Raw genomic sequence first — 140,706 nt, 5'->3', positions numbered from 1 at the left:
TCATTAGTGTTACTCATGTTGTGAAACATTCTTTTAAAGCAGAATTTCAAAAGCTGTACTCCACATGAAGAGTAGGAGCCACTGCTGAACTGCAACTTAATAACACGCTTTACCTTATTGCCTTTTGTTGATTGCTGGAAAGGTAACCTGCTAATGAATTTTTTGGAAATTCACTTTCATCCTGTTTGAAATAATGCTTCTGAGATTGGTTGTACATTGAATCCAATCCAGATATCAAAATCCAGTGCTCTGTTGAATTTCCTTAGTGTTCATATAAATATTTTAAAATAACTTCCCCCCGTCAACGTAATCGTGTGCTTTTCAAGTGAAACTTGTCTTCCTCCTTCCACCTCTAGAAACTCTGTTTTTCTATTTCACTTTTTTTCAAACAACAAGCTGGTTAAATTTGTGAGAGGACAAAGCACTGTTGTCTCTTCACATATTGCAGTCTTTGTCCTTCTTTTCAAACAAAGGCTTTGACTTTAAAATACAAAACTGGGAAAAGTAGTCTATATGTTGTATGTCCATACAGCATATGACGGTTTTAGTCTTCTCCAGAAGGTATGGTGGGGTGATTTGGATCCCTTTGGAATTTTTACATGATTGCTTCGCCTCTGTTGTCTGGATAACCTTATTAACCTGGTCAATAATTTCTTTTGGTTCAGTTTATTAAGAATAGTCTGTTGGTATTATTAAATAAAATGTTTGGTCTTGCGTCTAAAAATGGAAGCACTGTAGATGGGGTTTCTGGATTACTTACAGCACAGAGCAGTGCAGTTACAGGGCAAGAATGAAATGTTGATTGACCAGTGTTCATTGCTGATCACTGAAGCAGACATGCATGTTGCAGAGCACGTATAGAAGCAGTTCTGTTGCAATGTCATCCTTAATTTATTTGGGGAAGAGTCAACCTAATTAGAAAACCAACCAAAAGAACAACAGCAATTCCCCAGACACCCTCAGAAACCCAGTAAAGCAATAAAACTTGAAACAGAGTCTCTCAAGAATTAATGCCTGGTTTAGAAAGATGGTCCCCAATGAGCTACCAAGTCATCCAGATAGTCCTTAATCCCAAGGAAATGCTGTAGTGCATTATCATTATTCTTCTTGTAGCTGAAATAACATAGGTTTCTTATGTTAAATGTGTGTCACTTGGCTGTCTCTTGTTCAGTATATTTCAAGTGCTTCTGCTTGGTACCTAAAAAGGATTTAAAGCAAATCCTTGAATTCTACCATTTTAGTGAGGCTGGTATCCGTGCTGCTAGCGCATTTATGTATCTAAAGGGTAAGGGTAGTTTGTAGTGTTTAGGCTTACTCCTCTGTGAACAGCAGGTACAATTTATCTCATAAATTATTCATTTTATAGTTCAAAAACTTTACTTGCATTTAACTGAGTCTGTGGATGTGCAGATAAAGTAGTATTAGCTATGTGACAGGGGAACGATCACCTTGAGAATACTGCTTTTTCCTAACTGAATTCCTGGAGTCAGTTCAGCTCAACTCTGATTAACTGAGAAATTGCTTATTGGGTGCCTTGGACAGTTTTCTCTGTCTCAGCTTGTATTCTAGATTGAGCTGGTAGCTCTTCTTATGAAGATTATTTAACACTTACTGTTGAAGTCATCTATTTTCTGCTGCTTATTTTTCTCCAGGTTAGTGTGTTCAGACCGTAGTTTTCTTTTTTCTGTGCTTGCCTCACATTTTTTGTATTTCAGATTAGTTGGGATTATTCGGTTGTTACCAGGGCTGGTATCTTGCACATATTAAACATGATGCCTCTTTGGTTTTGGAAAGCTGTAGTTCTCCCATTCCTTGGAGCAAGGTTTTGAAATTTGGCAGACAATAGCTGTTGAACAGGGATATGCCTTCTGCTGTTCTTGAGAAAATCTGCCCAAATTAGGCAAACTTGTAAATCTTTGGAAAAATACCACTTTGCAAGTACTCACTGAAGATATTAGTGCTGAAGTCTTCAAATGTTCCAGTGTGTGCCAAGTGCGTTTTGGCCTTGGAGGGTGTTTGTGGGATGAGATGATGTAGTCACCCACAGAATGATTGAGCATGCCTCAGTCCAGACTTTCCGTGTCATGGCTGCTCGAGGCCGGGGTGGGGTCAGGCAGCCTCTTCTGCTCGCAGACTCCTTTAATGGCACCCAGCAGTGTGGAGGAAGGAGCGGGCTGGAGGACAGTCCTGCACGAGTGGGGTCTGGGCTGTATTAAGGAAGGACAGTGTGGGTCGGTGAGTTGGGAGAGGGTGGACTTAGAGATAGGAGGGAGAGGGGATGAAAAGCCTGGCTGCACCAAGTCGTGCTAAAGGTCCCTCTGACTACTCGTGCTGCTTCGATGGTAGCAAACTGGTTCTTCTCTTGTTATGGACTGGTTCTTCTCTTGTTATCCTCACCCAAGGGTGAGAAATGAGGGAAGAGATGCTGTGGTCAGAGGAAACTAGCTGATCCAAGAGACTAGAAGTGGTGGGAAAGAAGGAGTAGAGATCAGACTAGGATCCAGTTACAGAAGCTTGGAGCTTCTTGTCTAGGAACTGTTCCTGTGATTGGAGTGCCAAGAATGATGGGAATGGGGTCATTCGAGGAGAGACAGTTTGAATTGGCAGTTCTAGTAGCGAACTCGGGGAGGATGAAAGAACCAGGACTAACTGAGCAAAGGAAAGAGCAGAAATGAGCTCAGGAGGAGAAAGGGAGTTTAAATAAGAAAAGCAAGGAACCAGTAACAAGGAAACAGCTTGGGTAAAGAGCATGTGGGGAGAGCTGGGTTGGACTGGGCAGGACAGGTGGGGTTGTGACTTGCTGTCAGACAGGACGTGCAATGGGATTAGTGCATTAGGAGCAGCAAGTCAGGAGTTTGATGGGATCAGGAGAAAGTGTAGTGGGTGCACAAGGGGAAGGAAGAAGCTTGGGGCAAGGGATGAATATTAGATAAGAAATAAACCAGAAAAGTAGTGAAGGGACCTAGCAGTCCTCTTTTGCATGCTTGGCTTTGTAGCATTGCTATTTCTATGTGGCTTTTTCCATGTAATATTTAGGTAGAGTTGATTTACTGGTTTGAATGTATGTACGTTGATTTCTGTGGTTGCATTTTGCATCTTTGCTCACTGTGGAAGAATACTTGACCACATCCCCAGTCCAGCAGTGTGTACACTGCTGGTTTTCATCGGCCCATTCTGTGCAGAAAGCCTTGAGGAATTGTGTAGCGAATAGGTTTAAAAATGCATTTAGAAAATATTTTTCACTCTGTATTATGCTTTCTCTTATGAAGAGATAAATGCTTTAACACATTTATCTTGTATTTAGAAAAGGAAAAAAATGATTGGCGTGCAGCAGTGAGTGAATGGAAGTGCCTTTTCTCAAACAAAAGTTAAATGGGGAAGGGAAATTTTTCTTGCTCTCTTGAGGGCCGTTCATCTGTCAAATGTGGGTCTTATAGGAGTGGCTTTCATTAAGAATGTGTAACTAAGGTTTTGCTGTAGTAAAAGAAAAACTGGCAGTGCATGAACTGGGAGAGCTGTGATAGAGCGCTACATAAATATTTTTTCACCTATCCTACCTCTCTACCTCTGTCTCCCAAGTACAACAGTCTGAGATACTTTTGCTTGTGTGTTGTCACTGGAAGAGCCTGAAAATAAAGGGTGAGAGGAAAGGGTTGTATGTGCTGGTCAAGAGCCTTTATTTCCTTACAACTCTCTGGGGTTGTGAAACATCTGTATTTCACAGAGGATGCTTTTTGGCATATGTTTGTAACTTAACATGTATAAGCTGAAGAACTGTAGCGCAGCTTTACTTCAGTTTTTGGTGTGCAAAAAACAAAGCCTAAGAAACATTTCAGTAGTGTTCATATTGGTCAGTAGCTTCTTCACTGCTTTGCTCAAAGACACTGTCATCAGCTGATCAGAAAGGCTACATCCTTCTGAAGGACAGCCAGCCTACCCACGGTCATCAAGGCATTCAGCACTTCAAGATTATTGTTGCATGCTTTACCTGAAAATGAAATTTGTAAGCTGAGCAAATGCACCAGCCTGTCCTTTAGGTAATGAGAATGCGTATCACATGACACGTGTGACTCTGTTCCTATTTAAATCGGTGCCCTGGGGATTTACAGCCTTATTTTTGGAATGGTGGGGGGGTAGCTCGGTTCCAACTCTATTTATAAGACAAAATAATGTTTCTCTGGCTGTGTGGCAGCCTGCAGTCTTCTGAGATGCAATCAAGTAGCCCAGGAAACAACCCTAGAGGGGTGGAAACATGCATCCATTGCTGGTAAAGCACGACAAGAACTGTGAGCAGCCCTTCACCTCCTCTTCTGGATAACTGTGGGCTGCTTTTTCTTTTTACATTGTGGCTTTTGCTCTGATACTTGTCTGTCATCCTTATACTTGTATTATGTGTAAAATTGTTGAAAGCTTCTTTTCCAGAGGTTCAGTATGATTGACATGAAACTTACCTTGAAATAGGAAAGCCGTAATTATTGAAGATGGCAATTTTTGCAAGAAATGTGCTGTTGTGAAACATGTGCACCTAATTTAGGCATCTTTGGAGACTGGATCTGTGTAGTTGCTGATGCTTTTTGAAAATTCTTAGTCTTGAACAGAAAGCTTGCGTATCATAGTGCCAACATTTAATGTTTGTGGGAGTGTGTTAAATTGTTCCAGCTAACAAAAGCCTTAGCTGAGCTAAACAATGCAAATATAAATATTTCACTTGGTTATTAGCAGTTGAGTTGAGGTACTTGATGGTTAGGAACAGCATGACAAAGTAGTGCACTCCACACGAAGGTCAGATCTTTTCTTTTATATGACATGTATGGTTTTCATGATTACAGCAATTTGTATTGACTTGTTGGCTTGGTATAGTTATCTTTTGTGGTTTGCTTGTGGGTTAATCCCTGGGAATAAAAAAAATCTGGAATATTGACAGGGTAGTAAAAAGCTGGAATCCATACTTCTTGAGGAGCTGAACAAGTAAACGAGTGTTAAAATAGCAGAAATTCAGAACCTGTTTTACAATTAGAGTGCAAGAATCAAGTGCTTTTTTTCTTTCTTCATGATACATAGGCACATGCAGCGTTTGGCAGTTGCTGGTCAGTGGAGCAATATTGATTTCCCTCTGGGGGCAAAGCATTCATCTAACCTTCTCAGCAGGGGGTGAGATTCATTCCTTAATCAGAATAGCAACAATCCATTCTGAAGCTTCCTCAAGGTATTAGGGCTAAATTAAACAGTCTGGGACTAATGTGTAAGCCCTAATGCACTTCAAGAGGCTTTCTTGGATAAGGAGAATTTTGAAAATATTCAGAAGATGAACCCAAAACTAAAAGAAAAAAGCCAGAGGCACAAATCACCCTTAATAAAGCGGACTACAATACATTTTCTTTGTGTGGTGCAGTGCTTAATGCTCAGATTCTCTTAGGCAAGAGGAGAAAAAATGCATGAACTATATAGCTCTATTCATGGCATTGCATTTATAACTTGTTTTCTGTCCTTTGTGTATGTGTTCCATAGTTGTTCCAAAAATAGATACAGTCACAAATACTAAATTAGTAGAATTAAGCATCTTAAAGCAAGGAAAAACACCATTTTTTTTTTTAACCACCATCACCACTGAGGAAACGTTTCCTACACCTATTGTGTTACATCTTAATTTTGCAAAATTTTAAGGTTATGTTTACTTATGTCTACATTTCTAGGGTCTACAATTACGCATGAATTTCTTGAGGATAAAAATGTCAAGGTTGCATTCAGCTTTTCTGAAAACCCTTTCATTTAACTTGGATGGGGAATGAAACATTATGACTGAGTTTTAGTCTGTATATTAAGTTCTCATAAGCAAGAATTAACCATAATGTGTCAGTAACCTTGTTGGAGATGCTTACTGATTGTTATGGATGTCATTCATATACAGAAAGGCTCAAAAAAAAAAATGAGGTAGATCATATGATGTTCCTTCAGTCTTGCTCCTAGTTCACAGCCACTTTGTCTTGTTCCACCTCAGTCTGCACACCAGGATGAGTAGGTAAGCAGTAATCTCTTTTAGAGAATATTGGGATCTTCCTCATAAGAGAACAAATATATCCAGAAGGGCTGAAGACTTTATAAAAGCTGGAATGTTTTAGGGTAACTCTTTGTTAATAATGTCTGTGAAGACATACTGGATGTCCCTGGTAGAAGTTGGCAGATGCTGTCATCTTAAAGACCTCTGACTTCACAGAGGTCTCCTGAAGTATTCTACCATAACATAAACTTCCTTGGTCCTACTGGTTCATGGCCTGCCAGTTTGTGTTGGCAGCCAGAACTCCATTATATGGGGCCATGGGTTTAAACGTTAGGGTTTGTGAAAAATAAGGTCTTGTCTTTACTTTCTTGGCTGAGAGCAATTGCAGTTTCAGTGAACCTTTGTACCAGTTGTAGCTTCCAAAGACTAAGTGGGAGGTATTGTCATTATGACAACTGAAGAGCACCGAGTGACCTTGTTGTCCTTGCTGTGGGAGGGGATGTTCTTGTCAAATGATGAGAAATTCCCTTCTTTCCCTCACCCTCTGTGTACATAGGTAAGCACGCATTGGGTTTCCTCTTTCTTCCTCCCCTGGTTCAAAGGCCAAACTTGCTTTCCCTGCTTGGCAGATACAGCATCTAGCAGATTCAAGTCAATATCCTCTTTCATAGTTTTTAGATGATTCAACTGCTCATCAAGTAAATAGTCTATCCCTGTGTTATAAAATAGTTGGGGAGTCATGGGATGCTCAGGGAACTGTTCCCAGAAGCTCCATTTGCTGTATGAAGATCAGTAGCTCAGATCCATCCAAGTCAAAGGCTGGACAGGAGGTTCCTGTTTGTTCTTCAAACAAAGGCATTTCTTCTTTTTAATAGCAGGAGTTGATACAGGTTGCCAAGGGACTGGTGGACTTTCTGTCAGAAAGAGCAGCTGTATATTGAGATTAGAGTTTCGAGGTCCACCAGAAGCTTTGGGGATCCTTGGTAGTGTTGTGCCAGCAGCAGTCGCCCTTCAGCTCTGGGCTTTTCCTCTCACAAAGCTGACAAGGTCCCAGCTCTCATTTGTCAGTCTTGCAGAGCAGTTTAATGTCTGTGACTCCTGGATTGCTTGTGATGATATTGCTGGATGCTTAGGGTAGTAGTGAGTCAATCGTTTGGGATATGATAGATGCTCTTATTTCTTGAAATTGCTTTCTGGGTAAGCATTTCTGGGCATGAGCATTCAGAAGATGTATTTTTGGTGTTTTTTATCTCTTTTTTTCTAAGGTAGTTCAGTTTGCCTAAGAATTGTATTGTAAGTCCAGATTTGGGAGATGATATTGATCCTATATTTTGTATTCATATTAGAAAGAAAATAGAACAAGAAGTATTTTTTTAATCTTCCTGTCCTAAGATAAAATGTTAATTACTGTTGCATAAATGAGACAATATTATCTTAACATCTGTGTTTTGAGATATTTGATTTAAAGTTTGTGAACCACATGATTTTCTTCTGCCTAGACAGAAGAGTACAATGGAATAGGAAGTATAAAGGTCATGAGAAAGCAATATGAAAAGTTTATATAACTTTTGGGATTTTTATCTGTAGTGAAATTCATTATTTTTTGCTTAAATGACTGCTTTTTCATTTGAGAGAGAGGATAAACTAATGAGATTTATTTTTACCTTGCCACCAGTATCACTTCTAATAAGAAGCCCTTATGATAAGCTTTGTCTTGCAAAGCACTTGCACCGGTGTAAAACGTTGCTTAGACTATTTATCTTTATTAGTGTATCTGCTATTTTAGAAATTGCTTGTGTTTTGTGCCATTGTTCAACTACATCACATTTTATAAGACTGAACTTTATTCTTCAGCCCTTACCCTTAATTTCAGTTATTTCAGTGCAGATAAGAGCTGCAGCCCTGGGCTCTTTTGTTTGTGCATCCATTGTGTCTGTCTGCATTGTGGGTCTTCAGCTCTTTTTTTTTGAGGTTAATACGAAATTTAGATCATTGTGCTTAATTTAGTAATGCTGACTCTGCTCTCTGAACATCTGTCACTCTGTTTGCATCAATGTCTGTGCAAAGCAGGGCAATGTTCAGAACCTCTGGTCTCATTTCAGGCACGTGTTTTTCTAAAGCATTTGTGTCTGTAGTATCCTGAATAAGAAATTCTTCTCCAGTGCAGATGCCTTATACTTCAGTCTGCAGCAGTGGTAAAGTAAATTTTCTCTTTTCTGAGGTACTGCAGGACAAGTTGTTTTTTTGATATCCCATTATCTTCTGCGGTCCCCCATGCGTCTTACTTTCCATGAGTAGGTTATTTATCCTAAAAGACACTGTTCTTTTTTGTCTCTTGCTTTACTCGTAAGATCAATTCATTTCACCACATACTTTAGAATTTGCGACATATGTTTCCAAAAACGTTGACAGAAGCGTAGTGTGATAACCTCTTTCAGGCTTGAGTGCCAGCTTGGGAAGTGTCATGTTTAATGAAGGAAGGTGTCTTGCAGATCAATTGAATGTACCAAGCGTCATAGAAACGGCAAATAGCTTACTCTGGTTGTAAGCTGCCGGAGCACTGGCAGGAGACTTGCTGATAGTGACTTGGTACTTTAATAAAATGGCAAAACTTTAAAAAAAAAAAAAAAAAAAAGTGTTTTGAGGTGGGGAGTTTTCCCAGGTTATGCTTGCTGTGATGAACTGTAATATGCAAAGCCAAACATCTCTTCCATAAGAACTTTGCCTTTAGTATCTTCCACTTTGAAAGTAAATGCCTAATGCCACCTCATTCTAGTAAACAGATGAAGGGCAACTAGCAAGACTTTGAGGAGTGCCTCAGTGTAATTTGTAGGATCTCACCCCTTGTAGTGCTTAGTCATCTGCTGTTTTAGTAAGTGCATTGCTTAAAGTGTCCAGAAGACCCACTTTTTTTTAATATTTCTTTCATTATTTTATGAACCGGGGGCGGGGGGTGGTTGTAGTAGTTGTTGCTGGAGATCCCATCCCCATTGTGCTAGGTAGGCGTCGTGCAATCCAGGCATTCATGGGCCTTGTCTTGGAAATTGTGTCATATGAATTAAAGACAAGCAAGGTTGGAAGGATGGAGCATGTATCACTCAAGGGTATGGAAACTGTACACAGATCTCAAAGCTCTCCTGTCTTATGACTCTTCCAGTCTGGGGAAAAAGATAGTAATTTCTCTTGCACCCATGTTCGTTATGAAAGTTCTTGTGTGTTGTGAAATTGTAAACTACTGAATAGTTACAGTAATCTGAGACTTAAGTTAAAAAGTGAGATTGAGGATATCTATTTTATGGTTGTCTGACACTAAAAATCAATATAGTATGCTGATAGATACTCAAAATAGATTCTCTGTGCTAAGATTGCTGTGCTCAGAGTGCTATAAAAAGTCTGTACGTCTGACAGCCATATTTCAAAGAATTATTTTTCCAATGTACTAATTAATTGCCTGCAAATAAATAGTCAGGCAAAAAATGAAGTACAACAACATCAATATTTGATGGCATCTGCTTAAAACCCTCCTGGTCTAGACTTTTGAAGTTGTGCGGGGGTGATATTCACACATCCCTGATAGAGAGGGTGGAATGTGTGTATGTCTGTGTTTTCTTTTCATTTAAGGAGTTAATTACTTACTCCTTAAAGATGTAATTGTGAGATGCCCTGCATGGCCCTACTAAAAAATGATGGGTTGTAGGAAATAGCTTCGTGTCTTTGTGGCTGTGGCACCGTGAATACACATTTGGATGTTAGCAGAAAGAGAGTTTCTGTTTCCTGGGTGGGATGAGCTGGCCTCCACCTTTCAGCAGGCAGGCTCCTCCAGTTGCAGCAAGCATGCAGAAGTGATACTGAAAGTGGGCTGTAATTTTTCTCTTGCTCCAGGAAAGAGTGAGCCCAAGTGACCGACATCTTATTCTGCACATCACAGTGTTTCCTGTTCTGCTGCTGAAGAGCGCAGCAGCTACAAGCTGACCTAAATTTATGGTTCTCTCGTGAGATGCCAGTCTATCCTGAGCAGTACACTGGCAGTATTTTTATACCTGAACTGGCTGTATTCATTGATAGTGCTGTGTTATCAGCTGCTTATTTGGAGTGGCAGGCTTATGGAGAAGTGAATTTGTAACAGATTTGCATGTCGTTTATGGGCACTGTTTATTCTAAATAGAGCTGTAGAGTTGGGGAACCCATTACTTTCTGGAAATGAAGCAAACATTTGTTAGATTTCCTCCCACGATAGTGGTAGAAAAGAGCAGCACTGCGCTTGCCATCCTCTCTTGATACTTCATGGTTTGTTATTGCTGTGATAGGAAAACACAAGTAGCACACTATAATGCAAGCATTCCGTCTGTTTACTTTTTTTGTTGTTGTGGTAGCCTTCTACTTGATCTTCTAAGAACGTGAGAAGAGTGGAAATCGAGATTGTGTAGCTGTGTAGTTTTATTTACAAAATTTCACTGTGTGTGCTCTGTGCACAGCACGCTTTTCTATGACATAGGCTTAGTAAAGCACTTCATTACAAAATATTCCTGTAAAACATGCTGTGCTATAATACCAACTCAAAACTTGACCAGCAGCTTTCCATTACTTCTATTATGAAGATTTTAATAACGCTGAACCACAGTTTGTGTTAGTCCTTTAATAACATCACGACTTATGTGGTGTGATGGTCTTGTTCTTGTTTGTCTCCAAGACAGAATGCTTTTTATCGTTGTCCCAGTAATCAGTCCAAAGTACAGCAAGCAGCTTTACGCTTGGAAAAACTGTAGCACCCTTTCGGAAAATATCTTTGGCACCTCAGATTTTTTCAGCCTGCTAACACATTCAGAACACAGGACAAGCAGCTTAAGATCTGAATGAGATTGTTCACCAAATGAGTTGGTGCAGCATATTAATTTGCTAGCACTTCTAAATGCCTGCAGTGTTAAAAGAGCCTGCAATGTCACTAAAATACCAGGAGCTTTGTTGGTTCTAAACTCCTTAAAAAGAGTGTTTTAAATTCTTGTCTGCTTGCCGTAGCCTTACCAGCTTTATAAAGAATTTCGAGATCTGTATTTGAAAAATGTTGTGTGTCCTGGGCTTAGCAAAGTTAGTAAGGATCTTTTCCTGGTAGTATTAATTGCCTTGGAGTTTCATTGTGCTCTAGGTTTTACTGGATAGCTCATTATTATATGAGGCTTCTGTTGGTGCTTTTATCCAGATGCCAATGGATACATTTATTGCATGTTTTTATACACGTTTAATCTCAATGGACAGTCTAGGATTTATGTTGGAAAAACAGTTGCCTTTGCAGTTAGGTAAACTAACATAACGTGGTTTTAATGAAGCTGGATGCAGTTAACCTGATTTTTTTTTCGTGTGTATTTTCTGCTCCATCTTAAGTTTGTGAGTTGATATTTAAATGCCAGAGTAGAACTGATATGATACTAAACCATTTTCCTTTTTTTGTCTTTGTGTGGTAAACCAACACCCTCCTCCCCCCAAAACAGTATTCTTTCTGGCAGTTCTTGGAGAAGGGGGATATGAATGGATTTGTAGAACTACAAAAAGTTTCAAACTTTAAAGTCTACTTTTAAGGTCTTAAAATGGATGCTTCTATTCAGAGATGGAACCCAAATGTTTTGGTGAAAGCTGCCTAGATGAGTAAAGCATGATGTTCTTACCTGCTGCAGCAGAACTTTTGTCTGAGGTTTATGAACTGATACCGATTCACTGTTCAGAACTGGGAATTGACTATAAAGCTATTATGGCTGTACGTTTAGGAATGGAGGGTTCAGTGCTGTGCCTTGTTTCACTGATACTGGATTTAGGCAAATATTTAGCACTGGAAGATGGGATCGGTGGAAGCAAGTGGTCAGACTGGTGTGACATACATGTGGCTTTTAATCTTATCTCCAGTAAGCACAGTTTTAAAGTGGGTAGTGCTTTTTTTCATGACTGTGTCTAAAAATTAGATTAACAGAAGGCGACTGTTTACTGATGTGATTCCCATTAGGGCTGTGAAGATGCACGCTCATTCAAGCATTGTGAAGGCTTTAAATCCGTATCGTGGTACCATCATCACTATTATAGCATGAGTTGTAAAATACTCTAACGTGTTTTTTTTGGAACCCGAGGACATGAGATTGTTGTCACATGAAAAGCGAATTACCCCTTTTACTCAGCTAGACTCGCCTATCCAGCTTATGAGCAGAATATCCTTGCTGAGGGAAGCAGTCCTTAAAGGATCAAAGGATGTTGCTTTTCTTGCTCAGGATGGTGAAACATTATTTATTTCCTGATGCTAAGGTTTCCAAGTCATATTGGTCAAAAGAGAGTGTAATTGTTGATTTATTTCCATAAAATGTTCTGACTATTTTCCTTCAAGAGGCCAGAGGCTTTGTAGGGAGCCAGGCTAGAAGGTTTGTGCAGTCAGGAGATGCCCTACTTTCTAGAAACTGTAATTTTAGGTTATCTTCTTTACCACAGTGTGGTTAGCACACTGAACTTGAGCTTTGTCCATTGGGGCTCAGACTGTGGTGTTACTACAGCATCTTTGTGGGACAGTTGGCAAAGCACTGTCTTGCTGCGCTGTGGTTCCACACTTGTGTCTGATTTGTGTGTGAACTGGTCCCCGTTTCGGGGCAGTTAGGTGTATGGACAGCACTTAGCACAACGGGGCTGCTGGTGCAACTTGCTTCAGGTGCTCACCCATCAGGTTGTTGGGCAATTAAAATTGAAGGATGGTGGAGATAACTGTGTTATAAAACTCTAGTTCTGTGTGTTTCATGAGTGTCATGTTTATAGGGTAGGAAACACTAATTTCTACCCATCTTACAAAGCTCCTTGACATGATCTCTCTGTTGTTCTTGTATGAATATTTAGTGTGATGGAGTTAAATTTACCTCTTTCTCTTTAGATGCTTGTAATTCTTGTGTCCTGTGGAGAATCTCAAGTATCCTTGAGTAGCTTGGATGGCTCCATCACAAACCACAGAGCATTGTGCTTCGCTGTGTCCGTGCTGCTTTATTGACTCTGCAAACCTGAAATGTGTGTGGGAGAACTTTCTCTTGTATTCTAGCATGTAATTTAATTGATGTTTGTTTGGTAATTTGCCTCAGATTAAATTATTCGTTGTCACTACTGAACAAATGCTTTGTGTGTTTTTGGTGGGTCAGCATTTTGCACAGTGTTTCCCCTTCTTTATTCCACCTACTTTGATGCATTCATTTATTTTTGCTGCGATCTTATTACTGAGAGAGGCTTCTGTTGGGAGGAGGGGGGGAGACCCAGTGGAGTTTCAGAGAGGCTTTATACAGTGATTATTTGGTTAAGGGAAATGCGATTACTTTTTCCTCAGATTTAAACTTTGATTTAACATGAGTTCACACTATAATTAATGGGAGTTGTTACCTAAGGATAAACTTTATAGAAATGGAATAGAACTGAGCATGTGAGAATATGAGTGTATGTTCTTGCCCTTTAAAGGAAAAGAAGCTTCAGTTATCAGAACCCTTGTTTACTGATAGCATATATGTGTTGATGCACAGGTGGATGTTCTGATCCCTAGCAAGACACGACAACAGCACAGTTGCCACATTAGTCTTGATTTGACAGCATTTTAGTTTGTTAATTGGCGATTAATTCTGTGGCCATGCAGGTGATCTCGTCTCTTGCAGAGAAGAGGCATGGCAAGCTTCAGCTTCGAGTTTGAGTATTTTGTGCAAGTGGGATCAGTCTGAAACAATGTTGTTGTCAAAATCAAGCCAAATGGCCTGACTCTGAAGTACTGCAGAGTGTGTGCAAATGCAGCAGGGGTCAGTCCCTGTTCCGAAGTGTTTATCAGTTGAAAAGCTGAGATGAAAGGTAATGGGTAATAGGAAAATACTTGCCAGGATGCTAGCTGAACATCTTGCTTGCCATTTTCACAGCTCTAGGAAGAGTTGGGTCTTACTGTACTAAAAAATGCTGAGTGCCAAACCCCGATAGATGGATTTAAGAAACAGTGTCTCTTCAGCTTTTCTTCAGCTCTTTGCTTGTTTCCTATTTCTGGCCTAGTTCCAGAATTAATCTGGGTTTTTTTTGCCAGTGTTGATTGACTCCGGTCCACAGAGTGGAGTGTGTGAGTGGATAATACTGAATTATGAAATGAGCTTTAAACAGAGTTTGCTAACAAATTTTGAAGTGATCAGCCTTGTGTTTAAGTTGAATTCCTGCCTAGGTTTGCAGACATTTAAAATGCTAGCTACTCAGGCGACAGTGTCGTTCTATCCATTGCGTTAGATTTCGTGAATCGTATGTATCTCTCTGAGAAGTCTCGTGTTTTAGAAACGTAGTTTTCTTGGATCAGAGCAGAAGCACTAAATCCAACTTCTGTGTTAGAAGTGGAATGCACTGGCAGATAGAAATACTTTAGGCATAGCCATCATCCTATTTGGTCCTGAGTGTGAAATGGCCCTTGAAAAGTCCAGAACTGGATTTATAGTGTCATGGTATTTAAGGTGTTAAATGCTTTTTTGAACCCCATCTGCAAGAGAGCGCTTTAGCCTTTTTCAGCTGTTAGTTCCATTTTTAATTTGGAAAAGAGGGGAGGCAACAGCCCGTTTACAGATTTTCACTTTTCATTTGAGCTTTAGGGAAGAGCTTTGGACACACTTGCTGCAGGGGGGCTCTTATTTTTTGAGCCTAGGTATTTGCATTGCTCTGATGATTCTAGGAGGCAGCCTCCAGCTAAGCAGAATTGCAGTGACTCTTACAATATTTTACCTTTCCAAGCATCTGCATAAGGACACCATGCCTGCTGTGGAGTTTGGTCGTCAAATTCTCAGAGTGCTTCAAGCCAGAGGAGGAGGCAAAAATAAGTCAGAGGAGTAAAGGCTGTTCTTTTCTGTTTAATAAATAAATAAGTACATCTTTGCATTAGCATCCGTGTAGAAAAGAGATTTGCAGACAAATCACCTGTCAGGTGTAGAATTGAGTATATTTGATGGAGATTAGAAGAGCAGAAGTTTTGCTATTGAGAATACCAGGCAGACCTGGCGGGGCCTTTACTTTTTTTGAAATATATAGCCCATATGGGCTACATTTAGATACAGGGAGATCAAGGACTTATTTTGTAAAGTTCGACAATGTCACTGATTTTTTTTTTTAAAGTGATTAGATAAAATTATCAAATTCCCCCAAAACCAAAGAAAAAAACCCCTCATCCAGTTATTACTCCTCCAAAGAATTCAACAGAATGGGATTGAAATTCAGGAGTTCCTAAACTCCAGCTGCATGCTTAGAGCAGTGTTATGTTTGAAAAGGTTTGGTATTAACAACAAAATAAGGTGCCTTGAGGTTGCCTAGAACAGCTTGGGTATTCTGCATGACGAATCCAGTATGGCATTGGTTTACAGAGAAGTTGGGCAAAAAGCATTTCCCCAAAATACATTCCCACAGACAGCTACAGTTTGAAGTATTGTTCTTGTGGATGAGATTCTACTGTTGTAGTTCAGTATGGTTTGGGGTAAGAGAGCAGAATTGCCTTTTGTGTGCGCGTCTTCTTTTTAAGTGGATCAGCAGGCTTGTTTGTTTTTCTATTGTAGTTATCTGGGCAATAAGCAGCAACACTGTACGGTTCATTTTTAATAATTAGTACACAGCTGCCCAAAGGGGAAATTGTGTGGGCAAGAGATCTTCTTGATCTTTGTTTTAACAGCTGGTATTATTAAGGGAGAGCTTCACAGAATGGAAAAAAAAAAAAGAGGATGAAAATCAGTCAACAGTTAATCCAACGATGTAGCCAGGCACCAGAAGATTTACTGGGAATTAGGTCTAAGATTGCATTTGTTCAAATTATTGCAGAATAAAAGAATGGGTGTGCATTAAATCAGGGAAGTGGGATGGTGCTGGGGAAGAGTGAAAAGTTGCAACATTGTCAACTGAAAACCTTCCTGGAACAACAGCGTATATTTAGCAGTGTTACCATGCTGCAGCTCCTGAGGGAGGCAGCTCGGATCTGGAGCTCTGCTGCAGCTCATGATTTATACTATTCCAGCAGCAGAGCGATACACGCCAGAATCTGCTCATTTTCAAAGCCCTTGTTTATAATGCACAGAACAGTGAATCCCTGTGGGTCGTTGCAGCTTTCAGTCTGAAGCTCTGGATACTGTCAGCAAAAACCAAATCCTTGTCCCATTCCAGTTCCCCCAGGATGAGCAGAAGGAAGAGGTTAGCATTGCTTTGTTTTGTTTCTTTGTTTCTTTTTAAATGAGTTTCGTGTGTATCATTAATGCTAATGGTAGAGATGCGTCATCTCTCTGGGCCCCGGTAGATTTTAGTAGTTAGGAACCTTCGCTTAGCTAATGAGTCTGGATTTTAAGGTCTAGATTCTGCTGCTTATCCCCATACCTAGTAGGAAAAAGTTCACTTAAATCAGTTGAATTGTGCCAGTATCACTGAAAGGAGAAGCAGCGTGTGTGTGTCTTCAGTTTGAATAACTGAACATGTACAGAAGAAGGTTGAAATGCACTCAGTCCTTCAGTAAAAATAGTTGGCATTTCTGGCCTTCCATCTGGCATTAGTTGAGGTTTCTCTCTTATTATCTTGCTCTTTAAGAGCTTTCTTATATCCTGGGTAGTAATTTGCACATTATAAGATATTTTGAAACAAAACTGCATCCCATTATGGGGTTTCTTGTGCGTATTTTATAGGCAGAATTGTGTCCTTGGAAAGAAGAGTTCATTTCTGAATGGTCTGCTTATGACAGATGGTTCTTATTGTGGCAAAGTCATGCAGTGCCCCAAACCTCAAAATGTATAAACTTATTTGAAGGAAATGAATTGCTGCTGCAGCATGGCCATCTACAAAAAGTATCCTTGGACATTGCAAACAATGTTTTTTGAGCCTTACCTTTTCCTTGTTTGAAGAAAACTATTTATTTTCGAGAGCATGAAATGTTGACACCTCTAAGATGTATGTTTCTTCTTTCATGAGATGTAACGCAACTTTCTTAGAAGCGTCTCCCACTGATGACAGATGACTTGTGTCAAGCCTCTTAATGCCTCTGTATGGCCTTTTCAGGTAATTGAATAAAAATGAAACAGCACCTATATAATGCTAATGATAGATGGACTCATGTTCTTCCACGTGTGTTGTCCAGGGCACATAACCTACATGATTTCACGTGAAAATCTCCCTTATTCCAAGAAAACCAGGCTTCCTGTTAGTGTTTCGCTTGCAAAAGGACCGCGGTCTTGTCCCTGACTAACCAGTATCCTTTGATTCAGTTGCTGTTTCTTTTAAGCACCTATTGCTCATCAGCTCTGTCCTGCTCCAGTCGAGCTGTTTGCATCCTTCTGCCATCCCATTCCCCAGAATTAATCATTCCTCTCTCCTACCTCTCGCAGCATCTTTTCAAGCTGCTGCAGTACCAGTAACCACATCCTCTCTCGTTTGGCACATCCTGTCTCTCACCTTCCTTCCTGGCTGCTGTGTTAGCACTGTTATTTGCCCTGTTGCTATGGAGGGACCACAAGTTCTGCTTTACCACATCCTTTGTAGGATACAACAGGTTAAGGGGGAGGAGAATCCTTGGTTTGACACCAGGATAGCAGAGGTGAAGGGTTTGGGGGTGTGATAGGTTTGGGCTCCAGTGAGAAGGCTGTTTGGTAAGAGCAGCCCCTGGAGCCAACTCCAGGAGGTTTCTTGCAGGAGCACCTGCTCCTCCTGGAGCTCCACCGCTCCCACACCCGGGCGGAGCAGTGACTCAGAGGCTTCTGCCGGCTGCAGGAGTGGTTTCAGTTCAGTTTAACCTGTCAGCAGAGAGAACTAGACACTGCGTGTGTGCGTGTGTGCGAATCTTGGCAGCTGGTGACACTGGTTGTACTCGCACAGGGAAGCGTCCTCCTGCGAACCACGTGCTGGGTTGTGCAAGGCTTCCATAATAGGTGTTAAAGTGGGTCACCAAGGGGAGTGCTGGGGCTGTGCTCCCCCTGACCTGGCAGGCCGGCAGAGGTGTCCTGTTGCCGACCCCGTGCTCTGTGCCGCTGCTGCGGGAGTTGCTCTCCCTCCTGCCTTGCTTTCGAAGCTGGCGGGTTGGCTTTGCACGGCTGTTCCTTGCCACGCTCCGTAACCTGTTTAGAGCCTGGTTGGGCATCATCTTCTCTGCCACGAGGTCGTAGGTTGCGCTTATATGAAGACAAGCTCAGCATTTTCGTTGGTGGGGGATATACCTGTGCAGCTTTACTGTAGGTGGGTCTTGTTGTTAGAGGTTGCACTTCAATTGTTCCCCGTCAGCCCGGACACCCTGGTTGTACTCCCGGCACTGCCCTTGCCTCGGCGTGGCTGTAATACTCGTTTGCTCTCCAGGTGCTGGCCTCTGCGCCATGTGCTCAGTGGCTTTTCCTCGGAGGTGCTTCTTGTTTGACTTCAGGTTTCCATCAAGGTAGGGGTTAGGGGATGGCCGAAACCTGCCTGTGAGACAGTACTTCTGCTTCATTAGCAGGAGGGGTCACTCTTGAGTTTGTGGAAGGTGGTTTTCTGGGTGGGGATGAGTGTGGTTGGTCTCAGGAGCAATTAGGAAGGTTACTCCCTGTTGCTTACCCTTTGCTGGGCAAAGGGCCTTGCTGTTAGACTGGGGCAACATGAATTTAAATCCAAATTAAAATTGGATAAATATTAGAACTTATTTTGTTTTACAGCTTCAGCAAAATGCTGAAGAAAGTAAACATTTCAAGGCTGAAATACAGACCAGAAACAGCTGAATTCATGATGTTTATTGAAACAAGTAGGTGAGTTTATCCAGCAACATAAAAGGTATTTCAACATAAAACATAGTCTGTTTCCACTCCTGATTTCTGGGATTTCCCCGCCCCAAGTTTGAAATGCACTCAGTTGCCTAATGATGCAGCAAAGAGTCTTATTTTTGTTCCTGTTTTCTCCTAACTAGATCAGGTTCTGAGGTAAATCAGAAGAGATAAAAGAATTGTTAAAAAATATTTTGGGCTTTATGGAAAAATGAGCTTAAGGGATGGCAATGAGGGGAAAATGGAGGTAGGAAAGTAAGATGGATTTTTTTTTTTTTTTTTCCTGGGGTATTTATTCAGCTTGAGCAGAAATATTCCTGCTTAAGGTGGCAGGTCAGGAAGAATTTATTTAGTACTTAGTAAAATGAAATTAAACACATGGATGAATAGGAGATCCACATGAAAATGCATGTGATCATAAATAGTTTTGTGAACGAGAACCGGATATATGGGGTAATGGAAGGGTAGGTTCAGAAAACAACCCGTAAAGCCACAGCATCATTTTAGTGTAAAGCAAAAAGCAGAGATGGTCTCCCTGTCCCATCGGTATGTCTTTCATGGTGCTATTAGTCCTCCTTGTCTGTGCTGCGTGAAGGAAAAGGTTAGTGTCCTGTACTGTATTTCATACTGCACATGTATGAACGCGTATGTTTGTTTACTTGTCATTAACTGGGGATTTCACTGACTGTAGCTGACAAGTTTTGTGTGGGAAGTTGTCTCATCAGTAGTGGCTGAGTCAACAGATGCTGAAGTGCTTTCGTATTTTCTGCTCATCTCTTTTTCTGGAAGGCTGTTGCAGTGGTAGCCTATACTTTATGCATTTTCTTTCATTATTAATTTCCCTGAAGATTGTTAACATTTGCATATAGCTTTATTATAGGTCTCCAAGGATCTGTGATCTGAATTCTGTTGTATTCTGCTAGCACTGTGGTGCCATATGGGACTTAAGAGAGCCTGTGAAGGTCTCATCATCTTGTTAATTATTTTTATAATTTGAAGTTGTTAAACCATGGAATCTAAAAAAAGTAATTTAGAATTTGAACACTGTAATGTATTCTTGATCTTTACTTCATTTCCTTTTTGCCTATGGAAATGGGTGAGAGTGTTTAAAAAAAAAAAGGGGGGGGGGGGGGGGGGGGAGGAGAAGGTATGAACCAGAGGTGAAAATTAGTGTTTAATTCCCCTATTCCTGCTTATATTTCTAGGATAGTGCATAAACAAGTAGTTTTGGGAGGAAATGGGGTCGAACTCCCTGGAGAATGAGGCAGCAGAAAGCCTTCAAATATTCTTAATGTTTAAGAATCATGGGTCTCTTATCATTTTACCAGACTAGAATTATAGGAGGAATATGCTAAATAGATAGGCTTTGTTTTTCTGTTATTAGCATCTGAATTTTCGGCATACTCTTTCTTCACTACTTGACTCTGTATTAACATTCTTCTCAGTTTCACACCCCTGCACCACTACCTGTGAAAATAGCAGGAGGAGTGACAGAGTGACAGTTGAGCCTGGTTACTGGTACAGTAATCGCTGCCACCTAAGTCGAAGCTGAGCAGGTTTGACATGATGCTTAAAATTGCAGAATTAATTGGTAAAGTCTCCCAGAATCTAATGTTCTGTTCACACTTGAAACCAAATAGAAATCCCAGGACTTCTGGCCTAGCTGTCTGGTGGAGTTGGACTCCACTGTCAGCCTTTCTGCTCATGAAGAGTCGTTACCAGAGATGGGGAGCACAGCGACCTGAGTGAGCATTGTCTGACCGCAGAGAGACCGAGACTGGAACTCACGAGCAGAGTGAGGAGACCCCCTTTGTTTCAGTAGATGTTCGTGCCAAAGCCCCTTGGTGGTGATTTCAGGTCCCGTCCGTCAGTTGGATCTGAATGAGCCTTGTGTTGAACTGTTTTGCAATAGGTGGAAGCACTCTTGAAAGAGGAAGGAATATCTTACCGAGCTGATCTTCAGAGACCACATGAATAACACTTTCTTTATTGCTCAGTAATTGGTTGTGCTCCATGTTATGTGGCTTAGAAATGGGGAGAAAGCTTTTATTTCTTTTGTTTGTTTTTTTTTTAATAGCTAACTTTCTTCTTCCCAAAATACTGCGCATAGCTGGGGAATGTGACTTCAGGAGAACAGTTGAGAAGCGAGGGGATTTGACAGCTTAAAGTAACAGTTAAAATAAGGAAAAGCAAATAGGCAGCACTATTTCCATTTTAAGCATTGTCAGTGTAACAAGCATGCAGCCGAGTTTCAGAAAGAATGCATGAGTGTGAGGTTATTTGGGCAGCGGTAAAAATACCGGGAGAGAATTAATGGAAACAGAAATTAAGTTAGAAACATGCTTTGCCTTAGGGATAAAATTTTCAAAGCATTCTGGGTACTTGGATGTCCAGTTCCTATTCAAGTTAACGTCTAAATTTCTTTCCTCATGAGCTTTGATTTTTTTTTTGTGTGTGCATGCTCAAGATTGTGTTAAGCTCTAAACAAATATGAAGACGCTGTTTGTTTCAAGCAGCTTGCAGCAGAGGCTCTGCTTTCCCACCCACGTGAAGTCAGGTGGGTCAGCTCGTCCGTTCAAACTCCTCCATCACTTGGGGAAGGCATGAAGTGTTTGCGCTGGCACGTGTTACTGTCGTTGGGCAGCTGGTGGAATCTGAAGAGGAATAACTTACAGCTGTACGAGTAGTTTAAGGACATGCACCCCGTGTGCACGTAATCTTGATTGTCAATCAAAAGTCTGTTCTTTTTAACAGGCTGTCGATATTGCAATAAGTATAGGGACTTGAAAATGGGACAGCATGAGATTTGGCAGGTTGGAAGGCCAAGGGACATAAACAATATTGTGAAGGCTGTGGTGGGAGCCTGCTGTGGTACATGGTTCATTGTCAGTCATGGTTTGTTTGATTTTTTTCTCAAGAGTGTTGTTAGATCTAAACCAGTCTCTGAGTCAGAGGAGAGTAGTGAATGCTTCTAGAAAATGTTTTGGTGTTTCTTTTTCAGAGAAAACAGGTGCAAAGTGGCCTTTTGTTTCCCCCCTCACTGTGGTCTGGTGGGAGCATTCTCACTGAACACTGTGTCATGCTTCTTGTTTTCTTGCTTTTCTTGAAGAATGCTAAAGCCTTGTGGAATTTATTGTTTTCTAATGTTATCCCTAACTGGAAGGAAGAGGGGGCTGCGAAAATGAACAGAAGAGAATATGTATATTGAAACTGAAAGCTGAAACAGCAACTGATGGAGGTACCTGAGCCGTCTTCCTGCTGATGACTGAACCTGCAAAGCTGTAGTGGCACATTTTACCTGCTAAACCTGTATCCATCGCTGGCAGGGATGGTGCACTGTGTGCTGAAACCATGTGCTGCTCTTGAAGTGCCAAGTCCCTTCAGAGCTGAGACAGACAAATCCTTACAAGCTCCACTCTTGCTTCTTTTTGTGAGGTAGAGGCCTCCCGAGCCATCGGTTTCTTGCTGGCTTCAGTGGGACGCTGATACCTTTATTGATCTCTGTGTTTGAAAATCCTCGTTGAGTTTTACTATTTGAGTATGAGAAGCTTCTTACGCCTGGTGCTGAAGTTAACCAAAGTACTAGGTAATTTACTGATGACGTTGCCCCTGCCATGACTTTTTTTTTTCCTGGGATTAATTACTATGAAGAGATTTTTTTTTTTTAAGCTATAAAATGATTCTGGAGTTCAGTGCAAACCGAAGTGAAACATAGTACTGAAGTTTGGGAATCTTTTGAGGACCTTATTTCTTTATCAGTCTGCTTCTGGGAAATCTTTTGTGGGAGGCAGTCTGTTATGGAGAAGGGTGAAAAATCTCATTGTTAAGGATACTGAAACTAGACTAGATTTGCTACAGAATAGTTGAGATTTTTTTTTTTAGCTCTTCAGATTGCATGTGATAATGCATTTTTTTGTAATGAACTTTGGAAATACTAAATCAATTTAAAAATATGTCTTTTCAATGTTGATTGTTTGAAGGCATGATATTGTTGTCAACTCCTCTGAAAAATCTTGTTTTCAGAAGTTCTGGTTTTGCATTGATTGCCTGTGTCCCTGGACTTTGGGATTCCATGAATTAAAGGTTATGCTTTATGATCAAAGCATCCAGTGTACTCTCTCATCCTTACGATTCATCAGCTTTAATACAAAGCTTTTGCCTACCTTCAGCTTGCTAAGCAGATCCATGAAACGAGGAGGACTATCTGTGTGGGATCTCTCTGGCTGCACTGACTTGCCTTTGGAATCTCATGCTTAGCAAGTGATGGCGTTGGCAATTCTGACTTCTTTTCATCCTTAAGGAACACAGAGAGGAGAACGGATAATGGAATACATGACCCCCATGTAACACTCTTGTGGGGCGTTGGCTGCTTAGTGAAATGGCCCTTGGGCCAAAACTGTTCCGTGCCCAGCAAAGGACAGAAACTCTTTAGCAAAGTCTGCAGAAAACTAAATTTGACCTTGCCTCGCTTCTTGATAGCGGCGGTCAGTGCTTGTAGTAGTTGAGGTTGTTCTGGTTATAGCTTGGTGCAGAGCAAGTGCTCACTTTTATAAATAGAGAGTTAGCATCTTCACGTAGGCTGGTGGTTTGACTGACACCTGCACCGTGGTGTAGTTGCCTTTGCACTGCACATCATGGAGTTTTCTGTCGCCAGACTTGACATAGTGAGGCCGCTGAAATGGTCCAGCAGATCCATCTACGGGATAACAGACCAAACTGAGGCGGCTGCCTGGAGCCATTTTCAGGTTTTTATTCATACTCTGATCTAAATGATGCTCTGGGAATTGAGTCAGGATAGTGGTGATGGCATGGAAGAGGTTTGGACAAGTCATCACCAAGATTGCCTTTCCAGGGTGAACCTGCTCTGTCTTTCTGCACATTCTGAATTATCTTGAAGGGCAAGGTCTCCTTGAAAGGCATCCTTTCCTATAGGAAACCCTGACCTTCCCTCTTTGGATGGGGTTACAGTAAGATGCTGAGTTAGTTTCTCGCTACTAGTATGGTACACCTGATAAGGGGGTTAATTTGCTTGCAGGGATTGGGGAGCGGATTTCCCTCCCTGAGATTTCCTTTCTCAAAGTCGGGAGAGTGTGTGCATATGTGTAAACTTGTGAGTAATGGACTGCCTTGTGGGGTGTTTATTTTTATATGTGTGTGTTTATGTTAAATAATGTAAATTGTCGAAGAGTAGGGTGTGGGTTAGCTGTAAGACCTCTTTATCAGAAACCTTAAAAAGGCCATGTTTGCACTAGTTCCTTGACGCCAGCATAATCTGAGAGATGTAGAGGTACATTTGAAGCAGAGCAGAAGCTGTCTCGTTGTACTGGCATTGTACTCCAGGCAGCACACCGTGTTCCTGCCTGATCTGAGCCCTCTGGGAGGAGGAGAGGTCCATGATGTTACCCATGTCATAGAATTATGTTGTCTTTGTACTCTCCCCAGCTGTGAAATTGTCTGAAACAAGGATTTGTCTATATGCAAATACATACTGGCTTAGTCCATGTCTTCTCTTTCTGCAGAATACATACATCCTCTTTTTGAGTGAATGATGGTACATTGGTTTAAGGGTGATTTTATATTGCTTGACGTCAGGCTTTTATTCTGTGTAGTTTGAATACATCTATTTTTTTTCAGTTGCCCTTAACCGCTTTTTCTTAGTTTCTGGAGCACAGGGCTTAGAAGTTCTTTACTATTTTTGTAACTTTATACTATTGCCCTTTTGCTCTTCTCCCCCCAGTGCCTCTTTAATTGACTAATAATGACATTATTTCAACTGAAGCCTAGTCTGGTTTAGCTTGTATTGCTTTGATAACATTCGATGATAGCTCTACAAACTGGAAGTTACAAGACCAAATCTTGGGTAGATAGAAAGGAGCGTCGCTGCTATCAGAAGCTTTAATTGTGGCAGCAAAGCATCTGACCCAAATCTATTGCTGTATATTTTTTTTTTTTGAAGATGTTGTAAATCTAACCTTTGTACTGCAGATGTACAAACTCATTTTCTGTTTTCCATGTAAATCACAATGCAACCTGATGCCAAATAAGTCAGGCTGATATTAAAGACCTTGTTTACGCTGTGTTTCTGTCAGGATAAGTATTCAGTGTATCACAGCTTAAAAATATTTTTCAAGTCTTGTAGAAACATTAACTTCTGAAATGCTCTGTGGAATGGATGATTGTGGAATCTGAGTGCTGGTGAAATAATCAAATTTTAAAAAATAAGGTAATTTTAGGTTAAATCTGCGGATAGTAATAAGCTGGCTTGGATAATTAATTTGGATTTAGAGTTGCTTAATTTCTCTTGGCATTTGTAAATCCCAAACTGACTTGTGGAATGTTCTTGATTGAAAAAGATTTTATTGAAAACATGTGTGACTGTTTTTAAGGGCAACAGTATTTGAAGAACAAAGTAACATCTGTATATGAATGGAGGTAGACAAGAAGACTTACTGTAAACATAGCTAATGTCGGGTTTTGTGGCATCATTTGCTAGCACGTCTTCTCTTTCAGAACAAAACCGGCTATAGGGGAAGTAAAATCTGTTCTGTAAAAAGATTGTTAGCTGTTCTAAATGATATTTTAAATTCATAACACTGACAAAGCTTGGGTATACATCTGTGCTTTTCAGATGAAAATCAGAATTATTAATTAGAAGTAGACCTCAAATTCATGGAACTTCTATTAACTCTTCAGAGTAAAATAAAATACTGTTTTATCTATTTCATATCCTTTGTCTAAGTATGGCTTTATATTAGATAATTGTATTCAGTAGAATTGCCAGGATTTCTGAAATGAAACTGATTCAGAAATGAGGAATGAAGAATGTTACTGAGTTACTCATGTTAAAAGACATTTCTGGTGATTAAAAACTGGTGTCACTACAAAAATGTCTCGCTGTGGTAATGGAAAATATTAAAAACACTTTCTTTATGGTGATATGCGTTTTGGAAATTATTTTTAGTTATCTCTATGTTCAATGAGACGAAACTGTTTTTTTGATTCGTTGCAGGACCAGTTTGACAACTTAGAAAAACACACGCAATGGGGTATTGATGTTCTGGAAAAATACATCAAGTTTGTAAAAGAAAGAACAGAGATTGAACTCAGCTATGCAAAGCAGCTTAGGTAAGTTGATATGTGAAGTTCTGGACTTTGAGTTACATCTGTTCAGAGCCTGTAATCATCTGTAAGTTTACTGTTTCAGTGGTGGTAATTTGTTTGGTTTGTAATAATGGCTTTTAGAGAATAGCTTTAATTTAGAGAATGGAAAGCTAAAGTTAATTTAAGATACTGTTTTATTATCTCTGCTGAAAATCATATGCTTTGCAAAAAGAAAGGTTATTTAGGTGGGTGAATAGCATACTGGGGCTTACTCACAATTTATGCATGATTAATGGCTTGGGCTTTGTTGATAGCATTGTAATGTTTTCCATGAAATTAGGACTGCTGCGTGTAAATGCTGAAGTGTTTAAAATTCAGCAGAATAATGATCATTTGTTGTAAGGCAAAGTTTAGGGTTTCTTTTCATAAGACAGGCTGTTTATGAACGCTTGTTGGAGAAACTGCAGTTATCCAGGTTGCAGCCTGAGCTTTGAATTTACAGTTTCATAATCTTGCCACTGTTCTTGTGATATGTGTCCTGCACAGAGCAGAGATCGTTGGAATTCATCCCAAGTAGTTAAATTGCTGGAAATTCCTGCTGTGTAAGTTCTACATATCTGGTTTGACCATCAGGTTGTAGGTGAAGACACGAGTGTATGTGAACCAGACCCAGAAAACTCTTTCCTTGAGGTCAGATCCAGGTAAATGGGGAAGAGGGAAGGGGGGTACTAAGAACCCTCCCACAATGAGTAGCTCTTGCCCTGCTTTTCCCAGTAGGGTAGAAAAAATGAGGTGAACAGGGCTTAGAACGGAGCAGGCAGTTCTGCTGCTGCCAAGAGAGGCTGTGGTGCAATATTGTTCACAGCCACAAGTGTCCAGGGTGACAAACTGGGGGTGGTGGAGCTAACTGGGGAGTGGTGAGCAGGACTAATCCTTCCAAACCCCTGCAGTAAATCCGTACCTTTTTTTTTATGACTATAGTACATATTAGGACTCCTTCCGTCTTCTCAGTATTTATAGAGATTGAGATCTGGGGTTCTAGTTGAGTTGTATGTATCTAAAGCATAAGGTCTATTGGGGAAAAAACCGTCACTTCTGATGCTTGTGTTAGAATGGATTTGAGAGGCACAATGGCCTGTTATTTAGCAGGAGCTGGCAGCTGATAAAACCCCAGCCTTTATGGTTATGTGCTTTCTCAGGGGAATGCCATGAGGATTCCCCAGGGTTTCTGCTATAGACAAGCAGGAAACAGAAAATGACTTGTGCAGGAACAAATTGCTCACATCCTATGGAGATGAGAAGAGATTGAATTACAGAGGCAAAATGAGCTGGAAGAGTGGGAGTATGACTGGACTGGGAAATCCCAGCAGAGTATCTGAGAGCAGTCCTCTTGTGAAGAATCACACACTAGACTCGGTGAATTTCTTGGGATGACAAATTTCAGGTGTAAAGAGTATAATTATGAAAATAAACTCACAAACAAAATGTTTGAGGGAAGTGGGAGAGAGTTACAGGTAAAACTATCTAGAAACTCTGAACTCCTGAGTTTTATTTATTGTTCTGTCCTAGACTTCCAAAACAAACTTGGTCAATTTGTTCCTTCTCTCTGTATTTTAATTCCTCATGCATAGCTGCATTTGTCTTCCCCACCCACGGGTATGATTTGAGGACAACTACATTCATCCCTGAGGAGCTCTTAAACACAATGCTGTTTGGAGCCGTCTAAGAAGTTAGAGGTTTAAAGGAAAAAAGAAAAATGTAGACTTGTCAAGCGTTGAGATAAAACAGTGCTGGACATCTTAAAAAAAAAAAAAAATAACATAAAAAAAAAATACTGAACCATGCAGTCTCCTCAGCCCTGGTGCAAACCTTTCTTGTATCACATCCACTTGGTGTAAAAGGGCTGCAGCGTATCACTGCATGTCATAACATGCAGACATACTGTTAAAAAGGGACAAGTTAATGCACGATACTCCTGTGGATTTAACTCAGTTTTAGTTGTAGAGTAAGTAAAGCTGCTGAATTTTATTTTTCTTTTGTGCAACGTGTTCTCTGTCTGGTCTCTGAGCTCCCTAGCTAGCTTTTCTTCCGGTCTGACTATCTACATCTCAGCCTTGTCATCTGTTGAAGTGGCTTCTATTTAAAAAAGCTTCTTCCCTCCTTCTTTCTAATTGTGCAGATATATATGTAATATTTTGTTTTAAAAGCCTTAAGTTAAATTTGATGCATCCTGCAAGTATGTAGACCTGTCTGGTAACACCAGTGGAAGAAACTCCTCCATGTCCCATACCTTACCCACTGTGCCTGCGCTATTCAAGTCCTGCTTGTACCGTTCACAGTTAGTCTTGGTTTGAGAGTCCAGTTCAGACTGGACGTGATTGTTCTCTTTATAATTGTTGAGTCATTAAACTAGGCTGGGAAGGAAGGGATGCAGAAACTATGGTAGAGTGCTCACTTGTTCCTGCATTTTGTTTTTTAACCTCTGTTGGATGTGACATGCGGGACACCATGCTCTGAGTGCTGAACTGGTGTTTCGTTGTCCTCCTTCCCTAGTCACTACTTACAGCACACACACTGAGCGTCAGAAAGTGTGTCAAAAGCCTTGCCTGATGTGATGATGGATAGATAGCCTTGAGGAAGACCTATTGAGGGGAAAAAAGCTTAAGATGTCAGGATAATCTGAGAATCAGGAACCTCTGGTGGATAATAAATGTGAGAGCGCAAGATGTCAAAGAAGTGGGAATAAGGGAGCAGAGAAACAAGCTGGAAAGACAGAAAAAAAAAGATTCAGTGTGAAAGGGAAATAGAAACATGAACTGGAGACAGGTGCACAGGCTAGCACAGAATCTTCCCAGAATTGATATTTTACTGCTGGTCTCTGTTCTTACGTGTTAGTTCTCTCTTTAATCACTGTTAGCTCTGAAGATGTCATTGCTTTATGAGCTCGAACCTGGGAAGTGCTGGCATTCTGGTCATGACGCTGCATGATTGCACGCTGAACTTCAGCAATACTTCTGGATTCAGTATCACTTCTGTTTTTTGTGTGTGTATCCTGGTTAAAGCCCTATGTATGCTTTTTCCTCTGAAAGCATACTGTCTGGGGTTTTTTGCCCCAGCTCCATAGTATTTCTGCACCTTTTAAGATTCACAAGACGACAGTCGCTGTGTATGTCAGAATTAATTGGGCAGCACGACAGTGCAGGGAGTTGTGCATTTCAAGTGTGTGTGAAAACGCCTTATTAGCCTGGTCTTCTGTGCCTATTTTCTTGTGGTTTTTCCTTTCCTCTTTAAGCAGGTGTGTGGAGGGAGGCATTCTTGTGGCATGCAAAGAGTGCTGTAAGACTTACTGTAATCATGCAGAACAGTTTGCAGAATTCTTCCCATGCTGGTATTCTTTGATTGAAGCTGCTGTATGCAGAACTAGAGTAAAGTTCATTGTTTCAGAGCATGCTCTTTTGAGAGAAGGCAGAGACTGGAAAGGAGATGCTCATTTGGATCCCTTCCAGCAGGGATACTTAAATTTTGAGAAACACGTTTGTCTGTGCAAATCTACCAGGGCTCTGGCCACTACTCTGTTTGGGCAGATGCTCCTTGATTCCTTAAGGAGAACAAAAGGAATAAGAAATGTGAGACAGGAGGCCCTGCTGTCTCCCAGTTAGCAGTGAAAACAGCATGCAACAGGGAGTGGGTTACACCTCTGAAAAAGCAGTTTCTTTTCAACTGGATATATTCTGGAAGTCCTCCAAAGAGTTTGGCACAGATAGGGCAATGAAACTTGGTAGTCCTTTGGACAACGATTCCATCAGTAGTGCTGGCATGCTATTCTTAATCACTGAAACAACCTTGTAAAGCTAAACCAAATGGCTTCCCTTTCACAGTAGGGGAACAGGCTGCAGGAAGGCCTATAGTAATAGGGCTGGGTTTAGAATAGAGGAGACCCCAGTACAGCAGCACTGGAAAGGTCTTAAAATTGCTGAGTAAGATTTGTCAGCTCTCTGGTCTGCATTGTTTAAAGGATGTATAGTGCTACAGGGCAGTGTGCATCGGAATGCTGAGCGGTAAGTGTCAGCAAGGAGCACTGGGTGTCGCGGGGACAGCACAGGTTCATTAAAGCCTTGATTTGCTGCCGGCCAGGGGCTTGCAGTCCGTGCTTTCAGGACAGTGAAAGCTATCGAACAGCTGTCAAGTGTGCTGACTGTTAGGTTCTGATTTCTTATTCAAGATCCTATCACTTGAAGAGCATATCAATATTTTAAAATTAAATCATTAGTTGGCTGTGGGGTAATGAGAGATGCAATCATCTGTGCTAATTGGGTTAATCAAATTTCACATTTCTCCCAGCATCAGTTGATAATCATGAAATGATCCCCCTTTTGTCATCTCAGTGTGCCTTCCCACAGCTTTTGGAGATTTTTCTTTTCCTTGGAAGCATCCTGCTAAAGGCAGGCAAATCTGCCGGGCCCTGAGTGTCATCTGCTGCAGCAAATCAGACTTTAATGGGCTGGCTGACCTTTGGGTATGGAGCAGCACCTTCTACTGGGTGGAGTTTGTAAAGCATGTCTGTGCGACTGAGCTCTGGTGGTTTTATTGTAAACGGCTCTCTCCTTTAGATCAGGTGAAGGAGACTTGTGCATCAGCAGAACCAGATACTCAGCTGTAGTGACTTCATGACCTTAATTTATTAACTTCTTGGGTTCAGCATCTGCTACTTTATTGCGGTTACAGAGACTGAAGCACTGCGTGGCCCGTTCTTCGAGTGCTACTACAACGCAATCAAAGCCTAATCACCTTTTCAGAAGTATGACTGTATCTAGTCACTGCAAATAAAAACTGAAGCCCCACAGAATGTGTGTGCGTGCAAAGACTATCCAGTTAATTTAAAGGAGATTTTAAGTTTAATTTTATATATATGTATTTTTAATTTTAGGAATCTTTCAAAGAAATACCAACCCAAAAAGAACTCCAAAGAAGAGGAAGAATACAGGTATGTTCGTGATCCACTGCTGCGTGAGCATGTGTTGATGGAGCAAGGAGCAAAGTCTGGGTTACCAACTAGGATTTAGCTTGTAAACAAAAGATTTTAAAGTCAAGTATAAGAGCATAGAAATCATAGATGCAAAACCAGTCTTACATGGTAGATAATAAGGATTTTCGAAGTTTGGATTTGGTCTGTAGCTGCTCAATTCCCTTTATGTTATCTTATGTTTATTTATCCAGGTTTCTGGATGCCTGGTTTGGGGTTTTTTGTTTTATTTTGTGGTGGTTTTTTTTTCCATGTACCTTAAAAACTAAGCCAGACTGTATGATCCTGTCTCTTTGAAGTGCATGACCAAACTCTCGACTACGTTCAGCAGGAATAGAAACAGTTGTTAATTTTAGCATGAAACTTAAGCAGTCTGCATAAGTATTAAATTACTCAAATGGACTGACAACACAGATTAGTAACTTGCTAAAGGGATAAGGTTACAACACCAGAGAAACTCGTGGTTCTTGAAGGGTAAGGTGAAGGATGTGGTTTGTACTCCCAGTATTCTGAGATGGATTGACACAGGACTTGCTGCATGGCCTCAGCTGTCTGCTGTTAATTCACATATTCAGACTTTAGCTCCCTGGTGGCAGGGGACTGTTGGAGTGCTTGCAGATAGCAACTGGGAGCATCAAAGCACAGCTCCTTCACCAAGTGATGATCTGGATACAGGTGATGATAGACCTTATGTTGTTAAGAATATTCCTGCCCTTGATGAGATTAAAGATATTCTTTAAAAAGAGCTTTCTAGATGAGGAGCGTTCCAACAGACAGGCTGTAAGCCAGAGCAAGAACATTTTTCCTTAGAGCACTCTGGCTCTGGGGTTTCTCAGCATCAGTGTTTTGTAATGGATCAGCTTTGAGCGAAGGCATCGCAGTCTGGCCCTGTATTGCAGGAGGCTGCTCTGCCTCTGGAGAGCCCAGCAGTAGACTCAAACCCTTGACCTTAAAAATGAGAAACATTTCAAATGAATTTGGATATGGATCCAACTGTATGATTATATTAATTTAGATTTTTGGGTCAGACCCCCAAGCTGCTGCATACAGCTACCCTAGTGGCTCAAATTAATGGAGATAACAGCCTTTTTGTTTTCTTGTTAATTTATTTTTAGTAATGTTGTTTGGGAATCAGTTATTTATGCCATTGTTTCCTGAGATACTGATGTTTACACAAGGAAGCTTACATTACCAGCACATGAGCTGTTTTGGTCTGTACCCGGGATTAGGAATAAATCTGCCTTTGGGTAGCCATACCATAAATGGGTATTTTGAGTTTACTCCAACCTTTTTTGACACGTCTTTCATTGCTGGAAAAGTATATTGGAGTTAACTGATTCATGTGATGTGGCAGAGAAGATCCTGTATATCCTTTGCCCTTTCAAATATTAGTGTTCACCTCGGTATAGTTTCCTCATGTCTCTAAACAATGTCTGGGGATTTGTCGTGCGACCTTTGGGTGCCTCGGACACTGCTTTGAGACAGTCTGGCTAAAAATTATCTGTCTTCAAGCTTATTGTCAGTCTGTAGTTCTGTGGCTTTGATCCCCTGTCTTTTGCAACTGGGATTTCACTGGAGGCACCACAGCTTGACTGTGAATGTGGCTGCTTGTACTGCACTATATTTTTAGTGTCTCTTCTTCTAGTTTCTTTTTTCTGTTTTATGTCCTGTCCCCCCCGTCCCCGTCCCCCCCCAATGCTTTTTTCATCCCTCTTTGTACCACTCCCCTCTATTTCCTCTAAATCTCTCCCTCTGTATTTTTTCACCTTTAGGTGATGTTATCAGTACAGACCACTACCGTTTAATATTAATAGTTTTTATAGTACGTACAAGTGCAGTGCTTCAAAGCTGCTGTTTTCCAGCTGACCAGCACAGCCAGCTGGGGTATTTAAATGCAGCTCTGTTGGCTCTGTGCTGCATATGCTAGTGACATAATCGGCTGTTTTGAAATTGTGTGCACAGATGTTTGTTTCTTCCTTTTAATAAGACATGGAATGCTGTATAGGAGATTTTTTTAATACGAAAAATAAACCTTGTGGTGGAAGGTATTAAAATGTGTGTGTTGACAGTGAACACCTGGTTAGTAAACTCACTACCTTTTTGAAAACTTTATAGCTGATTTAAATCCAGTTTACACTCTGAAAAGTTTTCTTTTTGTGCTAGCCAGAAAGTTGGTTGCTTAGACAGCATTTTGCCAGGTAGTGTGTACTAATCACTCTGTGCACTGAATTGTAGACTTTTGAGTATATCTAGAAATGTTTGGTGAGTAGAGATTAGAATATTGAAGTCCCAGAGCTGTGCTGATAAAAAAACCTGGCACTCTAAAACTGTGATATTTTAAAAGCCGATGTCAAACTGTCTGAGTCGAGATAAATTTATCAGGCTACTGTCAGTGTGTGGGATAGGCTTCCTTTTGAGAAACTCCTTCGAGTGAATCTTTGCCAATCCACATTCAGTCTCATGTAGCAATACTAAATGCTTGAGAAGGATGCAACCTCCCTTTGCAGTGTGTCTTTCCGAAAAGAAAGGGACTAAAAGCAAAATGCGTTTTTGTCCTCCGCAGGTACACATCAACTAGAGCCTTCCTAGCCACTTTAAATGAAATGAATGACTATGCCGGACAGCATGAGGTCATTTCAGAGAACATGACCTCTCTTATCACTGGAGAGTTAACACGCTATGTGCAGGAGCTGAAACAAGAGAGGAAATCGGTAATGGATCATTTTTTATTATTCACAATTATTTGCTATTCAAGACAGATAATCAGTGGTAAGGGAGTTCAGTATTAAGCAAAATTTATTTGTAGTTAATAAACATGAGCTTTGCTAATGAACCAAGCATTTAAAAAGTGGGTTATGTGCCCTGGCCAAGTCACTGAACCATTTGAATCAAATGTTATAAAATCAGACAGCAATGCCTTCAGGAGAATCCCTGCTAAATATGGTCAGAGACCCATCTGTGCTTAGGGCTCTGTTAGCCAAAAGCTTGCTTAGGGAAGAGTCCAGCAGCACTGTGTAAAGCCTGACATAAACAGAGAAACTGTATTATTGAGACTGACTGAAAGAATTATTAGGATCTTGGTTTACGTTTTCCTGCTTCTTAGCCAGAACTTTCTAAAAAATGATTCTAATGAGAACTATGGGGTCTGCCTTGTTTTGTGGTGGTGGGGAATCCGGTTTTCAACCTGTTATCCTTCAAGACTGGTAGAATTAGGAGTTTTATGTTGGTACTCTAATTTAGCTAGTAATTCAGGAATCTATGTGCCTGCTACAGTCAACGTTAAAAACCTGATTAATTTGCATGTCACCAGCTCTGAAAGGCACATAGTTGAGACGTGATTTTATTTCCTTGCCTTGAACCCTTTTGTCCTTGGGATGAGTGGGCATAAAATAGTGACTCTGAGCATTGTTGTTGCAAATACTCATAGCACTGGTATAAAATGACTAAGCAAAGTGCAACAAGGGAAGGGACCATCAGGGCACTATATTTCATTTCCAAACTGTTGGTCCATTATGGAAAGTGCAACAGTACTCTTGCTCAGTCCAGCAAAAGTTAACACACTTATAAATAGTCCCACTAAAGGTTAAACATGTGTTGAAGTGCTGTGCTGGACCGGAGTCCTGGAAATTACCATTTTTTCTGAAGTATAGTATTGGGATGCTGAGTCTGTCAACAGAGGTATAGAATATATAGACATACCGTTAATTTGCAGATTGATGTGTAATCTTCCAGGGACATAATATATCGGCAGCAGTACGGAAGGATGTTTTACATATAGCTGTGATGAGGATGTTTTCTCGGCCACTTCTGTGAGCTATCCAGCATGAACTGTGTAATTAAGCAAAGCAGAAAAAAGAAGCATTCTGATCCGGCATTTTTCCGTCACTTCTAATTCTTTTTACCTAATTTTTCAATTATATGGGCGTATAAGGTGATTGGAATATCTATTAGACATTTTAAGTATGATGAAAGAGGTCTTGCTATCTTTCTCATAAAGAATGTGAGCAGTAACTGTATTGCTTTTTTGGTTTGCTTTTAGGCTTTTGTAGCAAGTACGGGCTCATAAGTAGTGGGTGAATGACAGGAAAAATATTTTAGTGTTGCTGATGTGATAGCAGCATAGGAACAGCAAAAATACAACTGACAGGGTACTTACCTGTTGTTGCTGGTAATTCTTAGCCTTTAACAGAAAACAGTTGTCAGTCATAGTTGGTTGTTCTGTTCCTAACATGAGTATAGGTTATGTGAATTATGAATCCTTGTCTGATTCCTGTAGATTTGTGATTTATGAGCGAATGGTGTTGAAAAAGAAACTGCTTCTGCCTTCAGGCATTTTTCATACCGTAAATCACAAATGCATCAATCATGCTGGGCTCTGCAGGAGGGGAAGGTGCTGCCTGTGTAAATATCACAGAGGGCTCGTGCTTTGGCAAAACGTTTTATGATATGAACTGATGAATGACTTGATATTTCCAGAAATTTTGCTGGCAGAGTTTTCATGCGCACTGCTTGATATGTCATCAGCTGTTACGCTACAAGTTCACAGAATCATTTAAGTTGGAAAAGACCCGTAAGATCATCAATTCCAACCATTAACCTAACACCAAGTTGCAAGTCCACCAAGTTGCTGTAAGCTGGAAGATGACCACTGCTGGGGCTAGTGCCACACACAGGAATTGGGAGACCCACATTCTTGTCCACAGTCTTGTCTAATTTGAATTAAGTCATTCAGGTGTCCAAATACCTCTAAAATGGTATAAATTTCCAGTGATTTCAGTATGACTGAGACAGATAAGCACCCTTGCTCTTTTTGTTGTAATTTCCCACCTGGAAGACAGAAATGATACACAGAAGTGTCGTAAGTACAAATGTGTGAGAGAGGAACTTGACTGCGGCAGAAAGTGGTCAGGCAAATGTATCAGACTTAAGGGCTTCTGTCTCCAAAGGAAACCCCTTTGGTATGCAATGGGAATTGTGCATTTAGTAGTCATGGGGCATGAGGGTGGTGACCTTTAAACACGTGGGGGCTGATGCATGCCTGTGTTACTCTGTTTTCATGCTCATTTAACTCTATTGATTAGAGTGGAATTGCACCAGCAGATGATGGGGTCACACAATAATAAATCACACTTTGTTGTTTTTCCTTGACGAGTACAAGCTCGTAGCCTCTAAGCAGCACAGAACCCGACAGTATATAAAGCCTCACATTGGTTTTGTGCTGGATAAAGTTCATTGGCATGCAATTTTTACATAAGTTGGATTTGTTTGACTGCTGTGAAAGGTGTACTTGATGTCTGCCTGTGTCATGTTTTTCCATATAAGTTAGTTGCTAATGGTGAAAATAAGGGAAGAAGCAGCTAATCAAAAGCAGGCAGGACAGTCTGGAGGCTGGACAAGTGGGATGATTTGTAAATTCATGGTGATTTGGTGGTGCTGTTCAAAAAAACAAATACCTCCTCTTTCCTCTGGCCTGGTTTGGAGCTTAGGAGAGTTCTAGGTTAACTCTATGATTTTACAGATCATGTGCTTTGTTGCGTGATGGTTTTCGATCATCAGAAAGTGGTAAGAAAGATCAGGCAAAGACTCTTTTTTGTGAAACTTGAATATCTTTGGCAACAAAGGTCAGTCAATGCATTAACCTTTATCATGTTACACATTCCTTTTGCATAGGATAACCCTCGTTGATGTTATCGCCATACCAGATGAGTTGTTTAGCCCTCAGTCACTGAAGTTCGGCATACACCCTGCCTGCTTTTCACACGCTCTGTTGTGTGCATGTGAGAGGGAGAACTCCTTGAGCTGTTTCAATTCTTCCCAGCTGTCTAGTGAAGTGAAACTCTTTACAGTACAGTTCCTTACTTCAACTTCTTCTTGTATTCTCCTGATCTTAGTGTGTCCATGCTCTTGCCCGAGTAATTCTCATCTTCAGCCAGGTTCTTGCTACCTGCTTCAAAGCTGAAATTTCAGTTCTGTGCTATGTGAGGTCATGCCACATCCACCTTCCTTTGGAGGTTATTGGGGCCAGATACATGCAGCTGAGTTCCCCTTTGCTGTATGAAGACCTCCATCACCAAGCCGCACAAATGAGTTGGGGGTTGTCTCTCAGAGTGGCTCAGGGAAAGAACTTGCTTCTGTGGTCATTCTTTGTGCTACCCCAATTTCACCAAAGCCTTACTTTGGGGCAGCTGTGGAAGGTTTGAGCTGGGGGGCCTGCAGTATTACAAAATTGGGACTTAATCTTGCTTGTCTGTGACAAAACAAAAGGAGATGATCCCAGTAATGTCAAGAAGGGTGTTTGGACTTCACGAGCATGAACAGGTAATGCATTTCCAGGTTGGAAATGTGGTCAAGAGTTCTCGTACTCCCATCCGTTGCAGCTGTTGCTGGTTGTGATAGTATCTCCTAAGCAGACCAGTTATTCTCCATTTGAGAGAAGTATCAGCAGCACTTTGATTGCTTAGGCGAGGGAATCTGCCTCTCCACATTGCTGTGCCTGCCAAGTTACTCAGCATGCTTTGTTCTATTAAAACAAATCAATAAATATAGACACTTGGGGAGAGTTTTGCTACCCTCTTTTTTTGGGTGATGCCTAGGAGGACTTCTGAGCAAACATGTAGCCAGTGCAGCTCAAGCATTGAAATGTCCTTTTTTTCTTAAAGCTTCACAGGAGGTAGCTTCGTTTAGGCATTCTCTCAACTATGGCTGAGGAAAACGCTCAATGCTGTAGTGTATGTGGATAGAAATTAAAGAATTAATTCCTGGGAGAATTCTGATTTAGATCTGTGGTCATAAACTAGGTCTGACTCATGGTCTCCTCTGGCAGCAGCTGCTCTGTGTAGCTGTTGCTCATGTCAGCTTTACTAAAAATGTATTTGGGAGTCATGAACTATCCCTCTTATTACTGCTGCTGCTTTCACCTCTACCTCCACCTCCCCTTGGGGGTAGGCTGGCTCCATACAATCGAGCATGAAAGTCAAGTACGTTGCAAGAGCTTTGCTGCAGACTGAACTGGTGCTGCACTGGGATTCTGTGGTTGGAAGAGAATTTACCTGATGTCAATACACTTCATTTTGTGTCGGGATAGAAGGAGAACGGGGAATGAATGCATCCTTATGGGTACTGGGAGGGTGAAAACGGTCTGGTTCTTTATGGTGGAGTGTGTGCGCCCTCGCTGTGTGTATTCATACAGAGGGTGTACGTGTCAGAGAACTTTCTGTTTCTTGTAGACTCTCAGGTGTTGATGAAAAGTAAATAATTGGAGGAATTCTGCCGTGTTCGTTCCTTCTGAATAGTGCCCTGTTCTGCAAATAGTCCTGTGGTTTTCAACAGGATTTCTCACGGTGTAATGCACCGTGCAAGCGTGAGACACGATGGCACAATACAACCCTGTCAAGTGCACAATGGACTTTTCCGTGTTGCATTTTGGTTGTGCCTCAAGTTCTCCGTGTGTGTGGAGTTACAGCTGTGCTGGGTGCTGCGGAGGTACACAGAGACATTGCTGCCTTCCAGAAATGACAAACTAACGGCAAAACGGGTAGTAGGAAAAGGGAAAGAGAGACAGTGAAGGGAGGTGATCTGCCCAACTTCAAACTTCAGGATGACGAGATTCAAACTGATCTTTTTCTGTGACTAACCCACTTCCAGCTTACTGCCCCATGAATGGAGTTTGAAGTGTTTTGTTTTAATCTAAGGGCACAACTTTAAACTATTTATGAACAGAAAGACGACTCTGGGTATTTATGAGAGATCTTGTTGTTCTCGATAAGTACACTGCCCAAGGAAGAACCAACTTCACATATTCACCCTCTCTTTCGTACAAGATTTCAGCTGTATTTCATTAAGTTAAATTGAATCAGTAGAGTGTTCAGTAGTAGCTCTAAGAAGAACGCAGAAAACTGTTTATAAAAGATCATAATAAATTCTGTCTGTTCTTACTGAGTGTTTGTTGGTTTTTACCCAAACTATGGCACAAATTTAATGAAACTGTTAAATATTTGTACATATCATCTAATTGTGCTGTGAAGAACTGTTCTGGGATGGAAAAAGCAAATGCTTATTATGAAAGTTTCCAAGAACATTTTTGTGTGGGAAACGTTGGATTTAGCTGGGTTAAAGTTGAGACCACAGGACTTAATATCCTGCTCTTCCCAGTTTTGAATGGGTACATTGAACTATGAAATAATAGTTCAAATAAATGAATTGGCTTCTGTTTACTATATGAAGGATTCTGATTGGGAAACAAAATATAGTTACAAACAAATGTAGTTAATTTTCTGTGAATTAGCACGAATATTGCGCTGCAGAGCAACAGCCTGTTAGAGGGACAAATTGAGAGATGTCTTCGATCGACAGTAACATCTCCTGCTCAGTGCATGACTGTGAAACGCCTGAAGGTGAGCGGGATTCAGCATGGGCCATGTATGTGTTTTTCCCTTTGTGCTCTATCCAGACAGCCACAGAGATCGGCCTAAAACGAAAGAGCAACACTAAAGCGGTACTAGTAGAGCATGCCTTACCTGTGTGCAAGTGCTGTTTATCCAAGGCCTGAGGTACAGGATACAGGTGGGCATGTTCAGCTGGCATTTTCATTGACATTCAGTATTTTATGTATCTGGTGCAGGTCTTAATACTTGTGTGTAGGTGTATGCACACATGAAGGCTACATGGAAACAGCTAAACGGTTGTGCTCTTTAAAGATGTAGTGCCTCAACAGGCAAAGAAATACTCGACTTAGACATTTTCTTGTTTTCTTATCACTGCAAGACTTGTATGGGACTGTCACGGACCATTTCTATGGAGGGGGGAGACATTCTGTTGAGATGGTGTCTCTTGGTTGTCGATCAGTGGAAGAGAAGCTTTGTGACAAGACTGGGAACTAGAAGAGGTGGAAGCTGGAGCAGCATGCTCCTTTGTTCTTGTTGGAGGATTTAAAAGCACAACCATCTTTTCTTTATACCTTAGTTTTTTGGAGCAATGTTGGATCTCCCATTGAAAAGCCCATCGGTTTGCTCTCATAGAGCACTTGGGCACAGCTGGGCTTTTAACAACACGATTGGCCCTCAAGGGTGGATTTGAGAGTGGGGTACATGGTCTCCAACCAACCTGTCATACCTGTGTTTGTGCTTACTGAATCCAGGGCCTTCTGGCCTGCTGCCGTGAAGCCAGATGGTTCAGCAGGACTGCTTGAAGAGTTGGCCAGCGTAGCAGAGTGCTCTTGAGGATCCCTGTAGCTTCGCTCCCGTGGAGTTGTCCTGCTAAGCTGTAGGGGTGCAGTGCTCTGCTGTGGGAGGAGCACAATGCTTAGTTTTGCCTGTGGCTGAGAAGAAGGTACTGAGTTCTGAATTACGATTCCCAGTATAGGGAGTTAATCTGTCATAAGTAGCATGAAATGGCAAGTCACCATAAATATTACTGCCTCAGTGTCTTCTAGGTTTATGCTAATCACCGTCATTCTGTTGTCACGTCTCCCAGCAGGCATGAGCGGCTGGTTCTGGTTGTCTTGTGCAGCTGATCTGGTCTTTGAAGCCTGGAAACGTTGGTCTTAGTGGTCTGTAACTGGAATTCCTTTGGAATGCACTGCTTCAGGAGGAGACAGTTCAAGCTGAATTAACATCAGCCTTGAACAGTTATTTGTGTAAGCTCTTTCAGGTTTGACCTGGTTGATAGGCGCATATTAAGAATAGCGTTCACATGGAAGGTTGCAAAGGAGAACAGGGTTATGCCACAGTATTAAGAAGTGGCACGGATGAAGGTGTGAAGATAGTCATGTGTTTCGTGTCCATGTTCACAGGACTGTCTTGTGCTACTCTTACTACAAATGAGCGCGATAAGACCTCAAGAGCGTGTTGCTATTCTTGGAAACCAGGGTTTCTTCTGAGGAGGCGGTTTCCTGTCTTTGCAGTCAGGAAAAGAAAAACATTTGACAAGGCTTTTTGCAAATTGTGCTGAGAAAATTGAGGAAAAAATAATGTTCTCTAATTTCTGTCTCTGGTATGCTTTAATCACTGGCCATTATTTTAGGAATCACTTGTAACAAAAATGGAGATAGTTTGAATTGGCAGAGGAAGTACTGCATTGCCAGGCCTGTGTTTGTATTGACTATCAATGTGAGCTGAGTGTGCCAGTTACAGAAGTCCAAGTAAACTGTGTTTTTTCAGTGTGTTATAGTATGTAGTTTGGAAACAGAAAAGAGAATGAGGCAACTTTGTCATTTATCTCTGTTTTGAAAAATCTTAAATAAGATGTTGTCATATGCTAATAAATTAACTAAGATTATTTTTTCTGAGTGTTTCTAATGTAAGCAGACTGTAGACGCGCAAATTTTAAGTTTAACCATGTAATCAATTGCTGTTTACTTCCTTAAGAAAAACAAGGCTGTCTTGTTTACAGCCTTTCTTCCAGTGTTTCCCATGGTTGGTTTTTGATACAGCATAAGCAGCCCTGTTGTGATGCTGGTAGTTTACATGTTTCAGGCAGTTCTTTCATTTAAAACTGCCGAGGAGTTCCTCAGCAAAAATTATCGGACTGTATTGTCCTTCATAAGATGCTCTTAACTACATCTTGCTTTTCTACTACTCCTCTCAAAGGTCAGAGAGAAGAGAAGAGGCATCTTCTAACCAGCTTTTGTTGTCTGCTCTGTGAGCTGTGTGGCTATGTAAACCCTCTTGCATACCAAGAAAGTTTTGCAAAAATATCCCACTGCTACTCATTGTAACAGTGTTGGCAGTAACAGGCGCTGTATTGTAGGTAGCTCGCTCGCTGCTCCCACTGTTTTGATCAACATGGGTGAAATCTGAGCCTAACAAAAGTCAATGAGAGTTTTGTCTTCGATTGCGTGGCAGCCAGGATTTCTCCCCAGCTGTTACCGACACAGTCAGCATGGTAATGAGGAGAGCACACGGATGCGTGTGGCTTGATTTTAAAAAGGAAAAACCTCACTCATACAGTGTGCCTTTATGTGGATTTCCTGCTTTTCCTAAAATTCTTCCTTTTACTATAGCTGAGTATTCCTTGAGCTGGGAGTTTTTAGAATGTAATAAATGCTTTTAAGAAGTTGATCTAATCCACAGTCTTCATATAAGCAACTTAATACTGTGCTGAAGATCTCTCAAGTCTTAACAACTCTTGTGAGATCACCTAAAAGCTGAATTATTTGGTTTTATCCCGTGAGTGTAGAATGGATGGAGATGTCCAGTCAAAACATGGCCAGGTATGTATTGTTCAGAGCACCCTGCGACAGCTTAACTGCGTTGTGCTTTAACACATGGGGAAAAAGGACAGTCATGGCCACGTAGCCAGTATGGCTTGAGTTTGGGTAATGCTGCTGTGTTTTAAGCTATTTAGTAGGTCTAATGCTTGGATTAAATATTTTTCAGGGAAATCTTAAAGTTGGCATGGTGATTGCTAGCCTAAGACTCTAAAGTACAGATTAAATGTGATTTAGGGAGGTCAAGTAATGAATGCTAACAAACCCAAAACTTTCGCTTTACCGTGTTTTTAATGTGTGGATATGGCAGAAAAGTCTGGAGGAAATCACAGCAGGTGAACAACCACAATGGTGCTGCAGATGTCTTACTGGCACGCTAGGAGTGCAATTCATTAATTTGGTATCTTGCTCATAATCTTTTTTTAGTTTTTTAAATAGAAAGCCAGCTTAGGGTGCATTAGTTTGGGTGTTCGGTTTTGAGGAAAAAAATAATATTCCGTATTGTATCAGCTACTCTAAATTCATCACTGTGTGCTGCCGAAATGTGTGTGACTAATTAAGAATGGTAGTTTTCCATATGATTTGCTAAATCACTGGTCATGTTCCCATTTGATGAATCATCAGGGGTAGAATAAACGGTTATTTCATTTGATTAATTTTTTTTTCTTTAAACTAGACTTGTATCTTGAAACCTTATCAAGGAAGAGTTGATCTTAAAGTTATTTTTGCTATTTTATTTTTTTTTAAAAAGCTAAAAGACGGTTGCTGTTTAAGATTGTAAAGTAAAGGAAATGAGTTTGCGGAAGTTGAAGATACTGCAGGAAACTGGAGGCTTCCTGTATGACTTCGAGCAGATCACTTAACCATGCTGTCTCTATTTCCTTGCCCGTAAAATGGGGGCACTGAAGAAATATAGCTAGTTGGAAGGGCCCACTTAAATTCTTCATATGAAAAATTTTTGAAAGGCAGAAATGATCCTCTTAGAGAAAAAGACTTGTTCTCAAAATCATGTGTAGCTTTCTTTCATAATAAGGGTATATATGATATAACACAAGAATTGGGGGTGTTAAACATAATGATTGAACTAAAAAAAGGCAATGTTGCACTGAAATCTCCAAAATATGATGCCCTGGTATTTATCAGGCTGTCACTCAACATAGATTCCTTGGTTTCACTATTCAGTAACCCTGAGTAATGCCCATTTTACATCTCTGCTCCATTTCTGTAAAAGAGCTTCTCAAAAAAAAAAAACCAAAACCAAAAACAAACCACCACAAACAACCAATCAAAAAAACAACCAACCAAACAAACAAAAAACAACAACAGCAAAATGTAGCAAAATCTGAACAAGATGCAGCCATGAACAAGAGATACCGCTCAGGTTTACTGCCTCTCTTGTATGTACTCCCAGCAGCTTATAGAGTTTATTTTACAGAGAGGGCAAACTTGGAAATAACAGGGGTGGATTGTGAGAAATTAAAATTACATCACTGATTAACTACAAAGTGGTTTAAAAATACGAACTCGGGGTAGTCCTGTTACCCGATACGCTTTTGTTCCTAAGTTCATCCTTCAGCCAATTGTGAACACAATTGTGCTCTGTTAAACTAACCTGGCACGTTGTTTTCCTAAGGTTTATGGGTCACTGACAGCGTGAGGTTTCACGCAGGCCAGCTGTCCCCAAATCAAGCCCCTTCCTACGCTCCAGCAAAGTCGGAGCCGATGCAGGGGGGAGCACACAAGCAGAGCCTGGTGGAGGCAGGAAATGCAGTATGAAGGCAGCAGAGTGATTTTACTCACGAATCCCATGCTCATTAGAAAAATGTTGAAAAATGTAGTATTAAATTACAGTTGCTCCTTGGGACTGTTTTCCTAAACTCTAATTACAAATGAAGAGCGTTTCAAAGCCCCCTGGCAAGGAAAACACAGGATCTGTCACAGGCAGAGCTGAAAGGCAGTGGGGATCTACAAAGGAACCAAACTCGACTTGGAGCCTTTCCCCACTGCCCCAGCAGTTTTACAGTTTTGTCTGGGTTGTTTTTTGTTTTTTGTTTTTTTTTTAATGGCCTAATGTGGCGACTGAGTTTTTGGAGAGGCCTGCCGTGGGAGGCAGGGGTCTGAGCTGTACAAGTACCGTCGGGGTTCGTGGCGAAAGAGGTCTCTGCCCAGGCGCAGCAGTGCCGGGCGCTCAGCTGCCGCGCTCCCTCCTCGGTAGGCAGGAGTGGAGCTGGAGCTGAGCACGGCACGTGCCCAGGATTAAAAGCATTACTGACCCTGCACCTCTCTTCTCTGCTTTGAGAGTTTTTGTGTGGAGATAGACACCCTCCACAAAGTTAAAGCTATAGAGGGTGCCCCTATGTTCAACTATAGGTGAGCATTCCTCCTTAACGGCTGGGAGGTTTGGGACTACGGGTAGCAGAACCCAGAGCACTCGGGATAGCGTGGTGTTCTCCTGTTCTTGCAGACAAGTCGAAGGTTGTCGTGGTTTTTAAGGCAATACAAGTCTATTGGACACGGCGTGACAGACAATTGCAGTTTGGGGGCTTTTTACTGGCGTGTCTGGTGGAGGCAGGAAGGCGGCTAGGAAATGTCACTGGCACGTTTGCTCCAGAAACCTGCCTCGCTGACAGAGGAGAATACCAGTTGCTTTAGTGGAAGATGCAGGAAACCAAGTAGCTGCCAATTATAAAGTGCTCGCAGGCACATTTTTCTAACTTTGGCAGTTTGTGGCAGGCTACTGTTCTGAAATTGGAGCTGTTCTATCAACAGACGGTTAATACCATGTTGCTTAAGATATATCTAGTGGCTGGTTATGCGCAGGCCTGAGAAAGCATGAGTTCTAGCGAGTTGCAGTGGGATATCTGGCAATATCAGACCTTTGTTTTTCAAGTTCACTGCATGAAACCATACCTGTGTTTAAGTAAAACATCCAAATTGCCGGTATATATGACAGCGGAAAGGCATCTCTCTTCCTGTGCGTAGTTTGCTGTGTTGTTTATTTTACAAGGTGGTTGTAAGGGGGGTAACCTGTTCTAGCGGTCAGCTGGGGGCTCCATTAACGTTCCTATTTAGAGCTGGGTCATTGACTTACACAATGATCTCAAACGAATTGCTGATCCTGAGGAAAAGGGAGGCATATGGAAGCTGGAGGGGGTAATATCTAAAGCGTATTAGATTCTCTGATGAAGAGCATTGTGTAAGGACTAAGAATGGTTATTTAAACCAACTGCAAATAAGAATCTTACTCCAAAAGGCATGTCAGGAGAAGTTCCTTGTATTTAAGTATGTAGCTGATATCTCCAATTTAAAAATTCTGTAACACCTTAGTGTGTGTATGCGTGCACGCACACCCCTGGTGTGTGGGACAGGGGGGCTTCTGAAGGGACCCAAAGAACTGAATACCTCTCAAGGGAAATGAACAGCTGGCCTCGCACACGCAGCCAGTGACTAGGAAGAAGAGGGTTTTATGTTGAGGCTGAATGAAAATCAGGACAAACATCAGTTGTTAGAATGTGCCAATCAAGGGCATCTTGGTAAATTCCATGTAGAGAGAAATTTTCATTTGGAACTGGTGTTCAGTCAGTAACCAAAGAAATACTCTTCAGATAAAAGTGCTTCAGATCTCATGGTATGGGAAACCAATAATTTTGAGATACAGTGAACAATACAAGGTAGAATTGCTGAAGGGATTAATTAGCCTTAGTCTAACTAACCACTGTAATTGATGCAAATATACATCTGCAGCCTGCTGAGACATTAGACAGTCATCATACACCTGCTCAATTTACCAGTGTTGCAGAACACAGCTGTCAGAATAATTTCTGGGTTTTTTTTCTGGAACTCCTTGAGCATAATTGAATGTTTGTTCTTTTGTTGTTCAAAATGTTTTCTTTTTCTCTTTTCCTTTTCTAAACAGCACTTCCATGATGGCAGAAAGGCACAACAACATATTGAAACTTGCTGGAAACAACTCGAAGCAGTAAGTGGAAACTTCCTCAGATGTGACATTTAAGTTATTCTTATACTGGTTTCATAGAGGTGGTTCCAAACATTATATCTGGAAAAAGAAGGGTTTATGGAGAAAAGCTGTAGAAATGGGTTTTTTTTGAAACACCGCTGTCTTAAATACACTAGTAGACAGGAAAAGTCTGTTTTAATAGTACATTGGCTTTCTGTGGGATCTGTGTCTATCATGAGTAGCATTTCATTTGATATGACTTTAAAAGTGTTCTAGGCACTGCTGGGAATGCAGAGTCCCGAGGGGTCCTATTCAGATATTCCACTGTAAGCTGAATAGCTTCATACTGCGTGAATAAATTGAATGGGACCATCTCTCGAGTAAGGTGCTGTTTCTCAAAAGTAAATACGTTGGAACTGTTGTTCATGTGATGAAAAGAGAGGCTGTAAGTAGAGGAGAAGATAAAGAAAGGGGACATCAGTAACCAAAAGTCCTACTTGCAAATGTGTGAGTCTTAGTAACTCCCGTTTTGTGCATTATAAAAATGGAGTTAAGTTTGGGAAAGGTGTGAGTTGGTCTACAAGAGCAGATGACATGCTAACAAGGAAAAATGTCGAAATACTAGTGATATTGGTAGAATCAAGCAGTCTGAAAAATGGAACAAAAATGGGTTTCTGGTAATTCTGTTTTGGAGTTCTTTAATATGGAAATGCATTCCAATGTTAACAAGCGAGTTCTAAAATCTTAACAGTTGTTACAGTTAATCAGTTTTGGAGCAGGTACTGATTTTAGGTAGATTTTGGTATCATGTTTTTTTTTCCCATAACGAAGGCTTCTGTTTTTCCTGTTCAGAGTAAAAGGCGGTTTGAACGCGATTGCAAAGAAGCCGATCGAGCGCAGCAGTATTTTGAGAAAATGGATGCTGACATCAACGTTACAAAAGCAGATGTTGAAAAGGTAAGCGGAGGGTGGAGAGACTGTTTGTAAACATGGATGTGGTAGGTTTAGTTCCTCAATCCCACTGGTAGGATAAAACCTCTAAGGCTTAATTCTTCTCTGAAGTCAGTCCATAGGCTAATTAAAAATAGGGAGATCTCTGCAGAGACCTATATTTGCATAAAAATTCTAAACAGATACAGTCAGTTTTCTTCAGAGAGGTGATAGTCGAGTTTAACATAGCTGACATGGCTTTAGATGAGCTTATGCAAAATCAGTTTTAACTAACACCCCAGATTCTGTGACAGTCAAGCTTGTGAGGGCTCCCTGAGGGGTGCTTGCACTTACCACATGGTGTTGGTTGCTCTGTGAGCCAGGTAGAACTAAACTTCCTGCCTTTTGAGCAACACTTCGAAGCTGTCCCGTGTCATTGGTTGCAATGAAGTGTTGCCAGCGTTGTTGTTCGTGGCTGTAGGTTTGCAGCAGAACAGCTTTTCATGTTATGTGGAACCTTGGAGTCTGTGCTTGTCACCAATGGGACAGAGCTTTTATTTTTATTTCTAAGTCAGTGTCTGGTTGCAGAGTCATTTGTGGCTTTTATGCGTTGATCTCCATTCAGTGAAGCTTTTGAACTGATGCTTCATTTGAAACACTTCTGTCTCAGCATATCTGTCTTAAAAAATATTTTCTCCCTTTAGTGGGATTCAAAATCAGATGTGCAGAAGGATGCTTAAAGTTTAAATATCTAAGTCCGGTGATGTCCCTGTAACTTAAGCAACAGAGAGGGAGAAAGTGTGTTTAAATAGCTTCTCTTTTTGGTGCTACGCTTCGTTTCAGAAGATACAGTAATGTAGATCAGAAACACCATATTACAATGTGTAAGGGCAGTTTTGTCTTCCCCGAGTTTGATTCATATAGGTAGAAATTAGCCAGAACATTTGAAAAGGTTTCTTTCTTTAAAGACAAACAAACAAAAACCCCCAAGTGAAACAAAACAAAAACCACCAAACAAACAAAAGGGCATGGCAGAAAAAAAAGTGCTGAATCTTAAAATACACCAAACATTTTGTTGCAGGGACGAACTGAATTATAGGTAAGGAAACTTTTCTAGTCCAAGTTAGCCCTTGTAAAGCATAGCTTTTTCTCTTCAAGAGGTCTGCTTCATTCTATTCTCAATTCAGTCCTGGGAAGCTATCAAATACAAATTTTTCTATACATCTGTGGGATCTTAAGATGTTTCTAGTATGCTGAGCGTCATGGAGGTTGCGTAGCAGATAGCATCAAAGATGCTACTAGAAATGAGGACAGTAAATGAAAAAGAAGCTCAGAAAAATTCCCTGAAGTGCTATTGCATATCAAAGGAAAAAAATACCTCTGTGGTCTTGTAATTTGCTTGGCTGTTAGTCGTAAATTCACCATGCAGATTTGATCCTTTGTTGCCTTCTGGATTTTCCAGGGCACTTTGCAGATGAATGCGAGTACAGGATTGTTAAAGATGTAACACCACATGTGGGTTTTTCTGATGGAGGAGGATCATCTCTGCTTTATCTGTATAAAGTGATTTTAAATACATTTTTTTTTTCCATAGATAAAATTAGGACTTGCCCTAGATTTTTTTCAAAGCTGAGGCCATGTCAAAGGGATTCAGAGACATGGCTTACTATTTGAAGTAGAGGGCTGAAACTCCTTGCTTCTACATCCCTTCCGAAGGCTGGCCTTTACTGCTCAGAGTGAAAGGCTGCATATTGGCGCTATGTTGGTCTGATAGCATTGGGTAAATTCTGGGAAGCAATCCCTATGCTCTTTCCCTGTAAAGTGAAGCAGAGGGGCTTCCCTTTTCAATTTCTCTAGGTTTTTATTATATATATTTGTAAATTATTTATTGCAAAATGAGGCTCTGTGGTATCTTGAAAGAAAAAACCCCATAAATCTGTTGCAGTTAAAGCATGTTGGCTAATCTCGGGAGAAGGCATTAGTCGACTTTCCAGTCAGTCAGCAGGGTAGATGGAGAAGGAAAAGGTTATCAAAACGAGTGGAATGTGAAATAATATTACTGAACAGAGAGAACAGTGTTTTCCAAGTGCATGTGTTAAACTGGGTTCATCCATGTCAGGCTGTGAATAATGCCCTTTCTTTGCTTCCCTCTGCCCGTGTGACTGGGACTGCTCTGACATAACTCCCAAGTGCAAAATAGGATATTGTTTAACCAGGCACTGCTGCTGGGGGCAGCTCTGGCCGACTCGCGCCAGGGAGACGCAGAAACTGCTCGGCTTCAAATGAAGCAACGTGCTGACTTTTACCTCCTCCTTCTATTGCGGCGGTTATGATTTTCTCTTGCCCCTCATGGCTTGGCTGCTGCACTCCTACTCCCAAAAGCTCCCAAAAATCCGTCTGGACAGGAAAGCAGACAATCTGGCTGTGTTCAGAGCCAATGCTATTCGCTTTGGCGGAACAAGGTGCTCTGCAAGCGGTGGGATCAGTTGCCCTCGTTTCTTTGGCTTGAGATTGACACCTTGGCTACTTGAGCTTGTACCTGCAAATATGAGCAGACACTGGAGCTATTTTTTGCATCATGCATTATAGAGTAATGGAATTAAACTTCTGCAGTGATCGCAATGACACATGCGATCAGAATAATATATAGCTGCAGTTCCCTAATGCTAAGCTCTGTGAGGCTCTGAAATGCTCACATCTCTTCATCTTTCAGTCGTTGTAGCCTTTGACAACTGCAGCAGGAAATTCTGTGACAGAGCTGCCAGCTACCAGCACTTGACATGGCCTTGCCTAAGGGATAACTCTTGATATTAGTTTGCTAGGATTAAATAACCAGAATAGTGGCAGAGAAGCAAATTAAGAGTTATTTCCTCCTTATTTCTCCAGGACTGCCTTGCAACAGTGTTGGCCTCGGGCGTGTGCTTAGAGGCAGGGCTGGATGTGCAGTATGGGTTATCTTGTACCCAGGCCCAGACTCCTTCTGTAGGACCAGCTCAGGTTCGCTAGGCAGAGGGCACACACCTTCTGTGCCGCTTGTGTGGCCACCGTGGGCTCGATCATCTTTGCAGCTGGCCAGTCTGGTAGCTGATCTCGGAGAGAGCAGGGTGTTTAGCTTTGCTTCCTCCTGTCTCCTTTTTTGGCAGTAGGAACATGGAGCAAAAGGCTGCGTTCAGTCTCTGCAGCGGTCATGGGCTTTATGGAGGAATCGAAGGGGAGCGGGTTAGGGCTCCTGCGCTCCCTCCCTGTGTTTGCACTGAGCCTCTGAGTTACCAGCAGCCGACATTTGCAGAGAGGTGTTTAAGTGTCAACACAAAGTGCAGTTGGGCACAAAGGCTTTGTCGGTTGAGTTTAACAAAGTCGGGGTAGGAAGCTTACTCTGTTGCAGAAAGCTGTTCTGTGAAAATAGCTGTATAAAGTGGTGTAACATGCTGCTGCGAATACCGGGAAGCCTTGTAGGATCACTGTAAGCTTTAGCTTCATTTGGATTGCAGTGGGACGTGTGCGCTAAAGCAGTCCTCTTTCAAAAACCACAGTGGAGCTGCTTCAGTTTTTTTGACCATTTGGGGAAATGGTCTCTGTCACCAGCGCGGAGCCGGTGTACATATAAGGAAGCGCTCTATTGTTTGTTCCTTCTCTTCAGAGCTGCAATCACTAAAAAGCTGACATCTTTATGGGATAATGTGGTACCCAGTGGTGCCTTTGCAGACTTCTTGCAATAAATAAATAAAAATCAGCTGGCTTTTGTAAAAGTTTGTTTTCAAAGTAGACTTTGCAGAATCTGTTTTTAAAGAGGAAGTGGCTGAGGCCAGCCATGGGAAGGGGTGAATGATTTGCCTCTTGATTTGCACAGCAGTTAGGGGGAGGACAGCAGTTTGAGGTACTCTTTATCAGGCAGGATCTGTCCCTTTGCTGAAGAGCAGCATGGTTGTGTGTTGGTGTCCTAGGTAATAATTTTGCCAGAAAACATCTTCAGCTTTGAGCAGTAAAGAGAGCTGCATGTGAAGTTGGGGCTCATCACCTTGCTCTGTGTTTTGTTCCTGTTACGTTAGGAGGGTTCCACCTTGAGTCGTTTTGAGATTAATGTAAATGTATTGTGGATTTAGAAAGTAGCTTTGTAGTAGTAGATTTAGAAAGGCATAAAGTACAAATTTGACCTTAACTCCTGTAAGTCAAGAAGATTCTGATGCTGCTAAAAACGTGGGGTGGGTATTTTGTTTTGCTGTGGGTTTTTGACTGATTCATCTTCAGTAAGTCGTCAGCCCACACCCAGAAAGGACAAGCTCGTATTAAGATTTTATTTGAATCCTGTGATATTCAGACATCTTTTCTGGGGCAGTGGGGTTTTCCTGCTAGATTTGCTTTCTTACTTGCTTACAGCTGCTTGAGCTTGTTGAAATCAAAATTGGTCCAAAATTATCCAAACTTAAATACAAAATTATTATTACAGAATTATCGTTCCATTCCTTCCTCTCTTCTCTGCCCAATCCTATGGCATATCTAAAAACAAAAGAAACAAAGAAGATGATGGTTCTATTCCTGTACTGACTCTGAGATACGAGTTTTAGATGTACTGGCTTTTTTTTTTTTTTAAGTGGAGAAACTGAGGGAAATAGAAGTGATCTCAAGTATACTGAAATCACTGTGAGCTTTTCCCAGTGCTCTGCAACTTTCAGATCGGTTATGTCTGCTGTATCAAAGATTTTTGGAGTCCCGGAATAACTTAAGATTTGCATAAAGGCACAAAACCTCTTGATAATACGATATCGCCATTACATTAATTTTCTAGTCTGTAAATATAATTACAGAGAGATGCTCATGTTTCACACTTGAAGTTTCATTTTTCTCTCCTCTTCTCTTGTGCCACATTCCCTGGGTGCTTGCTGTTGATTTCAGTGCAACGCGAAGAGTCTCTATTTCCCTCCTTACCCACAGAAGATGAGTCCACTTACATTGCCTTGGGAAGTCATGAGCTGAATTAGTGGCCAAGTCTTACTGAGCATAGATGTAGAAATACTGCTACTTAGAAAGATTCTTGGAATAAGCTGATCTCCCTGCCTGTGCACGCGCAGTTACGCTGTCAAGTGGCAAACTGCTTTTCCAGCCTGGAGGCTGCTGCGCTGTGGGACGCAAATCTCTTCATTAAAAATTTGCACCTCTTTACAATGAGGGTGCACTAAGCTATTTTTGCTTGGGCTCTGGAGAAATCTCTCGTCTCTTGCTTCAGGACTATCCTGCGTACACCGTTTACAGCGTGCTGTGTCGGAACAGCAGTCAAGTCACAGCTTGCATCACTGAAACCCCACAGACAAACCATAGCGGCACATCTCCAGCCCTGTGCTGTGTTGTGGCATCACGTGTCACTGAGGTTTTAGTCAGTTCAGACTGTCAGCAGTAAACTCTGCAGCATAACCCGAGATTGCGGGTGCCTGCCTTCTGCAGACCCTAACTCCTAAATGGGCCTAGTTTTTCAGGAGCTGCTGAGATACCTGCCCTGTGACAGTGGGGCTTTCTGTATCCCCTCCTTCCCCTCCCCACCTTGAGGCACCTGCTGGCATAATGAACTTCTCAGCGTTTTGGGAAATGTAGTGCCATGCGAAGGTGATGTTAGGAGGTGGACAAGCTCTACGGTGTTTGTGTCATTAATGTGGTGAATACTTATTGCAGTGGGCAGTTTCAGAGGCTTTGCTTTTTCTGTACTCTGCTGGAAATTTATACAAGTGCAGCAGCAGTGTCTCGGTGAAATATGCTGGCAAGGTGCCTAAGGTTCAGTCCTGAACATAGTGCAAGAGGGCCTGGCCTGTGCCTTTCTTATTTCAGAGTTAGATATTGCGTAAGATTTTCCCATGTTCTCTGTGTGGCGGTGAGTTTGACATACTTCAGTTAGGCAGCTGCTTTTCTTTTTCTCCACAGATGGAGCTGGCTGAACCCTTTTGGGCCTTTGCTTATGACGTGGGTCAAATTTCCCATCAATTCAAGTGCAATCTTTTCTTGCTAATGTGATTTAAGGCCATTAGATTCACACTAACGTTATTTCTCTGGGTTATGTAGACCCCAGTCTCCTTCCTGAACTGCTTCCTTCCTAATGGCTGATGGAGTGTGTGAATGTAAGGAGTCCCCCAGGAGAGTCATTTGCATTTCTGGAAGAGTAAGCCTTGTTTACAACCTGCTGCCTGTGAGACTGTATATAGCAGCTGCTTCCCTTTTGGAATCATGACTAATTTAGGAGTTTTGGTTTCCAGTCAATAAAGAGTTAATGACTGCAGCAAGAGTGTCTGGAAAACTTAATAAATATCCATATGTATCCCATGCATACACTGTGTTTGGTGTTAAGAGATCAGTGAACAGAAGCACCAGTCAGTTTTAGCATAAGATAAGGAAATCCATCCGAAGTTAGCATTTCCTCTTAGCAGTACTCCTCTGCATAGCAATTTGACTGAGTTTCGTAACAATACAACTCTATGGGGAGGTAGACTGCTAAAGGAGCAAACAAGTTAGGGAGGGAAAGGGGATGTGAAGGGGAGGCTTAAGAGCAACTTCTGGATTAAGTATCAACTGCAGTTTGACTCAGAAATGTAATATAACCAGCACTTCTAGCTGTTGCAAAGCAGTTAGTTTATGCTATACAGTAGGAAAGCTTATTCTGTGAAAATATGAGAACAGGTATCTTCGCCTGTTTAAGAACTAAGGGAAAATAAAGCAGAGATCTCAGAATTTAACTTACCATTTTTAAGTTGTTCAGTTTAAGTGATTGTATCGTGCCCATTAAGTTGGGTTTTGAGGCTGGCAAATTCTTACTGGTAACTCTGTTGAACTGTGACTATCCATTCTGCATTGTCTGTGTTTGTAAATTTTTTCTTGGAGAGAGATGACTAGAACCATGCCAGTATTCAAAGTATGAGCTAAGCAATCTATTACACAGTCCCGAAATAATTTCCATTATTTATATCCAATACTTACATTTATGCAGTGCAGAATTTAATTGCTTATGTTAGTGTAACTAAACAGATCTCCAGAAATCATTTAAACATTGTTGGCCACTTCTCCGAAGACATCTGTTCTTGTTACCTCCTCCCTCAAGCCCACGTAGCCTTCCACCCACAGTGAACACCTCATTCTTTCGTAATAAACTTTTGATAGTTATCCTGGTGGAACTGCATTTCTCCGAGATGTGTGGCAAGCTACTGGATGTTAGCAGGGATTTGCAGTTTGGTCACTCGGAGAGTTTGGACGTTTAGTATTCATGACGTGAGAATGGCAGCGCAAGGAGGCAAACTGGGATTCCAGGCACAGTTGTTTCACTGGGGCCTGGGAGCAGTGTGCTGAGAGGTGCTTCTCTGGCGCATGTCATGGTGGCGTGGGCTGCTGTTCTTAGTCCTTATGTAATGGTCCTTCTCTTACACAACATTTAAACATCTCCAAACATCTTTCAGACCGAACTGAGGTGGTGGGTTGGACGTGATGGAAAAGGAAAAGCAATGCGCTTGCTTTATAACTGGGAAATACAGCACTCAGATTTGTGCAAGGGAGTCTGTGGCAGAAGTCTAAAGCCAGGCAACCAAGGTCTTGGGCTTGGTCACATAAGTAAAACTTCAAATAACCTCTAGCTGTCTGATGCCATTAATCAGCAAGCAACCGTGCCGTTAGTCGCGCTGCAGGACTGGTCCTATGAGTATAGGACTGGCACGTTTAAGTGCGTCCTTGTTGCAATACGATATTTTCTTTTTCAGTAGTGCAGATGTGACCAGAGCAATTCAAGAGCTGTGTTAGAGCCTTGTGCCACCTGCTCGCTGTGTCACTGTCCCAGCTCCGTTAATTTGATCCATCTTTTTTGTTAGAGCTTCAGCGGTGTTTGGTACTTGGGTATATCTGTTGTTAGTGAGCACTTCCACAGTCCAGCACAACTCTGCGCAGTGCGACTGCCCTAGGTAACAATTCCTGAGATCTGGTGATGAAGATTTTCCAGCCCCTGTCAGCAGTTTGCTCATCTGTGTATTGTATTCAGCCAAAGGATTTCAGGGAATCTGCAGATTCTCAGATTTTTTTTTTCCCCTGCTTCTTCTAATGTTAAAAGTAAGGATTTTTCTTTTGGGGTGTGGTGGGTTTTGGTTTTGTTGGGTTTTTTTTTTACTTCTTTCTGTCTGTTATTTTGCACCCTCCACTCTACCTTCTTGCTTTCAGGAAAGAAAATTTCAAAACCTTATTCTGCTTGCCAGTTCAGAGAGACCAAACTGGTTATTGCAGAATAGTAAACAATGGAGCTTGATTTGGAGTCTGTGTAAATCAAAGCCTGAAATCCTGGCTCTGTTTTGAAGTCTGTGGCAGAATTCCCACTGTTTATTAATGATTCTGCAAACGCTGCCAGTGTTGCTGCTACCAAGAGGTGCCCTGCTGCTGGTGGTGATGGTGCCTGCTCGGAACAGAGCGGCTATGTGAGGGTGTCTGTGGAGGGAGGACCAGAGCTTGCAGCTGAAAAATCTGTGAGCAATTGAAAGCATTCCTGAAATGGGTGAAGTGTTTCTGAGTCTGCCTTTATCATTAAGTTATTTTGAAGGGATTGGGGGGGGGGAGCAGGGGTGATTTTTTTTCTTTTTTTTTTCTTTTTTTTTTTTTTTTTTTTTTCTTTTTGTGTTTGCCTTTTAGTCTGATTTTGGATTTACCAAAGACAGATCTATTTTGGCAGGCAGGGGCCTGGCAGTGATGCATCTCACATGTTGTCTGGGTTTAAAAAAAAAAAAGGGGGAGGGGGAATGGGAGAAAAGAAAGAAGAAAGAAAACTACACCAAAGTTTTGACTGGAAACTCTGCCATTCTGGACAAGAGCGACTGCTGAGAAGTTGAACTGTTCCACTTAGTGTGGATCAGCTGAACAGCAGCCAAAGCTTTTTTCTGCCCTTTTCAGTTATTCATATCACTCCCACCATAACAGCCTTGAGGAGCAGCATTTTTTGTCTGTGTAAACCCAGAAGACAGTGTGTCTATTGACCCTCTTGCTGTTTCTGGAATGTGTCTTAGAAAATTGTTCTCAACAAAATATCCTTCATTCTTTTCTGTATTGGAGACAGAAATGGCAGAAAGTATACTTGTTTTTTAAAAATTTCTCCTACAATTAATCACCAGTTGCCTTTCATATTGAACCAGATTTTGGGGGGAGAAGGTGTATGCAAGTAATACTATACAAGGACTTATTTTTTGAATTCTCTAAGCAGCAGCATGTAATGCATAGCAACTTGCTAATGTTTTCTCACACCTTCAGAATCGACAGTACCCATCTTAAAGATGTCTATATCACCTTTGTCTGTTAAATTTTCCTTTTCTGACTGGAAAACACGTGCTTCTGCAAACATTTGCAGTAAGAAAGGCATGAAACGCTAGGATTGATTTCAGATCAGCATATAAAGCTGCATGTTTCAAGGGCTATGGAGAACTTCCCTTGTCTGTAATTCTTTTGTCTCAATCTGATATGCAGTGATTACTTAAGTTGTATCATATTGCTAAACTGCAGAATTTTTCAAGCAGGTGATGAGTAAGTTCAGACTAAATATGTATCCCGAACACAAGTCACTTCAGAGTAAAAGGGTTGCAGAGTTAACTTTCTTCTAATTTCTTATTTTAAATGGGAAAGAAATGCTTCTGTAAGTACTTCAGTCATGAAAGATTTCAGACCATCGGTGTCCCACCCTGGCATCTGTCACTTAGCTTGAACCTACCATCTCTGGATGCCTGATGGAGTCATTTAAACATCTGGAACTAACTTTTGATGCTGTTTGAAAGTCTGGTTTTTGCGATGTGGTTAGGAAGAAAATCTGCAGGAAATGTGGTCAAAATAATCTTGAGAGAATAATGTTTGGGTTGTTTTCCTGCTACCTTGTAGAAGAGAGAGAAGCTGTAGTGTGTGTTGCCAGTTCATATGGCTGTTGAGTTTAGAGTTGTTTTTCAGATAAGGTACATGCTGTTGAGACCTGATTTTTTTTTTTAATATATTTTTTTTTTAAAGCACTGAAGGCAGCCACAGCTACTGATTTTTTAAAAATCAGCACTTTGAAAGTTATTACTGCCCTGCAGTTAGCTACTGCCCTGCATTCTCCCTTATCAACTAGCAAGGCTGCCTCAAGGAAGGAAAAAAGATTGGTTTTGATTATGTTTCTGTATAGGTTCTATGAGAGAAGGGGTCATACATAATAGGCCTTACCCGCTGCTCACTAGCTTTTAAGTAGTTCAGTGTATCAGAGCTGCACTTCCTTCCCCTAGAGTTTTCTTTCAGAGTTAGTTATAGCCAACACTCCTCTGGTGTGATTGTGTTTAAATCTGATTGCCATGGCAGTGGAAACCTGAAGTTTGTCTATACGCTTGTTGCAAGGTTAACGGGGCTGTCGGTCATTCTTGGGAATGCTTTTCTTGATGAGATGTGCATTGGCACATGTGACCTTTCGGTTCTGTTGCTGCCGCGTGAGTTCAGAGAACTGCCTTAACAAAAACAGACTCTGGGGAGGAGGCAATATGCGTACACACTGTGCGTGTTTATTTGGGGACAAAAAGATGTTGCAAAGGTACGTTCTTTGGGGGAGTGTACAAACTCTGTGTATCTTTTGCAAATGTGTGCAGAAGCACGTGTTTGAAAGCAATCTGCTTTTCTTCTCCCCACAAGCCCCTCAAATGTATATATACCCTTTTCTGCTTTTTTGTGGTGCTGAAAATGACCTCGTTCTTTCTTCAAGAGGGGAAGGGATTTTTTTTTCTTGCATTACAAGTACCTAGCCTTGACATCTCTTACAACTGAGTAATCTGGAAGTCTGTAGAACATCTGGAGCGCGGTTTCACATGCGGTGCTGGAAATGTGAGCTCTTGCTCAAGCCATCCCTGCCTAGTTAAAGGAGAGAGTATGTTGATGGAAAGCTGCATCACAGTATCATCCTCTTATATCTGAAGTCATAGTCCAGTTTTCCACAGACCAGTTATTCCAATGTCCGTCCATCCTGAAAATTCAGAGCAAATATTTTAATATTAACTCTAAGAAGCCTAAAATAATACCTTCTCTGAAGCTGTTTGCATGCACAAGTGAGCAGGAAAGAAGGTAAAAATTTATTTTCTGTGAAGCTCAACTATAAATTACTCCTGAAATAGCTCCTGTGACTCTGTGCAGCTCCAGGCCACTGCATCCATAACTCTGAATGTGAAACTTAGTCATCAACTCATTTTTACCATTCTGTGCTTCAGCAGGGTGCAGGAACCTAGCTATAAAATATAATTATGTTAATACTAGAAGTAAGTGACATACTCAAATGAAGTAATAAAAAAATTCTAGACTTTTTTTAATGTTTTTATTTTAAGATTCAAATACCTCATTGGAAAAATATTTAAACTGTTTGGAGCTTGCCAAATGCATTAAATGGCCAGGAGAAACAAAACATCACTGGGGCTCTCATACAAAAATACTTGGTTTTGGAACATACCCAATTTTACTTACTCATCTGCTGCCTCCTCTTATTTGGGACCAGTTAAGTCCATTTTGAAAACAGAGTATCTACTCCTGTATACATTTAGCTCAGAGTTACTCATATCCAGCCAATGAGCTTGCCCATGAAAATGAACTCTAATGGCTTAATATTTGCTGGATCTGTCTGGAAATGCGTAATAATGGATTTCTTGTTTTTCTGCTTCAACAATAGAGTCAAGGGACAAATTCCTGAGTTGCAGTATTTAAAATAAAATAAAAAAAAAAAAATAAAGACAGCTGTATGAGTGGGACTGGGGCTGTTGTAGAAGTCAGCTTGAACAATGGGTTGCTCTTAGGTAGATGAAGAGAATGGGCCTCACAAATGGATATTGATCTGGAGCAGCTGGGACTTGAGGAAGGGGTTGGGAGACAAGCGTACCTTACTCTTACAACTGTCTGCCTTTCCATGGCTTTGTTTTGCTGGTAAATTTGTGTTTGTAGTACAAGACTATGTTGTTTTCCACTCCTGTTTAATGAAGCTACATATAAGTGTGTGGATGATAAAGTGGAATAAGCTATATAGCACTTGGGTGGAAAAATGATTGCTATGGCTTCTTGGAGTTTCATTGCAGCAGGTGAGTCTTCTGAAGTTACACATGCATCCCCTACAGGGGTTTAGTGGACAGTTAAAACTCCTGGGGAGCAACCAAAGGTGAAACTCTGTCTTTTATTGGATTTATTTATTTGGTTATAGTCGCAGTCTTTTCCATTTGATGCCAGTGTTTCATCTCCTGTTATGCACTGAGTGCCCAGCATTTTCTCATTGTGCTTGAATTACTTTTGTAGAAAGAACGTGAAGGGGATCTAGGAAATTCCTACAAATGACTGCACTTGCAAGAGAAATAGCTGAATTGAGGCGAAATAAATTATTAGGTGAGATGTGCAAGCTGGACAAATGGGAGGGAAGCCTATTTCTTTGCAAATTGAGATTTGAAACCTTCTGGCAGAATTTGTTAGCTTCCAGTTATGATTAGTAAAATGTTCCATGATTTGGTATTTCATGGATTTATTGTCAGGAAACTATTGTCTGCTTGGAACAGTTCAAAGAATAACCCCGTTCTGAACTGGTTTTAATGGGAGCCCACATAGAACATGCTAAAATTAATTGTTGTGCTGTTTTCCCTGAAACACCCAAAAATCCTTTAAATAATTTTTAAAGCGGTCTGTGTTTCTCCTTTCTTAAAGGGATTATTCTGAAATGGAGGGAGTGATTGGAACGTAATACTTTCTGGGCACTGACAGCACTGTTCCAGGGCTAGGTAGGGAGCAGAGGGTGAGGAGGCTCCATGAGTGCCTGAAAAATGAGTGCAAATTCAGGGTGGCTTAGATTTACAAAGCCGAATCCGGGGCTCACTCTGATCAATGGCAAAGCTCTCACTGGAGCAAGCATTTGGTCCACAGCAGGTTCTGCTGGGGCGGGTGGAGAGGGGCTGCGTGGGAGCAGGGTGAGGAGCAGAGCTCCGGCCGGGCGAAGGTGAGGTGGGAGAGAGGGGAGCTTCAGTGGGCCCAGGATGGGGAGTGAAGGCGTGTGGGTGCGGGGAGCTGGGTAGGAAGGGAAGCGAAGGCAGGGTTGCTGTCTGAAGGCCAACAGCGAGGAAGGAAAAGGAAACTAAAATAGACAGGTGGGATAGGCAGTGAGGGAATAATATTGGGCAGTGAAACAGATAACAGAAGGCTTGGGAAGCAGAATTGTAAGAGGAGGAAATATAAAAGGGTCACTCGGGGACAGATTGTTCTAGGGAAAGAAGTGAGGTTAACTGCCCAGTACTCCGCTGTGCTGGGTAGCAAAGCACATCATCTGTGTGGGTAAAAATAGGAAGGGAGTCGTGTCTCAGCTGTTACTCAGGGTCCCCTTTTCTTGTGCGCTTCGTGCCAGCGCTATTCAGGGAAGTGTAGATAAAGGACTTTGCAGGGAGCACAGTGGGGCCACGAGTTAAGACGTTTTGTCGTGATTATGTTGGCTAAAGGCATGTGAAATGAGACAGAACTGGTGGGGTTTTTGTCACTTCCCTTTTCCAAGAAAATACTGCTAGGGGACAGGTAAGTAGTTCATTAGAGAAAAACGGGTGCCGTCCAACAGGGCATACGGTGGAGCAAGGCGAGTGTCCCCAAGCACAGAAAACAGTCGTGCCCTTAAGTGGGCCAGTACAGGGGCAAACTGGTTTTGGTGTTTTACATGCAGTATGAACAGAGGTTGTTCACGGAATGCAAAATGGTTCATGGAAATAGCATGGTGTAGCACACGAGAAGAGCAGCAGCAGTGTGCACGCTTGTTCTTGACGTAGGTGAGCTGTTTCACAAAATAGGAGTAAACCAAAAGCTGGAATGTTGGGAGACCCACATGCTAATGTTCTGTGCTGGCTACTGGTAAGGATAGGAAGATGAAGAGTAACACAATGCAATTTATTTCCACGTAATATAAATTATAAATTTCTTTTTGGCATTTCTTTAGGCAAGACAGCAAGCCCAGCTGCGACATCAAATGGCAGAAGACAGCAAAGCAGAATATTCTTCCACTCTACAGAAGTTCAACAGTGAGCAGCATGATCATTACTACACACACATACCAAACATCTTCCAGGTAAGGGTCACGGCTCATAATCTTGCAATAAGAGCAGAGGGGTTTATTGCACATCGCCTCAATTGTATAACCCGGTCTTTTACTTTTGTGGTCACTGTTAGCAAATTCTAAATGCAGTCTGTCAACCCAAGAGATGGAGAGCTTGGTAGGATAAATTGTTCCTTTCTCTTAGACTAGATATTAAGTGATCAAAGATACATGAAGAAGGTGACATTGAATTGTCATGACAGATTACGTTAGTCTTTGGAATCGTCACAATCTTGCTTTGTTAAACTCTTGTATCCATGCAGCTGGGCAATGAGAGCATTATTTGCATTGTTGGGGCAGGAGTCAGCTGGGCATCATTACATCTGTAAAACCTCACAGCCCTTTATAACCTGTCTTCAAATCAAACTTCACAGATGTTTAAATTTAAACCACAGTAATTCTGCAGTAGTGAATGTCAAAGGATTTAAGCAGGCTTGCTGATTATGTCTTGGGGTGCCTAAAGAAGACTTTAGAGAGAACAAAAAAGCCATCAAATTTATACAGACTGAAGATCTGAGTTTGTGCTTAACTGAACAAAGAGAAATTAATGTAGTAGAACAGAAGTTCTAAATGACTGTTCCCTTGTAATGGGTCATAAGCATCAGAAGTGGAAAATTCAGCTTCTTTAAGGGGGAAAGTGTCACATGCTTATCATCTGATGAGAAATAAATGATATTTGTGTAGCAAATACGTGTTTTCTTATCCATAGCTGGAACTTGTCAGCTAAATGGACACCTCCTCTTTTGCTTCATGGTATTTTAAACCAATGTCTTGAGATATCTGATGCCAGGGATAATTTATAAAATTTTTGCAATATATTTCTATTTAATACTAGATCTGGTAAGTGCTCAGATTTGTAGGTGAGCATGCTTAAAAGTACTGCAGATGTATCCTTTTCAGTACCAGTGCACCAGTAAGCTCTAGTGGTTTCTTTTAGAAGTTGAAATAAGTTGTTTTGTAAAGAATTCACGTTGCTTGTGGATCAGTCAAGGCAATGGGGATTTTTAAGTTGACAATGCTCCATAAGATGCCCACAGTGTAATGTGCAACAGGCCATTCCTGTTCATGCCCTTCTGTGTCCTGTTATAATCTGTCATGGTAGCGTTACGCCACATCCAGTTTCCTTCTGTTCTGTACGAGAGGCCCATGGAATAGAAGCTGGAGATTGAGTAACAGGGAGCGTATGTTGAGGAGCGCTGGTGTGAACAATACAGGAGGTATAGGACTGCCTGTAAACGAAAAATTACCTTCTAGGGAAAAGAAGGGGAGAGATCAAGATTTTTTTGTTTGCTTGGATCCTGCAGTGGAATGAAAATAAGGTCTTTCAGAACATGCCCAGAAAATGAAAGAATTTATTGTTGCAAAAATTCTCTTAAAAGCCTTAGGAGGCATCCTTGCAGAAGTCTAAAGCTGGGGTTTTGACGAATCAGCATTTTTTAACATAAAAAGTTAATTGAAAAATTCCCAGTAATGGAGATTACTTTTAGAATGGCATTTTGATGTTCGAGGGAACAATATCACTTGGTGCCTTCATGAGAACAGCTGTCCTAGTTTGTTCTTAAAAATATATTTGAACCATAAATTTTAAAGCATCTGATGTAAACTGGGGAGAAATGTTGCTTGAAATTGTGAAGTTAATCTTGACATTTGATCTTAATGAAATGTAATGTTTTAGAAAATACAAGAGATGGAGGAAAGAAGAATTGTGAGGATAGGTGAATCCATGAAAACTTTCGCAGAGGTCGACCGCCAAGTGATCCCAATCATTGGAAAGTGTCTGGATGAAATAACAAAGGCTGCGGAATCGATTGATCACAAGACTGTAAGTGTTGCGTTGTTTGGGTTGTCGATTGTCATCTTTAGTATTGATCACTTGTACATGGAGACTTAAATCCTGCGTCCAGGCTGCGGCACGAGAGCTTTGTAGTCACAGAACTAAAACAAAGAACAGCTTGTTGTCCCGAGCTACTTTGTCTGAGGCAGGATGTGCTCAGATTATTTCCCAAATCTACCTAACACCCAGAAATGCCTCTACCGCCACACACTTCACTTTTCAATTTTTTTTTCCCTTTTAGGAATATTCTCTCCCTTTACTAGGGTAATTACTTTTTGTAATACTGTAATTGAAAAATAGGCTTCTGCATAGAATAAGGAAGGTGTTTGGCATAATTCCAGATACCTCATAATCACCAGTTCTTATTCAGATGGGTTCTATGTCTAAGAGTTAGAAAACTGAATGTTGCAGAAATGTCTTCATTCCAGTGAGCTTTGAAATAATGGAAATGTATAAGGTATTGGCTATATAAATTGTTGCAAACAAACTCTGACAAAAATTCTACTTTACTGTAAAATCTTTCTTTGCAGATTTGAGGTTTGCTAGCAATCTGTAAGTGAGCTCTCTCGAATCTTGATTTCTGAATATCACTGTAGGAATAAAAAGAAGCCTTCCTGATAACAAGGCTGATAAAGAGTTTGGCTGAGCTTCCTGACGTACAGTTAGCACAAGGGCAAATGTGTTTCCTATTTTGTTTTCAGAATGATCTGCTCCCTTCATAAATGGAGCCTCTGCTTGCTCTTTCAGCCCTTCTCATGGATCACATTAGTGCTTCAAATACAAACAGCATGTGTTTTGCTGGCTGTTTGCATTTCCCATACATCTTTTTCACTGGAATATTTTCTGAGCTGTTCAGTGCCCAGAGCCTGAAGACTGCCATTAATTGGCACCATAAGCCTGCGGCTGAAGTTTTGAAATGAATCCACTACTTCCTGCTCAGCGTTTGCTCTCGCTGAGAGCAGTGTAGGAAACAGAGGAGTCTGAAAATTGCTCTTTCAGGGTGGGAAAAGGGGGGGCACAGATTCTGATGTTAGAACAATGTACCCTTCTTGAGGTACAGCTTCTGGTCCTGCATGGTGAAATCGTGTTGGGGAGATTCATATCTAAGCCTACACTCTGCTGGAATCCTCAAGTGAGGTCTTAGCAAAACAAGGCTTAAGCTGAGTGTTTGATTCACCATTAATTTTATATTCAAGTTAGTCTCTCTTGCACACAGGTAAGTCGATTGATGGCTCACGTGCACGTTAGAAAATGGTGGCTTTGAGCACGTGGTAACTTAAGGGATCTCCTGTAAACACCATGCTAACAAAAATGTATTTAACCAAATTTGTTGTATCTGAACAATTAGCATGTTTTGTCTGGAAAACAGTTATGTCCACAAAGGGTTCTTTTTTTCTTAAATATCATGAGGGATTTTTTTAATTTCTCAAACAGTAATTTCTAACTTTCTTGATTCTGATAAGGGATCTGATTATTCCTGCCACTTTATGAGGCTGGCAATAGGTGCACACAGTAGCGATTTAAAAGCTGTATTTTCTCTGTTTCCGGATAATGTACTGCTTTTGCCACTAATGCAGAGTGTTACAGCAGACCTTTCCCATCTCACCACTAAATGTTCAAAGAAGGGAGTTTGGGCTCTCTTAGGCTACCGTCAGGAGAGTTTTCTCTTCCTTTACTCATCTTTTTCAATCTTGAAAAACTTTGGATAGGAAAGTCAGCTAGACCTGTGGTGCAGTCAACTTTGAAAATGAGGTCAGATTCCAAGAAAGTTGAATGCAAGGACAGCTGGTGATAATACAGCTAGTACGATGGTGAGCAAAACCAAGAGCCTGCTGAGCAGGAAAAGCTTTGTGTGAAACTCTGGGCCCACACAGACACATGTGTTTCCCAGCTGGGAGGAGATCTCCAGGATCTGGTAATCATAAACAAAAGTACAGTATCACTGAACTTGAAATGTGTAAGGTCAGACACTATGACACTGACAAAAGGCAGTGATGCATTTGGAGTTCTTACTTAGCTCTTGGTATCCTTTGGTTTTATTTTCACTTTTTCTACTCAGCTATCAGAGTTACTGAAGAAGGGGAGAGCTTAAATGAAAGCTCTGCTCTTTGTGCAGTAACTTCAGTTCAGAAACCAGGGCTTTAAATGGAATAGCCACAACTAATATAGAAGATGTATTGCTTACAGAAAAAAAGTATTAGAGAAAACACTAATTCCAGTAATTTCCCTTGTGTACCAAACGGTGTGTCAGCTCTAGCTGAGAGGATGTAAGAACCTGTGTGTTCTGCAGCTTTTTTTGCTGTCAGTAAAATATTACCAGCTGATGGTAAGGCGTTACTGTTTAAAAAAGGAAAAACAAAATAAAAGCAGCAGAAACTTTACACTTCATGTAGGTATCTTGGAGCTTTTTAAGCATCAATTTTCAGCTTCAGGTAGATTTCTTACAACCATAGATGTGTGAAGGTGGGGTGCCTACTGTATGTGTGAACCACTATGGTTTCTAGCATCGTATTATATAGTACAACAGCAAGGAAGGGTGTGTTTCTATAGCGACTTTGAAACTGTGGAAGTACAGACTGCTGACAGGCTTGCTTTCTACAGCCAGATCTGTTTTCCCTCCCTCTGTGGATGCTAGCAGGATTCTGGGAGATCACTTTTCTTCCAGGGCCCCTGTTTTGTTGAATGGTGTTAAGAACGGGAATGACATATGGGACAGATTTAATACTTTCTATATTTTCTGCAGCTTAAATATTAGGAAGTTCTGCCTCATGCCCACTTGCAAAACAGCCAGTCTTTCATGCTTAGTTACTAGATTTGCAACTGTGTGAATGGGATTGCTTTATGCCCTTGCTGAAGTGTATAGAATTCCCACTGATAGCAATAGAAACTGTCTGGATTGAGCTGGGAATACTGGTCAGCCCTGTGTTTCTAATGCAATTGTAAATATGCTTCTTTTCCGTGTCCTTTCTGACAACTCAGACGATACAGAGGTCGTGTTGCAAGGGTAAGCTGTAGTGACTGCTAGGTGAACCTGTGCAGAATTTGCTTCAGAAGACTCTAGCAGCAGATAAAATTAATTTGTTATGGACTTTGGAGTTCCTGTTATGACATTATCTCTGTGATATATGGAGCATGCTGGTTATTTTTAGCTCCGTTGTAGCGGAAGGATGTTTTGACTAAATGGAAGAAACACTGTAAAATTAAGAGGAAAAAATGAAAAGCTCCATGCATAGGATAAAATACCGATAGAGTGTTTAATGTAACCTTGCGTGTGTTTATGGTCTTTCTTCATGATGCCTTCGTGACTATTATTAAAAATCTCTTCAAATATTTCGATCTCAGGAAATTTTAATGTCAAACCAGGATGAGAATATGGAAAGTGTTGTTCTACCTCCCTAGAAGTTTTGTAGGAGTTTCACAATGCACCTGATAGATTGAGGATCTTAAACCATAATTTTCTTCACAATCCCGTGAAGTCTTTTGCAAAGTTTTTCCTATAGCTGTGTTTTGCTCAGTTGGGCCTGGCCTCTGGATAGGTTTGTATTCCACTAGATTTCTCATGAATAGTGTTTTACCTATGGACATAAGCAGAATCTGTAAAGTGCGTTGAAAGCAACAAGTTCATCTTTTTTACCTAACAGGATCGAGGGGCTCCTCTCTAGAGACTAATAAAATATTTGTGTGCTGTGTACAGTTTCTCTAGTGATCTTAGAAGAAAATTGTTAGAACAGTATAACATAAAAAGCTCTCTTACAAGAAGTCAAGTAAATGAAAAATGTGTTAAAATAAAATTTTTCAGAGTCCGTTAGGTTTAAATGCATTGGCAAGCTGAGGTCTGAATTTGAGCTTGTGTAGACCTGACTGGGAAAAATGCTAGATATTGATGTTGCTCACACAAAAAAAAGCATTTTTATTGCACACAGTATACAGCCAGTGTGTGGCTGTCTTGCATCTGGCACTCCTACTAGTGCCAAAAGGGAATGTGGCTTCAGTGACTGCACGTGGATTTCCCAGCCAGTGCCTGCACAGAGGTGTCAGCTACTTGCATGACCTTGGACTGCCGAGTTGTTAGGTAAAGCTCCCGAGAGCAACGGCTGCCTTTTACTGTAGCTGAGTTCACAAGCACCAACTTAGCAACTTGTGGCAGTGTGGTCACTCAAGAGCTCCTTCATATACGGGTATTTATTGGGATTTTCCGCTAGTTTGCTCACAGCTGCATGCCCAGCAATTCTGTACCTTAAATGAGTCACTTATCTGTTCAGTTACTGAAGTATGATTGCTTTTCTAGTCAGTAAAGTTCTTAGTCATTTTCACCAGTAGACGGGAAAAAGCCTTTAAAAGATGTTTGTATCAGAATTTTGATATTTGTGTTGGCAACGAAACAAAGAGAATGAAAACATTGCTAGGCTGTGGTCTGACTTGGGGGCTGTGCAGCTCAGTGGAAGGCTGGAGTGAGGAGACTTGAGTTTACTCTTCCTAACATCATCTTTAGTTAACTGCGATGACCTATGCTTTAAAGATAGTTGTGTATTTTTTTAATTAGACCGTAGTCCTCTGCTTTTTATCTGTTGGTATTTTGAGTAGTGACTGGTCTCAGTGATACCTGTGCAAAATGGGCTAGAGTTTCGTAACAGGAATAAAGGGCTATTTGAGACTAAAGCTCACCTGCTTTATTTCCATAGATTGTTTACTTAGAGATCTATTATGAAAGTGAGATCGTGGCCATTTATGTTCCCAGTTGTGATACATTCTGACTGACGTAGATTGGAAACCTTTGTGTGTGGCGTGGTTGTTGTGGTCGTAAATGCATTTATCACTTATATCTGGGAGTATTAAATTTTACACATTAGTGCCTTGTTTTCCTAGGGTTCTGTGCTGTGTCTCGGTGTGGTTTTTTGTTTGTTTGTTTTTAAAGCACATCATGGTAGTGAAAATAGGTTTAAGAAAAATGCCCTGATCTTGGAGCAGAAGATGGAGAGACTTGTGTTTAATCCTGGGCTTGGGAAGGGTGTTTCATCCCAGCAATGAGACTGGTCACTGTAAGGGCTGGTTCTTGCATAGACGAACTTTCTTGTCCTTGTACTGTTTTTCTACGCCACCAATTGATGACAGCCCTTACCCGAGATGTTTATGCTTGTACTCGATCTGTCCCGTTCCAGGATTCGCAGCTGGTAATAGAAGCCTTTAAATCTGGGTTCGAGCCCCCGGGAGATATCGACTTTGAGGATTTCACGCAGCCGATGAAGCGGACTGTCTCAGAATCCAGCCTTTCCAACTCCAGAGGGGATGGGAAGTCCGAGCCGAAGTTTGGTGGCAAATCCAAGGGCAAGTTATGGCCATTCATCAAGAAAAATAAGGTACTGACTTGCAAACTTGAGCTTGGTGCTAGTATGTGTGTAGTCAATAACCTCTGTCTTGTCTAGTAATCCTGGCAATTACAGTTTTTAAAAAATAACTTTAGATTCAGAAAGTTAATAACTGATGTCTTAATGTGGTGTTTTGTTGTAGTCTTTGGTTACTTAAGTTTCTTTATATCTTTAATTTTTTTTGCCTGTATAATTTCTTTAATTATGTTGCAATTTTTATATTAATTTAACTTTAGTTGTCATGTCTCTGCCATGGTCCATTTCTGTTCCTAACTCGGAGAAGGAATCGTGTACCGCTTACCTAGTGCCATGTGTGCAAACTAACATTGTTACTTTTGGGAAGCTTTAATGTGGCGTTACTGTTTTGACACTTCTAAAACTCTCCTCGGCTTTTCGTTTGCGTTATCTTTTCAGTCTGTGCACTGGGGTCAGCAGTTGGGTGGCTGGGAACAAGGAATTGCTGCGATTCATTCTTCTTAAGCACAACTAACGGAGCATAACTAACTGAGCAGTTGACTTTTAAAAAGACCATATTAACTTATGTATCCATTAAACCTCTCTCATTTCACTGTCATATTTTACACCATAATGCATGGCAGCATCTATCTGGGGTTACCAGAATGTGTCAGGGTGGCTGGACTGACTCAGTTTTCAGTAACACCGGTGGAAGCCCAGACTAGCTTAATTGTTTTGATCTCACTCTTGCTCTCTTGCCAAACCACTTCTAATTAGAGTCAAAAAATCTACCCGTTCAAAATGGGTCATTCCTGTGGTGCTGGTATAAGAGAACTTGGCTGTCTGGTGCTTACATCAGTGTAGCCAGGAGAAACAAAACCAAAACAGGACTAACTCCTGAGCAAATTCGTAGAATAATTTGTAAAAGTGAAGTGTGATGCACGTTACCGAGGTATGATTTGAAAGCAGGAAGGAATGTGGTTTGTTGTTTTCCAGATAATAGAAACGCTACTGGGCACTAAGGTACCTTCCTTATCTGATCCATTTAAATTCAGGTATTTGAAAGCTCTATCCATATGCATTATTCCGAGCTGTCCACAGAGCGAGAACAGGGCAATTTATGGGGATAGCGCTGCATGGAAGAGTCTGCATGAGCTTCCTGTCAAAATACTTTTGCGTTACTCTTCTGTTGCATCACTTACTAAAACTTCCATTTATCACATTCTTCATTTAACACAACTCTTAAATACTGCCTTTCCCCCTCTTTTGAACCATGGCCTTTAATATTTAATTATTTAATTGTTTTTTTTTTTCCTCTGGATTTCAAATATTGGTTTTGATGCTTATTTTCGTTTTGTGTTTTATCTTTTTATTTTGGTTTTTATTCTGTCACTTCTCCATCTCTTATACGTAGCTTATGTCCCTTTTAACATCCCCCCATCAGCCCCCTCCTCCTCCCCCTGCCTCCGCCTCACCCTCTGCTGTTCCCAACGGCCCCCAGTCTCCCAAGCAGCAAAAGGAACCCCTCTCCCATCGCTTCAACGAGTTCATGACCTCCAAACCCAAAATCCACTGCTTCAGGAGCCTAAAGCGCGGGGTAAGTTCTCCTCTGGATACCTCTCTCTCTCTCTTTCTTTCTTTCTCTTTTCTTTCTTTCTTGCGCTTTTATTGCACGTTCTGTTATGTAAAAACTTGTTTTGTTTTGTGAATGAATCCATTGTGTTTTATCATAACATGCAGACAAATCCAAGGAACCCCAACCTATAAAGCCATCTGTAGTCAAAAACCCCACGATGAAACCACAAAAAGTAGAGTTGCTGTTGGCAATGACCCATTTGGGGAGGAGGGATTGTCTAAAACATAGAAGGAAGAGCTGAACACTAAGTAATACTCATGTAGAAGTCAAAGTCGTTAATTTAGTAACCCTGCGGATGTCTGTGGCAGAGTAGGTTTGGGGGAACACCATTCAGAGGTTCACTCTGGTCCTGATGCTGCACGTTGGATACCTTAATGTGAGAAGTTTTCCTTTCTGAAGGGTGGATTCAGCTCAATGTCTGTCAGGAGGAGGAGAGTAAATGAAGTGGGATTCTGGAAGATAATTCTTCTGATCTCAGTTGGTACAAGTTCAGGCATTTCCCTGAAATGATCTGACACCTCTCGCTGTAGTAGCAGGAAGATGGCTCCCCTGTATTTCATGGCGAAGTACACTTCTGTGTGCAACTTCTGTTCCAGAGACTCGGCCTCAGCTCATGCTTCAAGTGCTGCAGCGTTAGCCTGCTTAGTTAGTCTGAGTCTCAAGAAAACTGGTGAGATGTGAAAGATTAACTGATTCTAGGTGGTAATAAAGTTGTTTATAAGGGTACATGTGTGCTTTAAACCAGGGCTGCCTTGCTTACAGTTGGCTCTAAGTATTTGGGGCTGACACGTCTCGAGGACCTTAGCTGCATCTTGTAGCATGAAGCTTCAAAAAGATAGGAAGGTTTGATTTGATTCCTGTAGAGAGCCTCAGAAATCCTGCTCCCCAACAAGTTTATCCTGTCTGCCTTTGGGCGTCCCCGAGCAGACAATGTGGGTTATACAGTTTTTGAAGCATCCATAGAAAAATTGAAATAATGCCATGCTCTTTAACTTTTTTTCTAATTAATTTTAAATGTTGGGATTTTTTCCCGCAGTTTTTGTTCCTGACACTTTAAATGTCAATTAAATATCTTTGCAAAAATACCAAGTTGAAAAACGATTTGTAATAGCCAGTAATAACTGCCATTCTCGCAAGCTATGGAGGAAGGACATGAACTGAGAGTCTGCTGAACTTTGCGATGAACCATAGCAAAACTGGGAACAAAAACTTCAAGTTCCATGCTTGGTCCTTGCAGCTTTCCCTACGTCATGCAGAATTGTAGGCCAGAACGTCTCTTTCTGGGCATTTCCCATTAAGTCCACAGACTTTATTTCTTTCTGAACTGACTTTCGCTTCCCAGTGCTCTGATGCACAGAGTTTAAAATTATATTCTGTGTGCAGAAGCTTTATCAGTCTAGTATGCAAGCTTCAAAACATAGGTGAGAGGCTCTGAGGGATTAGGGTTTGGGTTTTTCCCCTGCCAGCACCTGAAGTGCAGTGGTAGGTGCTGGTTAATGCTGGCATGGTGCAAAGCAGCTGAAAGCCTCTGTGGCTGACCTTGGGGATTCACCCGGGGCTAGATCAAACTGGATCAGCATTTTGTGACACATCACCACGGTTACAAGTTCAGCATCCCTGTCTCCATTGCGGCTGGTAGAGTAGGAACCATGGCCTGAGTTTTCCCAGGTCAGCCTTTCTGTTCCCCGGGCTGGTGGCACCTGTGGTGATATTGGTAAACTGATGTTGAAGTGTTTGTGTTGAATTAAATGCACTCACTGATGGTTTTCGTAAGTACTATGTAAAATGACATGTCTTGGAGATGAAATTTTCCATTTTTCAAACAAAAAGATTTTTTTTTATCTTCCCAGGAGCTTGCACGTGGCACAGTTGTGCTGAAAAATTGCTGGCGTGGCATGGCTTTGGCCCCTAGGTTAAGGTCTTTAGAATTATTTCCTCCTATAAAAATTACAGGAAGGAGACACAAGTGTTCAGTATTTTAAAAGGATTTTTAGAGCAGACTGTAACGACGAGGAAGTGACTACTTTAAAAAGCCTAAATTCCGCTCCAGGGACTGCGCTGACATTTAGGGCTGAGGGCTGGAGTTGCATAAAAGTAGAGATGATTTCAGTGGGGAACTTCAGTGGTTAGTTATAGAGAATTGAGAACAGTGCTGTAAACAATATTTTTGTCTCATCTGGTTACAGACAGTATATTTTAACAAAAAAGAGACGTTTTATACAGACTGGTTTTCAGTTCTTTGCTAGGGAATTGCCATTTAATGGGACATTAAGAACCCAAAACCCCCACATTTTGGTGCTTTTCGCTGAGGAAGTGGGAAGTTTCCAAAGGCAGGTTCTGTACATGTGCCTCCTTCCCTCAGTCGCAGTTTGGCTCAGAGCATCTTTTCTCAGTGGCTTTAGTGGGGGGAGACAGTCTTTCAATTCTGCTTCTGCAGCAGCAGAGCTGGAGGACGTGCTGGGCAGCGGCTGTCTTGGTGGCACCGCTGCAGCGGGTGGGCATCTGGCAGTCGTCTTCAGCCGGGGTAGCAGTGAGACACTTGGGAGAGTAAGGCACTGCTGCAGGTGAGGGTTTGTGTCGGGATCTAGTGCTCCAATAATGCCATTCACAATACTGAAATATTGAAAATAGTGCTGGATATTTGTGGCTTGGTTCAAAAATACTAGTTTGTAGTTCCCTCGGCACTTCACAAGTTGGTATTTCGAATGTACAAATTCTTTAGTGAGTATTTGGCTGTATAAGCAATTATGACTAATTGCTTTTAATATTCCCTGGAGAAAAGCCATTATTTTACCTGTTACCTATCTGAGAAGTCCAAACAAAACCAACATCGTGCACAGAATTCGTAGGATTCAAGTGGTTTGTGTGAAAGGTGAAATAACGACAACAATTTCCTATAGCCTTCTCTGGAATCCCTTAAATTTCTGCTGACACATTCATTAAAAATATGCAGGGGAAGGCTATTGCTAAATCTTCATTTAAACCTTTCACTGTGTTCTCCTTCTATTTCATTTCCTTCCCCTGTTAGCTACCAGGATGTTTGTGTGTAAATACTTTTCCTGCTTGACTCACCCGCAGAGCTGGAGGCCAGTGTTCGGATCATCGTCTCTTTTTCCAGAGCGGTGAATTCAGGCCGCGTGGTTCAGCTAGAAGCATGGAGCAGGAGAGGCTGCAGAGCTCTGGCAGCTTGCTCAGTCTGATTTGAAAACTTGTCAAGTTCACATTTCGTAGGTCCTTGGTGATTTGTGTTATGCAAATGGCCAGACTAAAAGAGATCATGAAAGTGCCACGTGACTTTCAAAAATAAAATAATTCTAACCAGGTGAAAAATAAATCGAGAACCACCCCCAAATCCTCTTAATTTATCAGATGAAAAATGAGCAGTTGGCATTTGTTTCATCTGGTGTGGTTGATATGACCCCCTTTTGTATTCAGTACAGCCAGATAATAAAGCTAATTCTGCTTTTACCATATGAAGTTTTATAAGATTTCCTTTTCTCAATTTTTTCCACCCCCTATCAAATCCAAAAGCATCTGAATTTTGCGCAGGAGCCTGAGCAGTAATGTTACAAGTTCCGGATTGTGATGTTACCAAAGAAATTAGGAGGATGTAGAGGGAAACTCTCCTCTATGCAGAAGAACATTTGGTCAGTGATACATCAGTGAAGCAACTTTTGGAAAGGCCGTGCAGCGAGCCAGCAGGACAGCACCATGCAACGGGTGTTTGTCCTTGGACCCTACCTGATTTCATTTGCTCTGAATATTGTCTCCACGCTGCTGGTTTTGTTCAGAGGCAAAATTCCGCTCCAGCCGGACACCTTGCAGTAAAGGTGACCACAAGGGATTTTAAGTATTATTTTAGAGTATTCAACCAAATCGACAAGCAGGTCCTTCCTGGCTTTGTTGGTAAACTGAGCTGTTAACTCCTACAAAAGCCAGTGTAACAATTTGTTTATTTCAGAGGAAACAGGACCATGTTCCTCTTTTGCAGTGGCTTAAGGAAGAAGTGCATGAAAAGGTGCCACTTAATGTGAACAAGTCCAGTAGATACCTGGACCGTAACAGGATAAATACCACCAGCAGAACTGCACACTGTAATTGATCCTTGAAACATGAGTGAGTGAATGGATTCCCATACAATTCCTCCATGAAATCTTTGCTATCAGAACATGTCTGGAGAGGCAGTGTGTTTTAGTAATTTCCTTATGAAGTTTTGGTTTAGCATCTTATGTTGCATTTGGAAAGAGAAATTACGAAACTAAAGCGGAAAAGTCACTGGTGACTGTTAAAATGAATTATATAATTAGTAATGATATGTCCTGTGCCCAGTCTGGTTTTAATTTTGTTTCCAAACCAAAAATCCAATGAATCTTGTTTTCATGGAAGGAAGCAGATGCCTGAACAATTTACAACAGATGCAAGGTTAATGTAGAGGTGCCAATACCACTGTCAGTGGTCACTGCCAACATGAAATCCTAGTCTGTTTTTAAAAAAAAAATTAAAAAGTACTGACTCTTGTCAGTGTCTATGGTTTTGTAATCACATTTTTTTTATTTTCCTCAAAGTTTTTCTTCTAGCCCCAACAGCAGAAATGTCCGTGGTAGAGAATACCGTAAAACTCTTACAGCACTTATCATGGATCAGACCTATAAAAGGAGGGGAAAAACGTCTCTTTTGCACAGTTTTTGAGTGCTGCTTCTAATAACTCTTCAAAAAGGCAGTATGAAAGTAGTGTAACGCTTGAAATCAACTCTGTCTCTTTAGGGAAGTTAAAGCCAGAAGAGTACAAAAAAGGAGGAACCACTTACATAAGTCATAATTTCGTTTATGCTTGCTCTGCTTTTTCTAATTCCATTTTGAGGACAAAGGAAACTCGTTATTCTGCTGGTTGATATTCATTTTGTGTTCTTTTGTTTTATTGCTATGGCAGCAGTAACATCAGCACCTTTATTTAAAGAGCAATACTTCTCAACTAACAAAATCCAGGGGTAGAACTTACACCTTTGAATTACGCTGTGTGGCGTTTTGCGGACTTGCCTTTTCTCTTACCTTGGAGACTGGGTTGTGATTAAGCAGAGAGGCTGGGTCTGGGAGCTGGGACACAGATATTACTGTCATTACCCAAGTTCCACCCTCCAGACGGTTCCAAAAGGCACATGGAGGGACTTTTGTGGTTTCTTTTTCAGTGGAAGTTGTTGACTTCATTACAATGTGATTTTTATTTCCATTGCACCGGTTAATGTTTTCCCTTACCATCCCCTCTTGCCTCTGTGACATACTGTGTAGTCGTCTCCCTTGACGCTTAGCTGTTGGCCTGCCTGGGTGATCAGTACTTGGTTGTTCTGTGAGCATGCAGAAACAGCAAACAAAACAAACCACCCTCTCCCGTACCTGCTCTGTTCCCTGCCCCTGGGAATACTTGTTGTTCTGGCGTAAGTGTGTAAATCTGTGCCAAGACAGGACTTTTTGGCGGGTGGGGTCATTAAAGCCGTGGTTTATTCTAGCACAGAGAGATGTTTTCTGGCCTTGTGTGATTAAGCTAGCATTTAAAAATATGAAATTTTCTGATTTCTGTGAGAATGCTAAACTCTTAATACTCGCCTAGTTTCTGGGAAGCTTCCACTTTGCACTTCGAGGCTAGTTAAACGCCAAGCTGCCTTTTGCTGTAGAAGCAGTAAACGTAGAGGTGCCGTGCTCGTCTCCACTGTAACGGATTTGTTTTCTCTCGCTGACTCGCCAGCAGACACAGTCTCTGTATATTCACAAAGAACTCATGAAGAGGACTTTAGGGACACCCACGTGTGCCATTGAGGCTAGGGAATATGTTGTAAGTCTGTGTATGGTGTGATCAGCCCATACCGTTGCTACACAGTCGCTAACCCCACTTACAACGCCGTTAGAGTGTGCTGTGGAAATGTGCTTTTTGAAAGATAAAAAGGAAAATTTGGTGAGGGGCAAGTTGCAGCTTACCGTGTCATGTGCAGGGAAGATATGTCTGCTAGTCCTGGAAATGCTGAAATTGGCACCATTAAAGTAGCTGGACCTGTGAAATTCAGAGTAAGTACTACAAACAGGTTCCATGCATTTATTCTAAATTATCTTACGAGTGCAGTCTTGAGCATGATGAGCCAACCCCTGGTTTACTGCAGTGCAGTGACACGTTCTGTGCCTTGGTCGTGGAGCACTCCCTCGAGCTTCTTGAAGCTTCCCTGAACTTTCTGTAATGATGATAGTTCATGGAATCAGGATATGTGACCTCTAAACCCGATACCTGGATAAAGCAGAGTGTGGGGAGATCGTTACAGGACCACTAAGAAAGAAGATCACCTCTTGGTTGTATGGAAGTCCAGTGGTTTATTTCAACCCTGTTTTCTGTAAGTGAGGTTAGTGTCCGTGACTGTCCAATAACACATGGACTTGCTGGCCTTCATGCTCTCTCATGTGTTATTGAAGCTTGTGGCTCTTAGGCTCTTCATTTTTTCCCCGCAAGACTAAGCTAGACTTGTTTTAAATTGACAGCTTGAAACAGATTTGCTCGTGTTGAAGAAATGTAACTTATTTGGTCATTTTGGGGAAAAAATTATCCCTGTTTTCCCAGGAGCTGCGAGCAAGTTTCTAGCTGTGCAAACCCAACAGAATGGATAAAAGTAGTTACTTAGTGTTTAATGCAGATTTATTTTCAGTCTGCTTATATTTGTGTGTAGAAACTGAATCACTGTCATGTAAAATTATCAATACATTCCAGAAATGGAAAACTGAACATGACTTATTTCAGCATTTCATTGTTTCCAGTCTATGATCTGCTTTATTTGTACTGGTTATAACAATCCCTGATGTACTATTTGGAAATGCTATTAATAAGTTCTCTATTTTTGTCATACTTAACAGCATAAGAATTTGGCATACGGTGTCTGTAATCCCTTTCAAACTTGCTGAATTTACAGCAAAAGAATAGTCTTGATGCAGATGATTCTTCGCAGTAGTGTAGTGCCTTTAGAGTAAGTAGTGTGTAGAAACTAGCGCATGTAGCATACATTTGTGCCTTTTATAGAGTGCTTCATAGGTAAATATTTATTCTGCACCATGAGTCTTGTCTGTATATATGTACAAGGATCTCCAGTTGTGCTGATCATGTCTATGCTAAAGTTCACAGGAGTGCTAAAGCTATTATGCAAACAAAAGCTGCCTATGCTGAATTTCTTCAGCAGCGTACTTTAGCTCATTCTTTGTCCTTCCTGTATGATGATTCTCTCAAATGGATTTGGTTTGTTTTGCCTTTATTTTTTAAATGGCCTCTCAGCTGAGAGTGAATTTCTTTGTTGCCCTGTGATTATATATCATGTGTTTACTTCCTAATGCTCTGAACTTCAGAGGGAAGTTTAACTGCTGCGTTGTCACTGAAGGCATCAGTTCAAATGGAATATTTCATTATTTATTTCAAGGCCATATATTTTCCTTGAGTGGTTGGCAAGTATTGCTGTACAAATTCTGGTAACTGACAGTAATTGTTATTTTTCAAAAATGGGTATTTCTTAAAATCATGTTGTCAAAAACGTCGCAGGTGTGTGGCCACCTGGATTTTTAAATCCAATCCTAAAGAACCGTGCTTTTGCTAAAAATGGAGCTTCTGTTTGAGAGCACCATACCTGCGAGCTGTTGGTAGTAAAATCATGGAGAACTCTTGAATGGGAAGAGGTTCCGAAGTCTCACGATACAGATCATTGCCTGGAGAGGCATTTTTTCCAACTTTCAGCTGTCTTTAACACCCAGGGCGTGCATTTTTGCACTTGCGAGCTTGTTGCATGGTTTGGGCATTTCACAACTGTCCCCAAAGAGCTGGTAGGACAGCACTGGAGGAGGCTGGGTGCAGTTTTGATTCTCCCTTTAAAATCTGATTTTTATATCCTGAACAGCAGCTAACTTGTGCTCCTTGGCACAGAACAGAAGAGCCCTGTAGCACTGTTAGCGTCCCTAGCTCTTGGAAAACCTTCTGAATTACGGCTGTCATAACGTCTTGCAACACTGGAAGAGGCTTTGGTAATTTTGGTGGTTGGGCACATTTGATCACCTGGGAGTTCCTGAGGCCCTCCAGTGCTGTTGAGAGCTGTATGTGCAAGTGATGTAGGGCAGAGGCAAACCATGCTGCTGGGTAGGCTCTCTGAGCATGCACTTCTTTTTAGTCTTACTTTCCCAGAGTAACTACAAGATAATGTTTTGGCTCTGTACCAGGAAACGTGGTAACCTTTGAAGAATTAGATCATGTGTATTGTTTAAGGAGCTTGAATAATGTCTTACCAAGCTGTCATAGAACCAATTTGGTGTAAAGAGAAGAGATTTTTTTTTTTTTTCACCCCCCCCTCCTCCTCCTTGGTCATGACCTTGTCTGCCTGTATGGCCAAAGTACGTTTGAGAGTGAGTATTTGCTTTTGACTTGTTCAGGAACATTAAATGACTTTACGTGGCTGCCCAGACAGCACTGTACACAATCAGCAGGGGTAGTTCAGGGAGGCTGTCCTTTGGACAGAGGCCTGAGAGCTAGGAAACCACTGGAGATCCCATGGTGCTTTTTGCCACTGGAGGCCGAGTGCTGTACCTTACCTCTTCACTGAGTTTTGGGTAGGTGTTGCCCCGCTTTCTCTTAAGCTTTTGCATAAAGTGGTTGATGCTCGTGACTGCGTTTCAGCACGTTTTTGATCTACAGTGACTCGCATGCGTTTGCAAGCTCTGAGGTTTTTTTCCCAGTTCAGAGATGTCACTGTGAGGAGAAAAATCACTGCTGCTGTTGTAGCTGCTGTGAAGGAGGCAACCCAGGCCAGATGTTCACCCGCAGGGCTAAAGCACGTGGGTAGAGGTGCAACACTTGCCCGTTTCTGTTTCTGGTGAGGAAGCGGCAGCCGACTGATAACGCTGGCCCGTCTTGTGAACTTTTGCACAGACCTGTTAGTGTTACCCATTTTGCCTTCCAACAGCAAGGGGATTGCGTGTCATTTTATTGTAACGTCAGTCTGAAAAAGTTCCTCTTCTACTGATGCACTGTTGTTTTTTCTCTTTCTCCCCCCACCCTGTATCTCTCCAATTTTTACATGAAGCTTTCTCTCAAGCTGGTAAGCACATTTACAGCATGCCTGTCCTGTGTTTTAATCACAATTTTCTGTGTGTGTTTTAATGTGCACTGTGCCACATATGACATGACACCGAAATTAACTGTTAAATTTGTTTCTTCTTTGTGTTTGCTTTTTTTGATATTTATCAGATAACTCTGAATACACAGGTCTGGAGTCTAATAGAGGTGATCAGAATTCAGTCTTTCTAATAAGCTGCTAAAAAATTAACTCTAATATATAGTTTAGTTTTCACCTTTACAATCTAGGGCTATGAAAATGTAGAAAACCAGTATCGAGTAATAAATAAGTATACATTAAAACATTTAAAGGAGAAAAAAAAAGTCTCTGTGCTTGCTGGACCTTTTCCAGAGAGAAATGCATGTCTTTTTGTGTAACATAGCTGCAAAGTTTGCTTTCCATGTCCAGGTATTATGGAAATCTGCATCATTGTCACCTACATTTTACAGCCCTATGTAGTCCTTCAGAATAACTAATAATGATATTAATTAAAGTTCTGTAAACCTTAACCAACAAGGTTAACTCAGTCTGATTTGAATTTGCAAATGAAGAGATATACGTACATACAAATCCTAAATTCTATCTGGATGCAGCTGGGAAGGTTTCTTGAACTACGGTAAGATAATATGTTACTGAGTTGGAAAGGGAAGGGATGAACGTATTTGGGAAAGCAAATTCTGTGCTGGAACTTCATACACAAGGTACTGTATTGCTCGAGATACTCCACACCTTTGGTATGTTCCTGGCAGCTTGTCTACATTCCTTTGTCCTTCAAGAGTCCAGTCACAAGGAGAATGTGACTGGTTTGCTGACCCACTTCATGCAAGAGACACGAATGACTGATTGCAGTTGCAGAGAGCTTCGGAGGATTTGCAGTAGCGCCTTAACTGCATTAGCTTGACAGTTTTCTTATTCCTCACCAGTTGATGCCTTTAGGTGCTCTCTTTCCCCTACACACATACTGTTCTTGGATATGTCATTCTGGACCTGTTCCGTTCAGAGCAGCTTATTCGGGGGAAATGTGTAGGCCTCGAAAGCTACCCGATGTAGCTCTGGAGGTTACAGGTCCTGCTACTGGTTGGTCAACACAGTGACTTGCTTGAGCTCCGTTAGCCGCCCTGCTTCTCACTGAAGACCTGTGGTAGGTCTGAGAAAAGATGGAAGTATCTAGTTTACTTGCAAACCTTGTTCTTTTGGCTGTTGCCGAGCCACTGGCCTGGTAGTCCAACACATTTATACCGGGGATTTCCATTTGTTGTTTTCCCGGTCACGGTGCTAGTGTGTCGTGTAGCTGAGCTAAGCCTTGGTATGTAGAAATAGATCCACCCAAAATAAATGGCTGACCTGGCCTTTCCCCAAGAATTGCATGAATCAAAGACATGCAGAGAGGACTGAGACCCATGTTCACCTCAGGCAGAGGAAATCGGCTTGTTTGTAATTTCCTCTCACATCCTGGCTGTACAAGAGCCGAAACTGGGGCTGATAATTCTCATGCTCTCCCTATGTGTTGCTTCAGCCCAGAAACTGGTCCTAACACGGTCTCTGTAGTCCTTCATCTTGGGACAATTTGCATCCTAAATCCCAGTGTCTTTATGCAAGGAAATCTAGTGAGCGCTGGCTCTGCTGGTCCTGTGATAGCACATCAAACCCAGCAGAGATTTACCCCCCACTTCACTGCTGGAACATTTCTAAAAACGTAGGCAATGTTCAGTACTTGAGAGATAACCCAGGTGTGGTTTTGCTTGAGAGCATATAACGTGCCCAGCACATGGAAAATTTGCTCCTTGATTCTTCCTTTTGGAGGAGGAACTGCAGCTTCTGTTGTGATGGGAAATCATTGAGCATGGAATAAAGTCTGAGTGAGATCACCTCCTAGTCTCAGGCATGCATTTCTATGCAACACTAATGCTTTGGTCTGAAGCATTGTGAACAAAGATACTGAATATAGTCCAGCCTAGAGCTTTTGAGTGAAGTTGAAGAATCGCAAAGAAGATGCTTTTCCAAATTCGTTTGAGTACGTCTATTGCATTCTCTAATGTATAACTGGGGATATTTTCAAGCATGTCTGTCTCTTCTGCTGAGAACTGAGAAGAACATTACGTAGTCCTGTAGCTGCTTGTTTATTCACAAAGCTACCTCCAGATGCTTTGGCTTAGAAAGCTATGTATGGCTTTAGTGTGTAGATTAACCATAAAATGTATTGAATCACTCTCGTGTCTAATGTGATACGGGAGTTACTATCAAGGAAAATATTATCATTATAAAATGAATTAAAATAGATCTCTCCTGTACCATGCGCAACGAGTAACGTAAGCACTGCTAGGACTTCCTGCGGGTAAAGTTGCAGAATCAGTGTAACTTACTTAGTTGTTTCCTTCATTTGTCTTAAGTTCGCTTTCTCATCGTATCATGAGATGGAAATTTAAGCGTATCATTGCACAGATGATCAAGGTGTAACTAGACACATCTGCTGTCTTTTACGGAAACTCAATATGGCAGCGATTTCATTAGATTTGCCTGTTCTATTATCTTGAAATGGCTAGACCAGAGGAGAAGATGACCTGTCTGTGGCGTTCTCCATCCCTCTGACACCCACACACTTTCTTTCTAAACAGCCTGCTCTGCAGTTGCAGAAGAAAGAGCGCACTGTCTTGGAGCACATTCAGTGTAGAGTTGAAGGGTCTAACGGGCAGCTTTTGTGGCAGCATATCCACTAAATCACACTCCTCTGAGAGAGAGATTTGGCATTTTAGTAAGACTAATGTTGCAACTCTGCTCACAAGCTTTCAGTATGCTGATGGGCCGTTGAATTTGGTTACTCAGCTTTGTGGTTTTTACCCTTCTTACTCTGATATTCACCTTTAGAAATGAGACGTGGAGTGAGCAGAAACCAGGACAAGAAAAACCTGTACAAATTCAAGATGATATTCAAGAACCTCATTCCTTTATGGTGCAACTAATTAGCATTGATGTGTGTTCAGTGTAGCCAACCCAAACTGTCCCCCTTGCCTTCTTGCAAGAGAAAAATAGGTGGTACTTTGAAGAAAACAGTGTGGATGTATTTTGTGTCATCTATCTGCTGTATCAAATTGAGGCAAAAGAAGAGGCATAGCAGTTTGAAGGCAGAAAAGGGGCTTTCAAGCAGAATCACACAAAGGTAACCACTGTGGTCTTCGAATGTTTTCTTCAGTTATGATTTCAAATGGATTGATTCTATGGCTTTGATATAACTCCTGATTTTTATGCTAGTACAAGTGAGAGGGGAAAAAATTGAGAGACTTTGACATGAAATGTCTATCCTGGAAAGCAAGCAGCATGTTTTTAAATTGCAGAGCCCCAGAGGAAGCACTTTTCTTACCTTAGTGTGTTCGGGAGAGCCCTGGCGTAAATTAACTGTATTGGACCAACACTCAGGCGATGCAGAGCAAGCCAGCAACTAGTAGTGTACGTGAGAAGTGCGATTGTGACACAGGAGTAGAAGCTAGCAACTGATTTTATGGGGATACTGTCTGTAGCAGAATAGAGGACGGCAGGGCAGAGGAGCTTTCCATAAGAATGGAACTCTGTGAAATAAAATCTGATGATAACCATGGATAGAAATAGTTTCTCAGCTTTGCTGTTGAATTCAGGCATTCTTTAGTTGGTGTTCTCCCGTTAGCCATTTGCTATGGAAGCGGGATGTGGTCCTGGGATCATTTCTAAGGCATCCAGATTCCTTGAGGATGAGGTGGAACCATTGAGGGACCAATAACTGTCAGTACCAACAATAACAATGCTTCAGACCATTGCGATTTTGCACAGATTTTTGTAAGCTGTTCTCAAAATGCAATCCTGAAGAATTCTTTCAGGCTCTGATTATTTTTTTTCCTTGTTTTTTTTTCCCTCTTCATTCCACTCTGTGCAGGGAGCAGGGCCAGAAGACTTCAGCAACCTCCCACCTGAGCAAAGAAGAAAGAAACTTCAGCAAAAGGTCGATGAACTAAACAAAGACATTCAGAAGGAGATGGATCAAAGGTATGTCAAACCTCTCCAATGAAAAATGAAATAGGTAGTCTCATATAGAACAGAAACAACTAAAATATAAGAAAGAGCAAATAAGAACAAGTTCTAGGTTTGTTTAACATGCTGTTCTAAGAAAAGATCCACCAGAGTTTACATATGGCTAAAAGCACCTGAGAGATGAGAGGCTCTCCACAACTCAGATTCCGAAATTTCATTTTGGCTGATGTAGATCAGAGCTGGGGCAAAAGCTGGCTTTCTGTTTGTTCCGTTCTCCCACCTCAGTGTAATGTCTGTTCTGCCTTTGGAATCGTGAGAAGATCCTGGTATGAGGATGGGAATGATCTAAGCGTAGCAATTGGAGACAATTTTTCCTCCTTTGTAGAGCCGCTTTCTTGGGCCTTCACAGGAGAGCAGGGGTTTGATCGTGAGCCAAACAAAGGTTACAGTTAGACACACTAAGCTTATTTCGTGATGCGAGCTGTTCCTGAAGGTGTTTTTCAGGAGAGGACAGGGTGTAAATACAGCCTCAGTCAAAGGTACAATCGTAGACCTCTTGGCACTAAGCAGAGTGCCTGTGACTGTACGATGGGCATGGGTAGATCCCAGTGAGAGAGGCTGTTATGAGCATGAAAACATCGTGAAAAGTGCTGATTGATTGATGTGTGTCTTAAGACTCTCTGATCTGTAGCTTACATTTCTTGGAAGCAGAAAGATAATGACTCCTGTGCTTTTGTGGATGCTTTTTCTACCGGGCTGCATTTATCATTCTAGTTGAGAATAAAGCTATTTTAGTTACACACTTTTTATTGATTCTGGCAGCCTGTATTTGTTGCTTTGTGTTTGTTCACATTCTGCAGTTGCATTAAAGATTCAGCATGTTATGTTTGTAAGAGACAGAACTTCTCTTCCCTGAAGAATTTCCAGACTTGGCCTCTCTGGTACCAGTCTGTCCCTAAATACTGCTTTGCGTTTGTACAGATGTGCCCACATCTTCTGGGCTTGCTTTGAAGAACCTCTTTATTTTGTCTAGTAACCCAAACTTTCATCTTTGATTTATATCATGAACAAGAAAGGAAAACTGCACGTGGTTATTGCTTTGGGTATTTTTCCTCTGTGGTAACTCACGTTTGTCTCTGTACAGATTTTCCTTTCTGCTCTGTCTTGATTCTGAGGTAACCCAATGTTAAAATCTGATATGAAATCAGAGTAGAATTAAGTTATTGAAATAAAGATAGGATATGATTGAGGAAGTTGCATCAGTAGTTGAGTAAGAGTTTAAAAAAAAAAAAAAAATTGTGACTCATTTGTTTGCAATATTGTCCCTTAGGACTTCAACCACAGAGCAGTCCCAGTTCCTTACCACCCACACGTTTTCCCATTTTCTGTACGCACAAAGCAAAGGCAGGCACAGGATTGCAATTGTCAAGAGTTTGGTGGGAAACTCTAAAACATAAAGAGTTTTAACTTGAGTCGTGGGACTCACATTAACCTTTCTCCCCCCCCCAACTAATGCCTAGAGAAAAGCTGAATAGCTGTGCCAGTAATACAGGAAATCAGCTCCTAAGTCCACCCTTCGCTAAGCTCCACCGTCCTGCAGATAACTTGTTTCTGCAAGTTCAGCTTCGACTTGACTCGGGTCAAAGGCAGCACGCTGCTGTCGGCGAGAGCTCCGCCGGCTTTCCTAAGGGAGCTCGTGAGGGCACGTACGACGTTAATCTCGGCCTTGCAGCAGGCCTTGTAATGAACATCTCTGAAACTCGAGGCCTTTGGCATTGGGTGGATACGAAACACGCCCCCCAGAAAGAGTCTGGTAAAAATGCTGTATAACTTAACAGGACGGAGGGTCGCGTTAGGTGGCCTGAGGTCCATCTTGCTGTGCTGTGACGAATGCAAACAGTCTGGATTTAGCTTTGCTTTGAGCGGTGTGGAATTAATATCTTACAGATTATTTGGGTTGCAAAAGACAAACTGCAGCAGGCAGGGTGAGAATTTCTGGTTCGCGCTCCATTTTTATTATTAATAACGTCCATGTCCAGCTCTTTGTCCCAGTTTCTTAACTGGATTTCAGCCCATGGTGGATAATAATGATGCAACTGTTTGTCTGTGCCCCAAAAGCTGAGATAATATTCATCCAGAAAGTTGAAGCTGTCATTCGTTGCAATGTTTGCGAGATTTGAGTCTTTTTATTATTATTTTTTTCCCCAGGGTTACCAAGTAGATATTTTAGTACTAAATAAAAGAATGTGTCAGGCTAAAAGTCAATTACAAATTCCTCCTTTTGCCTCGCAAAAGGCCATTGTCCGAGAATTCAGTCATTTTTCTGCTAGGATTCTTCAAGCGAGGCACATGGAGCTTGAATCGTTTGGTCTAAATATGTTGTGTGCTTGTACTACCGACACAGCCCATCTGCTGTGCAGCCTCACCATCCACTGGTGAGGCTCCTCCTGCCAGCCCCGCTCACGTGAAGAACCCTCAGCTGCCTGTAGAGTGAGGAGCTCCTTTTAACGTAGGGCTTGAAGAGTTTGGCTTGTGTACAGTGTCTGTCATGTAGGTAAAGGTGCCACTCACTTTTTTCCCCATCTCTGACAGTGTAAATTCCCTGCTGGCAAGTGAGTTTGCTGTTGATTTTTAGCGGCTGGTTCTATACAGGGCAAAAGCCCCTCTCTGCATGTTCTCAGTCACCTTTGTAACACATGAGGCTTGAACCACAGAGTAAAGAAGAGGCAGTTTATTTTCCTTTATTTGCCCTCGTTTGGAGGAAGGCATTTGCCCGCAGCCACACCCCACTTACATGTTTTATTTTTCTTCTGTGTCTCTCAGAGATGCCTTAACGAAAATGAAAGATGTGTATATCAAGAACCCACAGATGGGAGATGCAGCGAGTGTGGACCACAGATTATCAGAACTCGGACAGAACATTGAAAAGTTACGATTAGAAGTTCAGAAGTTTGAGGTATGGGAAGAGACATTTCAGTGAAAAGTAGCTCAGCGTATGCTCAGTTCTAAGCAGATGCTTCATTGCTTTTCCAGATGTATCGATGCATTTTCTTACGCTGTATGGGTAAGTGCTACTTAAGCACTTGCGTTAATTGAGATCTTTGAGCCTGTTTGTGTAACATCAGTATGTGCCATCTCTTGTGACTGTCAGCCAACAGTCCTGCTGTTTGATTTGCCACGGAAAACAAGTTGTGCTAAGTGGAGGATAAGAGAGAAACGCTCTCTGGACTGCCCCGAGGGGTTCAGATGCTTATTTAATTAATTAAATAATTTGAAGCGTCACGTTACAGATGTCTGAGGAAAATTGGAGGAACATAAACACAAAGCACCATTTATAGTCTAACAGGAGGACAGAAGCCATCAGGTAAAATACGTTTTAAGGAGTAGTCTGCCATTAACAGGAAGCTGCTTAGAGATGCAAGATTTCAAGAGCATAAGGCGTATTTGGAACATATGAAGCCATTATAATTACATGAGAAGGATTACAGGGCTGAGAAAAGACTTCACTGTGGAAGTTGCGCTGTGTACATAAATAGGTACAGCCCATTAATTTTAGATTTCTTACAGTTGTTGGCTTTACCATCCATTGCTTTCTTACCCCTTTGAAAAATCACTGGGTCTTCCGTTCTCCCCAGCTTTAGTCCTCTGGCATTCAGCAGTCCCTGAGATTGCTGTGTTTCTGGTGTTCTTGAGACTGCTATAAGCTGCCACATGTCTTTACTTTATCGTGTCCAGAGCGGCAGCATCTCCCAACAGCTGTTGTTAACTGCTTCTCTTGGGTCACCGGGTTTTCAGCACCCGGTGTCAAAAAAGAATCAAATTTTCAATAAGTGTGCTTTTTGGCAAGACCAATAGACTTAATATACACTTAAAAGTACAGAATCTATTCCCCCTGACAACTGCAACCCAAAGGAAAGTTTAAATATGCTTACAAAGCGGTTTTAGTTCCATAGTCTGAATGTCAAATACGACACTGCAGAGTAAAAGCAACCTATATCCCCTTGCAAGTCGAAGCATGAGAGATGCCTGACGCTGCTTTCCCCTCACAGGGCTGGCTGGCTGAGGTGGAGGGCAGGTTACCCACGCGGACCGAGCAGGCCCGGCGGCAGAGCGGACTGTACGAAGCCCAGAACACTTCAGCAGTGAACAGCTGTGCCCAGGACCGGGAGAGGTACAGTATCTGTACAGAGCAGTCCTGTTCAAACGGATAACTGGACCCTCTTTCCTTGGCTTTTTAGCCAGGAAAACTGTAGCTGTGCAGCGCTCAGAAGCTCACTCTGTAACCAGACTGAAGGCAGGCGCTCCGTGCAGAGCTTTGCGTACTGATTTTAGCATGTGCGAGATCCCAACTTTCAGAGCTGCTGTTCTGAATATAGTGAAATGTGTATTAGCCCCTGCACTCCCTGCTGTGAAGGTGAGTGAGGTAGATGCTTTTTTTTTTTTTTTTTACAACTTTGGATGGGAAAAATGACTGGTCTCGCCCATCCCAACTGCTAGTGCTCACAGACAGCTCTGAGCGTGCTTTGGAATTGCTGAGCTGCTCCAGCTGCAGTTGCTGACCTTGCCTTAAGTGTCTGGTAACCAAGTCTTTCTCTTAGCTCCTGAGGCTGGTTGCTATAGTTGCTGTGTATTTTCCTCTCTTGAGCAGCCCAGATGGCAGTTACACAGAAGAGCAAAGTCAGGAGACTGAGATGAAAGTACCTGCGACGGATTTTGATGATGAATTTGATGATGAAGAACCACTACCCACCATAGGAACATGTAAAGCGCTCTATACGTTTGAAGGTATCACTCACACTCTGCTCTCATTTTACTTACTGTTTGGTTTAGTTCATGTGCCAAGGACAAGTGGGAAACCTTCACTTAACCCCTGCAGTGCAAAAACAGACAAAGAAAGGGCAAGGGAGGCTCTGGCATGATTCTGTTTTGTAGAGAGGCACTAAGACAGTGATTTATCTCCTGTTAAGCAGGAACTCTGCAAGAAAAGAGGCGATGTCAGGATCACATTCATGTGGTTCTTTGTGTACACACTGTTGTCTCTTGCTGCTAGTGATGCCATGAAGGTTGCGTCAGCACGTGGTCCGAGTGTGCCCTGAGCACCCCCCACTGCATCTGTGGTTCCCATCGTGCAGGACAGCCTAAACTCCGTGTTGCTGTGTCTTTCAGGTCAGAATGAAGGAACAATTTCTGTAGCAGAAGGAGAAATGCTCTATGTAATAGAAGAAGACAAAGGTGATGGGTGGACACGAATCCGAAGGAACGAAGATGAGGAGGGCTATGTCCCTACATCGTATGTTGAAGTCTATTTGGACAAAAATGCCAAAGGTGCTATGACTTATATTTAATACTATTATTATCACTTTATTTGCTTTCACAGAGATAGCCGTACCTGAAACTGCTCTGTGTCGCAGATAGAGCCTTTAAAAAGTCTGTACAATGCCACCAAGTGCATTATCTCGTACGTGGACTAATATGGCTTGCTGTACTGCAAAACGTGCTCTTTATTGATCAGAGGAGGACAGTGTGGAGACTGTAAAGCTAGAGGGGAAACGCAGCCTTTCCTAGACAGCGCTTGTTCGACTGTCGCTGCCATTGCACGCCCAGCTTAGTGCAGGAGACACAAAGCCGTTTGGGATCACGGGCTCTCCTCAGATATCCAGGTGGCATCTCTGACACGTTCACAGGTCAGCTGTTGTCCCCAGCCGGTTCAGTGGGATGTTACGTAGGAAATATTTAGACGGCTGGTTTGTGTCTCTGTGGTAGCTTTCAGAGCCTAATGTGTTCTGTGGACCTTTTGGATTGAAACCTGGTCATCGTGTAGTTAGCGTGTTCAGAAGGCGAAGGACAGACCTTGCCAAAACCTGTCTACACAGTGCTCTGTGGTCCTTGATAAATCAGTAAAAACTTTGACATTAAGAAAGGTCCTCTATTCTTTTTCACCTTGATACATTTCAGAAAATGGTCTTTTGGGTGTATTTGCCATTTTGGATGAAATACAGTTATTTCAGATGACCATGATTCATGGTTTAATCTAATTAATCCTAATTTAATGGAGACATTGAGAGTTTAGACTCCACGATCTTCTGTTTCATTGTTGCTTCTAACTCCTCACAAACAGGTGTATTGTGTAAGCAAGCAGTGCTACAGGGGAAATATATGCTAGAATAATGAATACCTGGTAATGCAATACACCGAGAAATGAAAAGGTTTAGTCCTGTTTCAAATCAGGATGTGTCCGAAGTCCACTGTTAAATAATTTGTGGTTTTTTCAGTCACTTAATCCTTCAGATTATTGCTGTGTTTCCTAGACCTTAGAGTTCTTGGTGTGAAACAAGCTGCCTCATCCAATTCAAAAGAAAACTGGACCGTTCTCAGTGGGTTTTATGGACAGTAGGAAGAGAGGAGTAGGAGTGTCTGTAAACAAACACTGTGACTTGATCAGTTCACTGTCTCGGATTCAGTATTAAACAGTGGAGTGCCTTGTCTGCTGCAGATGAAAGTCTGGGGTCTTGTTTTATTTTGCCATACTATGGTAGTTTTCTGTTGGTGTTGGCAAACACAGGGTCAGTTGAGATGCAAAAGAGTGCAAAAAGCTCAGCCCCTCTGTCGGTTTTTATTAACCTCTGAAAGAGGAATGTGGATCGTCCGTTCTCCTTACTTCATATTCAGAACAAGGCAGGAAGCACAGATGGGAGATCCCAGCTCTCATCCCTGCATTCTTTCCCAGGGAGATAGACTGCTTTGTGTGGGGCACGAGTTGAAAGCAGCGTTATTACTCTGCTGGAAAATGTGGTGTTCAGAGGGGCAGGCTGCTGGAAACAGCGAAGCCCGTGTGGCATCTGAATCAGTCTTAAATCCCAAGCGTGGCTCCCCTGCCCTCAGCTGCCCAGCGTGGTTCACATCAGCAGAACATCACAGCAGGTCACCTCTTCACGAGCAAAGCAGCAGGTCGGATGGGAGGGGAAGCACGGTCTATCTCTGGGTGGGCTGGGACTCAGTCCTGCCAACTGAACTAGCGAAAGTTTGTCTTTAATTTACCCTTCTGGAGGGAATATTGCAGCAGTATTGCAATACCAGCCAGAAAATCATATTAGAGTGTTAATGGTATTATGTGAATTATAGGAAGATGCTGAATGATGGTCGAAACGCAGTCTGCGCTGGGAGCGGAGGTTGATACGGTTGCAGCCGACAGTGGAGGTTTTTCAGATCGTTTTAAGCTTTTCCATTAATTTTGTTGGACTTCAGGAACAAAATCAAATGTATCTGTGAATATCGAATGTAAAGGAACCATAATATTTACCTTTTTTATTTCTTAATTGTCTGGCAAAAAGAAAAGCTAAAAGAGAATTTTCCATAAAATGTCCCAGTAGCAGTATAAAGGCTTGGGGATGGGGTGAAAAGACAAACTTTCTTGCAAGCTGCAAATTTGTCATTTGATTTTTAATATATCAGTAGAAGTGACTTTATTCAGTCCTTGAAACAGCAGCTATGACAGTCATGCAAATGACACTGTAAATACTAAAGATTTACAAACTTTAGTAGTTCTTTCCTCTTCTTAGAAACAAGCCTGAGCAGCCGGTACCCCTAAAGGTTAGTTGCACGCAGGGAGGGAGCAGTCACAGCACCTCTGAGCCTATCTGGGACCCTTCCAGCCAGCAGAGTCGGTTCTGGCTCGGGGGCACCTGCCTGGCCGGGTTGTGCCAGCGCCGTGAGCTGGCGGCAGCTCTGCCTGGGAACTGCTGAAGGCTCCGTGAAAAGCCTCTTGGCAGCTGGCGAGCTTTTCCCGTCAGCTGAAGCCTGTCTTGTCAGGGCTCTGCTGCCGAACCTGAGACAAATAGGACAGGTAAGTCGTGTGCTGCATCGCCCTCCTGATCGTAGTCCTCGTGGCAGCCCAGCTAGGTCTGTGTCCTCCCGCAGGTGCCCATGTGAGGGCTGTTTGTGGAGTTTACGGTGGTACCTCCGGTCAGAGGGTGTTAGGAAACCCTAGCACAAAAAAGAACAGTAATGTCTATCTTGTTTTGCCTTTTTTTTTTGTTTTTTTTTTCCAGATGTGTACAAATCACTTCAGAAAATCTCTGAGTAGGTTTGCATAGGCCTGTTCACCTTTTATGCTACTGGTTTGCTGCCACGGTTGTTTTAAGAGCTCTATTTCAGAAGGTTTTCTGTAGAAGAGATGAATGCACATGTCCTATCTCCAGCCATGAAAGACTCTGTTAGGTACCGTTCACTCAGCTGATGCACGTAGAAGTTCGCCTCTTGAAATGCCCCCGTGCATCGCTACCGCTGAAAGGCCTGGCCCGACTGTATGAATTTAGGTGTAAAGAGCATTGTTGTCCTTCCTAACAGAAATGAGAGCCGGCACGGTTCGTTCTCTGTGACGCGTGCAGAAAACTATTAGAAATGCTAAAAACCGTTCCGACTAAGAATTGGAACTCTTGGATGTAAACTCATGTTTGGGGGCTTACGCCAACCTCTGGCTGCGAGGGGGCGAGGAAGAAAACCCCGTGGGTGTAGCTTCTCGCAGGGCTCTTGCGCGCTGCCGGGTCGCTGGTGCTGACAGCGGTCGAACACAGAACTAGCTGGGCCTTTTGGCTCGAGACTGACCCGTGCTGCGTTACTGAACGTGGAACCTCGTAACCTGCTTGGGAACAAAACCGTCTTTCACTGAGGGATGTTGTGAGACGGTGCGACACACAGGAGTGTGTGCGTGGGAAAAAAAGAGCCAGCTTTGTAGAAACCCCTCCTCGCGCCCGGCAGCAGCGCCGCCTCCGAGGCTGCCTGCCTGGGTGACGTGCGAGCGATAGAGGCTGGTTTGTCAAGTTGAACTTCTTGATTAAAAACAATTTTGGAGCCATGGGCTGAGCAGCATCTCGGCTCCTTTGCCGCTGTGGGTCTGTCCCTTCTCACCTCTCACTGTACAAATAAACCCTTATAGACAGCTCTGATCCTCCGTGTTGCGGCTCTGCTGTTTGTTTGCTGTAACCGTTCTGCGGAGCCTTGACTTCTATAAATAAATAGGTGAAAGTTAACCATGCTGATGCACTTTTTATCTAGGGTATATCTGATTATTTAATGCTTGCCAAATTATTTAGGAAACAGTGATAATAAACTGGACTGTGGCTTTTTTAAATCCTTTTGTTAAACACTTGCCCTTAGTTCTCCCAGTACAAAAAAAAACCCCTGTATATAACATAACTTAAAAACTAAAGTTACTTGAATTTGAATTGTTTTTATCCTTTTATATATGTATAAATATCAATGGTTTGATAGGTTGTACTTCTGCTTAATCTAGCTGCTGTTCTGATAACGACTCAGTCCCTCTTCTGTTGATAAGCGTTTTTGATTTCTCAACTGCCTGCATCTGGTTGGACTTGCATAGAAACTTTTGTTCGGTGTTAAGGTTTGTTAAATCTGGCCAGTGTGGTTGTTTCGTTTCTATTATTTTTTAAAGAATCATCATCTGTCAGGAATCTCTTTATAGCTTGATGTACCATGGTGTCTTCTTCTAATAAACATTTATTTTCTCATTCCTGTGAGGGTTTTTTTTTTTCAGTGGCAATTCATTTAAGTTTAACTTTAGTAAGCGAAAGCAAATGGCCCAGAGCTGCTTTCCACCTGCTGCCCACACGAAGTACAAATCCAGTTCCTTTTCAGGAAAAATATTTTGTTGTGGCTCTGTGAAAACCTCTTCACGCTGTCATTTGGGGTTTTTTTCTTTTATGGAAGTGGGTGCTGGGGAGATGGGAAGGTTCCCCTGCGCTCTGGAATGTGAGGGGAGTTGGGACTCATCCTGTATTCCCTTGGATACAGCAGACTCTTTGGCCAAATCACGCCTCTGGATTGTAGCTTCACTTGGCCACAGAGAAAACTTGCCCTCAGCCAGAGGTCTTGGGTACAGGAGTGTGACAAAGGCTGGGGTTAGAGGCCAAGACTGCTTTCACGTACCTGCTTATTTCTGGACTTCCCTTAAGGATGAAAGGTCTTTGCAGCCTCTTGTGGAAAGGATAGCTAGTCTGGATTCATCAGAAAATTCTCTGTGTTTAGCTTCCTGGGGTTATTCTTCAGGATCACTCATGTGGTCTCTGGGCTGTCACTTGAACAGATGCAGTGCTCCTTTGCAGGCTGAACATTAAAAAGCCGCTCGTTTGCTCTGTTGAACTAAGAAAGTGCTGGCAGGGTCCTGCTCCTGAGTTTTACATCCTCCTCCCAGAGGAGAGCAGTGTCCCCGTGATGCTCATTGCCAGGCTGGAGGGCTGAGGGTGACCGATCACTGTTGTCCGTGCTCAGTCGCCTCCCTTAACCCCTTGTAACCTGGCAGATGCTTGGATGCTGTGTCTCCTTTAACCTCCCGCAGGCGGTGCTACTCTGAAGGGACCCCGTTTTCCCCAGCCTCTTTCTAATCCAGTCTCTTTCTTTTTGTCTTTCTTATGTTTTAGATTCCTAAAGGTGTTTGTGCTGGTGCAAGAACCTCGGGGCGAGCTTGTCACAGAAGGAGAAACAAAATGGTCTGTTTACCCTGCAGGCAGTTAACACACACCCACGGAAAGCCAGACTCCCAGTCTGTCTGGAGTTCCCACTTGAAAAATTCAGACCTAAATTCCATCCCAGTATCATTCAGACGCTTGCTCTTTTTCATGGCATGCTACTTGTGGCTCAGATTAACTTATCGGCCTTTCCCACCCTTCTGCCAGCTTGGTGCAGCCCCTCTGTAAAACATAACCAACGCTTTCCCCCCACCCAGTTCCTCCCAGCGCTGCTCAAAGACCTGCTGGCCGCCCTTTGCTGCAAAGGGCAACCAGCGAGTCCCAAGCATGGTCTGTCTTCTGTCCTCCCTTGTCCCTCAGCCCGTCTGAATGCGCGCACTGGTCCATCCGCTTCTCACACGGTGCCTTGGGCGCTCGCCCCGCAGGCAGCCCCCTTCGGTGGAAGCCTCCCCCCCCCGTCCCTGGGAGCAGCGTCGCAGCAGCTGGACTGGGCTCTGACTCTGCGGACGTTCAGTTTGATCCACGTGCGTTATTCAGTGCTCTGCTTCCCCCTGAAGGTCGCTGATACTTGTCAGCCTCTATTTTTTTCAAAATCTAGGCTGGTGCTCCTTCCAAGTATTAGATCCCCGTGACCTTGCTGTTTCCCGAAAGCCTCCGAGCTCACGTATGTACGCTTGTTTTCCTGCTTGTCCTCTCTGCCCCCTCCTCTTTCCTTCCCCCCTCCTCTTTCTCACACACACACACACACACACACACAGACACACACAAACAGAGACACTGGCATTTTGGTTTGGAGCCCCATTTTGCTGGTCACAAAGACCTCCGTTTTGCTCTCGTTTCAGTCTGCATGCTCGCCCTGTTGCCTTGCCTGCGCCCACCTTCCCGAAGGCCACGTTATTTTGTGGCTCATGGTTGTTAATCTCTTTGCAGTTTTCTTTTGTTGGTTTGTTTTTCAGCATTTCAGACCTGCCTTCTCCTGTTGCATGACCTCTTGTGTGTTCTCATCAGTTACTGTTTGAATAACAGAATTTTTTTAGAAAAATAAAAGAGAAAAGAAAAAAAGAAACCGCACTCTATTTCCTTCTCCCACCTGGTCGTGGACTGGACCTCGACCCAGAAGCCAGACGGGAATTGCGACCATCCTGTTCCCACGTGGTTTTATTCGAAGCAGAAGTAGCGTGATAAGTGATGCTGCACCTTATCACGTCATGCAGGGGAGAGAGCGCCATAGCATCTCCAAATATCACAAGATCTGCACCTCAACTGCCTAAGAAAGGGTCAATTGCTTTCTAAACTTCTATATTATATTGTAACTGTTGATTTTTCCCTGAAAAATCTTTACCATTGCTAGGAGTTCACAGTCATCTTGTACCTGTTTGAGCCCCGTAAGACTCAGTTGCTACTTCATAGCTCCTGAGGGCCTGATTTATTCATAGATCGACACCCCGGTTTGGGGAACCTGCTTGCTCTCGGCGAACTTCGGCGTATTTTGTCAAGTCCCCACCATTTGAGAAAATAGACACGGAAGCCACGCCAGGCAGCGACCCTAAAATGAAACCTCTCAGGTTTAGTTTGCGGCCGAGCTCGCGGTGCGCCGTGTTCTGCCGCCTGCTGCGCTTCCCTGCGGGGTCAGCGTACGGAGACGGGTCCAGGAATCCCGACCTCTCCCCGCTGGGGGTTGCCTCGGCCGTCCCCCCTCGGGCTGAAGCCCCTTGGCGCTGCGTGCTGTGTTCATAACGGCCCCTCTCTCCCCGTGCAAGATACCGACTTTTATTTTTAATAGCACAAAGCCCCTCACTCCTCCACGTCGTACTGTAGCTGTTGTATTACGGTGCTTAATCTCGGCAGGTATCAACCAGCAAAAGGTGGTGGGTTTTAAACTGGTCCAGGTGGCTCAGGAGCCTGCCCTGAGAAGCAGGCGAGCCCAGCGCTGAGGCCGCTCAGCTGCAGGGTTAGCGGTGCCGGAAGGGTCGCCATCCATTAAATTACCATCCTTGCCCTTGCTGCTACTGTGGTCCCTGAACTGCTCCGATCCACGAGCCCCCGAGAGCGGAACGTGGCGCCCACGGGCGGCGCCGGGGCCTTTGTGCAGAGATTTGCGCAAAGGCTTTGCGGCCCCCGTCGCTCAGGGGATCTGAACGGTTGAGCAGTTACCAGGTGTGCAAAAATATCTTTAAAAATATTTTTAGCTGCAGTATTTTTATTCTCGTGTCCAATGCACTGTTGAATCAGCAGCTGGAAGAATTCGTTTTCACCTATCGTTGTGCCATCTATGTAAAAAAATTAGATAAAAGTTGGCTTTTATATATTTAATCTAGGTGGACAGTATATTATTGTCAGCCTCTGTGGAACATTTGAACGATTGCAATGTCTGTGTTGCTCAATAGCGCTTTAGAAGGAGCATTAGCTTTAGCTGACTGACTTTCTTCAAAAGTTTTATCAAAAGACCATGCACGGAGTTTTTATAAACTTGACAACTCGCTCCCGACAGCCCGGCTCTTAGAACTTGCTGCGAGGAAAAACCAAACGGCAACAGTCACGTGTTGCAGCCGACACGTGCTTATTCCGCTGCCTCTAGTCAGGGTGACGAACGGGTCGTTTTTGTAGAATTTACCTTTTGCAAAATCTGAAGGACTAAATATGTGACTGGTTTATAAAAACTCTGCTTGAATTTACTAATCTTGCCCAGAAGCGTGGACTGAACATCCTACGAAATCTCATCATCCCCAGCAAAAGTCTCTAATGCCCTTTCTTAACACCTGTAAATAGAGAAGAAACATATTTACTGATACTGAAAGTTGTGTTTAATGCTGAGTATTTTTCAGAACTTCATTTAGTTTGATGCATATTGTTCTTTGTTTTTTGTTTTCCTGCCTGGAGTGTCAAAGACCTAAAAGAAGCCAAATTCTATTTTAACATGATGATGTCGAGCACTTTTTTATTTGTATATGTGTGTGTATGTGTGTTTGAGCACTGATCTCTAGATTTTGGTGGCATCTCAGTGTTGTGATTTCATTGCCAATGTAAAAGGTTCTGGTGTTGCCCATTCATTTCTGGAGACAGAATTCAACCAAATAAAGTGCTTCCATTTGAAAGCGAATTATTGACCTTGTAACAATGAAAAGAGTCATCCACATATTTAAATAAACATTTAATTCCAGAAATACAGTTTCACTGGACCCTTTTGATCATCCAGAGAAGAGGAAAAGGGGTTTTGCCGCTTCCCTTTCCCAGTAAGAAGAGCTGGGCCTCCTTGCTGGGGCTTCTCCGCTTTGCCGAGGTATTCCAGCCCTCGCTCCCCAGTGAGCTTCCTGCCTCCCCCCAGCCAGGGCCCGGGGAGGAACGGGAGTTGAGCTGGGACTGACTGCTTCAGCCAGATAAAATCTTGCAGCCCGAAACTCCCCGAAGCTGCTCTTACTTCTCGTTATTCTCCTTGACTAGGGGATGGATTTGGGTTTCGCTTCCAGCTGTAAAACTTACAACAAATAAGCCAGAGCGCCGCGGTGCAGGGGGTGCTCGTGCCTGGCTGCTGCTGCCACGCGCTGTGGTACTTGTTGGGGCTTTTTTCGTGTTCTTTCATACGGGAATTTTCAGGTATTTGAAGTCTTAATCTGCCTGTACTGTCGAGGGGCTGTCCCACGCCCCTGGTTCCCATCAGGTCACCTTTGAGGTACAATTTCATCAAAATTTTACCTTTCCCGCTGGCGCTGGGAAGTCCCAGCTGAAGTGGTTGGGACTGGTATGTATTGGGTCATCTGAGGAGAGCGAGGAATGCGCTGTCCTGGTTGGAGTTGTGCTTGGGAAGGACGGGTGGGTCTTGCTTCTTCCCCCTTCAGTGGGAGGCCGCACGCGCTGGAAGCATGGGGGAAGTGCTTCCTCCAGCAGAGCCGGCCTGGCCGTGCCCGCAGTGAACGCTTCGCTTGGGCTCAAGTCTCAGCAGATGGTTTTGATACCGATCGTTCACGTGTTGAAACCTAAACCTGGAGCAAGCGTAGCAGATGCAGCGGTTGTGCCTGCGCGGTGAACGCGCCTTTGTAGGAACTGCAGCAGCTTCCCTTCCCCGAGTAATCCGAAAGTTGTGTGTGTCTGGGTGAGGGTGTTCCCAGCTCCATTCCAGCCCACGGGGCTGGTGGACGGTGCGTGTCTCGGCTGTGCCCAACCCCTGGCTGGCTTCTGGGCCAGACTCCATCACCTGTTAGTGCAGTCCCTTGGAAATAGCCTCCTCTCGGAGCCGTGAGGATTTGCCGTTGGGCAGCTCGTAGTAGGCGACACCTGGCTGGAAATTCCCTTTGAAGCAGCTCTAGGGAGATTTTATCCGAGGGTCAGATTGCCTTTTTTCTTTTTTTAGCAGTATTTTAGTTGTTCTTTGCCAGCACTAATTAACACCCCTGTCAATTCAGGACCCATCAGTTCTGTTTATGGAACAGTCTGCTAGTCTGTGCATTTTTGGGAAATAACAAATGGGAGGGGGTGTCGGTCTGGCTCCAACTTTATCTTGCACAGTATCGGCGTTGCGAACTTTAAATAGAAACAGCAGAACCGAGTGAGCGAGGGAAGGCTGGAAGCTGAAGCCGAGCTGAGCAGTAACTGGGAAGAAAACAAGAGGAGCTTTGCCCACGCTGCTGTGGCGCTGAGCGTGTCGGCGTGCTCGGGAGGCCGTGTGCTTTGGCCATCGCGGGGCGGGGAGGTGCCGCTGGCACCAGGGGGCTGCAGGGCGGGTGCTCGTGGCGGCGAAGCCGTGGGGAAGAGCCGGTTCCCTTCTCCAGGGGCTGAGATGTGACACGTGTGTCATCAGGCGGGAGCGGGGGGGCAGAGAGGGCAGCGTGCTTGTCACGTGTGTGTCACAGCACTGCTGCATCCCAGTGCCCTGTGTGGGCGTGAGGCCACGGTCCGGGCATGAGGGGAGTCAAAGAAGAGGAGCAGCACGTGTGAAGGAACTGCCCAGCGCTGCGGGGAGGGAGCAGCGAATCTGAACGCTGAGGTCAGCTCCCGAGCACGAGCCGTCCCTCCATCTCCCCTTTCTTGTGATCAGCAAGGGACGGGGGTAACACACGGGGAAAATGAAGCGATTTGCAGAGTTCGGCCACAAAGGTCGGCTCACGGTGGCAGCGGGTCCCAACGCGAGCCGCCTCCGAGACGTGTGCTGAGAAATACCGTGGCTGCCCGCTGCGGGAGTCAGAGAGAGCAACGCTGCCGTCGGAGTTCAAATGAAACCTCGATGCAGAGCTGAGCGTTGAGTGTTTTAACGGACAGGGGGTAACAAAGTACAGCCATGGCTTGGCCAGAGCTGCACTAGAGCTCTTTGTCTAGACACTGAATAATCCCCTCCCTAGGGGAGGGCGTTCGTTAACGTCTCCTGGAACATTTCGAGCTGTTCTCAGTTGCTGAGGTGACGGGGTTTGTTTGTGAGATGCAAGTTTTGAGGGTTGACTTCAAGTTGCTAAAGAACAAGCTGCACGTTCTTAACCCCACGCCGGCTCCAGTTCTTCAGCCAGTTCAGGCTTTGGCCAACGCGGTGTCAGCCACGGCCCTGGCACCGAGCTGCTCCCGTCCCGCAGCCCCGCCGGCAGCGCGCCTCTCGCCTGCCCCCTTGAGCAACGCCATCGATTCACGGGGGCACAAGGTGGTACCGGGCTGGCCAGAGCCCGGCGCTTCCTGGCGCAAAGCTGCCCCCCCCGAAGTGTCCGTGAGGACACTGGAGCCCCCCAACAGCCTGACGGAACCCCCGCCTTCTAGAAACCTCCAGCAGCTCCATGAACCTTCTTCCCTTGCACGTTGCTTTCAGAGCAGCGCTGGCCCTGGGGAGCACGTGCTTCCAGCCAGGACGGGCTTTCTGAGACAAACTCGGCTGAAATCGGGTAAAAAGAAACGTGAAGTCTTTGGAAGCGGCGACTGAGAGGAGCAGGCGCCCTCCGCTGAGCGAGCGCAGTAGGATGCAGTGGACTCGGGCTACCGCAGCTCTCTGCTCCTCAGGATGTTACTGCAAGGCCTCTGGGCAGCAGGAAGTTAAGATTTATTTATTTTTTTAATTTTAAATTTTTAAAAATTTGTTCTTCATGAACACCGTAAGCTCCCTGGAAGCCGTCAGCCCCTCTCCCCCCGCCAGGCAGGCAGCAACACGCTGAATGCACATGTATTTATTGTAACACCTTTTCAGCACAAAGTGTAACACTTAAGCACAGGAGCGTTATTACAATCTGTACAGCATCCTCTGAACGACACGGACAACACCGACATGCAGCCCTACAGGCTCCGCAGCAGATTCGAAGGCGGCTGCAGTGGCTAACAAAGACAGCTTAAAACAACGAGAAATCCAGCAGTGGCTCATTCTCTGACCTCTCCTCGGGCCTGGCTGGGTATATACAAGTATTGAATAAACAGGATAGGAAAATTAACATGCTGAACCATTTACAGTCACTTTTTTTAAAGAAGAAGTTGCTGTTTGCAGCAAACATTTGGTCTAAAAAAAAAAAAAAAAAAAAATCAGAAGGCCACATTTTTCTTTTTAAGTTCCCCTGTCCTACGCCCTTTCCCATTTTCTAAGTCGCAGAGCAGCCTTTCCCTCCCCCTCCCTTACATGAGGAGCTCTGGAGGGCCCAGCCCCGGGCCGAGCCTGGTTCCACCAAGGACAGACCTGATGCTGTGGTATCATTCAGGTTCCAGCACCGGGAACACGCAGTCTGGTTCCCCAGCCCAAGAGAAGCCACCTCTGCTCTGCTCCCAGTAAACTGCACTCACGCAAAGGTCTCGCTGTTGCCTTTCTGGCTTAGGAGAGGAACAAAGGCCTGGTAAGAACAGCCCTGCTGAGAAAAGGAGCGTTTAGCCTTTTTTGTCTTCATGCCTCTCTCGCTGCCCGCTGTCGGGTGCTCCTTGGCTGCGTCCGTGGCAGTGGGTCGGGGAACGAGTTATTTCTGTTCGTTAAATGAGCCACTGCGCACACACGACATCTGTGCTGAGAAGCCGCCACGACCCCAGCACGCGGCAGAAAGCAGCTCCTTCCTAAAAAACTGCTTCAAGAGCCCGGGGCCTGCTCGGCCAGGCCCTTCCCCAGCACGGCCTGAGCGTGACCCGGCTGAGCAGGCTCTGGGCGAACAAACGGGCTCCTCCTCGTCCTCGGCGTGCGCCCCCTTTGCTTCTCGTCACGGACGTGAGGAGAGACCTTGGCTTAGAGCAGGGTCAGTCTGAGAAGGGGGTTATGAACCAAGAGTCCCAGCGTCTGCATCGGAGCCGGCCTGTGTCCCGCGCCAACGAAGCCTCCCCAGGACCAGCCCCGAGTTTAAGCTGCTCGCGTCCCGCCCCGGGAGCCAACCCCCTGGAAGGCTGCGTCCCACGGCGACAGAGCTGCCAGGAGCTTCAGCGGGAAGAGTCCGGTGGGAAGCCATTGGGAAGGAGGCCTCATCTTCCAGCTCTGTTCTCTGAAAAACGTGCTGACCACGTGAAATCAGATACAAGGAGAAACAAAATCCCGCAGGACCGTGAAGGTGCGGCTTTAGGGGCTAGGGGAGAACCAAACAGCCTCTTTCAAAATTTCTTAGTTGATTGCACCTGAATTTGCAAGAATTGGATAAAGGGCAAAACTAGGAAGTTGTGACAGCTGCGTCCCGCCAGCACAAAACTACCAGCAGAACCTCGTGCCTTTAGTCAGCTTCAAGTAAACGGGTTTCTCTAGCTACAACCCTGCCCACTGGCCGCAGAAATGACGTTTCATTATCCTCCAGGAGTTAAAAAGAAAAGTGCCAAAAGCAAAACCTGCAAAGGAGCAGAGACTCAGTTCACTGGGGGCAACTGGGAGCGCTGGTTCCTTGTAAGCAAACGAAAGGGAGAAGGTCAAAACATTTCCTGGTGAAGTTCGGCTGCAGTCTCGTACCGCAGCGTTATCCAGAGAGGAATTACGGAGAAGCTGCTTTTCTCCCAGTCGTGCCCAGCACCACCCCTCTATTCAAAGCCACGTGAAAGGCTGGCGGAGGACACCTGCCTTCCCCAGCAGCGGCGGCGGGAGCTGCACACCCCTTCGCGTACCAGACAACGGGAGAGGTTTGGCTCCTCAGGACTCCCCAGCCTCCCACCCCCCCCGGACGTCTCCGCGCCGTACCTTCCCTGCCCCACCCGCACAGATCACACAGCCCGCGTCTCCGCTTCAATCTTCTGCTCCCCGTGAAGGTTTTCCAGTTCTTGGACCTGGGCCACGTTCTGCCTGATGGCAATCTCTGGGCCCCCGCCGTACAGCGTGCTCAAATAGATCCACGTCTCCTCGGAAATCTGCCCGTAGTCGGCACCTGAAAGGGACGACGGCCGTGACGGACGCGCGGCCGGCAGGCCCTCGGGCCACGCAGCCACGAGGGTGTCCTCTCTAACCCCCTGCCCCTGCTCGCCCCCAGGACAAGCGAGGCACCAGTGGTCCCTGCAGCTGCACGGTCCAGACCCACCGAATCTCCCACCCCGCTGGCAGCTCTGCACCGCACGGCCGTAGCCACAGTGTCCCCACCAGCCCTCCGCAGGGCCACCTGCTGCTGGAAGCCACCAGGCCTCCATGGCAGTGTCACTGGCCGCTGTGGGGTCACTTCTTCCTTCTCCTGAGAGGAACTGAGCAGCCACGGCCCATGAGAGCAGGGCCTGCCTGACCCCCCGCCTCAGGCACAGCAGTGAACGAGCTCAGACAACCCGAAAGGGGCTTAAAAACATGCACTCGGACACACCAGCCCCAGGCAGTTGGGGCTGCGCTGCCTGGGAGAGACTGAAAATACCCCTCGCAGCTGTCCCAGGAGGGACAACTTCAGGCAGTCAAAGCACAAAGCAGGGGAAGCAGAGCTTTGCCATCAAGGTTAGAGAGGAGAAAAGCGGAAAGGGTGGCTGTGAGAGGCGAGGACAGCACAAGCAATGCTACTGCAGCAGCTGCACCCCAGCCGGTGCTGAGTGAAGGCAAGTCAGGAGCAACACGGGATCAAAGCTGGGCAAAGGGGAGTGGTGGAAGGGCCCTGGGGAGCAGCGGCAGCAGGAGACGGGGCGGGGGGGGCTGCAGGCTTCCCTGCAACAGGTCACAGCAGCCCGCTGGTCACGCAGGAGCTGCCAGGGGAGAACCGAGGGGGCGCGCTCAGAGCCCCGTCATCCTCTGCCACACCATCCCGCGCCGCGACCGCTTCACCGGGGACAGCCAGCCCCGGCACAACACCCTCCTTCGCCCCTTGGGAACGCTGCTGCGAGGCAGCCGGCGCGGGCCTTACCCTGCTTCACCTGCACGTGGCCCCCCGCTTTGGTGAGCGCGATCTTGCTGTTGTCAATGGGGCCGGGAGGCTCTGGAAGAGGAGAACAAGCCCGTCCCAAAACCGTTCCGCTTTCCACGTTGCCACCAGATTCAGCTCCTTTCCTGCACTGGCTCTCTGGGGTTTTCTGCCCTCCCCTGGGGACCTGGTGTCTGAACCCCCACCAGCCTCAAGTCGTACCGCTCAGGCGCGGCGCTCACCCAGACCTGGCAAACAGGTTTCCATTCTCCCTCTCACCCCTGACAGACTCCGGAGGTCTCCCTCTTCTTACCGTTATCCTTCCCCTTGACAAAGGCTTCCCACTCCCGGAACCACTGCATGCTGATACAGTAGATGACACTTGGAGACTCCTCCGCCTGGAAAGCCTTGTTCAGCTGGGAGAGCGGAGAACAGAGACACGCAGGAAGGATTTAGTCACTCCCGAGATCCAGGGGGGCCCTTCCATTAACTGCAAGGCAGCCCTGCCGTCCTGCAGAACCACCCCACGGTAATTCCACCCCCTTCCTCACCACCTGGACCTGCTCACTACAGCGGGCAACGGACTCGGGCGGTTTCCAACTTCGTGTCTGCACGCAGCCGCACGGCGTGACCGTGTTCCAGCTGCCCGTCCCCGCGCTGCCAGCACCGGGGAACCCCAAGATCAGTCTCCTGGCCGTGCTGTAGATCACGGGGCAAGAGTCTTCCACTAACTCTCTGTGACAGGTCTCCACTTCCCACCTCTGCCCATTGCTTCCAGGTGCTTCCCACACGAACCTTGATGAAGGTGTCGATTTCAACCCGCCTGCGTTTGGCCAGCGCTTCAATCTCCACTTGGCAAATGGAGCACACGTACAGGTGGTTCACAGCAGGGCCGCCCCCGAACCTGAGCAGGGGCAGAGAGGGAAGGGAATGGAGAACTGCAAGAGAATGGAAACGCTTCCCAGCCCTGCACCCTACAGAGCCGGTGAAGGAGGGGCACCCGCAGCTGACTGGAGGGTGCTGCCTTCCCTCAGCACCGCGAGGGTCACAGTATCGCTCTGGGACTGCGCGCTGATACAGCTCACTCTGGCTTAGGTTAGGAAGCTCTACCAACTACCAGTCTCTGTCAGTCCACAGGTGCCTTTAAGGTGCCCTGGGAAGGCGTTACCTCTTCGTCACTGTGCAAGGTGTGAAACAAAAAAACCCCAAAACACATTGGGAGAAAGAACGAAACGGCCGTATTCACCTGTTGTAGAGATATTCCCACACGTTTTGGGGCAGAATCACAACCAGGTCATCAATGTAGTGGTATTTATTAGGAGGAATCCCTGCGGAGGAAAGGCAAGAGGCAGAGTTAACCAGGGAACTCATCATTGCTGAGTAAAGACACAAAACAAAACAGGGCAGATCTTCCTTGCTGAAAACCGGTTCCAGAAGCTGCTTCCTCTGCGGAATGGAAGACAGTCGAGAGTTCGTTAACTGTGGAGGTTTCTCAATTCATGGCCTCAGTTTCTAATCAAGTGCTTCATTTCCAGTTGGAGATGTATAAGCACGAGGGCTCCCCAGCGTGACAGATGAAGGAGCAGAACAGCAGAAGGTGGTATCAGCTCCCTTCAGTAGCATGTGCTCCATTCTCCAAACAAACACCCAAGGCCAACCTTGCCGAGAGGGTAACGCAGATAAATGCTGTCTTACCTGCCTTCTACAGGTCGGTTTCTAAAAACACAGATCTGAAAACTGTTGTTTCCCAGCACTACACATCCCTCGGGGCCGCTGAGCAGCAGGACAACGGGGTGACTGTCTCATCCCTACCCTGAGCGGGCTGGAGTTCCTGCCCAAGCAGCAGATCCTACTGCAGCGGCCGCTGTTTCTGGGCGACAGCTGGAGCTTTTCCCCTGCGCTGGTTAAAGCACAAAAGGTAGAGCGCAGAGCTGCCCTCCCCCGGCCCAGCAGCTCCCTTACCTCCGTGAGAGCACAGAAAGGTGTGGTTGGTGATGGGGCCAGGCTCAGCAAAGGTGTTGAACTTATTGAGCCACTCTCGAGAGATGTAGAACTGGAGTAAACTGTGCTCCTTCATGCTGGCAAGGGACACAACTTTCTGACGCTCCCGCACAGCTTCTTCACTGCTTTTCCTTCAGCAGGGAAAAGAAAATTCAGCAATTCCTGAAAACTTTTAAGCCTGCAAAACGCATTTCTAGGTATTCTGCGACCAGCAGGGGCCTGCTGCACCCAGGGCACGGCTCACCTGTAGAACAGGACATAAGCTTCTGCGTTCTGTACCACCGTCTCGTGGACTTCAGTGACATACTGGTCGTCAAACTCGTACCACTGGCCGTTGATCACGTTCTGGCAGTAGGCTATGTAATGCCCGCCTGGAACAGGGAAAACAGGACGCTGCTGGGATTCGGAGTGCAGACAGAAGTCAGGCCTGGGATAAGGTCAGCAGCACAAACAGGATTTGCTGCTGGCAGAGGACAGAGAGAGCCCCACCCCCCAAAAAAAGGGCACAATTCCTGTTTCAGGAAGCTTTGCAGGAGGAGGGGAGCCTGGCATTGTCACCCTGATTTGCCTTCCTTGGAAAGGGCGTCTCGGTGAACGTCAGGAAAGGGTTTGAGCCAACCCAGTGGTGAGGCTGAAACAGCCGCAGGGGGGTCTGTCAGAAGCTGCTCCGTTCATTTTTCCAAGGGCAGAGGCTGAGCAAGCCTGGGAATGGAGGGGGCAGGCCTTCCGCTGCACCTCACCCCAGAAGAGGTGCTGACTAGTCCTGGAACGGGCTCCTGCTTTGCTCCCTCTCCTCTCGATCCTGTTCACCTCTGCCCGTTCTCACAGGACTTACTGCCTGCTGTGCCATGGTGACAGATGACTGACAGGAGATCGTAGGTGGTGATCTGGGAGACGCACTCCTTGGCTAGGAAAGGTCGCAGATCCAGCCCTTCCAAGGGGAAGGAGACGTGACTGTTGATCTTGAAGGAATACATCACCTCGTGCCGAAACCGCTTCAAGTGGATGCAAAGGATCTAAAAGACCAAGGACAGAGAAGGCCAAAGCGCAGTTTTGCCGTGGGTATTCTGATAAAACAGCACATCTCTGCGCGTCTCATCTTTGCCAGGATTCTTCGCCTGTTAGTCATGAACGCTGCTGGCCTATCAGCCTAGAATGGGGAAGTCTCTTCTGGTCTAGATACGGGACTTTGCCACCAAAACCAACTGCTATTTCTGTTCTACCTCTAGCCCCCTCAGCTCCTCAGTGGCTGCTAAAGAAAACGAGGAAACAAGGTGCTTTTACTCACCTCTGGCAGCCGGAGGACTTTGCAGTACTTTACTCCATTGCGCAGTCTGAGGGAGAAAAAGAAAGCAGCTGTGAGGAATCGCTAAAGCAAAGGGGTGCCAAAAGGCAAGGCTGGGTCTTGCTCGACTTTGAAATCCAAGACAAATCCTGAATGCGAGCAGCAACAAATGCAGGCTCTTTGCAGCATCCTCCCCAAATGAAGGATGGCACGAGCAGCTTGTCATGCCTCTTCTTTCTAACACAATAGCTCCACTACTGCCAAGCCACATCCCTGTTCACCTCCTTCGTCCTTTCCACCCCCCCGTAGCCAGCACTTTTCCCATCTGCGCTCAGTGACCTCTCCAGACCAGAACTCTAATGTAAGGCAAGGCAGATTTTAAATGCCACTCAGCAGAACAAACGTCCAGGCAGAGGGCACAGCAAAATGTCTGACAGCGGTACAGAGAAAGAAAGTTCCAGAAATACAATGCAGGTAATGCAAACTTACTTTTTACACCGTTCACAACTGTACATGTTGTCCCCTGTAGATGAAGAGAAGAGAGCCATTACGCAGTTACTCAGAGCACACAACGCTGCTATGGCTGCATTTCCACCCAGTGCAGAGGAACCGTGTTAAGCCACCTCCTGGGGAGGCCAACCGACACTTCTGCCAGCGGAGGCAAGACGAGAACGCAGTCAGCCAGCAGAGAAACTGCTGAGCCACACACGCGAATACAGCAAATTGTCTGAGCCCTCTAGAGCTTAAGGGGTCGATGGAGAAAGCAAAGAAACTAAGGAGCCACAGCGCTCACAACCAACCAGCAGCTATGTCTGCTCCTCGCTCAAGATGCTCTCGCCCAGGTTCAGCATGAAAAAGCAGCACCCCCGAGCACGGGGGAGAACTCCCTTCTGCTCAGAGATGCTCAACTGGGTTTGGTACCACCAGTCTCTACGTGAAACGCTGAGGCAGGCTTTCCAGGGGATTTAATCCGCCTCCAACACGCATGTGACACACTCCTCCATGAGGCCGTTTCATGCTGTCAGACCCCAACGAAGAAAACTCACCTTTCAACTCATCCGCTGCAAAAAAGGCAGCAAGACAATCCTCCAGCGTCACAACAGGACCCCAAAACCAGCTAGGGATACAGGACACCACAAATCTGCAGAAGAGAGGGGATTAAGAGAAAGAGTTATACACAAAATAGCTGGACCCTTTGGCATACAAAAGCCCCAATGGGTGATGGGTTTCCTTCCAGCTGTAGGTCCTAAGCTCATCACACAGCCCAGAGGGGCGGGGAAAGCATGATTCCAGTCAGCTGGTGTTCCTAGTTGTGATGGCTTAAGCTGGAAATGATTTGGAAAACTAGGAATGATTTGGAAAGCTAGGAGTGAATTTGGTCTGGAGGGCAAGAGTGAGCTAAAGGCAGAAGTGAGGGATTATCAGCTGCACAAGAGATCTCAAGGTGTCTGACAGAACCAGAGGAACAGCAGCAACTGGTTGACATGAAAAGGCTCAAAGACCTGTGAGGAACCACATACTGTTGTCCAAGGAATGGTTACAATCGGCATCCCGCCGTAAACACCACCGGCTAGGGATAGCTGCCTTCCAGCATGGTGGGGCAAACCCCAGAGAAAAGGGGTCCTGCCCAGGGAACACACCTCCGGATATACTCCATGATGAAAGCAATCCAGCCTTGGGAGGCATAGTTGTCCCCACAGGCCCCCGTCTTAGCTGGCACGTTTTGGTAGATGGCAGAGTGCAGCTTGGCCAAGTCCTCCTTCCCTGGGATTGGGAGTGACAGGTCCTGGAATGTCTCCACCGTCGTAGAAACCTGGAAATACCCAAGAGGAAGAGGTCTGGGTTTCCTGTGCATGTAACGGAGCTGGGACCTGACCTTCAATGTGTTTTATCACTGCTTGGGTTTTGTCTAGGCTAGAAACCTGAGCTGGCAGTCAGAGCAACTCGCTCTGGCTAATTATTCCTCACTGCTGTCAGCAGGATGACTTTTGTGATGGTTTTGGTAGCACTGGCACCGGTTTTCCCATGTGAATGGGCTATTCCTAGGCAAACTCAGTAACACGGACAAGCAAACAGACCCCTACAGAGAAACAGGACTTCTTGGCACGGCGGGTTTCTCCCACCTCTCCCACCACCACCTATGGTCATTTCAGCAGGCTCGCTGCTTCCCCCAGTGTTTGGGAATAGGAGCACCATATCCTAGGGAGAGATCTACAAGGCAGAAGACTGTGCTCTTTGACCGACAGCCACCAGCCGACTCACTCTGTCGCAGGTGAGGCACTGCACCAGGCTGAGGATGGAGCCGTCGAAGATGTCCGAAATCACACTGCGATAACGAAGTTCTTTCTTCTTTTTCCCGGAAGCCTGCATCTGGGCTGAAAGAGACAAGGGAGGTCCATCATGCAGCAACTCTCTCCCAGCCTCCCACCTCAGCGGAGTCATGCAGCCACACAAGAGGAAACACAGGACAAGTGCTGTCCTGCACGTGCAGATGCCACTCGCGTGGCAGTGAGACAGCGCAGCCCGTTGTAAACCGACGTGAACGCTGCTGCTGCGGGCGGTACAAGAAAGGGGGAGGCAGCCAACTGAACCAACACAGCCACGCCAGCTCCCAGCAGGCAGAAACTATCTTACTGGAAATCCTGCTCCATCCTCTTACCACATGTTTAGAAGCCTGGCCCTGCCAGAGGGGCCCTGCTTTTCTGAGGTCTTGCAACATTTTGCTCTGAGCTTTACACTTCACTTTGTCTCGCCCCTCACCTGCCTGGGTACTTTGTCCTGGCTTTTTTTTGATCCCTCTGACATTTACATGTGTCCCCCGGGGTGCCTTGCACTGGAGAGGACTGGCCAAACACGCAGTTTTATGGAATAACAAACCCTCTTCCCCCCACGCACGTGCACGGGGACAGAGTGCTTTTTGTCCGGCCAGAACATCTGTGGCTGTGCTGACCTCAGCCAAGGAGCTGGGACGCAGTTGAGGAAAGAACGCCGTTACTGAACAGCTGTAGGGACAGTGGGGTGAGCACATGCCATTGTGTTTGCAGGCTATGCAACGCTGAGGGATTTCGATGTGTGATTTGCTTGGGATGAAGAGACCAGTCTGAGAACAACAGAAGCCAGGCTCCACTCTGAAGCCTAACAATGCTCCCAGCACCGGACTGACATCTGCAGCCCTAATGCTGTTATTGTGAGCCCGAGATGTCCCGGAGGCAGGAAGCTCTCTCTTGGTAACATCATCTTAGTTCTCTGGCCCCCGTGCTATGAAATTCAAGTCTGGCAGCCAAATGTTTACACATCTCCACGCTCCCCTAAAGGGACAGAGCTTGTGCCCGGGACTTCATAGCCATTTTATTAATAACAAACACATCATGCAGATGCAGACATGGAAATCATTTTGGGCTCCGATGTAAGAGCACACTAGAGCATCTGCTGTGCCCAGACCTTGACTTTACCTGCAGGTTTACTGTCGTCTTTGCCTGGTACTATTTTAGAAAGCACTGACGTCCAGGGGAATCAGCATTTCCTACAACTGTTAATCAGGAATCACGATGGATTCCTCCTCTCTTCTGTAAGCGAGCCTCTCCTCCTCTCCATGCTCCCTCCTCTGCCTCCCAGCATACATTCTTTGCCCTACCTTTCTTGAGTACGTAGGAAGGTCCAAGCCTGGCAGGACTGGAGCGAGGAGGACTGCTAGAGAGCTTGGAGTGCATTTCATGATGGACTGGACTGCAGGGGCGTGAGGAGCAGCGCACGTAGGCGTCATTGTCAGGTTCTGTTTGGGAAAATGAGGAGGGAGAAGAGCACCGGTGAACACCCCAGCTATGAAAGGCAATCCTACTGCAGTCAGTGCCAGCCCAGCTCTGCACTCCAGCACAGACTCTTTCCCAGTATGCACAGTTCAGTGTCCATTAACCATCCCGCTTGCACAGGTTGGCAAATACAGCTCCCTCAGTGCATGGATAAGAGTGCATACAGAGCTATACTGAACAGCTAATAACTACATATAAAAAAAAACCCTGCCATTTTTTCACACTTATGACTAATTAGGTTTTACAGCTTGCTCCTGTATCCCTAATCCACACAAACAGCATGGCTGTCTTCAGTGCCAGTTGGCAGAGTGAGGCTCTTATATAAAGAAGTGTTGAAAGATCGGATATGTTCAGTTTGAGGTGACTCCACACCTACGTCTTAACTGCTGCTCATTTCTTTTCCCCAAGACACAGAAATGCACAAACTGTGCCTCCCCCTTTTCTCTCCACAAAGCTCACGGTCCAGCCGTAACAGACACCTTCTTCCCTGCCTCTTCCACAGCGAGGATTTCCCCAGGCCAGCCTATCAGATACAGCAACGTACACATACAAAACCTTTTTCTTAAATTAGGAAAAGGCATAACTACAGTGTCTGCAGGTGTGGCAGAGGCAGCTATTACTGCCCTCAGGATGCAGTCTTTCCTCCATAGCACCTTAGCCTGCCTAAGCACCTCTGTGGCCCACATACCACATGTCCTTACAGCAGCAATTGCGCACAGAGGCAGAACCACTGCCAGGGACACCGAGGAAAATCTCGGATGCAAGATCTCTTGAAACCCGCAGAAGGAACAGTCACATTATGTGGGGTTTGCCACTGCGCTGCCACACCGCCCCTGTGCAGGATGAGACCACGTCTGCTCGCAAATCACACGACTGGAAGAGGTGTATACCTGGTGTCCTACAAGGGCTGGCAGAGCGGGGAGCTGGCAGCATCTCAGGTGAGGCTCTGCCATCAACTGGCATCAGAGTCGTATCAACATCTGCATCCTCATCCACCTGCTCCGAGTTGCTGCGCCGATGGCCACAGGAGAACTTTCTGTCCTTCATCCTCTCTTTCTCAGAGATCCCTCTCCCTGCTTCGTCCTGGATCAACAGCTCTGTCTCTGCCAGGGAGCTGCTGCCCATGCCCCCTGTGGTCCGACTTTGCCCATCCCCTTCCCCCCTGTCACTGCTGGAGTCGCAGGAGAGGAACTCATCCTCCGAAGGACTTCGGTCACCCTCTCGCTTGTCATCCTGGTCACTGGTATCCAAATCCCTCGTCTCTGCAACAACTGGTTCCTTCAGTTCTTCATGAAGCTGATCCATCAGGCACCGCAGGAATTCCTGCGTGTCCTGAAAGCCAGGAGTAATTCCACGTTAGTACCCATCCCGAAATGGGGCAAATGAGGGGGGGGGAAAGAGGAGGGGGCTCCATTCACAGCCTCTTTCAGTGCTGCCCACAAAGCTCAGCCACCTCTGCAAGACAGAGAGTGCCGTGGCGATGTACCAAGAAGCCTGTCTGCCACGTAAATGTTTTTAACTCCTAAATGATAAAAGGCTCAATTTTTATCTGAACATCTTCAGCCGAAAGCCAGCGAAAAGCCAGCGAGCAGCCGCAGCACGCAAACCATGAGCTTATTTATCAGGGGGTTACCACTGATAAGAGGCAAGAGACAAGGAGAAACCTAATGAAGGCAGCAGGCTGTGGGGAACAGACAAACAGATTCCATGAACACTGACTTCTGCTCCTGGCAAGCCCTCTCTTAGAGAAAGCAGATTAAAATTTTTAATAAATAGGGAATGGAACCAAAAACCAAAGACTATACAGTCGAGGTGCAAGCTCCTACATTCATAATAGATGGTAAAAAAGCTGATAGGTTGGCTTCAAAGGACCTGCTGGAAAGCGACTTGGTATTTTGACAACTCCAGAAAGCTAATTATGATGTTTCTGTTATTTTAGGGAAGTCTGGCTTTTAGCCTGTCCCGTCTTCCTTTCAACTTTACCTCTTTGCAGCTGAGAGTTTTCCAATCCAACGTACTTCATATCAAAAATAAATATAGAAGTTCTTTCATTACTCATTATTTTTATGCTGTGTTTTGATTTCCTGTCAGTAACACAGTTAGATGTACTGTCACTTCTCTTGTAAATTTTCTAATCATAGTTTGATGTTTACGTTTTATTCTAATGAATAAACACAAGAGATACGCTGATAAAAACTTCAAAGAAAAAAAAAAGATACTATCTTTAAATAAGATTGAGTTTGCTGTAATTTCCCAGAAAAAGAACATAAAACATTCATATTTTTAACTTTTTAGTATGGATTTATCCAGGTTTCTCAGCTCTGACGTGAATATATAATACCTAACGCTCATACAGCACGTATCCATAGATCTCAAAGCCCTTTATAAAGGAGGTGACCATCACAATTTCAGAGGTGAGAAAGCTGACACAGGAAAACGCACTGATTTGGTACCAGCAAGCCTGGAAGAGAACCCAGGTCTCCTAAATCCCACCCAAGTGCTCTATCAGATCAATAATACTGACACGAAAGGGGAATGACCCGGGAGCTCAAGCTCTGCCTTCTGAACACAAGCACCAACCGCTGCAGAAAGAAAAATCCCACCCTCTTTGGAACAATGGCACGTGTTTGTGGAGGCCCCACCTGCTGTGCGTAGCCTCGGAACATGGGGTTGACGAGCTTAATTCCGTGGGACAGACTGCTGGGAACAACATAGCTTGGGCTGTTTAGATATGGAAAAAAAAAAAAACAACAAAAACAAAAGAGAGGTTAGTTTGCTTATCAGGCCTGGAGCCAGTTTGTCTTGTTAAGGCACAGAACAGGGTGTGGCAACTAGTTAAAGAGGACAAAAGATAATTAGGCACCTGCAAAGCCCGGGCATATATTTCTCTATTAGCTGGATGACATACAAATGAAGAGACAGAAAACTCAGTCTCTCAGTCATTTCAGTCTGTCCTTCCAGAGAGAGACTCTTCCCTAGAGCACGTGCAATTTAAAGCTCTGTCCACGCTTCGAATTGTCACAGAATCACAGGATGTCAGGGGTTGGAAGGGACCTCGAAAGATCATCTAGTCCAACCCCCCTGCCAGAGCAGGACCACCGAGAGCAGGTCACACGGGATGAGACAGAATTGGCTCCAGTGGTTCTTTCCAGAGCAGGGTTTTGCAGTCAGTTACTTGGTTTGATTTTGCAGCACCATGTCTGTCTTAAAATCTGGGTGGGCTGCCCACCCAGCAAATGAGGTAAATCAAACCCGATATTAAACCAACATATTATACTGCTTCAAAGCCTACGGCCTTCTCTTCCAAAAAGCCACAGTTCACTTTTGCTCTGTATCATACATATCCCCTGGTAACAACTAACCTGAAACAAACGGGCAATGCCATCTAAATTCCCGGGTTGATTTTTTTCCAGTTGATTGCACAGAGCAGACATGGTCAGATTTAAACAGAGCTGCATTATTCTACACCGACCCTTGAACTGGTCTAAAATTGCGAACATTTCCCAAAACGTCACCTGCATTTTCCACTCTCTTCCGTAAAAATCTCTGTATTGCTTTTTCCACCCAAATCATCGATCCCTCTGCTCATCTAGAGCCGTGCAGTTAAGTGCTGGTTAGCCCATGCACCACACTCAGAAATGGCCACGAGTATTCCCTTACTCTATCATTTTTTCTCCATTGCCAGCAGGGAAGCTCTACAAAAAAAATAATCTCTTCCTGTTTGAAGTTGTAACATTCAGAATGTATTCTTTTCGCTGACATCAATATGCCCATTTTATCACCAGTAGCAGGATACGGGATCTCCGAGAGAGAGGGAACCCCTGCAAACCCATCTACGCAGGGTTTGAGCCGACTGCCTTAGGCAACGCACTTCTCCCTGAAGATCAAATTTCCTCTTTGCTGATGCCAGACTTCAGACCCAACGTAACTACGAAACCCGCCCAGATCAGATTAGGGAGTGACCACTCACCGTTTCTTATGCCAAACCTCAGACACCAACTTCTGGTAGCTTTTGCACAGCGCTGGTTTCTTGTCTGTACGGACCAGTCCGCCACATTCCAGAAAAAACTGGGTGAGAGGTGGGCTACAAGAAACAAAAAGAATTCAGTGCACAGAAATTTCTCCTCTGCTGCTGTTTAAGGGTTTATCAAAACTCGAATGCATGTCTTGTTGAAACATGCTGAAACACTGGTTTTTACATCGCGGGAGGAAGTGATTCCAAATGCCGACTTGATTCCTAACTCGAAACAAATGAAAAGGGCTGATCTGAATCTGTTCCCAGCCCGGAGAAGAGATCCTGGAATTCGTTCTCGGAATGGCTAGCACATATTTTACGATACGGGTTGTCAGAAAGAGTGAAGGGATGGGACACGCCTTCCCATGCGATAGATACATTTCTGTCACAATAGAAATGACGACGTTTTAGCTCAAGCACTCACCTAACCACGAGTCTTGTACGTAGCCACAAGTTGGCTATTCCCTCAGTTCCCTACTGTAAAACTTCTGTTGCCCAAAACAAACACTACATGGGTCTGCACCTAGCCTGGCTGACGCCTCTTTGCAAGGCTCACGACGGTCTCAGCTCAGAGGCGCCACTTTTGATATTTAGTGAAGTCTAGCAAAGACTCTACTGAAAGGCCCAAATGCCTACCAGTTAGAGAGAGCCTGAAGTGCTGCATTCATGTAGCAGGAGTTCCCAAGATTTTTCATTCCAGTAAGGCCTAAAGCACAAACAAGAGAGGCATGAAACACTTTCTAGACGTGCTGCTTTCTACGTTCCTCCCCAAAGGAGAGGCAGTCTCCACCCTCGGCTCCTAGGAACCTCTCAGTGCAGGTCCTACAGACTGCAGAGCTACCTCACAGCCCTTTCATCAACTCGATGCAGTTACCTCTTGGTTTCAAATCATCATCCTCTGATTCAGATTCGCCTTCATCAGCCACTGCAATCGGAACAGCTTTCAGAGGGTGAGCAGGCAATGGAGAATCCTAGATTAAAGACAGAGAAACAAGCATCAGTGAGGGGCCTGCTTTGAAAGACGAGTTGTGAGAGAGATTATCTTACACAGAAATTGAGCCAGCCTTTTAAACAGCACTCTGGAGAGAGAAGAACCAGTCGCACTGTCTTCCCGTCTCACTAATGCAAGGAGCGAGTGGAAATAGTCCCATTACTGCTTCCAGTACACGTGATAAGAGAGGCACCAGGAGCACGCAGCAGTGTCACAAGGACACGTGCTTCTGGCCTGACAGCTAAAACTTCCAGGGGCCGTGCACTGAAAATGAAGATGTGACAGCCATTGTGGTTCCTCCCAGGAACAGAAGCCCCACGAAACGGGCTAGGAAAGGTTAAAAATAAAGTCAGAATGGACATTCAGATCATCTGGAAGTCTTCTTGCTGGGAGATCCTGGTCCTCTGGCTACAGGTAGCCACTTTCAACGAAGGAGTTCCTATCACAGCAGAAGCCTGGACAACAGCAGGAACGGCTTGGCTAACTTTGCGACGGGTAAACAAAAGCCCTGCCAAGCGTTCGACCCTGCCCCGTCGTGACGCAGACCCACCGGTTCAGTGAACTTCGCTGGCGGTGACTGCGTGTGCGTGGCCAGCCGCTGGTCCAAGAACACCTCCTTTTCACAGGCGTAACACCAGACGCGGAAGGTGGTCAGGTTCACCGTCAGGTTGTGCTTTTTGGCCTAAAATTTAGAAAGGTGAAATAACGACTCTCATTTGACAGCTGGCTCAAGTTGAAGCACTGGACTACGAGAAGAGGGTAGAGGAGGATTAAGTAAGGGGGAAAATCTAAGATGAACAACAGAGAAAAGCCCACCTGCGCGTGAAGTGTGCTGTGGTCAGCAAAGGACTCCCCACAACCAACATAAGGACAACCAATCTAGGGAGGGAAAAGAGCAAAAGCACAACGGGCACAAAAATTAGACCCTTCACAAACCAGTCTGCAATTCCAGTCCCACCAGCAGCTGCAACCTCAGAACTGACCTTGCCAGTTTTCTAACCTGCTTTTTACTCAGGGCCCAGAATAAGACGGGTAACTGGAATTGCCTGGTTTAAGAAAGAAAACCTGGAAGCGGGTTTGCACCCACGTAGAGGCTCCCTTCCAAGGCAACTGCTCCAGTGGGCAGCTCATCTGAGCAGTCTCCAAATGCCTGGGCATTCCAGCGTAAAAATAAACTGCCCCTGCCCGCCCGCCCGCCCCGTCACTTCCATCTGCCTCGCCGCCTTGCGCAGCGTCTTCTGCAGTCTCAGGCTTGCAGCCTCCCCTCGCAGCTGCCCGCAAGGGCAGGACCCAGCCAACAGTCACTGCTGGGCGTTTTATTCATTCCCTTTGGGACTACCAGGGGGCAATCCCCTACGAGGAGTGAACTGTTACGTCTTGGCATGTTCTGACAGCGTCAGCCTTTAATCTAGGGAGATTCCTTGGAATCCATCACAAAATGATGGACAGTTCTACTGTGAACCCCCTCTCTGCTTTCTGCTCTTTTTTCTTTCCAGTACAATGCTTTGGTTTTTTAAAAAACCCCTTGTATTAAAGAGAAGTCCCACCATATCATGCACACAAATAGCAAGCCATTTTTACCTGCAGACAAGCCCAGAGATTTGGTCCCACAGCTCCACAAGACTGGCAAGTTCCCTGCATATTCATGATAAAAGAAGGTTTGTTTGCTTGTTTGGTTTTGAAGTAACCTAGTCCTTCAAGAGTGGGAAACTTCTCTAAATACCATGAGGCTGGTCTTGTAATTTCTTAACACTGCACTTCCAATTAAATATACACTTTGCAGCGTTTTAGCTAAGTGACACATTTGAGCAGGATAAAATGAGAGTGAGAAATAGATCAGGTGGGGTCGGCAAAGGCTTACTTTATGGGACACGTGCAGGGTACACCAGCGTTGGCAGAAGAGGTTCTGCCTCTCCTCTACAGAGACAGGCAGCATTTTCTTTGAAAAGCAAACATGTAAACCCATGCACAATAGCTAAAAGGGAAAGGACTGTCAACCAGAACACCTTGTACCTTGGATTTGAGCAGCAGATCATCCCTGGTCACCTCTCCTATGGAATCCAGGTGAGGACAGATGTCTCTCGTATCCCCCATTTTCACCAACACTCACCTGCGGGGGACTGCTTTCCTAGGACAAGAAAGGATAGTTCCTTTCAGCTACACGTCAGATCTGCTCTCACAGATTGTAAGAAGATAAATTAGCACATTTTGAGTATTAGAGATTACGACATCCACCTTTAAGGTTCAGAGATCAAAACAAATCTAAACCTGGAGTCAGTCCTACTGGCTAGCACAGTCCTGACCCGTTGCTGAGCAGCTGCATTGTGGTATCACAGTAAGTGAGCGAGGCAATGGGGAGGAGAAGGAAACACACGAATAAAGCAAATAGCCCGTCCAACGTGTGTTCAGATTTCGGGGAGGTGCTCAGTACCCAGGCACAGCTTCAGCAGCACAGCTGCTGACTCGGTTTCAGGTATGGGGATGGATTTGCTGGAGCCTCAAAAGGAAAACAGCGGTACAGCCACCCACTGACCACCCTCTTCTGAAACTCCCAGACTGTCTGGATCATGTGGCATCTCCAAATGATGCAGAGTCGTACGGCAATAAATAAAAACTCCCATTAACTCCTGCAGGCTTTACATACATAACTGGTCTTGTAACACCACAAGTACTCCCCGAACCTGACCAGACTGCCAAGCTACGCCTTCACCCCTAGAAACTGGGTGTTCTGTGCTAGCTCAGCAGGCAGGGTGGGAAAACAAACGTGGTGATCTGAACTGACGTCCTCTTGCCAAACACACACACACGCCGCATGAAGAGATACCAATCTAATCAGCTTTTTTGTATGAAATTTAAATTAAAAGTGAAAGGGCGCTGCAGCCCAAGACACAAGAATGTCGCATGTGGTGTCTAGGGGCTTCACACTACCCATACTGTGCTGATCTGAATCTAACATTGAGTTATTATACTACTTTATCAAACATTAAAAATACGATTACTGCTGTAAATGGAGCTGGGCAAGGGGGAATTAGACTTAAATAATCTGTAACAGATAATCAGTCTTCAGTCTCTGAGGAATTTACCGTTTCATAGGTAGATTTTTAACCATACAAGCCACATAACTCTCAAGGACTGTACAAAATGTAACAACACTGTTCCACCCAGCTCATACATCCAAGCACCACAAGCACAGGGGATTTCATAGCTGCATGCTCATGAGCACAATAAACACTTTCATGGTGGTCCATGGGTACGTGAAAGACTTTAAACATCTCTCAGTAACATGCAACTATAAAAAGAGAGATGAGAAGAGTTTGTGTTTCTTAAGCGTAGCCTAGGTAACCTCACTTGTGGCTGCTAAAGAAAAAAGACAAGTGATACTAACAACACAGATCAGGATCCAAAGTATCACTATTGGCTGGAAATGAAGCAGATATGAAAAGCCCACATCACTAGAAAAAAAGAAGTGGAAAAATCTGATGAACCTGAAGTTAACGACTCCAGCAGCGTGGCTGCTAGACTCTGCTGTTTTCATGTTTTGAGGACATTTGAAAGAATTGCCAGTGTTATCTGGTCTGAATCACTGACAGTGAGAAGAGAAGAAAAAAACACACCAAAAAAAAGATAAACAAAGAAGCCATATCAGCAACACTTATCTTGGGAGCTGAAAAGCTTGCCTAGCACCTTGCCTTGGCAGAAGATAAACCTCAAGGATAATTTTCTGACAATGTTTTTCCAGCACTCTTTCGAACTGAATAAACTGAACTGGAGGAGCACAGCAAAACCAGAGGGGAAAGAAATCATATTTGCATACTAGAGAACACAACAGTGGTTGTAGCCAGGATCTCGGTAACCTGTGAAGAGACGCTTAAACAGCTGAGCAGTTTCATGCAGCTTCACAGAGACGCAAAATAGCATCATGTAACATATGTTGATTTCAAAGACAAGTGACAAGAGCGCAGTATCTCTGACTAACACATGAAACTGGGACACTTTCAGGCTCTGAGTTCCTTCCTCAAAACCGACCCCTTTTCCCAAATGCATCAGCTGGTCCAATTAAAAAAAAAAAAAGTATCAATGCTACATTTGCTATTTCACTTTCCTTGATTTCTTATCCCTTTCCCAGAAAACCTAACAAACAAAATACTGTTTTAAAATTAACTCCAGACCCCTTAGTCTTCACCAGCTTAAGCTAACTGGGAACCGGTTTCAGAGCACACGATGTTAAGTACAGTCTTGTAGGTGGTTTTAGCTCATTCCATGGGACCACTCCTCTACTCAAATTAAAACCATGCCTTTAAACTTTCTGTCACTGATCTTCCCACCTAGGCCTTCCCTTTTTTAACAAAACAGGGAAAACCTCATTTTCACCTCTCAGCCCTGACTGAATGCATCAGAAAAGGCTCAAGTCATGCCTGTTCAGAAGGAAGTATTCAGTCCCTACCTAAGGGATTCAGCTGGCACACACAGCTTTCAAATGCTGCTCAGGAAACTAGGAATTTAATAAAAGCATTACCAAAAAGCTTAACTGTGCTTGTCAAAATGTACTATGTACGATGGGAAAAGAAGTTACCTTAAAATAAGTCCTTCAGCCTGTCTTTCTTAAGCACCACTGTGGAAGAACAGTACACGAACATGTCAGAACAATTCCACAGTAACTGCAACCTACTTTCAGTTGCTTAAATTGCTGCCAAACCCAGTGTCTCTGCCTTCTACAGTAACACATTTCTCAGGTTTTTTTTTTATTTTTTGCTTGAAACAGCTGTGTGGTTTTGTACCCAAGCTAGAGCCAGATGTCAAGAATTACCGATACATGCAGATTCACGGTCTGCAGAGTAACTGTTTGTACAAATAAAAGAAATCTTAGAACTGTTCATCCACAAAACAACTACCGGGTCTGTTCACTCGTCTTGCATAACCTACCACGATAAAGGAGTATCTGCAGTTATTCTTAGCGACGTTTTATACTTGAGATACTGAAAAAAGAAGTATTTACTGAACCGCCCTACGGGCAACCAACTACCAGAAACCAGGCACTTTGACTCTTTAGAGGAATGTTTGCACCGCATCATGTATTGGAAAGCCAGGTGTTTTATGTAGAACGGGAAAAGGAGAGCAGGTTTTAACACAGATTTATTACTGGAGGTCACAACACGACAGCGCACCCAGAGAGCTTTTAAGAAAAAAAAAAAAAACACCTCCGGGAACACCCCCTTCACCCCGCTACGTCTCTCCTCAAGCGCAGCAGACCCCCAAAACACAGGTCCTCTCCTAAGAGGTGCTACAGCTGTTAAGCGTGAGTGAAGCTGCCTATCGATATCCCTGCCCGCCGCTGGATTGGGGCAGGACGAGCCACCGGCAGAGCCACCAGCCGCCCCGCAGGGTCCCCCGCCGAGGGTCGCAGAGGCCGCTGTGGCCCCGGGGAAGCCACCGAGCCCTGGGGGCTGCAGGGCCGCCCCGCAGCCCGGGCACCGCTGGACCTCGGGGGGCGGGCCGGAGCCCCCCGGCCGCCGCTGCTGCATCATCCCCGGCGCGGCGCGGCCGCCCTCCCCACCACACCGCGTCCGAGGCGGAGCGGCCGTGACAGACCCCGGCCCGAGGCCCAGCCGCCCCCCGGCCCCGCCGCCGCCGCCGCCCCCAGCCCGCGGCCCTCTCTCACCTGCGGGATGCTCGGGGCGCCGCCGCCCCCGCCCCGCCGCGGGGCTGCGCCTCAGGCCGGGCCGCCGGGTAGGCCGCGCCCTGCGGCCCGGAGCGGGGAAAGGGCCGCGGCGCCCCGAGCAGCGCGGGGAGGCGGTGGCAGCGGCGGAGCGGCGGGGACCGCGCAGGCCGGGGGAGGAGCGGGGGCCGGGCCGCGGCGGGGCGGGGCGGGAGGAGGCGGGCGGCGGCGGCGGCGCTGCCTCTGTGGAACCCGGTTCCCGAGGGCTCCCCGAGCGGAGGGCCCGCGTTACCCGAGCGGTCGGAGCTCAGCGGCGGGCGCCTCTGGAGGGGCGAAGCCCGGCCGGGGGACCCCCACCCCCACCCCAGCACGGCCCAGCGGCGGGGACACGCCGCGGCCACGAGCGGGTTTGGCACCAGCTCGACGTGGCGCAGCCGAGCGTGGAGGAGCCACGTCTTGCTGGAAAGGACGGGCTTTAAACCACGATCGTGGCACAAGCGCTCCCGAAGGCCCCGCTTCTCTTTGGCATCCCTGACAGGCGCCCGCGCAGGGCGGAGGTCGCTCCGCCGGGGCTGCGATAAACGAAGCGACCCCCGTGACTGACGCGGGGTCTCATCGGCAACGACAGCTCGCGGTCCGGGCGGGGGGGCTCGGCCCAAACCGGCGGAGCAGCGGGCGGAGACGCCGCTTAGCTAGGACGGGCGGGAGCGGGGCCCCGCGGCTCCGGCCCGGCCGCGGTGCTGGCGGACGGGTGGCGCCGCCCGGCTTCGTCGCAGGGCGGCGGCGTCATCGCGGCGCGCCCGGCGCGGAGCTGGTTGCGGGGAGTGGGGGAAGCTGCGGTGTGGCCGCCGTTGCGGAGCGCGGCAGCCGGAGCCATGCCGGCCAAGAAGTCCTTCCGCCGGCGGAGGGAGGACGAGGAGGAGGAGGAGGAGGACGAGCAGGTCGCCGAGGAGGTCAGGTGCGTCGGGAGAGGCCGGCTGGGCCCACTGCTCCCGGCGCGGCCGGGCGCGCCCGGTCCTGCCCGGTCCTGCCGGGGCCGGGCCCCCGGCTCTGCGTTAAGGCCAGCAGGGCTGTGTCAGGTCGTGTCGTGTCGTCGTCATATCGTCACGTACCGCTGTCGTGTTACAGCGTTGCGTCACGTCACGCCGTCGCGCTTGCACCGCTCTGTGATGGCTTCGTCGCGTCACAGCGTTGGTGCGTCACGTTGTGACCTGTCACCGTCATACCCAGCACCGCAGGTCCTCTGTAAAATGCGTTATGATGCGTGGTTCATGGCAGGCGGTGAAAAACGTGCATAATTGGGAGAAGTCTAAATATCTGAAGAAATTAAGAATCCGTGCCGGTCTCCGTAGAGAGGTTTGATGTTTAAATTTACCGTAAACTTCCTTCCGAGTCACTCGTGCACTGATGGGGCTTCACAACCATTCGGCTTCCTGACATTCACTTGAGAGCTGCTGCTAATTTTGCTGTGAACGGAGAGCTTCGTTAGTTCCCCCTTCTCCTGAGAAGTGAGGATATTTTATTATATACATATGAATATTGTTATATTAATATTTTATTAGCTATGGTCAATTGTTGAAGGAGTAAAGGTGCCCCGCATTAATTCATGTTACTTAGCGACCCTCCTTTTTACTGCAAGGAGAATATTGTCTGGAGACCTTAATGGACTAAAACCAGTGATCCTTGACTCGTTCTTCCCATGTTGGTTCTTATTAAAGCCTCTCGACGTTTGGGTGCTTCTTTCCTCAGCTGAGGGAAGACATCTTGAAGGGACATATCCAGCAGATGCCATGTGGGTTTTTTTCTGATTGCTTGAATAACATAAACTAGAAAATATTTACCTACTCTGAAATCAGAGAAGTGGACGCTAATATGCAGAAGTTTAGGGCAAAGCCCATCTAGAAGATCCCCGTGTTAACTGCAGAAAATCAAATTGCGTTAATTCATTAAAACCAAAGCATCAAGTACTGAGTAAAATTTCCTTTCTTCAGGTTAAAACTTGAGGAAGCCAAAGAAGTTCAGAGCCTCAGAAAGCGACCCAATGGGGTGAGGTAAGGGGGGTGGCACCAAGGGTGTGGAGTTGTGTTTTGACCGACAGTGTAATGTCACAGTAAATTTCTCTCTCATCACGCGCCTCCTTTCAGTAGAAACTGTTACTTGTTGGATAGTGCCAAAACCGTGTTCCTGATAGAGGAGTTCTGAGATGAAAGCCCGGGGATGGAAAAGATGGGGAGTTTGGTCCAGGCACACGGTGTCAGTGTACAGTGAGCGAAGTCTGTCCTGTGTCCCAGCCGTGAAGAAAAAGATTAAGATTGGGATTTACCTTGAAATGTATTTTCACCAGATTATTTTTGTACTGCAGACATGGTTTAAATGGGACGCTTTCACACCCCCTCTGTCCTAATTCCCCTCTCCTCTCTCCTCTAGTGCCGTTGGTTAGCCGATGAGCTGTCTGAAGTGTGCACCAGCAGTGAGCTGTGTGCCTTGTTTTGGTGACTCGCTGTCAGGCACTAGAATCTGCCTTAACTTCTCATCGCCCCGAAACAATGTCCGTGTGGAGGGATTAGGAAGATGACAATTTAGTGTTAATACCATGTGTGAGACCATCTGCTAGATTTAGAGAAGGGTAAAGACACGCAGTATTGCTGGTAATATGTTTCCTTCCACTGAATTTTATTTACTTTCTTTATCCGTTTGACTAGTGCTGTAGCTCTGCTTGTGGGAGAGAAGCTGCAAGAGGAAGCAACTCTTGTGGTAAGTGCTAGACACTTTCATCACCTCCGTGCTGAGATGCCGTGATGGGAAAACATCAGTGTGGTCCAGCTGATCACTGCCAGTCTGGCCTGGGGTAGGACTGATGTCACAGCTCCATCTGTAAATGTTCTCCCTGTTTTTATCCAGATTTCGAAGACTAGCATTAAACTAGGGGGAAGCTTCACGGTTTCTCATTATTTCTTATTTCACAGGATGACCCATTTAAGATAAAATCTGGGGGAATGGTGGACATGAAGAAGCTGAAGGAGAGAGGCAAGGACAGGTGGGTGCCGATGAGCTCTGAGGATTTCTCCCCGGACTCGTATTAAGTGACGGCTAGTCATGACGTAACCAGATGTTGTGTTGCTTTGAAGAGTTTCACATAATGCAGTTTGGCCAGTTGCTGTTACCCTAACTTGTCCAATTAGTTTAAGAGAATAAAACATGAAACAAAAAAACCCCAGAAAAACAAAACAAACGAAAAAACCTCCCCCCATACGAAAACAAACAAACAAAAACCAACGAAAAAACTGTAAATATTGTGGTTTCCATTTAGGATTAATGAAGAGGAAGATCTAAACTTGGGAACTTCCTTTTCAGCTGAAACCAACAGGCGGGATGAAGATGCTGACATGTAAGTTGTGCTGCGCTGTGTCTAGGAGGTTGAATTCGGGATTGGGTGTCCCCTCACAATTTACTTTTGTCTTGGATTCTGCGTAGTCCCAGAACATCTTCCCAGTTCTCACTTGCTCTTTCACCTTCGGGCTGCCAGGCTCGAGAAGGCTTTTTCACGGACAAAGATGAGAGGTGCCAACCAGCTAGCTTGGCGTTAAATGCCAGTGGGAGCCTTCCCTGCTGGTTGTGAGGGAGCTTGGAGGATCCGATCATTTCTTGGACAACTGCTTCTTGCAATTGATGTTGTTTTGGAGAGATGATTCATTCCTCTCTCCTACCTGTCGGGGCAGTGATGCAGCTGTGGCCAGAGCACAGAAAACAGAATTAAATAGCGTGTCTCTCGTGTGCTGCTGTTTAGGATGAAGTACATTGAGACTGAGCTGAAGAAGAGAAAGGGAATTGTGGAGAACGAGGAGCAGAAGGTGAAGCTTAAGAATGCCGAGGACTCTCTGTATGAGCTGCCAGAGAACATCCGCGTCTCCTCTGCCAAGAAGACTGAGGAGATGCTGTCCAACCAGATGCTGAGCGGCATTCCTGAAGTGGATCTGGGAATCGAGTATGTCATTCACAGATGAGTTGGTTATGTCCAGGATGAACAACTGTTGATTGGCAGAGCAGTGGTTTGGCTGGATTATACAGCCCCAGTTTGGCTCTGTGATGGGATTGGGCCTTGTTCTGGATGAGAGTGGTATCTAGCGCAGCGTGTTCTACACCGTGATAGGGCTCCGGGGCAGCTCCATCCTATGACTTCTGGGAAAAGGCTCTTCATTTTTGTGATTTGAATCTAGCAGCTTTCCGCAGGAATAGCTTATGCCCTGTACTGAAAGAGGGTGCGCTAAAGAAGTGAGCTTCCCTTTTGCCTTTGAAACTATAGCACTGCCTCTTCTCTCATAAAACACACCAAATACCATAGCAGTGCTATTACTGTCCCCCAAATCCCTCCACTTAGCGCTTCTGTGCCTACTACCCTTTCTGAATATTTTTTTTCTTTGTTCTTCATCTAGCGCAAAAATAAAAAACATCATCTCAACGGAAGAGGCCAAGGCCAAGCTGCTGGCAGAGCAGCAGAACAAGAAGAAAGACAGCGAAACTTCCTTTGTTCCCACCAACATGGCTGTTAACTATGTGCAGCACAACAGATGTAAGTCTCGCAGAGCTCTCCTGACCGAGGTGTGACCCTCTCCTCTGCTGCAGAAAAGCAGTCAGTTGGGACAGTGATGCGGGAGAAATGAGTTCATGTATCAGCACAAGCAGCTGTCTGGTTCCTTTGTCTGGGATGCTCATATAGACCCCATCTGGCTTGGTCTTTTTCTTCCATCCGTCAGCAAGGAGAGGGACACATCACTCACGGCTTGACTTTCTGCTCTTGAACTCCCAGCTGACACTGCCTCATAAATTTCACGACTTTTTTTTTTTCTTTAAGTTGTGTCTTGAGTGTGCGGTGGAAATGCCTGCCTCGTCTGCAGGTTTAAATGATGGTTTATGATTGAGAGAATCCATTTTGTAGGCTGCCAAAGCAGACAGGTGGTCAAGCGAACATAGACCTTACTAGACAGGAGATGGGAATTAATTTCCGCAAGAGCCTCTCATACCGCAGCCATCTGGAGGAAAGGCAGCCTTCTGCTGTGTCTAACCACGCTTACAGGGGTGATTTGGAGTCAGATTTGTGTGTTCTGAAGGAAATGGAGAGTCTTTGGGCCACTTCTGATGAAATAATGCTACTGAAATTTGCTGTCTCCCATCTTGCGTGTATTGGTTATCCATAGAAACCAGTTACAAGAATGCTTGTTCTGAGGTTGTGTTGTTTCAGCTGAAGATTGATTGTAACAAATGCCACAGAAATTCATCCATCTGAATAACACTGCTCCACATAATATTCCTTATCTGATGTTTTCCTTCTTTCAGTTTATCATGAGGAGCTAAATGCACCGGTGCGAAGGAACAAAGAAGAGCCAAAGCCCCGTCCACTGAGAGTGGGGGATACAGAGAGGCCAGAACCTGAGCGTAAGTTCCTACTTTGGAATGTCCAAAGGAGAGACAGTGAGACTTCAGGGGTCTTGCACAGAGAAACGATCAGCTCTTCTTACCTCCTCTTCTCTGGGTGCCCTGAGGTACTGGGGAAACGGAGCAACCTAAGTCCGTGAGAGGCTCTTCCACTTGATATACCCCTACGAGGTCACACGTGAAGCCCTCTGGATGGAGGATGTCTTTACAGAGATGCCCAAGGGTGGGGTAGCAAAGGTCACACCCGAAACGTGTTGCCAAAGCTGGCTGAGAAGGGTTTGATGAAAGCTGGAATAGCAAGGGGCGCGAGTTTGGGGAGCATTGACAGCTAAGCTAACCTTTCACATAGCAAGTGTGTAGGGGAAGTGGTGGCGTTAAGGAAATGTCTCCTGTGAAAGCACAGGAAATAATATTTCCTTCTTTTTTCTTTTGAAGGGTCTCCTCCAAATCGCAAACGTCCACTCAATGAAAAAGCGACAGATGATTACCACTATGAGAAATTCAAGAAGATGAATAGGCGATACTAATGGATGTGGACTGAAGTCTTGGCAGTTTTTCCGATTTTCCCCTAATAAAGGATTTTGTGTCAATGACCTGAAACGGAGTTGGGGACAGTCACTGCCTTCACGTGCTGGTGTTACCTACAAAGCTTTTCTTGTGATCTCGTAGCGAATCAGTTTGCAGGTGATTGTGAACTCTTTGGTCAGTAAAATCTTGTATATAACTTATTTTCAGTTATAAAACTTCTTTTATAAGAACATGAGCTTCCATGGTTGGCGTTTTTTAGTAAGAAAATAAACTTGCTTTTACATATTCTTTCACCCTCTTAATACAAAAAAGATCCTTTAAAAGCAGCAGTGCTGTTTGCCTTGTAAATATAAAGCGAAGGTTTAAAGCTGGTTTGAATGTCACTCTGTAGGTGACTTCTTGTTTGTTCCCAAAGGTCTTTGCCGTGCAGGGTGTGTTCAGTGCTGCTGCTCCCCAGCCTGGCTTGCGAGTGCTCCAGGAGAAACCAGTGTTGGCTGTGCCTGGCGCTGCCTGGCTGGGTCCGTCCGCGGCACAAGAAATGGCAGCAGATACCCAGTGCCAGGAACTTTGTGTTACGCGCTGTGTTGTTTTCTATCTTTTTTTTTCCCCTATAGACTTAGTTCTGTGGCAGTTCACTGCGTTTTTATTTTAGCTGCAAAAAAAATTGGATCAGGTTTTGACTGTTGGAGGAAAATCTTATTTTCAGGTCTTAGGATGGGGTCAATATGGCAGCTGGTGGAGAAGCCAGAGGCCCTGCAACCCACATGCACCACATCTTCCCAGGAGATGTGATGTGTGGGTAATTGAAGGCAAGATTTGGAACTTCAAAATAGTAAAAGTGTTTTTAAGTGATTGTAAATGACGTTTTTCCTTCTGGGTTATGCACTGATGGTTTCCAGGAGCTGATAGTATTGATGGCCAGGGTGTCCTGTGCCCGTGCAGGTGTCCACGTGCTGTCACTCAGGAGTGGAAACTCCAGGGAGTTGTGGGGGAATAGCCCCAGATTTCACTTTTTTTTCTTTTTTTTTTTTTTTTCCAGAAAAGGGGAAAAGCCTCTGGGCCAGGTAAATGCGTGAGTTTGGCCCTGAGCCTGTGCCCCCCGCGCAGGCCTGGGGCGGTATCCCCCCAGCATACCTGTAGCCGCGGCACCGCTAATCTCACCTTCGAGGGTGAGCGCCGTATTTCATGAGGGGAACCACGCGAGGCCGCCATTCACCTCATTACAGCGCGGGGCGGCCCGTCCAACATGGCGGCCGCCCGCGGCGCCAGCCCCGCCTCTGCCCGCACCCAAGATGGCGGCGGCGGAAGAGGCGGGGCGGGGCGGAAGCCGGCGGCGGAGCGGCGGGGCCGGCGGCCAGGCCGGGCGGGCCATGAAGCTGCGGCGGGGCGCGCTGCGGGCGGCCCTGGGGCTGGCGCTGCTGCCGCTCCTCAGGCCGGCGAGCGCCGTGGAGCCCATCAGCCTGGGGCTGGCGATCGCGGGCGCCGCCGCCTCGGCCCTGACCGGCATCATCTCCTACCCGCGGCTCTACTGCTACTTCAAGGAGTGCTGTCTCCAGCGGCAGGACCAGCGCGCCGCCGCCGGTGCGGGGCCGGGGCGGGCTGAGGCGGTGCTGAGGGGACGTCGCGGGGGTGGCAGGAGGGCGTTGCGGGGTGCAGAGGCCCCGGGTGCGGGGCAGGACCTGTGGGGCCTGCGTGGGCCGCAGGGCGCTGCCTCAGCTGGGCCGGCCCTTCGTGCCCTGGCCTGGGGCTGCCAGCCTTCGCGCCGGGGTGGGTGCTGGAGCCTCCTTGAAGGAGGCAGAACCGGCGGGATCCCCTGCCCGTGTCTCCCCCTCGCTGTTGAAGGTGTGGTCTCTCCGTCCAGGTCTGCAGGAGAATTTGGACAGGAGGCTGTTCGGGCAGCACCTGGTGAGCAAGGTGGTTGTAAAGGCCGTGAAGGGCTTCTTGAACAACAGCAACGCCAAAAAGCCTCTGGCCCTTTCCTTTCACGGGTGGACTGGAACAGGCAAAAACTTTGTCAGTAAGATAGTCGCCGAAAGCATTTATAAAAGAGGTCTGCACAGTAAATATGTCCATCAGTTCGTGGCAACTTTACACTTTCCTCACGCTCACAGCATCAATCTCTATAAGGTAAGAGTGTGCTGTGGAACCCGTGGTGGTGTGGCACAGCTCTGCTGTATTGAGTTATAAATGCTGTGGCACAATCAGTACTAGAAACCTAGATGTTATTTTATGTGGTAAAACTTAGATGTGCCAGTTTTAAAATCTTCTGTACAGAACTGGGTAAATCCTAACGTCCATCAGGACTGGTTTTCTCATGAATGTAAAGGTTTTTGCATGTGTTTTTAGCCTCTCTTTAGGGAAGAATGATGTGGTTAATTTTCATTCTGCACTTTGCTTAGAGATGTGACTGACCTAAGGATGAGCATGGTTCAGCAGGTTTCTGTGGTTAGGCAATACACTGATGGGCACTGCAAAAAACCTAATAGTTCATGGCTCTGGGGAACCACCTGGTGACCTCCAAGTGTGTCAGGTACCATCGCGAGCTGAAGCTTGCTCTCTGAGGCATGGGTGTACTTTTCAGTTTTCAGGTTATTTAGTTTTTCTATGCATCTATTTCCCAGCTGTAAAACAAAACCACAAAATACTTTGTTGTCAGAAAGGTACATACAGATAAATGTATTTGGAATTGCTCTGCTAGTTTGCTAAGTGTCAGCGCAGTTTTGTAGGCAGGTGGAGCAGTAGCTCCGATGCATGTTTTCTGGGCTTTTTTGTTCTGACTTTAACAGCAGAGTTTGAATGAGTACCGCTGTCTTTTGTAGTACTGACTGATTATATTCAGTTTGTATGTGTTAAAAATGGGAACGGAATGGTCTGCAAACGTGATTTCTAAATTGAGGAAATACTTGTTTCCTCTTCTGCAGCTTAGTTTTCCCCTTCTTGCAACTGAGATGTTTTAAAATAAAATGGATCCTTTTTTGCTTTTGTTTCAAGGTAAACACACTTGGGCAACTTGCTGCCCACAGCAGCAGGAGGAACTGTCGCTGCTTCGCCACAATACACCCAGTGCCACCTTCCTGTGCTGCCCCTGCAGTTCAGGGACTGACTAAACAGTGAATATAAAAAAAAGATGAATCGCTGAAAATGGTCAGAACAGTTACTTCTCATTCATCTGCCAGCAGATCAATCTTTTCTTCCCAATTACTTCGTTATTAATCTTGTAACACTTAAGTGAGAGAGTCTTTACATACAATAAAGCGTTAGCCCTTCTGAACAATAGTGTGTTTTAAGAAGGGCTTGTAATTGTCTTCATTTAACTTCTGAATGATTAAAACACAGAGAACTGAATTCTGTCTCTACTCCTGCCGGTGACTGCAGATGCAGTTTCTCACTGGGGCTGTTCAGGTAGCAAATTTAATATTGTTTGTAGCTTTGACACCTAAGGATGATTAGACCAAAGTGCTGCCAAAAGTAGTCCTCTTACTTGTCAGGGCTTTGCTTTGTGTTGCTGTTCCTTGGTGGTACCAATCCTTTGTCCTGCTGTGCACTTTCCTTTTTGCTGTGTTTACAAGAATATCTCCTGCTTGTCCCATCCTGTCTCTCGGTGTCTTAAACCAACACGAAATTTTGTTGAAGTTTTTATTTACGGCTTTTAAGCATGTTTTAGTCAAGAAGCCAAAGCTATGGAAATGACACAACTGAAATTACCCTTTCAGGACAAAGGTCAACAAGCAGAAGTGCTGTTTTCTGTCTTTTCCACGCAAACTCTTTCAGCATCTTTTATTTTTATGCCACTCAGGACCAGCTGCAGTCATGGATTCGGGGAAACGTGAGCATCTGTCCCAGATCGCTCTTCATATTTGATGAAATGGATAAAATGCATGCAGGACTGATTGACTCCATCAAGCCATTCCTGGACTACTATGAGCTTCTGGATGGGGTGTCTTACCGACAAGCCATCTTCATGTTCCTCAGGTAAGAAGTGGCTTCTCAGGTCTGCTGTTCTGTACGCTCAGTGCCTTTTGAAACTACCTCCAGCTCCAATCTTTGTTTTCTCTTTACTTAGCAATGCAGGAGCTGAAAAGATAACAGAGGTGGCACTGGATTTCTGGAGAAACGGGAGGACAAGGGAAGATATACAGCTCACAGATGTCCAGAACGCACTGTCTGTGTCCGTCTTCAATAACAAAAACAGTGAGTAAACCTGTGGTTGCTTTTGAGGTGGTAAAAGTTCCACAAAAGGGGTGGGCTGCATTTAGCTGGATCTTTACAGCTGTGGTTTCTACTTTGATGTGGCCTCCGGTTTTTGGCTGGAGGTGCAGTTTTGGGGCCTACAAGTCAGCTTTTGAGAGGAAATGAAGGTTAAGGAGCTCTGTGTTCACCTTGGCTACCAGCATGTCTGCTCTCCGTTGCGTTGTGTGTGTTGGGGGAAGTCTACAGTGTGCATTCACTGACATACTGATGGGCTAAAGGACACATTCATGTGCCTTTCTAGAACTTTATGCATGAAGTACCATGAGAAGGGGCTTGTATTTGCACTTACTTGTACTTTATAGGGCCCTAAAACCACGAGTGAATTCTTACTGGTGTGTAGCAGAGGGTTGTGATATGCCCCTTGCTTGCATTCAACCCATGGTAGTGTTTAACTGGAGGAGTAGTAACAAACCCCTTCTCTTTCCCTTTGTAGGTGGATTTTGGCACAGCACCTTGATTGACAGAAATCTCATTGACTACTTTGTTCCCTTCTTGCCTCTGGAATACAAACATGTGAAAATGTGCATCAGGGTTGAGATTGAATCGCGTGGCTATGCTGTGGATGAAGAGATTTTAACCAGAATAGCTGACGAGATGACCTACTTCCCCAGAGAGGAGAGAATTTATTCAGACAAAGGATGTAAAACTGTGGATGCAAAGCTGGATTATTACTATGACTTCTAACACTTTATTGCTACAACCTGCCAAGAAGCAAATTTAACTTAATCACAAAGTGGAGAACCTGGGACATTTCATTTTTAAGCACTTTTAAAAGAAAGGAACATTATTTTTTAACTGGTGCATAAATAAGTGGCAGTGCCTCTGCATTTTTATTCTGTCACTAGTCACGGCTCCCAAGTACTTCAGCTTGTGTTGTCACGGTAAGAACGAGCTGCGTTGTGAGTGCGGGGTCTGTGTCTGACTGTGCTGAAGAGTCCTTCCTCTCCGATGGTGCGTTGATAGTCTGAACTGTTTGGCAGACTGTTGGTATGTATAGAAGGACTGAGACTATGACCTGATTTTAATTGGATTTTGGTTTGATGTGGATGATCTCTAGACAATATTGAGAATTTTAATCAAAGTTCCTGTGTCTGTGAAGGCCATCATTGGGCTTGTGTGGGAATATGCCTATAATTGCATTAAAAGTAGGGTATCTGTCTCTTCTCCTTGAACAGCTTGGCTCTAGTAAAGATAAGGGGGGGATTCTGTAATTTAAAAAAAAATAATCCAGAGTCTTCTATGCAACATCATGCAGTACCACTGTCTTTTTCAAAACAGTGGTATAACTTGGTCTCCTGTGTGTCAAGTCAAGAATATGAAACTCTTTGGTGTGAATAGTGTTCGTAGGGCAGACGTGATATTACAGGGAAGTGAGTTAAAATCCTGACTGCCACATCAGTGAAGCTGATGCCAAATTCTTGGTTATTTTTTTTAATTCTTGGTTATTTTTTTACATGTAAAGTTGCCTATAGTGTGCTCTCCCAGGAGTGATCTCAGGAGGCAGAGAACTGTAAAAGTGTGCTTTCTGACTGGTGAGTCAGCTTCATGGGAAGGGTGTAACTTGGTGGGAAACAAGTACAGTTTAAATTTTACACCAAGGAAATGGAAAAGAGGTTTCTCCTCTTCACCTACTTGTAGAATTCAGGGGCCATCTTTCTGGGTTTTCCCTTTTTCATCTCCCTGCGATACTGTATGCCTTTGAGGCAGGGATGAAGACAGATCCAAAGGCATTTGAAAAAAAATGTGAAATGCGTCAACTGAAGTTACTGTGAAGTGTGTCAGACTTGTTTCTAAATGTGAGCACTGCAGAGGCTTTTTTTTTTTTTCATTCCAGTTTCTATTCAAAATAAACTTTTCTCATCGGGTATGTATTTCTCAGCTACCTCCTGTTCTTTGCATTGAGTGATTTGATGTTAATTTTGCACAAACTTACCTGTTGAGGAACAGCGTGTTGTGTTTCTGGCTGAAGGGTTCAGCTGTGCGTGAATACAGGCATCTCCTTTCTTGAGCTGAAAGGGAATAGATATGAGGAGATGTGTCTGTGCTACCTGGTGAAAGGGAAACAAAGTTTGGAGTGGAAGCTGCGCTTCTAGACCAGCAGTGCTAATTACACCCGCACAGGTTTTGTAGAGGCAGACTTTCTAGATGTGTATGTGCTCAACAGTGTCATAAGGATGAACGTGTCTTCTAGAGACTAGTTAAAATCCTGCTTCTCATCTCCTCCCACTGTGGTACCACTGACCCAACGCCCTGCAGCCTCCGATTGAAGCCACCCACATTTTCAGTGGCAGCATCTTGAATTTTTCTCTGCAAGAGGGAAAAAAAAGGGCCAGTAAGACTCGCAACTGTCTAGTTCTGCTCTGAAGTTATGTAATATGCAAGTTATCAGTCCTAGTGTTTGTCAGCAAATGAGTGCTTTGAACTCGGGTATTCATCTGTTTCTTTGACCTTCTGATTATAGCAAATGGCTGGCTAATGGAAAAAAGCAGATGTGAAAATAATAAACTTTTACTGCTGTCTGGTACCTTCTCATTGAAAGAAACAGTTCAACCAAGCAGTACTGTGGCTCTTCCAGCACTAAATACCCTTAGTTCTGCTTTGTGTGCCGTTGCAGCATCGGTGCTAGCATTTGACATGCACTGGTAGCAAGTCTTTCATTATCTCATAGCCCTAGATGGCTCTGGAGGGTGTAGAAATGATGTTCAAAGGGTGGAGACTGCCTCTGATCTTTCTTCTCTTCTTGAATATAGCAGGAGCATCTCCGTCTGGGTAAAAAATGTGTGCCTGAAATCACTTTTAGAGTCAGTCCTTCCAATCCTGTTGTTACTCTTCCCCTTTAGCCTGCCTGGTTTCAAAGCTGAGGTCCTCACTCCCTCTTTCTTGCTGTGCCTGGGTGCTTTTGGCCATTATTCTTTTTAATAGGCCACTTGAAACTGGAACAGGCAACTGGACTGTTTCTCCAGGGGCCAGGTGAGGGTAGCTGAGCGGTCACCGAGACTGCATTTTGTTCTTACCGCAGTCCAGTACAAGCAATTGCTGCTTTAATTCAACCTTTTTTTTTTCTGCAGGAAATGTTCCAAGATCTCATGCTGTGCTAATAAAATTAGAGACTATGGTTAAAATCCAGGGATGTAGGAAGCGCCGCTCCATGGACAGAAAAAGGCAGCCTGGCCCTGGAGCTTTGCCTGCCCGACGCCCCGGGCTGCCCCAGCCAGCCATCACCGTGCGGAGCGGCACAGGCACGGTGCAAAGTCCCGGTGAACGAGGCAGCTCCTGCTTCCCACCTACGCTCCGTAACGAGCTTCCTTGGGCATCGTGACCGCCCGGCACGGGGTCACCCCAGCACGGACACTGACTGTTCAGTGAGGTGCGGTTGTTGCCAACAGCTGTACCTCACTTCGGTTGGGCCGTTATTTACACGCTGGCTTTTTTCAGAGCTTGAGAGGCGGCAGATGCTCTGGCCCACGGAGGTATGTTGAAAGCCCGTAGTCCTGTCGTGCCTGTGCCAGCTAGAGGAGAGGTGAAGAGCCACCTTGAATGGCAGCACAGAGAGGAGCAATGGTTAAACAAGCTGCCTGAGGCATATTTGTCCTGCAGTGCCTGGCCGCAGGGCAGGAGAGAGCTGTTAGTAACTATGAAGCAGAGCAGAGATGAAGGCTTTTTCATAGGTGTTTGTTTCTACTGAGCTGTGTTTAACTGCCGAATTCCTTCCCGTGCTCTTGGATGACTCAACATGTTTTAATGTCAACAGGCTCCTTAAGCTTCCTTTATTCTTAAAAATGTGTTTATAACAATAGATAAGCAAATTAGCAGAAAGCTGCAGTGCAGCTGGTCGAAAACTAGTACTTTCCTAGAGCTGAAAATTACTAAACCAAAAGAGGAAAGTGACTTAAGATTTATTCCAACTGCAGTACAGTAGTAATATTTAGTGTTTTGAAATTGCACAAATGTTTTGTATTTGGAGTAACAAACTGGATGCAGCATATACACCTATGAGTAAGTCAGCTAGCAGGGACAACATTACAGGGGAAAGCCACAGTCCAATGTCCCAAGGTTAATGGCTGGCTAGCATTTGGCGCCGGAGATTGCATCAGCACTAACAGTTTGCCAACATTTGACAAACTCCACGTGGGGGTTATAAAAGGCAATTGACACTTTTCAATTTAGCATAAATAAAGCTTAGCACTTACGTTAAGCTCTCTGTTAAAGTTTCAATTAACATAATAATGTTGAGGCATCACATCTTAAAGCAAGTTTAAGTACAAGTGAGGGAGTAGATGCTGCAGCACAAAAAGAGTACAATCCCTCATACCAGTTTAAAAAACACATTACAGTCAACCAAGTGAGAGGCACTTCTGTCTTGCAGTACAATATCTGATCCACAAGTGATGGATGGTGAAAGAATTAAAGCTTTCTATAGAGAGTTTTAAACCCCAGCCTTACCAGTGGGTGAAGGTTAAATCAATCTTTCCCAGCTTCATAACTCCTCACCCACCTTCCCCACAGACATTCCTTAACATTAAAAGCTACTATAAAACATCTAGTGAGGTGTGGGATCATTGATTACTCCCATTTCCCATACTCCCTTCTCTATGGCTCTCTAGGAAGAGCTTTGTGCTGCTGTTGCTTACCCTTCAGTATAAAAATACACTATTAAAAATAACTTCTGCCATGAAAGTGTCTTCCAAGCAAGGTGAGAGTAGTATTACCCACTCCTAGACTTGGGTGCAGCTGGGAGGGACGACTAAAGGTCTTGCAGACTTCAGGCCCAGGAGCCCACATGCAGGTTAACCTGACAAGCTGTAACAGTCAACTCCTCCTGAGAGGATTTTTCTGATTAAGAACAGGAGAGTGGTCTCGTGTGTTGTAAACTGTCAGCTCCCTCAGTTGGGTCCCTCTGCTTAAGACCTTGCGTTGCCACACAAATTCACTTCCCCCTTAGGAGAATGTAAACTTTCTTTTACAATTTCTTTTTTCCCAGAGAAGAATGGGCAAGTAGTTACTTCCCCCCCGCCCCTTCTCTACTATTTAGTAACAGATTTCCCAGAGCTCATCATGACTTTCCGTATTACTGTAGCAGGAGATGTGGTATGATGCCACAGCTCAGACAAACTATAATCATGTCCTCCTGTCCCTGAATAGCTGATGCTTGTTTGTAGAAGCCACAACACCATCAATCTGCTGTGAGGACAGGTGGCCTTCCACGATTCCATCTTCTTACTGCAACACATGGAGGTATCCACGCTTGCAGACACTATCATAGTCCTGAACACGCCACACATCCCTCCATTTCACTAGCCCCTGAACGAGACTGTGTACAAGGAAGAATTCCTCTGTTCTCCTTTGCTCTAGTCCAGTTTTTGTGGAAAGAGGAATTCAATAATTAATAATCGCAGCACTTGGAAGAATAAAGCAGGAGAGGCTGTATCCAGTCCTATATGTGTGTCACGCTCAGAAATTCTCTGTAGGTTAAAAGAAAAATAAAGGGGGCAACATTTGGATACCAGCCAGTTCCAAGATGAACACTGGGATGTTAAGTTAAAAAAATAAAAAAGTTCAAAAGCCCCCACAGCTCACTCTGGTGTTCTCACCATACTCCCTGCAACAGTAAAAAAGCTGAAGTGCAAATACACAGATTTCCAAAGGCTCTGAAAGTGCTTTGGAGCCCTGAAGGGTGATCAGCCCTTAGGCTTTCATATCTCTCATCGTGGCGTCTTCGTGAATATCCAGCTTGGCCTGTACAGTCTTGCAGCCTTTATCAGAGTAGATTTGCTGTTCTTTTGGGAAGAACGTCATCTCGTCAACCACTGCTTGAACAACCTCCTCATCGACCTCGTAGCCACGGGCTATCATTTCAGCCCTGACGCACATCTTCACGTGCTTGTGCTCCAGGGGCAGGAAGGGGACGAAGTAGTCAATGAGGTTCCTGTCGATGAGGCTGCTGTGCCACAGTCCACCTGGAGGAATTGGAGAAAAAAAAAAAAATGATAGGAAGGAGCTCCTCTAAACTTGAGCCTGTGTAAGATAGTGTGGTGGTTTGGCCCTGGCCAGATGCCAGGTGCCCACCAAAGCCGCTCTATCACTCTCACCCCCTCAGCTGGACAGGGGAGAGAAAATATAACAGGCATGTGGGTCAGATAAAGTCAGTTTAATGAAGCAAACAGCAGCGTGCAGAAGCAAAAGCAAAACAAAAGATCTTATTCTCTGCTTCCCATCAGCAGGCGATGTCCAGCCCCTTTCTGGGAAGCAGGGCTCTGGTACGCATAGCGGTTGCTCTGCATGTCAAACGCAAAACGAATGTCCCCCCTTTCTTCCTGGTTTCCCCAGCTTGCATTGATGAGCAGACGTCATGTGGGATGGAATATCCCTTTGGTCAGTCTGGGTCAGCTCTCCTGGCTCTATCCCCTCCCAAGTTTTTACCCACCCCCAGCCTACGGGGGAAATGTTGGGGAAACAGCCTTGATGCTGGGTGAGCCCAGCTCAGCAGCAGCCAAAACGCTGGTGTGTTATCAGCTGCCACTGCACAGCACGGTGAGGGCTGCAGCTCAGGCAGACCCGTTACAGATCGGACCCACAGGCCACAAAGGCGTTTGTCTCAGACCAGCAGGCAGGTGAGCTGGATGGATCAGACTGACGGGACCTCGCAGTCGTCACTGCTGCCCTTCAGCGTGCACGCAGAGCAACTGCTGGGCTGAAAACTCTGTCGCGAGGGCAGGGCAGGACACTGGAGCGCAGGGACAGCGGGGCACGGGGCCAGGGCACCGTAGGAAGGTGGGGTCACAGGAAGCAGGGCAGGGTCAAGGTAGGCTGCGGGGCAGATTGCAGAGATGAACCCTGTGATACGAAGTGAAATGAATTTCCCATTTTGTGGAGAAAGGGACTTACTATTCTTGTTATTGAAGACTCCTACAGACAGCATGGGCTCCAGGTCCTTCAGCTGAATCTCTTCCCTGTGCTTTCCACTTGTCCAGAAGTCAAGAGCTGCTTTATTAATTAAGTCACCACCTGCATTGCTATTCATAAAAGGAAAACGTACAGTGGTGAATACAGACACAACTGAACCACAATTTCTTTTTTAGCCGGTCACACGTAGTACTAATCTTTTTGATGTCAAACAAATCACCAAAACAGAAACCTGTAAGCCAAAATTTAGGGAAGGTCTCCAGTTCTTTAAATAGCCATCAGTGTGCAGTGGGTTGAGCCCAGCCAGCAGTCAAGCACCTACACAGCCGCTTGCTTACTCCCTCCTGCTCAGCAGGCTGGAAGGAGAAAACAGGGAGAACAAAAGTGAGAAGACTTGGGGGTCAAGAGAAAGACAGTTTAATAGGTTATGAAAAGAGGAAGAAAAAAAAAAACCCAAGGAAGACTAAAGAAATGACTTACCACCGCCACAGCCAGACCAACACCCAGGCAGCCTCCAAAGAACCATCACCTTGAAAGCTGACCCTCCCCTTCTTTCTCTACCCCGTTTTTTATTGCTGAGCATGACATTACATGGCATTGAGTATTCCCCTGGCCAGTTTGGGTCAGCTGTCCCAGCTGTGTCCCCTCCCATCCCCTTGCCCACCCCAGCCTGCTCGCTGGGTGCAGCACGGGTGCTTTGCAAGCACCATCCAGGAACAGCCAAAACATTGCTGTGTTATCAGCGCTGTTCTAGCCACGAATCCAAAACACAGCACCAAACTGTGAAGACAGTTACCTCCATGCCAGCCAGACCCAGGACACGGTGCGCCCATCCCAGAGAACTTCCCCAAACTATGAACTCTCATATGGTCTGGGCTCTGGGCCAGGCTCATGAGCTCAGCACGCTGCGATGGTCTGCTGCATGGCATCAGACCTGCTCCACTACAGCCACAGGCCACGCAAGAGCTCACAGTGCTCCCCTCTGTCTTTACAGAGAGGGTCTTCACTCCAGAGCGGTTCTTCTGCTGTTCTCCTAGGAACATCATTATCATCATAAACACAGATTTATCTCAGTATCTCAAAATGGCTGAAATAGGTGCTACAGACCTGAGGAAGATGAAGATGGCTTTCCTGTAGGAGACCCCATCAACCTGCTCGTAATAGTCTAAGAATGGCTTGATGGCATCAATGAGACCTGGGTGCATTTTGTCCATCTCATCAAAAATGAAGACCGAGTGGGGACAGGCACTGACGTTGCCCCGAATCCAGTTCTGCAGTTGTTCCTGGAACAAGAGGTTGAAAAACACTGAAACCCAAGGTCTCTTCTGGGTGTACTGCAAGATGCTCGTATGGGACAGACCCTAGGGACGTCTGTTGTTGTACTTTTCCCTGAAGAGAGGACCATAAACTCTGTGACTGATCCCTTTAACACAGACAATGAATTTAATTTAATTTAATGGGGGAACCACAGAACGTTTTGGGCTGGAAGGGATCTTTACAGGTCATCTAGTCCACCCCCCCCTGCAGTGAGCAGGGACATCTTTATCTACACCAGGTTGCTCAGAGCCCCATCCGACCTGACCTTGGAAGAAACCCAAGCTTTGAGGCTGTGCAAGCACTATTCCCTAACAGCCAAAACACTGGTGCGTTATCAAACCTGTTTCAGCCTCAAACACAAAACATGGCCCCGCAGGGGCTGTTATGAAGAAAGTTACCCCCATCCCAGCCAACCAGCACGCGAAGCTTTAATGACGGGATTCTTTCTGACCAGCAAGTGCTGCAGAAATCAGCAGATGGCATCAGTGAGAGGACAGCGCTAGGAAACTGCTTTCACTTTGGATTTCTTGGCATTTTGGTGCCTTTCTCTTTTCGCTTTCTGCATGCGTTTCCCCCTCCACCTCTCCCAAGCACCAACTTTGGAAACACCCAGCTGTACCCATCCCAGTGGTCAGGCATGTCAGGGCACATGCGCAGCACACGCAGCCAAACCCCCGTACTAGGGCGGTTTGGGACTCGGGGTGACTGGATTACCTTGTGTCCCTCCTCACCTTGTAGAGCTTGACTTGGTCGTGGTGGGGGAAGTGCAGGGTGGCCAAGAAGAGATGGACAAACTTGCTGCGCAGGCCGGCGCGGTGGACGTGCTCCGCCAGGATCTGGCTGAGGAAGTTCTTGCCGGTGCCAGCCCAGCCGTGGAGCGAGAGCGTCAGCGGCTTCTTGGGGCTGGGGTTGTTGCTGAAGCCCATCACCGCCTTCAGCACCACGTCCTTGGCCAGGTGCTGCCCGAAGAGCTTTGTGTCCAGCTGCGCCTTCAGCGCTGCAGGGAGAGGGAGAGCTCAGTGTCGCCGTGGCCACCAACGGGGGCTGGCCGCCGAGCGAGCTTGGCGCGGCCACCAACGGGGGCTTGCCGCCGGGCGAACCCGGCGCGGCCACCAACGGGCGCTGGCCGCCGGGCGAACCCGGCGCGGCCACCAACGGGCGCTGGCCGCCGGGCGAACCCGGCGCGGCCACCAACGGCGGCTGGCCACCGGCCTCGCACCGGGCAAGGCTGGCACGGCCACTACGGGGCGCGTGGCTCAGCACGGCACGGCTGCTGCCAAACACACCGGGGGGGCTGCCCCGGGCAGTGACCGGTTACCGGCCGAGCTCCAGGGCAGGGCTGGGGAGCCCAGCGCCGTCCGGCGTCCCCCCCGCTCCCCGCCGTACCGGTGGCGTTGAGGCGCTGCCCGGCGCTGGGGCAGCACTCCACGTAGCTGCAGTAGAAGCTGGGGTGGGACAAGTAGCCGGTGAGGGCCGAGGCGACGCCGATGGCCAGGCCCACGCTGAGCGGCTCCAGCGCCGCCAGCCCCGGCAGCAGCAGCCAGAGCAAACCGACAGCCCGCGGCATGGCGTCTCCAGCGCGCGACCCCACTTCCGCCCGCCGCCGGCTGCGGGCGGGCTAACCGCCGTCCCGCCCGTAGCCGCCGCCGCCATCTTTGTGAAGGGCACGGGCGGCAGTCGCTGCCCTGCTTGATGACGTTCGCGGGCCGTGACGTAGAGGTGGGGTGGTGACGACATTAGCAGCTTATGGCAGCGGGATGGGGAGGCTCGGGGAGTCCTCGGCGCCTCAGTCGCCTCGGGGCGAGCTGGGCGCCCTGGGTCC

General features: G+C 44.8%; 5 protein-coding genes across 21 annotated transcripts; 3 read left to right on the top strand and 2 right to left on the bottom strand.

The window, feature by feature from the left end:
- Positions 1 to 33,474: 33,474 nt before the first annotated feature.
- Positions 33,475 to 91,076, top strand: FNBP1 (formin binding protein 1). 17 transcript variants are annotated; one of them, XM_086475810.1, is made up of 16 exons: positions 33,475 to 33,597; positions 46,009 to 46,071; positions 46,903 to 47,007; positions 60,926 to 61,054; positions 62,757 to 62,903; positions 68,075 to 68,272; positions 69,233 to 69,259; positions 69,651 to 69,833; positions 75,613 to 75,714; positions 79,126 to 79,161; positions 82,899 to 83,008; positions 85,817 to 85,949; positions 87,043 to 87,164; positions 87,639 to 87,778; positions 88,160 to 88,318; positions 91,042 to 91,076. In XM_086475810.1, exons 1-16 carry the CDS (start codon positions 33,490 to 33,492, stop codon positions 91,074 to 91,076), a joined length of 1,797 nt encoding a protein of 598 aa, XP_086331936.1. In that variant the 5' UTR covers positions 33,475 to 33,489. The 17 variants fall into 17 exon arrangements, with proteins under 17 accessions (XP_086331936.1, XP_086331942.1, XP_086331939.1 ...); XM_086475816.1 differs by lacking the exons at positions 69,233 to 69,259; positions 75,613 to 75,714; positions 79,126 to 79,161 and adding an exon at positions 78,962 to 78,976; XM_086475813.1 differs by lacking the exons at positions 69,233 to 69,259; positions 79,126 to 79,161; positions 91,042 to 91,076 and adding an exon at positions 73,757 to 73,759 and having other exon boundaries at positions 88,160 to 88,338.
- Positions 91,077 to 99,945: 8,869 nt separating this feature from the next.
- Positions 99,946 to 116,906, bottom strand: USP20 (ubiquitin specific peptidase 20). Its single transcript, XM_009954972.2, has 24 exons — positions 116,810 to 116,906; positions 116,378 to 116,431; positions 115,613 to 115,675; positions 115,347 to 115,478; positions 114,680 to 114,776; positions 114,442 to 114,511; positions 113,761 to 113,874; positions 112,433 to 112,511; positions 110,681 to 111,122; positions 109,616 to 109,753; positions 108,244 to 108,356; positions 107,622 to 107,794; positions 107,028 to 107,122; positions 106,471 to 106,504; positions 105,985 to 106,030; positions 105,532 to 105,712; positions 104,941 to 105,067; positions 104,658 to 104,827; positions 103,942 to 104,023; positions 103,491 to 103,599; positions 103,009 to 103,111; positions 102,699 to 102,770; positions 101,570 to 101,753; positions 99,946 to 101,226 (listed from the first exon to the last, which is right to left on the bottom strand). The coding sequence occupies exons 1-23, from the start codon at positions 116,888 to 116,890 to the stop codon at positions 101,593 to 101,595; spliced, it is 2,736 nt and encodes a 911-aa protein (XP_009953274.1). The 5' UTR covers positions 116,891 to 116,906; the 3' UTR covers positions 99,946 to 101,226; positions 101,570 to 101,592.
- A 4,378-nt stretch (positions 116,907 to 121,284) lies between these two features.
- C19H9orf78 (chromosome 19 C9orf78 homolog) lies at positions 121,285 to 126,648 on the top strand. The gene is made up of 9 exons (XM_086475755.1): positions 121,285 to 121,410; positions 122,444 to 122,503; positions 123,155 to 123,206; positions 123,419 to 123,489; positions 123,763 to 123,840; positions 124,240 to 124,437; positions 124,886 to 125,022; positions 125,787 to 125,885; positions 126,321 to 126,648. The coding sequence occupies exons 1-9, from the start codon at positions 121,328 to 121,330 to the stop codon at positions 126,410 to 126,412; spliced, it is 870 nt and encodes a 289-aa protein (XP_086331881.1). The 5' UTR covers positions 121,285 to 121,327; the 3' UTR covers positions 126,413 to 126,648.
- A 1,135-nt stretch (positions 126,649 to 127,783) lies between these two features.
- LOC104350288 (torsin-1A) lies at positions 127,784 to 131,836 on the top strand. The gene is made up of 5 exons (XM_086475565.1): positions 127,784 to 127,994; positions 128,275 to 128,540; positions 130,210 to 130,385; positions 130,477 to 130,604; positions 131,098 to 131,836. Exons 1-5 carry the CDS (start codon positions 127,784 to 127,786, stop codon positions 131,346 to 131,348), a joined length of 1,032 nt encoding a protein of 343 aa, XP_086331691.1. The 3' UTR covers positions 131,349 to 131,836.
- Positions 131,837 to 136,349: 4,513 nt separating this feature from the next.
- TOR1B (torsin family 1 member B) lies at positions 136,350 to 140,451 on the bottom strand. The gene is made up of 5 exons (XM_086475939.1): positions 140,271 to 140,451; positions 139,616 to 139,881; positions 138,675 to 138,850; positions 137,550 to 137,677; positions 136,350 to 136,621 (listed from the first exon to the last, which is right to left on the bottom strand). The coding sequence occupies exons 1-5, from the start codon at positions 140,449 to 140,451 to the stop codon at positions 136,350 to 136,352; spliced, it is 1,023 nt and encodes a 340-aa protein (XP_086332065.1).
- Positions 140,452 to 140,706: the final 255 nt, after the last annotated feature.

Source organism: Leptosomus discolor, chromosome 19 (genome assembly GCF_034619465.1).
Source record: "Leptosomus discolor isolate bLepDis1 chromosome 19, bLepDis1.hap2, whole genome shotgun sequence".
Classification (NCBI taxonomy): Eukaryota; Metazoa; Chordata; class Aves; order Leptosomiformes; family Leptosomidae; genus Leptosomus; species Leptosomus discolor.
Note: the sequence above shows the minus strand (reverse complement) of the source record. Positions and strands in the feature narration are given on the sequence as shown.

Excerpts from the sequence above, each read along its gene's own strand:
- FNBP1 (XM_086475810.1), top strand. The coding sequence starts at position 33,490 with ATGAATGACTATGCCGGACAGCATGAGGTCATTTCAGAGAACATGACC. Across the intron at positions 46,072-46,902 it reads GCTGGAAACAACTCGAAGCA|AGTAAAAGGCGGTTTGAACG; the intron begins GTAAGTGGAAAC and ends TTTCCTGTTCAG. Across the intron at positions 87,779-88,159 it reads AGCGCTCTATACGTTTGAAG|GTCAGAATGAAGGAACAATT; the intron begins GTATCACTCACA and ends TGTGTCTTTCAG.
- USP20 (XM_009954972.2), bottom strand. The coding sequence starts at position 116,890 with ATGGGGGATACGAGAGACATCTGTCCTCACCTGGATTCCATAGGAGAG. Across the intron at positions 112,512-113,760 it reads GAGGTTTGGCATAAGAAACG|CCCAAGCTATGTTGTTCCCA; the intron begins GTGAGTGGTCAC and ends ATATCTAAACAG. Across the intron at positions 104,828-104,940 it reads GCTTATGTCCTGTTCTACAG|GAAAAGCAGTGAAGAAGCTG; the intron begins GTGAGCCGTGCC and ends TCCCTGCTGAAG.
- C19H9orf78 (XM_086475755.1), top strand. The coding sequence starts at position 121,328 with ATGCCGGCCAAGAAGTCCTTCCGCCGGCGGAGGGAGGACGAGGAGGAG. Across the intron at positions 124,438-124,885 it reads GAAGTGGATCTGGGAATCGA|CGCAAAAATAAAAAACATCA; the intron begins GTATGTCATTCA and ends TTCTTCATCTAG. Across the intron at positions 125,886-126,320 it reads AGAGAGGCCAGAACCTGAGC|GGTCTCCTCCAAATCGCAAA; the intron begins GTAAGTTCCTAC and ends TTTCTTTTGAAG.
- LOC104350288 (XM_086475565.1), top strand. The coding sequence starts at position 127,784 with ATGAAGCTGCGGCGGGGCGCGCTGCGGGCGGCCCTGGGGCTGGCGCTG. Across the intron at positions 127,995-128,274 it reads GGACCAGCGCGCCGCCGCCG|GTCTGCAGGAGAATTTGGAC; the intron begins GTGCGGGGCCGG and ends CTCTCCGTCCAG. Across the intron at positions 128,541-130,209 it reads ACAGCATCAATCTCTATAAG|GACCAGCTGCAGTCATGGAT; the intron begins GTAAGAGTGTGC and ends TATGCCACTCAG.
- TOR1B (XM_086475939.1), bottom strand. The coding sequence starts at position 140,451 with ATGCCGCGGGCTGTCGGTTTGCTCTGGCTGCTGCTGCCGGGGCTGGCG. Across the intron at positions 138,851-139,615 it reads ACCAAGTCAAGCTCTACAAG|GAACAACTGCAGAACTGGAT; the intron begins GTGAGGAGGGAC and ends CTCTTGTTCCAG. Across the intron at positions 137,678-138,674 it reads GCCATCTTCATCTTCCTCAG|CAATGCAGGTGGTGACTTAA; the intron begins GTCTGTAGCACC and ends TTTTATGAATAG.